This window comes from Nyctereutes procyonoides, unplaced genomic scaffold (assembly GCF_905146905.1).
Source record: "Nyctereutes procyonoides isolate TBG_1078 unplaced genomic scaffold, NYPRO_anot_genome, whole genome shotgun sequence".
Lineage (NCBI taxonomy): Eukaryota > Metazoa > Chordata > Mammalia > Carnivora > Canidae > Nyctereutes > Nyctereutes procyonoides.
In genome coordinates, this window is record NW_026575139.1 from 4,933,549 (window position 1) to 5,077,727 (window position 144,179).

At 46.2% G+C, this 144,179-nt stretch overlaps 2 long non-coding RNA genes and 1 other non-coding gene across 3 annotated transcripts; 2 read left to right on the forward strand and 1 right to left on the reverse strand.

Moving 5' to 3' along the window:
• Window positions 1-48,099: 48,099 nt before the first annotated feature.
• Window positions 48,100-100,089, forward strand: LOC129496129 (uncharacterized). The gene is made up of 3 exons (XR_008661671.1): window positions 48,100-48,132; window positions 86,073-86,156; window positions 99,791-100,089. It is a non-coding gene; the product is annotated as an uncharacterized LOC129496129 (long non-coding RNA).
• On the reverse strand, window positions 53,225-53,330 carry LOC129496525 (U6 spliceosomal RNA). Its single transcript, XR_008661800.1, has one exon. It is a non-coding gene; the product is annotated as a U6 spliceosomal RNA (small nuclear RNA).
• Window positions 100,090-133,547: 33,458 nt separating the features above from the next.
• On the forward strand, window positions 133,548-140,926 carry LOC129496128 (uncharacterized). The gene is made up of 5 exons (XR_008661670.1): window positions 133,548-133,645; window positions 134,279-134,456; window positions 137,254-137,337; window positions 137,956-138,052; window positions 139,576-140,926. It is a non-coding gene; the product is annotated as an uncharacterized LOC129496128 (long non-coding RNA).
• The last annotated feature ends 3,253 nt before the right edge of the window (window positions 140,927-144,179 follow it).

Below are 144,179 nucleotides of genomic sequence, written 5' to 3' on the forward strand. Positions count from 1 at the left end.
TTTTAAATCAGACTTACTGTGGTTGTCTCTGGGGAGATGGAGACCAGCAGGACCATCGTTTGGGCTTCGGAATCAGCCGACCCCTGTCGAGCTGTGTGACCTTGGGCAATCGACTGTCCCTCTCTGAGCCCTTTTTTCTCTCTAGTGAGGGTGCTAAGAACGCCTAAGCTGCAGGGCCCTCTAAGGAGCAGAGGTCCCTGTGTGGATGACTGGGTATGTAGCAGAACGGTGCAGCTATTTTTATTTGCAGAATTCTATGTTTGATTATGAAGGGAGAAAAAAGAAGGAAGGAGGAGGTAGAGCAGGAGAAGGAGGTAATGCTCGTTAACATGTCTTGAGTTCTCACTGTGTGCTAGCCTAAGCTTCTTACAAAATGACCTTGTAAAATCCTGAAGTTACGTTACTGTCTCTGCTTTCCAGTTCAAGGAATGGCCTTAGCGAGGGGAAGTGGTTTGCTCTAGGTTGCACAGCTAGGCCGCAGCGGTGCTGGATGTCCAATGGCTGCCCCTGCATCTGTCTCCCCTAAAGAAGAGTGTCCATCAAGGAGTGGTCACCCTGCTGAGGACCCTAACTACTGTGGTGCCCCGGGGCCCAGCGGGCAGAGTCAGAGCCTGAACACCCTGGGCGTGGCATCCGAGAGGCGCATGGGAGTGCCACCATGTGCACGTGGCTGGGGCTCTTGGCGACCTGTGTGGGTGGGTGGGTGCCAAGGTAGGACGCCAGCAGCCCTGAGATCTTAATGTGCCCTCCGAGAGATTTGACTATCAAAAACAGGCGCGCTGGGAAAACGGCTTCAAACACAGGCCCCCGTGAAGGAAGGCGCTCTCTGTTATTTTGCCATAAATATTTGGAGCGGAAATCACCTTTGAAGATAAAGATTGGGCTAGAAGCAGGGCCCGCCCCCACCGAGTTGCCCACGGTGGGAAACGCTGGCGGGGGTGTGGTGTGGCAGCGAGCAGCAGGAAGGTAGAGGCTCCGGGCAGACAGGGCGACTGGACGGATTTGGGGACATGCGGTGAAGCACTGGCCACCTTGGCCTCTGGTGAGTGGGGAAGCCGGCCGGACCTAACAGCCCCACGGTGCTTCGGTGACAGTCCCGGGAGAAGCTGGGACCTTGGAGTGGGCTGGACCGGAGTGGCCGCTCACCAGCTCGAGCTCTGGTCAAGTCACTTAGCCGCTCCGAACCTTCTTCTCATTTGTAAAATGGGAAATAAAGCAAACCTCCCCTCGTCGAGGTCAGGTTTTTTTTTTGTTTTTTTTTTGAGGTCAGGTTTAACGAAGCTAACACACAAAGTATTGGATGGCTCTGTGAGTTCTTTGTAAATGGCTTTATCGAGGTATAATTCACACGCCGTACAATGTAGCCATTTAAGATTTACAATTTAGCGGCTTTTAGTACAGTCACAGGTAAGCATGACCATGAACACCGTCCAGTATAGAACATTTCATCCCCTGATCACCTGCTCCCACCCGATTCCTCTTCTCCCAGCTTCTTCCTCTGGCAACCACTCCTCTACTTCCTCTTTATAGATTTCCCTATTCTGGACTTTTTTGTATAAATGGAATCATGGATGTGGTCTTTTGTGGCTGGCTTCTTTCACTCAGTGTCATGTTTTCAAAGTTCGTCCATGCTATAGCCTGTGTCCGCCTTCTGTTCCTTTGTACAGCTGAGTAGTACTCCAGCCTGTGGCTAGAGCGTATTGTATTCATCTGTTGTTGGGTGATGGACACTGGGTTGTTTCCCCTTTCTGGCTATGATGCATAATGCTTCTGTTAACATTCGTGTGCAAGTTTTTGTGGACGTATGTGTTCATTTCTCTTGGGCGTATACCTAGAAGTAGAATCGTTAGATCGTATGGTAAGTCTTTAATTGTTTGAGGAGCTGTTTCCCAAAGTGGCTGCACCATTTTACATTCTTACCAGCAGGATCTGATGGTTCTCCACACAGTACTCGGATGAGTGGCTCTGCACCCCCAGGACATCCAACACCCCCAGGACATCCCATTCTGGGAGATCTGCAAAGCCTGGGGCCTGCAGTGTCCAGCCCCATCCTTGCCCCTCATGGTGTGGGACGAGCTGCAGCCTCCGGCCGCACCTGCCCCACCTCCCTTCTTTCCTTACTCACCTTCTTTAAAAACAGATTTTATTTATTTGTTTGAAGGAGAATGAGCAGGGGTGGAGGGAGGAGCAGAGAAGGAGCGAGAGGCAGACTCCCCACTGAATAGGGAGCCCGATGTCAGACCCGATCCCAGGGCCCCGAGATCATGACCTGAGCTGAAGGCAGACGCTTAACAGACCAAGCCACCCAGGTGCCCCCTCCTTACTCACATTTTTGTCTCTGAAGGAGCTCCTTTGCTTCTGGGCTTCCCACACCTGTCTGTCCCCCTGGCTTGGTCCTTCCCAGGCTCCCACAGAGATTCCTATGTCTCCATGGAGCTGTGACCTCCTTGGAGAAGGAACTTCAGTTCCTTCCTTGCTGTGTTCCTCGCGGCCCTGCATGGCCAGCAGTGGGAACGCATGCCAGCTGGTGTCGTGGAGAACAACTGCATTTGGGTTCCGATGGACCAGGGTTCTGACCCTGGCACTGGATGCCTGTGGGCTACCAGGCCAGCTCAGCTCCATCCTCACAAAATAACATCCCAAACCAAATAGCAGTGACAACAAAAAAAGGGTAATTACACCTTTCTCGATTGGTCAGGTAGTAAATGTTTATCGAATGTGTGAATAAATACGTAAGAGCAATGCATAATGGGGAAAAAAGGTGGAGCTTTGTTATTCCCCAGGGAGCTATAGGTCACCAGATCTTGTGTGTTCCAAGAAATATTTTTCCTTTGTTGCAGCGGCAGTGACCTGTGTGGACGCTATGTATGATACCCATTTTACAGAGGTTAAAACCAAGGCTGTAAGAAAGGCTGCTCAAATGTACAGGAAGAAGTTAGAAGACTTTATGCCAGAGTTGGACATAGTTAGGGAACAGGAAGGCCACGCTTCCCAAAATAATGTCCCTAGAACTTGAGGGCCACAAGACACTGTGGGTTAAAAAGTCTAACCTACATGAGATTGAGAAACACTGCAGAGGGTAGCCTCTCCTGGGACCCTCTCACTCAGAGGCTCCCCTACAGACGGTGCTGTGCAGAGGGAGGTGGGTGACAGTGTCTCAGACGGCTCCTCTGTGAATTTCCAAAGTGGTCCCTGTCCTCTCTAAGCAAAGGAAGTGGTCTTGGCTGAGAAAGAGCTTGCTTGTTTGGGGATGTGGGTAGGAAGGGGGTCTTTCTGGTGATGCGACCCTTGATTCTGACATACTTTGCACTGGGCAGGATAGACCGTCATCCTCCTGAGACCACGGTTCCTGTGTGCACAGGAGAAGTGACTACAGGAGAAGAAACCCCGGCCTGCTGGTCGACCTCCTCTCCTCTCTCTCTCTCTCTCTCTCTCCCCCTCAAACTCCTCATAGAACTTCTGAGAAGCTGCACCAGCCTTACTTGCTCAGGGATATGAGGCTCCATGGTGGTGGCTTGCTTTTTTTTTTTTTAATTAAAAAAATTATTTTCCTTTATTTTTACTTAAAAAACATTTTTTCTTTTCCTAGTGGTGGTTTGCTCTTGATTTCACATGCCCCTCTTCTCCTGTCTGCACCCCACCCTGGATGCAGCTTCACACAGCTCATTGGATGGAGGACACGAGGCTTCCATTCTGCCTGTGACTCCTGCCAGCTGGGGCTTTGGTGAGAGTCCCTCTTGGTCCCCAAGAATACACCGTGGCTCAGTTTGGCAAAGGGCTCCTCTTAGGAGCAACAGTGTGAGAGAAGCAGCTCTGATAAACACCTACTATGTGCCAGGGACGTGCACACACACAAGTGTTGACTCCTACCATGCAAGGACTTGGGTCACATTCAGAAGATGAGGGTATTGAGGTCCAGGGACACCGAGGGCCCCCTGCAAGGTCAGACCACGATGGGCTCGGGATCAGAATGAGGGCTTGCCGTCGGCGGAGGCTGTGGCCACTACACTACCCTGTGCCACTGTGACCAAGTGTGACCTTCTACAACCTCTGCTCTGCTCTGTGGCCAGCGACACAGCTGTAAGGAAGGGCCCAGGAGTTCAGGGCCTGCCCACTGGACACAGATATCACTCTGTTCCTTGAAAGAAAAGCAACAGCCTCGCTGACCTACTGGTTAAATGCACGTCCTGCAGAGTGTGCAGGAGCTCCGGAGAGGACGTGGCTTCACAGCCCCCCACCCTCTGGACTGTCCGAATAGCTACTTGCTTCCGTTCCCCGACGGGCCAATAAATCAATGACCTTCCAAAGGCATAGAAGTGTTTCCTGCTCTGCCCCACTGGTAAAGTAATCATCACTGAAGATAACTTTTTTTTTTTTCCGTTGTTGTTATCTGTCTTTATTTCTCATCCATTCACAAGACATCGCAGGAGATAATTATTATGGTAAAATATCCATAACGTAATATTTATCATTGTAACCATTCCTGAGTATACAATTGGGTCACATTCAACCGCGTCACACCGTCGTGTGACCATCACCACTATCTGTCCCTGAAGCTTCTTCACCATCCCAGATAGAAACCTGGCACTTGTGAATATAATTGCACCCCCATCACCCCCACCCCGGCCCCCAGCCCCAGGGAAAGTTCTTATATACCAAATGCTTCCTCCCTCGCCTGCCCCCAAGCACTATCTCTTTTTGGGAATATTTTTAAAACAAACAGCACAGCACATATCCATCCCGGCCAAGCACAGGGAACTGCTGAGGTTCTGGTTTCAGAAACCTAATGAGGAGAAAGGGAACTACGAACCAAGGATTCCCAAAGACAGGTACCAGGGCGGCTTGAGTTACCTTCCTTCTGGAGGGTGGGGCCTGCCCCGGGACATGGAAAGCTGGATCCAGATTTGTTTTTGAAATGTCTGGGCTGGGCCCGGCCTCCTGGCTCTGCTGGCCACAGCTGGGCGGCCTGTCTCCCCTTGCCACACAGACCGTGAACTATTTTCTCTCGTGCTCTATTCCAGCTGCCTCCCCGGCCCCGGCCCCGGCCCCGGCCCCAGCCCCCGCTTAGGCCAGCAGCTCCCTTTCCTCATGCCCAGTGTGGGCCTTGGGTGGCAGGAGGCAGCACTGCGGGGCTGGGGCAGGTCCGAGGGTGGGTTTTTCTGTTTTGATCCCAAGCTGCAGTTTGGCCAGAAATAAAGAAGAGGAAACAAAAGACACAAGACACTGATTTCTGGCCTCCAGCATCAACAAAGGGGGAAAGGAAAGTAATGGGCACATTAGCATCAGCCTTGGACCTGGAACTTCTAACTTCCATCCGTGTCACCCCAGACAGGAGCTTCAAATCCTTCTGAGTTCCCCACTTGGTAAGAGAAGGTAACTTGAGCATCACGTCCTATATTTCATCATTTTGTAGCAGGAACACCATGTCATGGGCCTTGGCGGTGTTAGTCTTTTGAATGTCTTTGCACATTTTGTCCTGAAAACTTCTACTCATCCCGCAAAACCCAGCATACATAGCCCTTTCTCTGTGAGGCCTACGCAGAGGACCCTAGAAGTTAATCGCTCCCATCTTTGTTCTATTTCAGTACCTCATATGCTTTTCTGTATAATTTACAGCCCTGTCCTATAATTTATATTTTTACTCCTCTGTTGGGCTGAGCTCCTCAAGGGCAGGGATGTTGCCGAGTCATTCTGGTGTCCACACCAAAATGTGTCGGATAAACACGAGGTCTTCTTTGCATTCTGGTGATCCTGAGGTCCGCTTCCTCTCTGCTGGGACCCACCTCCACCTGCTGGAAGTCCTGAAGAAGTGCTTAGAGCCCCACTCTTTGGGGGACCTTGGAGGGAGGGCCTAGGGTCCTGACTGGTTACAGGAGTCAGAAGGAGTCCTGCTGGGGAGTGAGCGAGGGGAGCCTGTCTTCTTCCAGAGTTTGGGGGAGCTGCTGTGGGACACCTGAGTGGGGCCTGGCAGTTGGGCTCTGGAGGTCACTTGCTGGCGCTGCCTCGCTCCTCTTTACTACCTGGCTTGGCCCAACCTCTCGGATCTGTTGGTAAAAAAATAATTATTTGCTTAAAACATGTGAAGTGCCCCTGTAATTTTAATTGGTTTAATTTAAATTTTAAACGACGGATCTTCAACCTCTAATCACTTTGAAACTGAAGTGCTTTTCACCAAATGTGAAGTGCTGTAGGGTTGGAGATGATTATGTGTAGTTTAGAGTAAAAAGGGATGAGAGAAGGAGAGAGGCAGGAAGGAAGAATCAGAAAGGAAGGGTCAGAGAAAAAGGGAAGGAGAACATGCCAGAAAGGAGCTGGGAACGCTTCCTCCTGGGCTGAGCCACCCTGAGCACAAAGCTCAGCAATGCCAGGGATCTAAGCTGAGCGCAGAGAACTAGGGCCGTCGCCCCGTGTGATTCAAATTCACATTCAGGAGTTCGCATAGGGCCACGGAGGTCAGATGGATGCTGAGATTTAAAATGACTCGTCGTTGGGTTTACTGATTGCCAGATTCTCATAAGCCTTCTGAAGTCGAGCTTTGTGTGCGTTCACAGAGCCCTGGGCGCATGCCTGGTCTGCCTGTGGGGTCACCCAGCACTGGCCACAGCGCAGTCCCGACAGTGGGGCAGAAGGACCAGCAGAGGGACCAAGGCTTAGCAATTTGAGCTCCATGTGCAGCGCCCTAGAGCTGAGGTCCTGCTGGAGGGTGGGGCTCCAGCACCAGGCGTCAGGGCAGGGCATGAGTGTGCACACGCGGGAGGGTGTGTGTGTGTGTGTGCGTGTGTTGGGGGGTGGGTTGCTGGAAACACCTGGCTGCAGCTGGCGTGGCTGGGCATTGCTGGGAAAGGCGGGAAGCCCTGTGTGGCTGCAGGGCCCCACGGGATCCGGAAGCTCTGGCCACAGAGGCCCCAGGCTGGGGCTGGGGGTCCGGCAGCTGGGCTGGGTGGGCCGGCCCCAGCTGCTGCCTGGTGTCCCTGCAGCCTCCTCCTTTCCCTGGGCATGGCAGTGCCAGAAGAGCAAGACAGATCCAACTTCATTTCCACCCGCCTGGCTTCCAATTTCACTTTTGATCCTTTCTTCCCCGGATATCACCCTGGCTGGTTCCTTTGACTTTCTAAGGTTGTTTTGTTTGCTTGTAACTAGGAAATAAGCACTTTGTGCTATCTTGGCTTTTGGGGCAGGGTTTCCCCAGCCCTGTCTCTGGGCTTTGAATTGGCCCTCTGCTTGCATCTGCAGTTCTAGGCCCTGGGGAAAGCATAGTCCAGGCATTCCCTGTGATACTGCATAGCCCGGCCCATCAGGCTGAGCTCTTCCAAGGCAGACCTGGGTCCAGCTAAAGTCTGTGTTCCCAGCACCCACATCAGGATCAGGAGCTGAGCACAGCTCAGGCTGGAGGCTTCTGGAAGGATGCAGTGGGGCGGAGCAGAAAGGACATGTGTCAATCAAATAATGATAACTGGCTCTGCCATTGACAGCCTGAGAAGTCCATTCACCAGTCTGAGCCTTGATTTCATCTACTGTAAACACAGAATCAGCCCCCCGTGACCCCCAAAATAATTTCCAGGAGGATTATGAGCTACATGGGGAAAGAGAAACCTTAACACGTTTAGAAGAAACTATAGTAGAGTATCTTCATGACTTTGGGGATTTCAGAAAAACTTTCAAAACAAACCCACAAGAAAAACCACAGGAAGGGACACCTGGGTGGCTCAGTCAGTTAAGCATCTGCCTTCAGCTCAGATCATGACCTTGGGGTCCTGGGATTGAGCCCCACTTGGAGCTCCCTGGTCAACGGGGAATCTCTTTCTCCCTCTGCACCTCCTGCCCCCGCTCATGCTCTCTCTCTCTCTGTCACTGCTGTTTCATAAATAAATAAATAAATAAATAAATAAATTCTTAAAATGCTCAGACCTTTGATCACCTGCAAATTAGTCTTCTGTCCAATGAAAGATACCCTAAAAGAAGTGAAAATATAGGCTACAAAGTGGCAGAAGGTATTTGCAATACATGCAGTAAGCAGGATCTGTCTCCATAGGATAGAAGAACTTCTGAGGGTTCCTGGAAGGGAGGGGGTGAGGGGGATGGGGTAACTGGGTGATGGGCATTAAGTAGGGTATGTGATGGAATGAGCACTGGGTGTTACATGGAACTGATAAATTATTGAACAGTACATCTGAAACTCTGTATGTACTATATGTTGGCTAATTGAATTAAAATTAAAAAAAAAAGGAAGAACATCTATAAATCAGAGCAAGAAAAGACCATAAATGGGGCGCCTGGGTGGCTCAGTCATTGAGCATCGGGCTCTTGATTTTGGCTCAGGTCTTAATCTCAGGGTTGTAAGACAGAGCCCTGCCTCAGGCACTGGGTGTAGAGCCTGCTTAAGATTCTCTCTCACCCTCTCCCTCCGCCCCTCCTCTGTGCATGTGTGCTCTCTCTCTTTCAAAAAATAAATAAATAAAAATAAAAACAAAAAAAGAAAAAAAAAAGACCAGAAATAGAAAAATGGGAAAAAGATCTGAACTTGAATTCATGGAAGAGAAACTGCACGAGGCTCCAAACCTAGGAAGAGTCTCAATCTTCTTAGAAATCAGGGAAATGTAAATTAAAACCATATGTATTAGGTTAGTGAGAGTATCTGACAGAAAAGGATAATGGATAGAAGACAGAGGTGGCTGGAGCTGACATTTGGGGCCGCGGGCTTGCTGGGCAGGCTACCTGCTCCCCACAGTCCCTCCCCCAAATAGTGCCTCTCTGCAGACTCTAGGAGAGGACTGACCCCAGAAACTTGAGCACCTCTTCTGTCACTTTCTTTGGCTTTAATTTCCTACTTTCCTCTCCAAGTCCTTAAGAAGGAAGTTTGGATTGTTGCCTTTCAGCTTTTATACCTAATATATACATTTAAGGTGCTACCAATTTCTCTCTAAGCGTGGCTATTGTGCAGACCGCAAATTATCATCGTATGTTGTCACATGGATTGTAAAGATATTTCATTGCCATTCAATTAAGATATTTTGTAATTTCCACTGTGATTTTTTTTTGTTTGGTCTAGAGTATTTCTTGGAAGTGTATTTCTTAATTTCCCCCAACTTATTAATTTCCCAAAACATTCTATTTTGCTGTTGATGTCTACCTGAATTCCACTCTGATCAGAGAACATGCTCTGTGGGATTTTAATCCTTTCCAATGTGTTGAAACTTGATTTGTGGCTCAGCATAGGGTCAATTTTGATAAATGTTTACAAGGTGTACTCTATAGCTGTTGGATGCAGTGTTCTATAAATGTCAAGTCATATTGGCTCGTTATGTTATTTAAAACTATATTTTTGCGGGATTCCTGGGTGGTTCAGTGGTTTAGTGCTGCCTTCGGCCCAGAGCATGATCCTGAGGTCCCGGGATTGAGTCCCACATCAGGTTCCCTGCATGGAGCCTGCTTCTCCCTCTGCCTGTGTCTCTGCCTCTCTCTCTCTGTGTGTCTCTCATGAATAATCAAATAAAATATCTTTTAAAAAGGTATTTTTGCTAATGTTTTTGGTCCACTTGTTTGATCAGTTATGGAAAGATGTGCTAAAATCTCTCACCGTGAGAGTGATTTTATTTATTTCTCCTTTTAGCTCTATCAGTTTTTGCTTTATATATTTTGGGGTTATATTACTAGGTGCACGTATATTTAGAATATTAAATCTTCCTGGCAAATTGGGGTTTGTATGCTGTAAAATGTCCCTCTTGATAGGGACATTTTCTTTCTTGGTGTCTACATTGTCTGATATGAATGTAGCTTGACTGGCTTTTTCTTGGGTAGTATTTGTATTGAGACATCGTACCACCCTTTTACTTTTAACCTTTCTGTATCCCTTATATTTTAAGTGTGTATCTTGTAAACAGTATACGTTAGACCATGTTTTTTTTTTTTCTTGAATCATGTCTTACAGGCTTTGTCCATTTATATTTAATGTAATGATTGATATAGGTTATTTATTCTATCTGATATGTGGTGTTCCTTCTTCCTTTTTGGATTCATTGAGTCTTTTTTAAAATTCTTTTCTCCCCCCTCCTTCACAGCATTTATGCATTCTTTTAATGGTTATTCTAAAACAATGATTCTCAAACTATTGTTTTTCTTTTTTTTTTCTTCAAACTATTGGATCTTAGGACTCCTTTAGACTCTTAAGAATTGTTGAAAACCCCCAAATGATGTAATTGATCTCAATTACATCTATCAATATTTTATTGTGCTATGATTGGAAATTGAAAAAATTAAAATACTTATTCATTTAAAAGCAACAATAATACATAGTAGTAAATAGAAATAACTTATTTTTGTGAAAAATAACTTTTCTGAAATAAAAAACTGAGAAGATGGCATTGTTTTCTGTTTTGGTATATTTCTTCAATATATAGCCTAATAGAAGACAGCTGTATCTTCATATCTACTTCTGCATTCAGTTTGTTGTGATGGTAAAATACATAAGGAAAATCTGGCCTTATTCAGATATGTGGTTGGAAAAAAAAGAGGAGTATTTTATTTTGTCTTACTTTTAAAAATTGAAGTATAGTTGACATACAATTTTATATTACTTTCAGGTGTACAGTAGGTGATGCCACGACTCTATATATTAGTGCTTATCATGGTAAGTGTAGTCATAATTACAACATAATTACAATATCATTGACTACATTCTCTGTTCTGTACTTTTCATCTTTGTGACTTACTTATTTTATAACTAGAAGTTTGTACCTCTTATTCCCCTTCACCTATTTTACTCGTCCACTTCCCCTCTGGCAATCATTCACTTCCCCTCTGGCAATCATCAGTTAGTATTCTGTGTACAAGAGTCGGTTTATTTGTTCATTAGTTTGTTTGCCTTGTTTTTTAGATTCCAAATATAAGCAAAATCACATGGTATTTGTCCTCTGACTTATTTCACTTAGCTTAATACTATTTAGGTTCATCCATGTTGTTGCACATGGCAAGATTTCATTATTATTATTTTAAAAGTTTATTTATTTATTTATTCATTCATTCATTCACTCATTCATGAGAGACAAGAGGGGCAGAGACAATGGCAGAGGGAGAAGCAGGCTACTTACAGGGAGCCTGACGTGAGACTGGATCCCAGGACCTTGGGATCACGACCTGAGCCAAAGGCAGATGCTCAAACACTGAGCTGGTCAGGTACCTCAGATTTCATTGTTTTTATGGCTGAGTAATATTCCAATATAGATATGTACCATCTCTTCCTTATCTATTTATTTATCAATGGACACTTTGGTTACTTCCATATCTTGGCAGTGTATATAATGTTGCAATAATCATAGAGGTATATATATCTTTTCAAATTAGTGCTTTTATTTTCTTTGGGTAAATACTCGGTAATGAAATTATTGGATTATATGTAGTTCTATTTTTAATTCTTTGCAGAAACTCCATACTATTTTCCACAGTGATTGTGTCAGTTTACATCCCATCAACAATGTATGAGCGTTCCCTTTTCTACACATCCTTGCCAACACTTGTTATTTCTTGTCTGTTTGATAATAGCCATTCTGACTGGTGTGAAGTGATATTTCATTATGGTTTTTATTTGCATTTGCCTGATGATTAGTGATGTTGAGTATCTTTTCATGTGTCTGTTGGCCATCTGGATGTCTCTAGAAAAGTGTGTGTTTAGGTTTTCTGCTCATTTTAAAAAATATTTTATTTATGCATTCAGGAGAAACAGAGAGAGAGAGAGAGGCAGAGACACAGGCAGAGGGAGAAGCAGGCTCCATGCGAGGAACCCTACATGGGACTCCATCCTGTGGGTCTCCAGGATCAGGCCCTAGGCCAAAGGCAGCGCTAAACCGCTGAGCCACCTGGGCTGGCAGCCTTCATTTTTAAATTAAATTATTTGTTTCAATGTTAAGTTGTATGAGTTCTTCATAGATATTAACCCCTTATCATAAATAGTGTTTGCAAATATCTTATCCCACTTAGTAGATTGGCTTTTTGTTTTGTTGATGGGTTCTTTTGCTGTGCAAAAGCTTTCTTTGTTGTAGTCTCAGTTATTTATTTTTGTTTTTATTTCCTTTGCCTAAGGAGAATATGTTGCTAAGGCTAATGTCTAAGAGATCATTGCCTATATTTTATTTTAGGAGTTTTATGGTTTTACATCTCACATTTAGGTCTTTAATCCATTTTGAGTTTATTTTTGTGTATGGTGTAAGAAAGTGATCCAATTTCATTCTTTTGCATTTAATTGTCCAGTTTTTCCAAAATCATTTATTGAAAAGACTATCTTTCCCTCACTGTATATTTTTGCTTCCTTTGTCATAAATTAAGTGGCCAAATAAGTGTGGGTTTATTTCAGGGCTATCTTGTTCTATTGATCTATGTGTCTATTTTTGTGCCAGTATCAGATTGTTTTGATACTATAGCTTTATAGTATATCTTAAAGTCTGAGATTGTGGTGCCTCTGACTTTGTTCTTCTTTCTCCAGATTACTTCAAGGTTTTTTGTGGTTCCATACAAATTTTTGGATGATTTGTTCTAGACCTATGAGAAATGCTCTTGGTATCCTGATAGGAATTGCATTCAATCTGTAGATTTCTTTGGGTTGTGTGGACATTTTTTCAACATAAATTTTTTTCAATCTAAGGACATAGTATATCTTTCTATTTGTGTCATCTTCAATTTCTTTATCAATGTCTTATAGTTTTCAGAATATAGATCTTTCACCTCCTTGGTTGAATTTATTCCTAGGTATTTGATTCCTTTTGATGCAATTGTAAATGGGAGTATTTTGTTAATATCTTTTTCTGATAGTTCATTGTAAGTGTATAGAAATACAACAGATTTCCATATATTGGTTTTTGTATCCTGAAACTTTACTGAATTCATTTATTAGTATTAAAATGGAGTGGGAGTTTTTAGGGTTTCCATATATAGTTTCATGCTATCTGTGAATAGCGACGGTTTTAATTCTTATCAATTTGAATACATTTTATTTATTTTTTCTCTTGTCTAATAGCTACAGCTAAGACTTGCAGTACTATGTTGAATCAAAGTGATGGAAGTGGACATCTTTGTCTTCTTCCTAATCTTAGAGAAAAAAGTTTCTCACCATTAAGTATGAAGTTAGCTGTAGGTTTTTCATATATGGCTTTTATTATGTTGAGGTATGTTCCCTCTAAACCCACTTCGTTGAGATTTTTTATCATGAGAGGATGTTGCATTTTGTCAAATGCTTTTTTCTACCTTTATTGAGATGATCATATAGTTTTTGTCTTTTCTCTTGTTAATGTGATGCATCACATTGATTGATTTATGAATATGAACTACCTTTGCACTCCTGGAATAAATCCTACTTGATCATGGTGAATGATCCTTTTTATTTTTAAAGATTTTATTTATTTATTTATTTGAGAGAGAGAGAGAGAGAGAGAGAGAGAGAACAAGCAGAGGGAAGGGCAGAGAAACAGGGAGAAGCAGATCCCCAGCTGAGCGGGAAGCTTCATGTGGGACTCGATCCTAGGACTCTGAGATCATGACCTGAGTTGAAGGCAGATGCTTAACTGAGTGAGCCTCCAGGCACCCAGTGAATGATCCTTTTATTTTATTTATTAACTTTTTTTTGGAAGATTTTATGTATTTATTTGAGAGAAAGAGTGAGCGAGCATAAGCAGGGGGAGCAGTAAAGGGGGAGGGAGAGGCAGGCTCCCATGTAAGGAGCATGACATGGGGCTCAATTCCAGGATCTCACAATCATGACCTGAGCTGAAGGCAGACATTTTAACTAACTGAACCACCCAGGTGCCCATGAATGATCTTTTTAATGCATTGTTGAGCTCAGTTTGCTAATATTTTGTTGAGGATTTTTGCATCTGTGTTCATGAGGGACATGGGCCTGTGGTTTTTGTAATATCTTTGTATAGTATCAGGGTAATGCTGGCCTTATAGAATGAATTTGGAAGTTTTCCTTCCTCTTCTATTTTTTGAAATAGTTTAAGAAAAATAGGTATTAACTCTTTAAATGTTGGGTAAAATTCACCTGTGAAGCTGTCTGGTCCTGGACTTTTTTCGTGGGGATTTTTTTTTTTTTGATTACTGATTCAATTTTGTTACTAATAATTACAAGTTTCATATTTTTTCCTGATTCAGTTTTGGAAGATTGTGTCTAAGCATTTATCCATTTCTTTAGATTGTCCAATTTGTAGGCATTTTAATTTTTCATAGTATTGTCTTTAATTCTCCGTATTTCTGTGGTGTTGGTTGTTATTTCTCCACCTGTATATCTGATCTTATTTATTTGATTTCTCTCTTTTTTTCTTGATGAGTCTGGGTGAAGGCTTATCAATTTTATCTTTTCAAAGAACCAGTTCTTGGTTTTGTTGATCTTCTCTATTTTTTAGATCTCTATTTAATTTATTTCCACTCTAACTTTTATTATTTCCTTAAAAGAGGAGTAGTTTCATAGCTTTTTCAGAATATTGTCTATTTTCTTCTTTTATGTGATGCCAAAACTTCACAAATGGTAGTTTCTTAAAGGTTAGTTATAATTTGGAATTTGAACTCTATCAATGAATTTTTTTATATTTTGTTTCATTAAAATCCATTGGTTTCTCTTGCAGTTGAAAAATATCATTATTCATGCATAATTTTGTAAAACTACATTGATTATTTGGAAAATATTTCTTTGAGTTATGCAGGTCTTCCAAATGTTGACACATTTGATTGTACAACATAATAATTACACTTATTTATATCAGCATTAATCTTACCAGAAAAGTCTTTAAATATTTGGAGAACCACTAAGCTCATGAGGGCTAATACAAGTTTTCCAAAATATTAACTTCTAATTTCTAATTTGAAAACTCAAATTATATCATGGGTAATACATACTGTAAATTGTTTTCCTGAAAGTGACATGTTAATTTTATTAATTTTTGAGAGGATGACTGCTAAATATCCACATTGGATTAACTATATTGTCTGTCAGCTGTTCTTCCCTTTAAAAAAAAATATTCGAGAGAGAGAGAGCACAAGCAAGGAGAGGGGGTTGGGGAAGGGCAGAGGGAGAGGGATAAGCAGACTCCCCACTGAGTCCAATGTGGGGCTCAGTCCCAGGATCCAGAGATCATGACCTGAGCAGAAGGCAGACCCTTAACCCACTGAGCCCCCCAGGTGCCCCTCAACTGTTCTTTCCAATTGGCATGGTGTTGGATTAAAAAGAGGTTAGTTCATCTTGCAACTTAATCACACAAGTGCTCTTCCTTGAGACAACCATTTTATTTCAGGATGCAGTAGCTGTGCTTTATGCTCATGTCCCATTTCATCACATGGAATGTTAAAAATACATAGTCAAGGATCATGCTTTAATAAAAATTAATGTTTTTTTTTAAACCTAGTCTATCAAGGATAGTTGAATGAAATTGGCTCCCCCATCCCACTTTTTACCTCCATGTGTATTATAGTGTAGACTACAATGACTGGCATTGTAATTTCCTGCCACTCTCATGATTGGTGCTAAGACACCAGCATTTTTATGCACTGTAGCTTTTATAATATCAGTGCCTAAGTCAACAAGATAACAAAGTGCAAATAGTGCCTTAGGATTATTATGAAAATAGTTTTGACCTTGAAGACTCCTCTGGAACTCCTAGGGCTCTATTAACCACATTTTGGGAATTGCTGCCTCAGAGATTACAATGGAAATCTTTGATTTTTCTTTCTATCTACTATGAAACAGGACTTTCCCCACTTTTTTTGGCAAGGGTTTTCGAGGTTTTTAACTTATGTACTCCCCTCTTCTCTACTTATAAATGATAGTTTACTTGCATTTTAGTTGGCTTTCTATTCCATACCCCACAAGTCATTATTACTATCTTTCATACAGTTGGTTCTTGTTTATATCTACCCACACATTCACCTTTCCATCATTTTGTCATTGCTACCTATGTGTGCAAGCTTTTTGCTAAAGAATGCCTTTCAACGTTTCCTTTCTTGTGGGCTGCTGGTGTGTATTTTCTCAGCCTGAAAATACACTTCTCCCAATCTGAAAATGTCTTTATTTTACTTTTATTATTAAGGGATATTTTTTTTCCTGGAGAATTTCATGTCGACAAATTTTGTTTCCAATACTTTGTAGATAGTCTTCTCTTGTCTTCTGGCATTATTGTTCTCAGGAGAAGTCAGGTGTTAGTACTATTATGATTCCTTTGAAGGAAGTGCTTCTTTTTTTCTCCCCTCTGATTTTTAAGATTTTTCTCTTTGTCTTTGGTTTTCAGTTGCTTTAGTATGATATGTTAGTGTATTTATTTTGGTTGGGGGTTCATAATGCCTTTTGAACCTTTGTAAATATAATTTACCACTGTTTTTGAAAATTCTCAGCCATTATCTCTTCAGATATTGCTTCTGCCTCACTTTTTCTCTTGTTCTTATGAGATTCCAGTTTCATATGTTAGACTTTTTGGTAGTTTCTCATATGTCTCTTATGCTTTCCCCCTTCATGTCTCTCCATGCATAATTTTAGATATTTTCTTCTGACAGATCTTTCAGTTTACTGATTATTCCTTCAACTGTATCTTGTTATTAAACCTATCCATTGATTTTTGAATTTCAGTTATTCAATTTTTCAGTCCTGAAATTTACATTTGATCGATTTTTATGATCTCTGGTTCTGATGTAATCCTCAGTCTTTTATTTCCTTGAACATAATAAGCCAGTTATTTTAAAACTCTGGGTCTGATACTTACTTCCATTTCTCAGAGATCCTGTGGTAAATTCCTATATTATGTAGTGTCTCTTTGTTTTCAGCCATGTCATTTTGTTTCCTTGTATGCCTGGTTTATATTGAGCATTGGGAAAAATGTAGAGATAAGCTGATCATTGGGTTTAATGCTTGATTCTGGCATAGGCTACTAGCAAAGCCAGATGTATTTAATACAATTAGGGATGGAGATGTTTTAGACTGGGCTCATTCCTTTTGAAGGCCAGGATATTATAGGGTGGATAGCTCTAAGTCAGTTAAAAAACAAAACCCAATCAATTCTTCCATAAAAGGCGAGGAAAATAAAAGACAAAAAAAATCAGGAAAAATGAACACTATTTTGGTGTCATTGGTTTACTAAGTCCTCCTTATTAATGGTCCCTGAATTTTAATTTTTGTCCCTCTAGTTCTATGAATTTGTCAAAATTTCAGCCTCTCAGCCACTCCTTCCAGAATCAGTGGGCACCTTTAGGAAAAAAAAAAACTGTCTAAATGCTGAGCTTGTCTCATTGAGTTTCCTTCTTCTCCTGGATCTTGGCATATTTCTTCACTATCTTGATAACTCTCCAATGCCTTCAGGCATTTAATTTTTAATTTAAAAGTTTATCCATATTTTCTAGGTTTTATAATGGTGAAGTAGGCCTTGATTATCTAGTCTGCCATTGCCAGAAATGTGGCAATCTGGTATAACTACTTTCAATTTGTCAATATCTAGGAGAATTGAAGGTATTTACATTCCATGGCCAGAAATTTTACACCTAAGAATATTTACCTTAGAGAGAAGCCTTTGCAAATGTAAACAGTTTTTATAATAGCAATGCCAACCAACAGGGGAAGGGATAAATCAGCTGTGTCATGGGCTTATAAAAATAATAGAGCAGTGAAAGTTAATGGACTAAAGTTACATGTTTCAAAATGGACAAATCTCAACAACACAATATTGGGTAAAAATGTGATGTGCCGGAAAAAAAATGTGTGTGTATGTGTGTTTGTGTGTAGTAATACTTACATGTGTAGTAAAATATATGAGAATTGATGTTTATAATAGGCACTGAATTGAATCCTCATTTTATTTTTGGTGGAGGAATAGGTTTGTGATTAGGGAGAGGTATATCGATGTGTCAATTTTGTTGATAATGTTTTACTTCTTAAATGAGGTGGTGGATACACCTGGTTTTTTTTAGTTTAAAAAAGCCTTTTGAACAATCTTGAATTGTTTAGTCCATTTATGTTTACCTAGATTACTGATTTATTTTTTTATTGTTTCTACTATCTTACTTTGTGACTTCTCTTTTTCTACTTTTTTTCTATGATTCCTTTTTCTTCTTTCTTGCCTTTTGAGTTTTTAAAAAAGTTATCCATTTGCTTTTTTTTCTTATTCCACTTTTCTCTTCCTTCTCCTGCTTTAAAATTTATTCTTTTTTGTTATTATTTGTCTGATTATCTTGGACATTAGACCCTGCATATTTAACTTAACAACCCATGAAATTAAGCATTATTGTAGCATCTTTTGAATATTAAAAGGAATATCCAAAGTTAAATCACCACCTTCTTGACTCATATCTAATTGTTATCTACTATTTTAATTCTGTTATTTTCTTTAACTTAATAGACTTTTTTTAGACACACATTTTCATTAATTTTACATACATATCTGTCATCTTCTTTGTTCACCATTCCCTCTTGCATCTCACACTGCTTTTTTTTGTGATCATTTGCTTTCCTTCCTTAGGGAAGATTTGCTGGTTTACCACCAACCACATGTGTCTGAATATATCTTCATTTCATTTTTGCTCTTGCTGGGTACACAGTTTTGTGAAGTACACAATTCTAGATTGACATTAAATGTATCTCCACATGTTGAAGGTGGTCACATCTTGTTGGAACTGAAAAGTTTTCCCTCAGTCTTATTATCTTTCTGTTGAAGATTATCTCTTTTTTTTGGTCTGGCTCCCTTAAAAATATTTTTGTCTTTGGGATTTCAAAAAATTCACCGTGTGACTTTTGAGGGGATTTAAAATATTTAATCTTACTTGGAATATATTGTGATTCCTGAATCTTGGATTTATATTTCCCATCTGTTCTAGAAAGTTCTTAGCTATTATCTCTTCAAATATGACCTGTCTCTGCACGCTCCTTCTGGGACTCTGATTAGATATATGTTAGCGCTTCTCATTCTATTTTCATATCTCTTACATTCCCCTTTATGTTTTCTATTTCCCTGTCCCTTGATAGTGCATTTTGGTAATTTAATCAGATTCTTACTCTTGGGCTCATAAATTTTATATTTAGTTGTAATCAATCACCCTTCAAAGTTTTAAAAAATCAGTGAAAATATTCACTTTTAGAACTTATATTTGATTATTTTTCAAACCTGTTTGGTCATTCTTGATAATCTTTTGTTGATTGTTCATCTTGTGGTTTTTTCCTTTCTCTCCTTATACATTTCATCCTTGATGTGTATTATGTATCAGACCATTCAATCTCTGCCATTTTTGAATGTTTACATCTGTTCTTTGTTGTCACTGCCACTCATGGACACTTGCCTCCTTCTGTTTCTGTGACTTTTCATTGTGGGGTCATTGTTTATCTTTAACCTGTGGGATGCTTGTAGGCCTAAATTGGGGATGCTTTCCTCCAGAGTTTTCTAACTGGTTCTGTTGTGTCAGGGCCACCAAAAACCTGTAGGCATTTCTTTCACCTCTGAGCATCCGAGATCTGCAAGGAATCACTAGGCTCATCTCCTCTGCCTTGACTTTGGCCCTAGGGTCAGAATGCAAATTGCAATATTCTTACTAGTACTCACCTTCACGGCAAGCAAACTCCTACTTTCCATTCACTGCTAGCTCATCCCAGCTTCTGGTCTAGCTCACATTTGGGAAAAGAATAGGATGGGGGATTTGGAGATCCCGTATGCTTTGCCAGCCCAGTAATGTGTCAGAAGAGCATGTTATTCAGGATAGTCGTGTTTTGACATGACAGGGTGACTTGGAGGACTTGATCTGACATACTCCCAAGTGGAAGTTATCGTATTATTCTGTACTAACCTTTTTACTACTTAAACTCTCATAAACATTACATAATGAAGACAATTGTACTATCCACCTAGAAGGATTATTATGAGGATCAGGAAGCCTAGAAAGCCTCTAGCATTTAGCAGATGCTAATAACAATGATGATGGTGATTAAATATTTGCTGGACTTCATTGAACATGTATTGATTGTTGTAGATGCATAGACCCTGTACATATATTATCTCACTTAATCTTGTAACACTCTTCACCCGGTAATATTATTCTTATTTTATAGACTAGGAAACTGAGGCTCAGAGAATATAATGAGCAGCATCCTTTATTAAATGATGTAAAATATATGATGGTGCCTAATTCACTCATTCTTTGAACAGACACAAGCCAATTAACTTTGTGCCAGACTCTGTGCTGATATACTAGATGTTTGCAGTAGGAGGGGCCTGGATAATATCTCCTTTATGGTAAAGCTTGGGATCCTGGTAATAATAATCTTTCTCCTATAAATTAGTTGGAATGAGTTATAAGCACTATAGCTTTGTTTCAGGGCAGTAGTGTAAGATGTGAGATGTGATGTGTGGGTTGCGATGTGTCAATATTTAGTAATTAGTAATGTCATTAAAACAGAATGATGGGCATGAGGGCACATGTCATAAATATGACAGGAAGTGCATTGCATTCTGGCTACTGTTGCACCTTCTGGAATCTCCTATGACTCCTCACCACATCTAGCTCTTCCAGGGACCTCCAGGGTGCTGTGATGCCAGCCCTACTGATTCCACTCTTCTGGGTTCCATAGTCTGTTGGGATGGTGAAGCCTGTGCCTCTTGCTCTCCCCTAGAAGTAGGTCCCTGTTCTCCAGCTTCCCTGGTCTGGAGAAAACAGGTCATAGGGCTTGGTTTTGTTCTGTTTATGGGTGCTGGTGAGCCTGTGTGTTGGTGAGTCCACAGTGTAGGAGCACTTGCCTTGGCCCCACCTTGATGACTGTGAACTCAGTCGTTAATCAAAATTCAACCTTTTATGTGCACTTACACATGGGGATGTGTGCTGGGGAGAGGGAATAGAAGGAGGAGGAGAATGAGGGCAGGACTTCTATTTTACTTTTTTTATCCAATAATTATTCATTTATTGAACATTGAGTTTGCACAGCTACTGAGAGTCAGAGAGGGGGATGCAAATCCATTTTCTGTCTGGATTTCATAGCCCACACTCTGCCACCAGTCTTAAACCCACCTCCCAGGGTGGTTATGAAGCTTGGAGATACTATGAGCATGGCTAGTACAGTGCCTGGCATTGTAAGAACTCAGTATGTGCTGTTCTCTTTCTTTCTCTGAGCAAAAAGAAATCTTAGAAGGGAGTGAAAATCTGTTGCCTTGGAGAAGTTTGAGAAGAAACCAGAGTGTGTGGGAAGGAACTTGCTCAGCCTCAGCCAGGGCTGTTGCACTAGTTCTGGTGGGCACCCAGAGTCCCCCGGCTGATGGAAGGCATTTAACCACCTCCTGCAGGTTTTATGTCCCCCAGTCTCCACACCCCTACCTGGTCCAGCAGGTATCATAGGCAGATGGGCTGGCGGGTTTGCGCCTTTCAGTGATGAGCTTGGCTACACTAAGGCTTATCTTTTATTTATTATGATTATGCTTATAAGGAAGGGCTGCAAATCTGACAGATTGACTAACATCTCAGAGGCTGTGCTTTTCATAGTTTTTGCCGTTTGGGTTGATTTGGGAGAAAAAGGGAGAGAGACTCTTTGTGAGGAGAACATAATTTTTATCTGAATCATTACAGAACATGATCATATTGTATTCATCTGACCGTGTGGAAATGATGCAAGTAAACATCCCTCCTTTACTTCGCCGAGTAAAAGAAGTCCCTGTGTTTTAATAAACTAAAAGAACACAAGCAATGGAGTGAAGGAGGGGGCAAAGCACTGGTCTCTACCTGCTTTCACCTGCTCCTGGGAAGGAGTCAAGGGTCGGATGTGTGGTTTGACCTCTCCCTTTGGATGTATCACAGCATGACTCTGAGACTGTTCCTCCTTTATAAGGCGAGTGTTTTGGTTGCCTGTGGCTGTAGCAAACCACCCCATGCTTGGTGAGGTAAACCAACAACACTCATCGTCTCTCCTGATTGTGGGGGTGGCTGGGCTCTGCTGGGCGGTTCTTGCTCATGATGTGTCCGGGGTTGTGATCAGGTGCTGGCTGGGCCCCTTGAAGTCACCCTCACTTATGGGTCTGGTGGGTGCTGAGGGTTGCTGGCTGAGATCTCAGAGGGGTGTCAGCCAGGACATTTATGTGTGGCTTCTCCGTGTACCTTGAGCTCCCTCATGGCATGATGACTGTGTTCTTGGGGGTAAGTGTCTTGTGAGATCTGAGGCGGCTGCCTTGCCTTCTGTGACCAAGCCCCAGAGGTTCCTCACATCCTCCCACCCTGGGAAGGGAGTTCTTGCTGTTTGTAGGTAGTGAAGTGCGAAGCCAGAGGTTTATTCCCTGGGGTTTATGTGTCCAGATAGAAAGCTCAGAAAGGGGTTTCGTTGGTCTTCTGATTAGTCCAGGATGTTTTCAGACACACAGCTCATTTATTATGTGCCATCCCCTCTAGGCTATGGGTAAAATGGTGAGGTCTGTGCATGGCATCCAGACAAACCTGGATTTGATTTCCTAGCATTTGTGCTGCCACGTGCTGGCTGTGGGGTCTCAGCCAGTTGCTCAATTTCTCGGAGCCTCGTGTTTGTTATTTACAAAACTGGTGCAATGACACCCACCTGTCAGGCTGGACACAGGGATTAAATGAGATAAAGCCCGTGACTGATTAATTAATTAAGCAACATCGATCAAGTATTTATTGAGTGTCCAGGAAGTATTTAGGCTGCTGGGGATGTGAATAGATGAAGTCCGGGTGCTCAGGGGGCAGAAGTGGACACAGGCAAGGAAACAAGTCTGCAAGCTAGCTGTTAGTCAGTGGTCCCTATAAGGGGACAGGTGGGGCATTGGTCCAAGAGCTCCTGCCTGACGGGTTGGGATTTGAGCAGATCCTGGAGGGAGGAGGGGGTGAGGAGGTAGCTCTTTGTGGGAAAAGCATCAGCAGAGGGACAGCATGGCAAAGACCTCACCTAGGGGTGTGTGTGTGTAAGTCCTGGGAGAGGAACTAGGAGTTTGGGAGTCTGGAGTGGGACCAGCATGGGTGAGTGAAGGAGGGGAAGGGTCAGATGCCCAAGACTCTGCTGGTCTCATTGAACCAGTCAGCCTCATCAGTGAGATGAGGAGCTTGTGGAGATTCAGGTAATGCCCTGTCCTTCTCTCCTTTCTCTTAGTATTTTACCCACCTCCCCCCCCTTTTAAACACATCTTGAAAGACTGTACATTGCTTTTAAGCAATCATTTTCCCCCCCATCTTATTTGCAGTTTTCCCTCTTCCTCTAAAAACAAAGAAATTCTGGGGTGCAAAATAAATCCAAATGCTTGCATCTACCTGGCATGTTTGGAAGCAGTGTATACGCCTAGTTCCTCACTTCATACATCAGCTCCAGTGATCCCATGAGGCAGTGTTATTGTGCCCATCGAGCAGGTGAGGAAACAGGTCCAGAGAAGTGAAGTGGACAGTCAAGGCCACAGCATTTGCAAAAAGACAGACAGAACTTGAACCAGGGTTTAGCTGAGTCCAGGCTGCTTTTCAACTCTGATTGATGACATCAAGTCCTGGAGCATCTGGTGTCCAATAGTGCCAGCCTCTCCTCCTCTGCCCCTTCCCCACATTCAGTTTCTGTGGCCAATGTGGGCATATGACCTGGGCTTCCCCATTGCCCGCCAGGCTTGACATGGCTAAGTGGATTTCTTTTAGTGATGACAGACATAATTAATTGTAGAGAAGATGCCTCATTGCTGCTGGTGTCAACAGGAAAAAGGTCACACACCAGCTCTGAACAGAACAACATGCTTAGTCAGAACTGGAGGGAAATAATTTTTTGGGAGGAGTGGACTAAGGGCGTGGGCTGGTTCTTAGAAGTGTCTTGAATTCATATTGTCCCTAAACAGCAAGCAAACCACAGTGTGACAACAGACATGGAGTGCTGGGGAAATGGGTGCTGAGAACCAGGCGGGTGCACTAGAATAACTCATCAGGTGGCACGCCATTCAGTGATTCCCAAACTTCACTGTCTCTACAAATTGTCCACAGATTTTTTTTTTTTTAAATCCACATTACTTGGTCATACCTCTAGAGATTCTGATTCCATCCATCTGGGGTGGGTCCTGGAATCTTTATTTTTAACAGTCATTCTGAGTGGTTTGGGGCTGAAGGTTTGAGAAGCATGGCCACAGGAGCATGAGCATGTGCTCTGGTGCTTTGCAGTTGTGGGTTTGAAGCTGGTATGACCCAACACAAGACATCCATCCTCTCCAAGCTTCACTTTGCCCTGCCATAAAATGAGCCAGAAGAATGTCCACCTTAGAGGACGATTCGAAGAATTATGGGTTCATGCATATACCTCTGCTTTAGTTCTGCATTTTTAAGTGGAGAGGAGTAGACTCAGCCCTTGGTAGAGACAGTGGACTGATATTTGTGTCCATGCCAAATGCAAAGATTAAAATCCTAATCCCCAATGTGACTGTATGTGGGGTTAGGGCCTGTGGGGAGGTGATGAAGGTAAAAGACGGTCATAAAGGTGAAGCCCGAATTCAATAGGGCTGGTGCCCTTATAAGAGGAGGAAGACACCACAGTGCACTCTCTCCTGCCACAGGAGGACTTGTGGGAAGGCGGCTGTCTACAGGAAGATTGACTTTGGCTGGGACTGAATCAGCTGGACCTTGACCTTAGACTTCCCAGCCTCCTGAATAAATAGAGTAAGTGTCTGTCAGTTAGAACACCCTGTCTGTACTGTTAGAGCAGCCCGAGCTAAGTCACAGGGCCTGTGTGGAGGCAGATTGGATGCAGGGGAGGAGGTGGATTCCAAAATTTTAGGGGCTCACCTTCATTTTTCCAAATGACCCTTTTCCAGGCATCTTCCCTGGGGCAGGTGCCACCTTGTTGTGTCTGTCCCGGGACACAGGAGCTCCTGGAACCCTGTGCTCTGGTGCCCCCATCAGCTTGCATGCCTTGCAGACCCTGCTAACTGTGCGTTGGCTAATTGCATAATGCAGTTTGCTATCTGCTAGTGAGTTGAGCCCCAAATGTTGCTCTTTGCACGGTAATTATGCTGGATAAGTGAATGGCTGGAATATTTACAAGATTTTGTCCCTTGGTCGATTTCTTTTCTCAGAAGACAGCCGCTGTGTGGGGTAAAACATGAGAAAGAAAATATCTCTGGGGCTTACGCAACATGGCGACAGGAAGGTTTGTGGTGTTGGAGAGAGGAACATGCAAAATATTAAGTTTGGGTAAAAAAGAGCATACAACTGTTCCCTCCTCGAGATGCATATGTTCTGCTGGGTGATTGGCAGGGCTCGGGCCGGCTCTTGCCTGTTCCCAGCCGAGGAGCGCGGCTCACTTCTGGCCCTGGGGTGTGCATGGTAAAGCTGCTGTGAGGTAGGGCCGCACGCAGGTTCCAGGGCGTGTGACTGGGTGTTGGGGTTCTGCTGCATTAGATTTAGATCCCGCTGTGTCCATGGTTGATTTCAACAATCTAAGCATTGGTTTCCTCACCTGTAAAATGGAAGAACAGTGTCTCTGGAGACTTGCGTGGAGGGTCCTCAAGGCAGGTAAAGGGTCCCATGCCACATCGTGGTGGAGGCCTGTGCCTCTTCCCCTTCCTTCCCAGAGGCCAAGGGGCAGGTCAGGGCCCAGCAGGTGGGGCTCCTGGGGGACTCAGGAAGCCCTGACACAGGTCACCCATTTCAGCATCCTCCCCATAGACTCAGCACAGCAGGATTAGCTGGGGGTGGGGGGGTCTGGCTCACTGAAGATGGGAGGGGTGAGGGTGGGAAGAAAAGAACTAGTTGGAGGCTCTACCTTCTTCCCAGACAAAAGAGAATTTGCCTTTGCTACAAACTGCCCAGCACTGTGGGAGAAAATGTTTTTCAATTACACATAAGCCTTGAAAATATTTCCACCTCTGTTCTTTGCAGGATGTGGGGCCCAGAGAGGTTCCATGATGTTCTCTGGGCCACACAGCTCACAGATGGCAGGAACTGGGTTTGGACCAGTCTCTACAACTTGTTCTCCCACAGCGAGGCCGCGGTGTGGGAGCCTCTCATTGCCTTTTGACAGGTGTGTGTGGGAGGTGTGTATTTCTCATTCTCAAACTCAAACAGTTGTGGCATTTAGCTGGCAGGGAGGTCGATGAAAGCTGTCTTTGTCCTTTGCCCCCTTCCAGCAAGTTCTGGTCTCTGCATCTGAGTGACTTTTCTGCAAAGTGGATCTGACTTCCTGACAAGGCCCATTGACCTCCAACCACCTTTATCTGCTCTAATGTGGGAACCCCTGTTCCGTGAGGCCCAGCTCCCCGCCAAGGTGCTTCTAGAGCAATGAGCCTGTGTGAGGGTGGCTCCAACAGGACTCCTCATGGGGAAAAGCAGCCTGGCTTCCAACAGCGCACAAGGAACAAGTGTTGTTGAAAGGTTTGCAGATGGGGTCAGAATCCTGGGAGGAGGCCTGGCCTGGCCATCTGCCAGCTGCATGACTTCCAGCAAGTTCTGCATCCTCTGTGTATCAGTCTGCTCATCTGTCAAATGGGCACAACAACATTTCCCTTGGGTGGTTGGTGAGGACTGCGTCTGGCTCATGGAGGATGTGCCATCTCAGGCTTGCTGTCATCATGGTAATCACTGCCACCGTTGGGCTTGGGAGTGATGAAGCCTGGCACAGCAGGAAGAGTCAGACTGGAGCTAGATGGACTTGTGGTGTGAGCACGGTGAGTGCGTCCCAGCAGCACACACAGGTGTGTGAGACCTGACCATCTCGCAGTGGATGGTAGGGTCCCAGTGAGTGTGTGTGCACACCGTGCACTCAGGACTTATTGCTGTCATCTCCCCCAGCCCGGGGCCCCAGGGGAAGGGCCCAGGTGTCATGCTGATGTGGGTCGGGGCCCTGGGCTGGGAGAGGCAAAACCCCAAGAGCTCAGGATGAGCCATACCCCACCTTGTTGTCCTGCTGTGACCCTGGCTGGAAATGCTCAGTCCCAGGAGCATTTGCCGAGAGCTCACCTGGAGCCAGGGTAGGTCAGGGATGCAGGCGGAGCTCTCCAGTAGCTCACAGTGCACCAGGGCAGACAGACATGCGAATAATGAATTGCAGCTTTGTGAGGATTTGGAGATACATGGGCGTGGCCTCTCTGACCTCCTGCCTTCCTACCCAGCAGGCCCTGGCCTTACCAGCTTTGGACCTTTCTGGGCCACGTCCTGACCTGTATGCTCATACGAGGTTTGAATGTGCGATTTTGGCAGCATGGGGCGGCTGAAGCTCATCCTCTGGCTTGGCTTGAGCACCTGCCACCCAGCTGCCCAGCAGCCAGGGGCTGTGCTGGCCCCACAGGCAGGGCGCCGGCAGCTGCCCTCCCTCTAGTGTCTGCACAGGCCCCGCGTGCAGGGTCCTGGGAAGTCTTCACGGAGACACGACTTCTACCCCAGTAACCTCACCTGCTCTGGGCCCAGTGCTCATGGGTGCCTGGGACGTATTAGGACTGAACGACTGACTGAATTGGTGATGGATATATAACCTCCTCTTTATTCCCTCAAAACAAACAAAATGTTCTTCTTTTTCTTTCTTTCTTTCTTTCTTTCTTTCTTTCTTTCTTTCTTTCTTTCTTTCTTTCTCCCTCCCTCCCTCCCTCCCTCCCTCCCTCCCTCCCTCCCTCCTTTCTTTCTTTCTTTTCTTTTCTTTTCTTTCTTTTCTTTTCTTTTCTTTCTTTTCTTTTCTTTTCTTTTCTTTTCTTTTCTTTTCTTTTCTTTTCTTTTCTTTTCTTTCTTTCTTTATTCTTTTCTTTTCTTTCACGGCAGCTTGGAAACTCCTGAAGTCGTCAAGTTAAAAGTAGAAAGGGTCGTGATGTACTTTGTGGAATGTCATGAAACATTGTTGGCATTTTAAGCCTAAAATGATGAAATACACTGAGTATAGTTTGGAGTATGATAGGTGGTATCTTCCACTAGAACACAACCTCAAAATTTAAGAGAAATTTAGGACAGGAAGAACTTGAAACTGAGAAAATTCTGCCCATTACTATGTGTGTGTGTGTGCGTGTCAGCATGTGTGTTGGAAAAAGTCTTTTTTTTTAAAAAAAGACTTTATTTATTTATTCATGAGAGAGAGAGAGAGAAAGAGAGGCAGAGACACAGGCAGAGGGAGAAGCAGGCTCCATGCAGGGAGCCTAATGTGGGACTCGATCCTGGGACTCCAGGATCACGCCCTGAGCCAAAGGCAGCCACCCAGGCGTCCCTGGAAAAAGTCTTCTATTGTAGTGGAGCTCTTTGGCTTTGCTCCAGCGCTTTGGGCACATGTGGAAGCCTAGCCTAGCCTCGGTAATAGCAGGTGCTCAATAAATGCTCTTGGATGAATAAAGCCCCCACCCCCATTTCCATTTCTCCATTTCTCTTTGCCAGGATGTATTATTTGGAAATTGCTGGCCAGCAGAGGAAAAACAAAAAGCCTCAGTTATCAGTAAATTTGGTGCAAAAATCTATTATTTTGACCCCCAAACACTCTACTCACCTGTCCTTTACTTGCTTGAGTGTCTGCTTCTCAGACTCGGGTACTGAGGGGAGTGTGGTGTACACACACGAGAGTCCAGTTCTGGCTCCAGGTGGGTTAGTTTCTGGGAGCTGCCATGACAAAGTACTATGACCTGGGTGAGTAAATCCACAGGGATGGATTGTCTCATGGTTCTGGAAGCCGGAAGTCCAGGATCCAGGTGCCCCGAGGGTTGTTCCTTCCGTGGGCTGACGAAGAATCTGTTCTGGCCTTGCTCCTTGGTCTGTCAATGCCGTCTTCATGTCCACATAGTGATCTTCCTATGTGTCTCTCTGTGTCCAAAGGTCCCCTTCTCAGAAGGACACCCAACATATTGGAGCCCATCCTTATGACTTCACTTTAGCTCCGTAAAGGCTCTCTCTCCAGCTATGATCCTGTCCTGAGGTACTGGGTGTTGGGCTCCAACATAGGACTTTTGGGTGGACACAATTCCACCCCAGACATAAGGACCCTGAGGACCAGTGGGAGGGCGGGCAGGCCGTGGACAACTACTCAGGAGCTGGACCAAGGTATCTTGGAAGTGGAGACACTATTGCTGACTGCGGGGTTGGGGAGTCTGGAAGCCTTCATAGGAGGCTGCACATAGGCAGGAGTGAATGGCCAACCAGGGTTTTGCGGCTTGCCAAGACAGATGCAGTGGAGGGTGTTCTCCAGGCGACCTTGTGGGAGCTCAGGAAGCATGGCAGCCTGGGAGGGTGCTAGTGTCACCCTTGGGGCCTCCAGTGCTGCGTGGGCAGTGGGAGAAAATGCTGCAGGTGGGTGGGGCAGCCACGGGAGCTTGAATGCTGGGCGAGGAGCTTGGGCTCAGCCTGAAGGCCATGGTGGCCTAGGGCTTTCCACAAGCAGGAGCAAGATCACATTTGGGCTTTAAAAATTCACCATTTAAAAAACTCCTATCTTCAGTCACTCATTCACTCACTTGACAGCTATTTATGGGTTGGTTCTTTCCTTGGGCCCACGGCATCTCTATTGTTGACTGTATCAAGGTCACCTAGCTGAGTGACGTGGGCGGAGTTATTCAAACTCTCTGAGCCTTAGTTTCTCAGCTGCAGAAGGAGGACTTGGCAGTGCCTACCTCTTGGGCCCTGGGAGGATGAGGTGTCGGCTGCGTGGAAGCATTCGCTTTGGGCCTGTCACAGAGCCAAGTGTTTGATAAACATGAGCTTCCTCAAAGGGGGAAAAAGGAGAGGCTGTGGGGGTACCTGGGTGGCTCAGTTGGTTAAGCATCCAACTCTTGGCTTCAGTTCAGGTCACGATCTACAGGGTTGTGGGATCGAGTCCTGAGTCAGGCTCCAAATTCAGCTCAGAATCTGCTTCAGATTCTCTCTCCTTCTCCCTCCTGCTCACTCTCTCCCTCTCTCTTAAATAAATATAGAGTCTTAAAGAAAAAGAGAGAGAGAGAGAGAGAGAGAGAGAGAGGCTGCAGTGAGAAGTAAGGGGTCCAGCACCCAGAAGAGTGGTGGGCAGGGCTGAGGCCAGGAGGAGCAGCGTGTCCTGCAGCGGCTGGAGCTATGCTTGAGCGTTCACGTCTCTCTCCTGGCATGCTCTCCCTTCCTGTGGCTGGCAAATCAAGCTCCTCAGACCAAAGGCCAGGCTGCTTCCCTTGTTGAATGTCTACATTTCTGGTGTGTGCACGGGGATGGTTCCTGCTGATAATCGAACGCCGGGAGACTGACCTGTCCCCTTGGCTGCCTCACTGGGATGGATCAGGGTTTGGCTGTTTCCTGACGTACAGAGTCCTCTGGATACTGGCCCCGGCTGTGCCTCTGACAGTTTAGGGGTTGTGATCCTTCATCTGGCAGTCTGTGCACACTTGCTGGGCACCTCCTGAGGGTCCCTGTGATTTTAATTGCCTGGTGTCATTCCCTGGGAGAACTCAAGAGTGTGTTGAGAAGTGGCGTCTGGCCCTGCACCTCCTCGTTTGTGAAATGCACCTCCCGGTCCCAAGGCTGGGATTTCAGCTGTTGTCTCAAATCTCCTGCGCATTCCAGCGGGATGGTGTCTGTGCTGTTCCGGTTGTTACCCGTATCTTGGAGTTGTCAGAGGGAATGAAATGATCAGTGGTGTGGTGTGCTGCTAATGTGTAACAACCAGCTTTTTTGGGGGGAAAATTCCTGATTTGCAGCAATTTGCCAATTTCCATGGTGTTAATGCTTCCACCCCAGACAATTTCAAGCTACCAAGAGATGCTACAGAATGCCAGGATGGGATGAGATGGGCACAGTCAGCCTCTGGGAGCTGCTGTAAGGTCCCTCTCCAGGACACCAGTGCCTCCAGAGGTGAACACAGTGTGCATTTGTGGCAACTGTCACTGTCATCTTTTTTTTAAATTTTTTTTTTAATTTATTTATTTATGATAGTCACAGAGAGAGAGAGAGAGGCAGAGACACAGGCAGAGGGACAAGCAGGCTCCACGCACCGGGAGCCCGATATGGGATTCGATCCCGGGTCCCCAGGATCGCGCCCTGAGCCAAAGGCAGGCGCCAAACCGCTGCGCCACCCAGGGATCCCTGTCACTGTCATCTTTGAGGCCTGGTCATATTCAATTGATCTGCCACATGAAGACTGGTAGGATTTTGATGGTACGATTTGCTGGCACGTGTGCCCGTTGGCACCACACTAAGAGTGCTAAGGCACGTGTCCTCACTTAGCCCTTATGGCCTTCCATGGTGGAGACTTATATTCCCATTTTATAGATGAAGAAACTGAGACCTAGAGATGCTAACCCTCTTGTCTGAGTTCCCCAGCAAAACGTGGCAGGACTGGGTCTTGGCGCATGAGGAGGAGGAGGATAGTCAATAGTAATATTTATAGGAAACCCCTATCGGCTGTTTGCCATACACCAAGACCATCCTTATGATGCTCACAACAGGTGTACTATGAGGGCACGATACTCTGCCCAAAATATAGGTGACGGGGTGGAGGCTCAGGGAGATTAAGGAACTCCTCCTAAGACACACAGCTTGGGTGTGGTGGATGGAGCTGTCCCTCAAGCCCAGGGCTTTCTGCTTCTAACACTCAGGCCACCACTGCACCCTTCTCCTGCAGCTCTCCTATCATGCCTTCTGTTGCCTTCTGTCAGTAAAGAACCTCTATTTTTAGTTCTGACTTTAATAAAATATAAATCCCATTTTGGTTGCCCTGCCAAGTGCCTGCACACCATCCGCCCAGCTGGGACTGCTCTGACAGGTGAGGCTGGCAGGTGTTTAGGGAGGAAGGAGAGGCCTCTGCAGGTCTCTGTGCAGGAGGGGCAAGAGCACAGGCCTTGGGAGCAGAGACACCTGGGGTCCTGGTCATGGTGGACAAGTCTCATTACTGCTTGGAGACTAGTTTGCTCATTTGTGTAGTAGTTACAATGATTCCTCACGGAGGTGAGATGAGATAAGGAATATAACGTACATGGCACAGGCCCTGGTATACAGTAAGTGCTCAATGGATGGAAATTTCCTGTCTCTTCCTTAGTGTCCACATCATGTTTTTCTTTTCTTTTCTTTTCTTTTCTTTTCTTTTCTTTTCTTTTCTTTTCTTTTCTTTTCTTTTCTTTTCTTTTCTTTTCTTTCTTTTCTTTTCTTTTCTTTTCTTTTCTTTTCTTTTTCTTTTCTTTTCTTTTCTTTTCTTTTCTCTTTTCTTTTTTTCTTTTCTTCTTTCTTTTCTTTTCTTCTTTTCTTTTTTCTTTTTTTCCACGTCCTTCTTTTCAAATGGCCAGGGAGTAAGATTTTTTTTTTTTCCAAATGGCTGGGGAATAAGTTCTTGTACACCTCTAGCCCCAGATAGCAGCGTTGGCAGGTGGGTTCCGGGGACCAGCTCATCTCCTCCCTGCAAGTCCTCGTGTTTCCAGACTCTGGACTGAGCCTCCCAGAGCTGGAAGGTGGCGTTGTGTACGTGGGCCGCCGCCTTCCCTCTCCCAGGGCTCTGCAGACGCTGGCTCACCGGGGCCAGGACAAAGCCCTATTATGAAGGGCGCTCACACACATGTCTGAAGTGTGTGAACCTGCCGCCCCGGCCCGCCTCGGCCCACGGAGGGCTGGCATCGCTCTGCCTAGCCATTGTTCCCACAGCGCCAGGGAGGTCATCCAGGGTGATGCTGCCCAGGGGCGTCTTTTCTGGGTGTGGACAACGAACACGCTTTTGCTTAGACGGGACTAGCTGTTCTGCACCTCCGCTTGGTCCTGGTCGCAGGCTGTGGCTCCGGTGGGAGGGATGAGTCTGGAAGGAAGGGACCCATGCTGTGTTCAGCATTAGGGTGGAAAGCCAAGTCCCAGGGTTCTTTTAAAAGAAAGTGGGTGTTTAACTTGTCGATAGTAAAGGGGCGGCCTACACTTGCTCTTCCAGTCAGTAAATATTTGTTGAGAGCCCACGATGGGCCAGGCTCTGTGGATGCCATGAAGCCAGATACAAATCTCTACTCTCTTGGGGCTTATATTCCAGGGCAGATGTCTTCTGGAAGGCCTCCTCTGGCCTTTTCTGGCTTTCCATCTCTACGAAGCGATTCACATATCCATCCAACACTTGGCTGAGCCCTGGGGAGCTATCCGCTCATTCATTCAACAAACATTTGTTGAGGGGTGCCGGCCTTAGCAATGGGAATATTTTAGCGTTGGCTGCTCAGAAACAGATACACACAAGAACCACGTGTAAGGAAGTACTCCCAGAAGAGGCAGGGGTAGGGATGAGAATAGGGTGGGGGAGAAGCCTGGGGAGGGTGTGATTTCAGGCAAACCTCAGTCTCAGCCTGATCCCGCTGAGGTGCATTGGAGGCCAGGTTGTACCTCTGAGCTTGTGGGACTGGAGGTCAGGGAGCTGCAAGCTTCCTGGCACTTAGACTTTTGAGGGGGTTGCAAGCTTCCGGGCACTTAGACTTTCTGAATGCAGGTTAAGCAGCTCAAGTAGCCCAGACCTGTCCTCTAAAGGGTATTGCAGGTGCAGGCTGAGACCGGCAAAAGTGATGGAACCAGAGGAGGACACACACACAAATGTAAAGAGGATCCCAGGGACCTGAGTCCATAAAGGAGATGAAAGGGCCCAAGACCTGGTGAGGGGCCTGTCAACAGGCTGTGACATTATGAAGTGAAAGACCCCAGCACGGCTCCCACTAACACACAAAAAGGAGCTGTGGCAAAGCCGTGGGGTGGGTATAGGTGGATCTGGGTCAGGCACTCCTGTTAAAGCCCTTCTCTGAAGAGCTCAGGGAAGAGAAATTGGGGAGCACTTCCTGGAGGAGGTAACACCTCTGGTGCATGAGGACTAATGTGCTTTTGTGCACACGCATACACATACACACACATGCTCATGGCAGTTAGCATTTGAAGCTGGATCTACAGATTCTAAACTTGTGTTCATTTGTGTCTACCTAGATTAGTGTTTACCCATCCACGGTCGTGGCTTTACAGAATCAGAGCTTATTAAGGGTTGGGAAGAATTTTAGTGATCATCCTAACAGTGGATCATCCTAAAATCCTTTGATTTTCAGATGGGGAAGCTGAAGCCCAGAGAGGGGGCAATGGCTTGCCACTGTCACACAGCAGTTTGACACCCACACGGGGTTAGGTCCCTGACCTCAGAGCTGCAGCCTGGACCTGCCGAGGCTCAGCTCCTGCTGACGCTGAGTCTGCCGTGCTGATGGGACAGGCTGCGTCCTTCCCGGAAAGGCCCTGTGGTCACTGGGAAGACAAGATCGCAGTGATGGCTAGCGGGGAACGAGACAGTGCCTTGTCTGTCTCCTTCGGGACAGCGCTGGGGATTCACCCAGGTGAGGACAGGTAACCTTGGTAGGGGCAAAATTGCAAAGCAGGGTCTGTCAGTTTTGACTAGGAAATTGGCTGAACACTTGCTGTTTGGGGTGTTCGTCCATCGTCCCTGGAGATGGAGTGCAAGGTGAGAACATCCCTCCAGTCCCTCCACTCTTAGGGTGGGGGGCAACCATCACTTGAAAGAAACTTCAGTGAGGAAAGAAGTGTGTGCTCCTCAGCTTTGCCTGGGGTGCATTTCTTATCTCTGAGTAATAGGCTTTCACAATCCACCTTTTATGTTCTTTACAATAATGCGCCTCCCTAAGCCAAGGTTCTCTTAAAGGAGAAGCCCCTGCTTATTTTCCCATCTGCTTCCTGAGGTGCACCTGAGCTAAGAGCCTGGATGAACCTTTGGAAGGCTCATCCTCCAGCCTACTCTCCCATCAATGAAAAATTAAACCAAGAATACTCGTTTCATCTAGACCAGAAAACCAAACAGAATGAAAAACCCAAAGCTCCAAAGATTTCAAAGCAACCCACCTTTAAGGGGCTTTCAAAGGGGGAAGATGAAAGACCCAGACGGCGAAATATACTCCATGTCGGGCCTGTTTTTGGTCACAGCGGCTGGCTGGCGATCCTGGATCCGGTCGCAGCGTCGGCCACCCAGGCTGGCTGTCAGGAGCCGTCGTCCTGGCCACAGTAGGTAGGACTGCTGATCTGTCTCTCACTCTCGTGACCTGGGTGGCATATCCCTCTTCAGATGGGTGGGGCGTTTCCTGACCCCTTAAGCAAGGTGCAATTAACTCTAAAGCATTCTACAGGAACTTCATCTATATTCTTGCAATTTAATTAATTAATTAATTAATTAATTAATTTATTTTTAAAGATGTATTTATTCATGAGAGACACAAAGAGAGAGAGGCAGAGACACAGGCAGAGGGAGAAGCAGGCTCCATGCAGGGACTCGATCCTGGGTCTCCAGGATCACACCCTGGGCCAAAGGCAGGCGCCAAACCGCTGAGCCATCCAGGGATCCCTTATTCTTGCAATTTATTAACGAAGGGCTGCTTATTCATTTATTTTTACTCATCTATTTCTGGGCTTATAGGAAGCAAAGGCTCAGAGAGGCGTAGCAACTGGCTCAGGGTCACACAGCTGGTTCGCGCCGGAGAGAGGATGTGAACCTGCTTCTAAAGTCCCTCTGTCTTCCATACCAGGGCTGGTCCTCATGACCAAGGTGGATTCAGAATAACCATATAGGTTTGTTCGTATAGAAAGAACAAACCTCTGTCACATGTATTCTTCCTTTCCCACGTCCTTCCGCGATCATTTGGGCTGCTTTTCACCATAATCATCAACCTTTAATTTTTTGCTCTTTGAAAATTATCCGTGGCTGTCGGTCAGCAGCTGCAGCCGAGGCAGAGTGTCCGAGCGGTACCTTGCAGTCCTCCCCCAGGGAGGGAGGGAGGTAAACACGCTCCCGGGACGCACGCGGCACATTTTTTAGCGTCTTGCACTTTTGGTAAGTGACAATTTTGCAAATTGCGGGTAAAGAACTTAAATGTCTAATTAAATCCTGAAGATGTACAGGAGTTTGAAACCGGTGATTGATGTTCACCGAGGTGCGGGTCCCTGATGGAGGCTGCCTGACAGGGACTGCAAAGCCCGCTCAGCAACTGATGTCTTGTTGTGATCCGTGTTGTCATTTTTTCATTACTGATTAAAATTAAAAATCTGCTTGGCAAATCCATTGTAAAAATTCCCTTCATGAGCATCGACGGGTACAAATTATTTTGTCAATCGTCTGGCAATCAAAATGGGGCTGGAGACGGCTTCTAGCCCACACTTTTTTTTTATCCCCCTCTCACGCCAATGACTTTTCACAACAAAGTTTTATAAAGCGTAGGTAGCAGTCTTGGCAGTGCTTAAAAAAAAACACACGAAAGATTCATCTCTATTTTTTTAATGAAATGTTCTGTTTATGTGTGCCCCTCCCCCTGCCAAAAGCAGAGGGGAAGGTTCGTGGCAGGAGAGCCAGTCTGTGCTCTGTAATTGTCTAATGCCTTGTAATGACAGGTGGATAATAGTAATAAAAGCCTTTATTAGGATAAAAATCTGTTTTGAGAATGGGAGCGTAAATTGTCTAAAACCACGAGGCAGGAAAGGAATCTTGCTAACCTGCAAAACCGAATGGAAAATATTTGCAGGGACTCCATTGAGATAGTTTTTGACTTGGTATCTGAGCATCATTAGAAGATGCAGGGAGGGAAGGGAGGGCATGCAGGTGGTATGGAGCTGCACCCGGAGCTCTGAGTTGGAAGACCTGGATTCTAGTGCTGTGTGACTCCAGGCAGGGCAATTCCCCTCTCTGGGCCCTATTTCCTCTTTTGCGAGATAAAGTGATTAGACCGCTCAGCTAGTTCCTGGGTTCTTTCCAATACGCACTCTGCAGATAATGTTGATTCATTTGAAGTCTGGAAGTCAGCGAGGCATAGAAGGATGCCCCGGGTTCATCTCCTAAGGTGGATGTGGTGCAGGGAAGAGCATCCCAAGATTTGGAAATGGAAGTGCTGGGTTGGATCTCGGTCAGCTACATACAAGTTTCGGGTCTTGAGAAATTTGCTCATGTCTTGGAGGGTCAGTCCCATGAGCTTAGTGATAAAATGAGCTAACATCTGAGGAGCACCCAGTGTTAAAAATCTATGAATATTTTTATTAAGGTAAAATTAGTATATATAACGTATGAGTTTCAGGTGTAGAGCGTAACAATCTGATATTTGCACACACTACAAAGTGATCACCACAATAAGTCTAGTTGTCACCTGTCACTGCACAACTGACCTCCTTTACTCATGCGCCCACCCGACGCCCTTCCCCTCTGATGACCACTAATCTGTTTTCTGCATCTTTGAGTTCTGTTTTGTTCATTCATTTATTTTGTGTTCAGATTCCACATATAAGTGAAATCATATGGGATGCTTCTCTGTCTGACTTATTTCATTTAGCATAATACTGTCAAGGTCCATCCATGTTGTTGCAAGTGGCTTGAGTCATGTTCCGTTGCATCCCACACACCACATCTTCTCAATCCACTTGTCTGTCAGTGGACACATATGTTGTTTCCCCGTCTTGACTATTGTAAATAATGCTGCCACAGATGGAGAGTGGGAAAACCGTTTTGAATTTGTGTTGTCATTTTTTTGGGGTAAATATCCAGAAGTAACCCTGGATTGTATGTTAGGTCTATTTTTACCTTTTTGAGGAACCCCCACACTCTTTTCCAGAGTGGCTGCAAGAGTTTATATTTCCACCAGCAGTGCATCAGGATTCTTTTTTCCCACATCCTCTCCAACACTTGTTATTTCTTGTCTCTTGGTTATTAGCCATTCTAACAGGCATGAGGTGATATCTCATTATGGTTTTGATTTGCATTTCCTTGATAATTAGTGATTTTGAACATCTTCTCATGTACCTATTAACCATCTGTATGTCTTCTTTGGAAAAATGTCTATCTAGATTCTCTGCCTATTTTTTTTTAAAAAAGATTTATTTATTTATTTTAGTGATGGGAGGAAAAAGGAAGAAGGAGAGGGAGAAGGACAAGCAGCCTTTCTACCTACCACAGAGCCCAAAGTCAGGCTCCATCCCAGGACCCTGAGATCATGACCTGAGCCGAAATCAAGTGTTGGTTGCTTAACTGACTGAGCTCCCCAGGTGCCCCTGCCCATTTTTTAATTGGATATTTTGTTTGCTATTTAGTTGAGTTCTTTATATATTTTAGGTATTAACCTCATATTGGATACATGATTTGCAAATATTTTCTCCCATTTAGTAAGTAGATTGCCTTTTCCTTTTGTTGATGGTTTTCTTTGCTGCACAGAAGCTTTTTAGGTTGATGTGGTCTTAGTTGTATAGTTTTGCTTTTGTTGCCTTGGCTTTTGGAGTCAGAACCAAAAATTCAACACCAGACCAATGTCAAGGAGCTTACTGCCTATGTGTTTTCCAGGAGTTTCACTGTTTCAGTTCTTGCATTTAAGTTTTAATCCATTTTGAGTTAATTTTTGCATGTGGTGCAAGAAATTATCTAGAGTCAATCTGGTGCATGTGGCTGTCTAGTTTCTCCAACACCATTATTGATTGTCATAAATTAAGTGGCCACATATAGGGGTTTATTTCTGGTCTCTGTATTCTGTTCCATTGATCTTTATGTCCATTTTTAGGTTAATTGTGCTATTTTGATTACTGTAGCTTTGTAGTATAGTTTGAAAACAGAGAACATGATATCTTCAGTTTTGTTCTTCTTTCTCAAGGCTGCTTTGACAATCTGGAGTCTTTCCACACAAATTTTGGAATTCTTTGGTCTGGTTTTGTGAAAAATACCACTGGAACTTTGATAGGGTTTGCATTGAATTTGCAGATTGTTTTGGGTAGTACAGACATTTTAACAGTATTAATTATTCCAATCTATGAGCACAGAATATCTTTCATTTATTTGTGTCATCTTTAATTTCTTTCATCAATGTCTTATAGTTTTCAGAATACAAGTCTTTCACTTCCTTGGTTAAATGTATTCCTAGGTGTTTTATTCTTTTTGATGTAATTGTAAATGGGATTGTTTTTTAATTCTTTCCTGATAGGTCGTTATTGGTGTAGAGAAATGCAACAGATTTTTGTATATCAGTTTTTGTATTCTGCAACTTTACTAAATTCATTTATCAGTTCTAACAGTTTTTTGATGGCATCTTTAGGGTTTTCTATATGCAGTATATCATGTCATCTGAGCATAGGAACAATTTTACTTCTTTCTTTCCCATATGGGTGCTTCTTTTTTCCCCCACCTATTTGCTGTGTGGCTAGGATTTCCAATACTATGTTGAATAAAAGTGGTGAGAGTGGGCATCCCTGTGGTTTTCCTGATTTTAGAGGAAAAACTTTCAGCTTTCACCATTGAACATGATGTAAGCTGTGGGCTTGTCATATATGGACCTTATTATGCTGAGGTATATTCCCTTTATGCCATGGTTGAGAGTTTTTGTCATAAATGGATGTTGAATTCTGTTAAATGCCTTTTTTTCTGCATCTGTTGAGAGGATCATATCATTTTATTACTGTGGTGTATCACATTGATTGATTGCAGATATTGAACCATCCTTGCATTCCTGGAATAAATTCCCCCCTTGATTATGGTGTATGATCTTTTTAATGTGTTGTTGAATTTGGTTTGCTAATATTTTATTGTTGAGGATTTTTACATCTATGTTCATCAGGGATATTGGCCTATAATCTTTTATTGTGGTGTCCTTGTCTAGTTTTGGTATCAGGTAATGCTGGCCTCATAAAATGAGTTTGGAAGTGTTCCCTCCTCTTTAATTATTTGGAAGAGTTTGAGAAGGATAAGTGTTAAATGTCTATACATATTTTTTTAAGTAGGCTCCAATGGGGCCTGAACTCTGAGATCAAGACCTTGAGATCAAGAGTTGGATGCTTAACCCACTGAGCCCCCCAGGTGCCCCAAGGTATTAAATTTTGAATGTTTGATGGAATTTGCCAGTGATGCTATGTGGATCTGGACTTTTGTTTATTGAGAGGTTTTTGATTACTGATCTAATCTCCTTGCTAGTGATCATCTATTTAGATTTTCTGTTTCTTCATGAGGAAGAAGTCTTGGAAGATTGGAGGTTACTAGGAATTTATCTGTTTCTTCTATATTTTGCAATTTGTTGGCATGTAACTGTTCATCATAGTCTCTTATGAATTTTTGTATTTCTGTGGTGTCAGCTGTGACTTTTCTTTCATTTCTGCTTTTATTTTTTTAAGCCTTCATTCTTTTTTCTTGGTGAATCTAATTAAAAGCTTGTCAATTTTGTTTATCTTTTCAAAGAACCAGCTCTTAGTTTCAGGGATCATTTCTACTTTTTTGGTATCAAGTCCATTTATTGTCACTCTTTATTTTTTTTCTTCCTTCTACTAACTTTGGGCTTCTTCTGTTCTTCTTTTTCTAGTTCCTATAGGTGTACTATATTGCTATTTGAGATTTTTCTTGTTTCTTGAGGTGGGTCTGTGTCACTATGGACATCCCCCCTAGAACTGCTTTTGCTGCATCCCACAGATTTTGCACTGTTGTGCTTCAATTTTTTTGTTTGTCTCAAGGTTTTTTGTTTTTAATTTCTCCTTTGATTTCTTAATTGACCCATTGGTTATTCAGTAGCATATTGTTTAGTCTCCACAGTTTGTCATTTTCCCAGGTTTTCTTCTTGTAATTGATCCCTAGTTTCATATTATTGTGATTGGAGAAGATGCTTGATATGATTTTAATCCTCTTAACTTTGCTGAGATTTGTTTTGTGGCCCAACATGTGATCTGTCCTGGGGAATGTTCCACATGCACTTGAGAAGAATGTGTATTTTGCTACTTTTGGGTGGGATATTCTGTATATATCTATTAAATCTATCTGGCCTAAAGTGTCATTTGGCCTCCCTTTAGCCTGAGGAGGGGTTCTGAGGTGGTGTCTCCATGCCTATATTTCCTGAATACAGGAGTGCCACTACAACCTCTAGATGTGTGGCAACCCTGAATCCTTTCTTAGAGAAGACTGGGGTGGGTTTTAGTCTGCTATCTGTGTAGTCTTCTGGGTGTGATAGACCGCCAGGTGGTGTTTTTCTGATTGTTACAGTCCCACGGCATCCAGAAATGCAAACCTCTTTGGCCACCATGGCCAGGTCATCAAAGGGTGTCTCTTGTGAGAACTGCATTCATCTGCCAGTTTTATTTATTTTATTTTTTAAAAATTTTTATTTATTTATGATAGTCTCACACACACACACACACACACAGACACACACACACAGAGGCAGAGGGAGAAGCAGGCTCCATGCACCGGGAGCCCGACATGGGATTCGATCCCAGGTCTCCAGGATTGCGCCCTGGGCCAAAGGCAGGCGCTAAACCTCTGCGCCACCCAGGGATCCCTCATCTGCCAGTTTTAGTGAGGCTGTGGGAAAGTGCTGGGGACAGGTGCATTGTGAATTTAGCTTATCTGTGAAAAGAGCAGAGGGACAGGACACAGTAGCAGCTTTAGTGAGGCTGTTTGCACATGTGCATCTGTGCTAGAAAGGTAGAGTGAGAGTACAAAAATGGCACATGTCAGCACCTTGGTACCCCAAGAAAGTCTCAACTGGCCCCTGCTCTTCCAGTAGATGATTTAAGATTAGCAAATGAATCTTTTCCACATATAATCTAACCACTTTCAAACTGCTGCCTTTAAGCTGGGTCCCAGGATTAGCAAGTTCATGTGTGAATTGTCTTGAAAGTAGTATCTCAGATCCCCACAGCCTCTGAGGTCCCCTGGATATAAGCTCCATTGGTTTCCAGTCAGACATTCTCAAGGTCTCATCTGTCTGGTGCAGATTCCAGGGGTGGGGTGCCCAACGTGGGGCATGAACTCCTCAGGGAGAGGCTCTGGACCTGTGAAATCTCTCCTAGTGAGGGTTGCCATACTGGGGGTGGGATTTTTGGCAAAACCACCTCTCTGACTCTCCTACCCATGTTGATGTGGTCCTTGATTCCCTTGTTGTGGGGGGAACTATTCATTTAGTTCTCAGTTCTTTTTCAATGGAAATTATTCCATATTGCAGCTGTAGATTTCCACTGGAGGAGATGAGTTCAGGGTCTTCCTATGCCACATCTTGGACTGCCTCTGTGAATTAAAAAAACAAACAGGGATACCTGGGTGGCGCAGCGGTTTGGCGCCTGCCTTTGGCCCAGGACGTGATCCTGGAGACCCGGGATCGAATCCCACGTTGGGCTCCCGGTGCATGGAGCCTGCTTCTCCCTCTGCCTGTGTCTCTGCCTCTCTCTCTCTCTCTGTGTGACTATCATAAAATAAAAATAAAAATAAATTAAAAAAATCTTTAAAAAAATAATAAATAAATAAATAAATAAATAAACAAACAAACAATCACAATCAGCTATACAAAGAACTCTTTGAAGGCTTCTGAGAAAGAAAATGACTTTTTTTGAGTGTTTCCCAGGTCCTCAGGCCCTTATATTGCTGATCACCAGTTACAATATGTGAGGTTTTCTGTACACGAAGCAATTGTCTGACATCAGACATAATTCAGCTCAGTTCTGACACAATCTACCTGGAGACAGCATCAGATTGCACAGGTTAAAGGCCCAGTCCTACAAGACTGCCTTGCCCCCCACTTCACATGCCAATTGCAAATCCAGGTTGTCACCTGCGCTCCTGACTCACCAGCTATTGATTGGAGATTACAATGACTCCCTCCCTCTCTGGGCACTATGAATTTGCTAGGGCAGCTCACAGAACTCTGAGAAACATTTTTATATTAGGTTACCAGTTTATCGTAAAAGGATATAACTCAGGAACAGCAAGATGGAAGAGATTGTACAGGGATAGAGAAAGGGTCTTGGAGCTTCCCCATCTTCTCTGAGGATGCCACCTTCCCTATATCTCCACACATGTACCAACTCAAAATCCCTACAAACCCATCCTTTGGGTTTTTATGGAGGGTTGGGTTTTGTTGCACAGGTGTGATTGTTAAAATCATTGGCCAGTCATGATGGATTTAACCTCCAATTCCTCTCCTTCTCCTGGAGGTCAGGAGTGGGTGGCACTGAAGTTCCAACCTTCCAGTCATATGGTTTGTTACGCTGGCAACTAGCCCCCATTCTTAGGTGCTTCCCAAAATCCCAAAAGTCATTTCAGTAACGTAAAATTGGGCATGGTTGCAAGGGGTTTGTTATGGATAGTAAGATGCTTTTATGGCTCTTATTACTTAGGAAATTCCAAGGGTTTTAGTAGCTTTGTGTCAGAAATAGGGATGAAGACCAAATATGTATCTCTTATTATTGATCACTTCCCCCCCAAACCCAGCTCCCACCAGCCTGCTACTGGGAACCTTGAATTATACTCAGTGGAGTTGGGAGCATCTGCTCAGCATCTGGAGGGCAAGAACTGATCATATCCATTTTTGGATTTCTAGAGCCCAGCCCAGTGCCTTGCACCAAATATTTGCTTATGCATGATTTGGAATAAGGAGTAAATATTTGATTGAACACATCTAAGGGAACATGGAAACATGAATTTCCCCAAATGAGATAAAGCTGATCATAAGAAGACCTGAAACCAGCACCTGACCAGAGGTCCCAGCAGCATCCAGCTCTTGTCCTAATAAGCATCCCATCCAACAAACATGAGTTCTACATCCCAGGATGAGATAACACCCCCTTCCTTTGATTCTCAGGCACAGGAACAAATGGAGCTGTAACAGGCAACTTTTAGTACTTCCAATACTGAAACAGACTTAATTAAAAAATATTTCATTCTAAAAAAAATTTTCATTCTGTTTGAGTTTCTTTATTATAATTTATGCAACTTCATTTTCCCCTTCCTTCTAAAAATCTAAATTTTTCCATTCTTTTAGGAAAGGCAAAAGCAGATTATATTTTTAAAGGCTTGGGATTGTAGGGTCATCTTTAATGAAAAACAATATGCTTTCTGTCTTTTTATAGACTTGTTTGCTTATTAAATACCTTGAACAAATCACAGCATGGAGAAAGAATTTGTAAACAAGTGAAATCAGGAGGTTCAGAATTCCAGCTCTATATCTTTTTATAACTGAACTGGAATATTTATATTTCTTCACACATAGCTGGCATGTTAGCCCCATACAGAAAATAGGGATATTATAAAATGCAAATAAATCTACATTTCCCTTTCTCCATAACACAGCAGGTACAGGGCTATTAGGAAAAAAGGCCTTGGATATTTGAATGTTTTTTTTTTTTTAAACCACCTTTAATGATTGGGCAATTTTCTATTTTGGAAAATGGTTCATTCTATTTTATAGGATGATTTCCCCAAACCTATATTTTGTGGATATTTTGCTAATGTGCCAACCCACAGCTGGAAAGATGGGCATGCACTTTCCACACCCCCGAAATGTGAGCTCATGCGTAGAGTGGCGGTCAGAGTCCTGTATCCAGGAACTCCAGGGAGAAGGCTCTCTCTGTTCCCTTCCTGATGAGGCTGGTGCAGACGGGACATTTAGGGAAGTGTTATCTGAGAGTCTACTGTCCATTTGCATGTCCACCCACTTACCTTCTGGATCCATCATTGTTGAACCAAGTTTAGTTTACTTATTTTCCCCCCACACTCACAGGACCTTGTATTATGTGCAGGTGGTGGGAGTGCAGAAATCAACCAGACTCAGAACTTACCCTTGAAGAACACACCAAACTAATTGGAGAGACAAACAGAGGAGGAGAGAAGGGCTGGGTACGGAAAAATTGACAAAGATGCGGAATGGGTCACTTTTGAATCCTATCCTGGATGAGGAATCTGTCAATAAACAGTAATACTAATTGATGTAAATAGTGTGGTCCAATGTCATGGTCAGCTGACAGCCCTCTAGCATATTCCCCAGCTTGTGTCAGGGGCAGATGTCGCTAATCCATTGGAGTTGGTACAGGAGGACCCTGCGTTATGAGGCAGGACACTTGTTTGCTGCTAACTCTCTGGAGAACACAAGCAAGACTACTGAATTAGGGAACAATGGTTAACCTTTAATGCCTTTCCCAGCTCTGACATTTTAGCCACAAGTTGATTATGGAGGACATAGTTAGGTCAGTACACCTTGGTTGAGGACCTACTGTGTGTTGAGCATTGTGTTAGTTCTGGGGATGTGAGAAGTGTAAGACGTGGCCATTAGGGGGACACCTGGGTGGCTCAATGGTTGAGCATCCACCTTTGGCTCAGGGTGTGATCCCGGGGTCTTGGGATCGAGTCCCATATTGGGCTCCCCGCAGGGAGCCTGCCTCTCCCTCTGCATGTGTCTCTGCCTTTCTCTCTCTGTGTCTCTCCTGAATAAATAAATAAAATCTTTTTTTTTTAAAGACATGGCCTTCAGGAGGAAGATGGGCATGTACACAGCAGATCCTAGTATCACCAGAATGCGAACAAAAAGTAATAGTGGTTTGATGAAGGGCTCTGGGAGATAGAGAAGGAAAATATCAATTGTGGGGAAGACTGAGAAGACTTCATGGAAGAGGTGGCATGTCATCTAAGCCTTGATGAATGAAAAGGAATTCAGTAAGCAAAGAGGATTTGATTTGCCATTCAAGTGAAGAGATTCCTGTTCTATGTCAGGGTCTGTTGCTTCATCTGCAAAGTGGGAATGTAGCAATCACCTTCGTCAAGATTGAATAAGACAATGGCTGGAAATGTGCCTTAAAATGTGCCCTGTTAATGCTTTATTCAAATGCCCATTATTATTAGCTTAGGCATCGGTTCATTCAAGAAATATTTATTGAGCATCTACTATGCACCAAGAATACTCAAACCCAGGGGATAAAGAGGCAGGTGGGGAGGTGACACTTCTCCCTCTGAGAAGTCTGCATCCTGGTCAGCATTTCCAATTTTGTTGGCTATCCTAGTGTGTGAGTGTGTCCTTGTAAGACGCCTTAAATTGTCTTCGGAAGTTGGTGAGTTTGTACATGATAAGTTTCACAGACAAGTGAGATGCTGGGTCTGAGTATCTGGGATTTAGAACCCATATCATTTCCAGGAAACAATTTGTGCTGGGGAGTAGTAGCTCTGCTCTCCTGGAGATGTTCCAGAACTGGTTTTCTGATGTGTGTGTAGAAAGAAGCATCACCGTAAAGGCAAAGACCATGAGATCATGTGCATGGAGGGTTTCCCGTAGCGCCTGGCCAGCGGCGGGTGCTGTGCAGACACCGGCTCATGTCTGAGATCGCCTGCAGGCTGCAGGGCATTCTTATCACCATGGTAAGAACCGGAGCCTCCCAAGAGCTCACGGACACCCCCCTTATGAGTGTGGGGGCCGAGGGTTGCCAAGGTGAATGTCTGCCACAGGGGCACACAGCGTGCATGTGGCAGGGCTGCCCTAGCTCCACGGGGCCCAGCATTTGAAGTCTGTCTCAACCTCAGCAGCTGGTCAGCTCTTCCACCTGGGGGTTGCCTGGTTCCCTGCTTTGGCCTCACAAGGAGAGTTGAAGGTAATCAGGGTGAGGGGCTAAGCCTGGAGCCTGTGACCTGGGCCAAGTCCTGGCTTCGCTGCTTACTAACCTTGTGTCCTTGGTCATGTCACCTCTGTGAACCTCAGTTTCCTATCTGTAGCATGGGGATTTGAGAGACTAACTGAGGCAGGGAGGCAGGAATGGGGTGTGAAGTGGGAGGGAGGAGACATTCAGAGGAAGCACGAGGCCAAGACTGGCTGTGAGACCAGCCTTAACACCTAGCAGGTGCCTCTCAGCTCCTGCAGAGTCAGGCACCAGCCTCCACGAGAGAGAGGGCTCTGGGCTGCTTTGTCATCCACCCCCGAAGCTGCCACTGCCAGGCCGGGCGCACACGGTGTCCTAAAACGCTCTCTGCCTCTCTTGAGCTGATACATACTTGTCGTGGGCGATGTTCCCACTATCAGACATTTGGTAGAATCATAAAAATCCATTCCCACCCTGCTTAATACATTTGCATGTTTCTTCTTTGACAGGCCTGGGCGCGTTGGATTTGGGGTCCCACTGTCTTGAGGCCCACGCTTCTGGTATGCTTGGGACGTAAAGGTGTGTGGGAACTGCCCAGGCCTCTGAAACAAGAAAAGAGAAGATAGGGTCAAGGGCAAGAGTGAAAGTGGAGCCTAACCCTGTGCTGTGCCCATTTGCCTCTCTGCAGCCTCCCAAGTTAGTAAGAGGCTCGCACACATTCAGTGCTTAAGTCCTGTTTCTTTTCTTTCTTTTTTTTCTTTTCTTTTCTTTTCTTTTCTTTTTTTCTTCTTTTCTTTTCTTTTCTCTTTCTTTCTTTCTTCTTTCTCTTTCTTTCTTTTTCTTTCTTTCGTCTTTTTTTAAAAAAGATTTTACTTATTTATTCACACACACACACACACACACACACACACACACACACAGAGGCAGAGGGAGAAGCAGGCTCCATGCAGGGAGCCCGATGCGGAACTCAATCCCAGGACTCTGGGATCACATACTGAGCCAAAGGCAGACGCTCAACCACTGAGCCACCAGGCGTCCCTTAAGCCCTGTTTTTAACCATGTGCCCACAGTTAATCTCTCTGAGCCTCAGTGTTTATGAAACGGGTATAATAAAAATGCCCACCCTTACAGTTAAGTGATTAAATGGAGTGATGCATAAAGACAGCTGTGACCCATGCCCAGCTCATGGTGAGAACTCAGTGCATGCTCTAATACGAAGGCATTAATATTACAAGTCAGCAAACATTGTGATTCTATGGTAGGAGCCATATCTCACTTAAAAAAAAGTCACAATAACCCTGGCCGGGGAGGTTGTTATTGTATCTTTATTTTGTACATAAGGAAACCAAGGCTTAGGGAGGGGCATGGCATAGCCAAGTGAAACCCTGGGAGTTTGCTAGAGCCCCCAGTGTGACCCTCCCGCTGCATCCACCTGAGCCCCGGTTCATGGCTTGCAGGACTCCTGGGGGTGGGCAGTACATTGAAGCAGTCTGCCTGGAGAGGTGGACTTGAGGAGGTCGGCTGAGTCATCCAAAGCACCGTGTCAGCCCAGGCTGTTACTGATGCTTCTGGAGGGCCCGCCCTCTGGCAATATGAATGTGTTGGTTCCTGAGGACTGAAAGCCTCAAGCATGTGCGGCCCTCAAACCTCAGAAAGGGTTTGGCTGCTGTGGCTTTTCTGGCAATAAATGCTGTTGATTTATCTTTCAAGCCAAGTGGCTAGTTGAGTGCACCAGCTACAACCTGCTATTAGAAGCTCCTCACTGTGGTGTACGTGGAGGGCTTGGAGGAGAGCCCCCAAGGGTGGTGGGATCCCAGCATTGCTCTCTTCTTTCCTCCAGGTTGGCACGTGGCTGGAGTAGAGAACACACAGTGAGTGTCTCTTCATGGCAGGATTGTGCAGATCCCCCTTGGAGCTCATCTGAGACTTGTGAGTCCAATCACATTTGATATTGGCTTGGAGGACTGTGTCCTCCTCTGGGAGGGGTGCCCAGGACTCCTAACTGCCAGGTCAGCAACCTTTTCAGTCCTTAAGTGCTTCCAAACACTGCTGTGGGACCAGCTTTGGGAGAATTTCCTACAGATACTGACGTAAATGCAGAAGGGTGGGCCCTAAAGCACTTGTGATGATTCTATTGTCTGCCACCATGGATAGCCTTGTCTACCTCTGTCCACTCCTCACAGAATGGATGCTTCATGGGGTAAGGTTCTGGCTCTTCTTGTTCTCCAATATATCCTCAGTGCCTAGAATGGAGTGTTCTGGAATCACATATAACAGGTGCTCAAGGTATTGAGTGAATGGAAGGATGGATGGTTGTATCAGTAGATGCTGGGTGGATTTAGCCTTAACTTGGACACATATTAGGGGAGCCATTACTGATCCCTGGCTCTGCCCCAGAAACTGGTATAAAATCTTGTTCTCAACATCTGCTTAATCAGGGAGATGGATTTGATTATCCACTAAGCATCTCCCATTCCTATGCCTAGGGTTTGGCATAGGCCTGGAATCATAGGTAAATGTTAGTTTTTGTTGAGATGAATAGCTGGCATGGAACTTAAACCATCAAGTGAAGGATTCTTTTGTGCCAAGTCCTGATGCCCTTCCCACTATGCCTTCTCTGTTTCGAGAGAACCCTCTGTGTATGGAAGAAATGCAATTACACCATAGATGCTCAGCACACATAAAAGTTCTCACTATAGTAATCATCTCAGTTAGGGACAGAGTGCTAACCTCTACATAACCAGAGGAGCATGGATCTCTGTTGACTTTATAGGCTAGGAATAGAGCTGGACGTTTGGGGTCTGCGGCAAGCTGTAGACATTTGTATCAGTCAGGATAAGGTTAGGTTATACTGTATAACAAATAGCCCTAATATCTCAGTGGTTTAATAGAACCAATGTCTGTTGCTTACACTATACAGTTTAGTGGGTAAGATGACGAGTCACATGAATAAAAGAGAAAATGAAGATTGTGATCATAATTTCCTTCATAAGGGAGTGTGATACACTGATTGCAAAAATAGTCCCAGGCCCCCACCTTTGCTGTGCAATGTGATTTTTCAGTTCCTCCTATTAAGAGGTGGAAGCCATTTCTCCAGCCCAGGCCTGCGGGATGGCCCGTGACCTGCTTTGGCCAATGGAATGCAGTGACAGTGATGCTGTACCAATTCCAAGTTGAGGTGTCAAGAGTCTTTATGTGCTTCTGCCACTGCCATGAGATTATGGCCAGGCGAGCCTGTTGGGAATATGGGCCAGGTGAGACCATGTAGGGCATGGCAGTGCCATACCAGCTGAACCAGCCTCCAACTTTGATTCACCAGCTGACCTCAGATATAATAGTGAACCCACCTGAGATCAGCTGAGCTTGGATCAGCTCAGCAGAACTGTCCAGCTGACTTACAGAGTTAGAGAAATAATATATTGTGGTTGTATAAAGTTTTGGGGGTGGTTTTGTTTCACAGCATTATCATGGTAACACTTGACTGATACAGGAAGCTCCATGAGAATGTGTAATCAGTGAATTTGACTAGTCTGGGAAGTGAGGGAGGGCTTCCTCAAGGAAAACTTCCCTGAGGAAACAAAGACTGAACTGAGACCTGATGGCAGAGCAGAGTCGGCATGAACTAGATGAAGGGGTGGAGAAGAGTATTCCACAAAGGGAGGACAGTGCGTGTGCAAAGGCCCAGTGGTGGGAGGAACTTGGCCTATTCAGGAACTGACTGAGGCCAGTGTGGTGGGCAGCAGCAGCAGCAGAAGCAGCAGGAATCTGGCTCCCCTTCCCACACCTCTATAAATAAACCTTTTCATTTCTAGGGAACTCAACATCCCACTTATCATGAGCAATACTAATGATACCACGCTCTTCACCATGGCTAGGGCTGATGTTTGCATAAGACAAGCCTTGAAGGCTCTGCTTTCATGGGTCCCAGGGGAACCAAGTAGGTGACCCAAGATGGCAGAGCTGAAAGTATTCTTAGAGATTGTCTGGACCAACCTGTTCTTTAATGACTGGGAAGCAGAGGCCTGCAGAGGGTGTGTGACTGGCTTAGGGTGTTCTGGGGATGGCCACGTGTGTGCAGGACAATACGCCCTTTTTTTTCCCCCCATATGTGACCTGTGTGATCTGGGTAAGCTTATGAGGCCCTGTGCTCAGGGGTTTGGAATTTTTATGTAAGAGCAGATATCTGCTAGATGACTTCATTTTGTTCTTGAAGAAAACCTTAGGTAACATGTATGGTAGGGTTGGTGATGCCCATTTTAAAGATGAAGAGATGGAGGCTTAGAGAAGTTAATGTTTGGCCAGGTAGAGTTGGTTGAGTTGGAAATTAAACCACATTGAGAACTATGTCTTCTTTGTTTTCATATCTTCAGGCTCACAGCCAGTGCTGAAGAGGTGGAGTGTGGTGTGATTCAAGCTGTATTTTCACACCATGAATGTCTAGAGAGCAGAGGATGGATGGGAAGCGGTTGAGGCAGGAGTTCTGGTTGTAAGAGAATAAGTGTCTGGTAAAGATGGAGGTTCCAGGGATCGTGGAGACAAGGTGTTTGCAAAATAGATGTTTTCAAGTTCCCACAAAATGTCATGCAGTATCTAGAGTGCATTTAGATGAGTTGGGAGATTATGGTCTCATTTTTTCTGAGTCTCCTGCCTGGAATTCCTCTTCTGGAAATAGAGTTTGTAATACTATCCTCCTAATGATTGCTAAAGTTCCAAGGAGATACAAATGCTTAAAAAGGACACTGTGTTCAATCTTAAAAATATGAAGAGTAATGTAACTAATACTAATACACTATCTAGAATTTTAACAAATGTTGATGTTTTGCTAAACGGGCTTTGGATTTTTTGTTTGTTTTGGAAACAAAATCTTTGACAGTTATATTGACTCTCCATTGTGCCCTTCTCCAAATCTGTTTTTCTCACTTCCTGCCTGAGGCCACACTCTCTGGAATTGGATGCATCCTTTCTGTACTTCTTCTGCTACACACGTGAACATATCCATAAATGGTAAATGCTTTTGCTCTGTGTTTTAAACCTGTATATACCTGGCATCATGCTGTGTCATACTACAACGTGGATATTCTAATAGATAAATTTAATCCATTTAACTTTATTGTGATTCTTGTTTTATTTTATTTTATTTAAATTCAATTTGCCAATATACAGTATAACACTCAGTGCTTTTTTCTTTATTGTGATTCTTTATGGACTTTTTTTTTACATATATGCATTTTCTTGATCACTCTATTTTGTCCTTTCATTTGCCTTCTATAGTAGTAGGTGGCATATTCTAGCCTGCATATCAAACCTGGCCTGCCACCTGTTTTTGTAAGTAAAGCTTTATTGGAACATAGTTATGCTCATCGATTTATATATGGTCCATGGCTGCTTTTGCATCACAGTGGCAGAGTTGAATAGTTTTGACAGGAACTATATAGCTGTCAAAGCTGAAAATTTTTACTACCTGGCCCTTTACAGAGAAATGCCTAGCCCTGTCTGTAGGGTTGCTTTTAGTTTCTGTAAGTACAGGTTTGGAAGAAATACATTCTACATTAATAATTTTAGCAGTTGTCCTTAAAATTTTAAGGTGAATATTTAGTGAAATCCAGCTCTCTGCATCCTCTGCCCTAATTACTGTGACCTTAGAGTCCTTTAAATTCTGAACTCTTTCAAGAATATTAATGTTGTTTAATATTTTAATTCTACCCCATTTTTACTCCTCCTTTAGTCATTCTTACTTCCTTTCAGTTGACATTTATTTGGATTTCCAATGACTTACCAATTTGTAGACTCATATTACCTCGTACTCCCTTACTTCTTTCTGACTCTGTTTTCTTGTCGTGGCACTTTTCTTTAGTTAAAAATCTGTGGGTGGATAAAGAAGATGTGGTTTATGTATACAATGGAATATTACTCAGCCATTAGAAATGACAAATACCCACCATTTGCTTCAACGTGGATGGGACTGGAGGGTATTATGCTGAGTTAAATAAGTCAATCGGAGAAGGACAAACATTATATGTTCTCATTCATTTGGGGAATATAAATAATAGTGAAAGGAAATAGAAGGGAAGGGAGAAGAAATGGGTAGGAAATATCAGAAAGGGAGACAGAACATGGAAGACTCCTAATTCTGGGAAACGAACTAGGGGTGGTGGAAGGGGAGGAGGGCGGGGGGTGGGGGTGACTGGGTGGCAGGCACTGAGGGGGGCACTTGACGGCATGAGCACTGGGTGTTATTCTGTATGTTGGCAAATTGAACACCAATAAAAAATAAATTTATTATTAAAAAAAAAGAAAAAAATCTGTGGGTGATGTGTCTGTCCTTCTCCATGTGTATCTGAATATGTCCTTTACAGCTCTCACGTGAATGGTGGGCTTATTTTCTGTAAGTCTAAAAGATTGTATCATTGTCCTCTGGAATTGAAAAAGAATGGTGGGAGGTCTGCTATCACTCAGTCCTTCGTCTTTTCTCTCTACTAGTTTTCAAGCCTTCCTCCTTTGTCTTTGATGTTTGATAGGCCCATTACACTTTATTTCTATTGTTTTGAGTCAATATGAGGACTTCTGTTTTTTTTTTTAATTCTGCAAAACTGTCAGCTGTCAGCTCTCTAAACGTTGTCTCTCTTCTACATTCTTTTTTTTTAAGATTTTATTTTATTTATTTTTAGAGAGAGAGAGAGAGAGAGAGCAAGAGTGAGCAAGTAGGAGGAGGAGCAGAGAGGATGGGAGAGAGAGGGGAAAGAAAGAGTCTCAAGCAGACTCTGTGCCCAGTGCAGAGCCTGATCTCAAGACCCTGAGACCATGACCTGAGCCAAAACCAAGAGTCAAATGCTTAACCAACTGAGCCACCCAGGAGTCCCTCCCACATTCTTTATTGTTTTTCTTTCTATCACTTGTATTAGATATTGTAGGTAAAACTGTATGGAATTCCTGATAGTCAATCACTTGAAACCTATGAAGAGAGTACAACTTAACATATTGGAGCTCCTCTTTTCTCTTTCTCTCTCTTTCTTTCTTTTTATAAAATATGAAACACCTCATGAATTTGCATGTCATCTTTGTGTAGGGCCATGTTAATCTTCTCTGTATCATTCCAATTTTAGACTATGTGCTGCCGAAGTGAGCATAGGAGCATCTCTTTTTATTATGATCTCAAATTATTGTGTCATATTATCCACATAAGTTATTTATTTCTTTCTGCCTTCTGTGTGATTTCCAAATGTCTATTTTAGAGTTCAACATTTTTGCTTCAATGTATCTATTCTTCTACTTAACTATTTAACTTTTCTACCTTAATGATTACATTTTTCATTTTTAGAATCTCCGTTTAGTTCTTTTCAGATGTGCCTTTGCTTTTACATTCCATCTTGGTTTTGTATGTATTTTTTCCTACTTCTCTTCAAAGATTTTACATATGCTTAATGTTTCTTTTAATTTTTACTTTTATTTCTTTTATTTCTAGTTCTTAAGGTGAATTTCTCTCATTTGTTCTGTCTTTTGATTATTACTAGACCTCAGGGTGGGTTTTTTTTTTTTTGCTCCTGTGGATTGTAATTTTCTGTTGTGAGTTCATTTTTAATGGGGGCAGATTTCATAGAAGCCTTGTTCTCTTGAATTTTGGAGGGATCCCTTAGGAGGAATCACATAAGAAGCTACTCAGAATCCTGTGAGTTTTGTCAGTTCTGGACAAATTTTATAACGTTTCAGCTTGGAGTTTCATGGGCAGGACATGCTTCATGGTTCCTGGCTTTCTGAAAGGACTCAGAGGCACGTAAGCCTGAAGTCTTGTTCTTCCCTTGGACTCCAGCTCCTATATAACCAGTTCCAATATCTTGTAAGACATTTTTCTTCAGCTTTCAGGAACTGCTCTGGTTTGGGTTTTATCTTCATCTTGACCTCCTGGAGATTTTCCCTTCCCTACTTTTGAAATCGATTTTGTATTTAAATAGTTTACTGTTACATCGTATCCAACATTTTTATTTGTTTGAACTGGGGGTGGGTGGGGTGGATAGGTGTCTTTCCCTGTCTGTTCAGCCTACCATACTGACTGGATGTCTGAGGCTCATGAGCTGTTATTCTCACGGATATTTTTATTATCGTGAAAGAAATGTCTAAGTTTTCATAGATAAGGTATGAGGTGCCTAATTTCCATTCCTAAAGGAGGAATTTTAAAAATACCTTGCCTCTATTGAACTTATTCTCAGTCTCTGCCTCCCAACACCCTCACAGAAATGATGCGTAGCAATCAGTCACCCATGCAATCTTCATCTGTCCAAATCCAACAGGCAGTTCTCTGTTCTCCTCTTGCTCACTTGGCCACCTGGCCTTTCCCCTCTTCCCCAAATTCTTTCCCTTCAGTGCTTCCAGGACACTGCACTCTCCTGGTTTCTTCCCATATTACTGGCCACCATTCCCACACTCCTTGATCTAGCTTCGAAAGGTGAAGCTTCTTTTCTCTAGATACTATCAAATTTCATGGCTCCAGTGGGTGTTATTCTGTATGTTGGCACTGGGTGTTATTCTATATGTTGGCAAATTGAACACCAATAAAAAATAAATTTATAAAAAAAATTTCATGGCTCCACCTCCAAGATATATCCCCAAATTAATATGCTTCTCTTATCTCCATTGTGGCTATGATAGTCCATTATCTTTGGCTAGACTGAGAAAAGTATCTTAACTGGTCTTGTTTTCCTGCGTATCTTACTGTGATTTTGTCCCCGTTGAGCAGTCAGGATGCAAATAAGTCCTGCAGTTTCACTACTTAAAACCCACAGGTGGCTTCCCATTGAGCTTAGAATAAAGCCCAATATAACCTCTTGTCATGACCTTCAAGGCATCCCCTAATCTGGCTGTTGTATTCCCTTGTAGCCTCTCCTCTTCTACTCCCTGCTAGCTCACATGTTCTATCCTGACCATCCCATTCTGCCCCAGGGCCTTTGCACTTGCTGATCCTTTCATCTGAAACACTTGCCCCAGCCATCTTTCCATGGGTATCTCTTTAATACCACTCAGCCTCAGTTCAAGTCCCAACTCCTCAGAGAGGCCTTCATCTGTTACCTTCGCTGAAGTTGCCCAGCCCCTCCCCTTTCACTCTCTACTGCACTAACCTCTGCTCTTTAAGCTTTCAATATCCAGTATGATCTCATTTATGTCTTTATTCATTTATGGTCTCATCCCAACAAAAATGTGAGCTATACCAGGACAGGGTCTGAGTCTGCCTTGTTTACTGTTGATTTTCCAATATTGAGAACAATGCCTGGCACTTAGTAGGTATTGAACAATTATTTTTTTTAAGGAATGGGTGAATGTACTTTGTGCTTTACGTAAATCATCTCCCTCAAGTTTTTCAACAACCCTAAGGTAAGACTTACTGTGCCCATTGTAGAGATGAGGAGAGAGGATCCTCTGAGATTCCTAAGATTCTTAGAGTTCTAAAGCCAGGAATGAACAGAGCTAGGCATTAAGTTTTCCTGGCTGGATCCAAAGTCCATGCTCATTCCCTTGTATCAAATTGCCTCTTGTGGGCAGATTTGGGATTTGGGTGCAGAGGTCAAAACACAAACAGTTGTTGAGTCAGGATGTCCCTTTTGTCTGAGAACAAAACCTTTTATTTAAGCCAGTGAAGAACATCCAAGTCCCCGAAGTCCCAGCACCGGATGGCATGCTTCCTTGAAAATGCCCACACAATGGTCGGCATTATGCAGAGGCATTTTTTTAATCAACTCTGTTTTGGAGTCTTTCGAACCATAAAAAGACCAGTGTGAAACCACAAAACTTCTATGTTTCTTGCACTCTTAAAACTAAAGAAGAAGGAAAAAAAAGGGGAGGCGGGATTATTTGAACCATATTTTGCAAACGCTAGCTTCTCTCCCAGTCTGAGGCGGCTAGTGCCAAGTTGCAACTCGCCGCACATTTTTATGGGTCGAGTTATTAACTTTTGCAAGCAGCTGCCTACAGTGGAATTATTGACAGGGCCTAGGTCTCTGGGCAAAAGTAGGCATTGCTGCAATACCCACCAAATGCAGAGCTGCAGAGCTCTCCACTCTGGCTCTAGAGATTGAAAATGTCCTTTGGCCACACATGCTTCCTGGCACTGCAGAAAATTCCCTTGTTCTTTCATTCACTCAAGAGTTGGAAGTTCTAGGAGTTGACACTAGCAATGTGTTGGGCCACAAGGTAGGCCCAGACAAAAGGAGCGTGCGTCTTGGGGCCTATGTTACCCAGAAATAGTATGGAGTCAGGCAAAGAGCTGTTCAGTTTGATGGAATAGAATTTGTACCCTGGCTTCCTGGACAGACACTCTCTGGGTGACTGTGGGTCAGTGACTTGACCTGGCCCATTCCCAGTTTCATCTGTATAATGGGCCTCCTTGCCTTGTAGGCTGGGCATGAGGATTCAGTGAGGCATTGCATGGGAGAGAACAAAGCAAGAGTTTGTGAGACCTCTGTGTGAACCCAGCTGCCTAATCTTAGATCAGATTAGACTAAATATCTCTTAGACTTGGTTTCCCCATTTCACTGGGTTATGCAGAGGGTTAAGTGAGAGAATGAGTATGAAGCTCTTGGCACAGAGCCTGGTTCATCATTCTCAATAAATGTATCCCATTTTTGTCTTCTTTCTAATAACCTATTCCTAGGATAGTGGATGATACCGAGCAGGTCCAAAACGAGAATCATCGATATTATGAATGTGTTCTTAGGCTGTTTGGCTAACTTAAGGAATTCTGGGTTGGTAATCATAATGAAGTTGTGTGTGCATGTGTGTGTGTGTGTGTGTGTTTCACTTAAACCTAGAAAAATTGGAAAAAAGAAGAAAATCCTTTGTTCAGTGGAGAACATGTTTCAAAGAAAAAGTCATCAGCCAAGAATATTCCGAACCTTTTGTTATGTTTCGAAGAGATGATTATTTTGTAGGCTCTGAGGCACTTAAACTCTGTCCAGAAATTCCTTTGGTAAATAATAATAATAGAAAATATCCTTTGGAAATAATAGAGGGGATTTAGCAAATGCCTTTCTTTCACGGATCTCAAAGGCTTTCACGTAATTTTAGGGCTTTAGCGATTTTCTTAAAAGGGTTCGACTTTCTTTCCTTTATCAGCCAGAGTTATGTTTACAGGAACTGTAGAACTTTAGAGCTGGAACAGGTCCTAAGAGTGATTCTGTCCAGCCTGTCTGCTATACCAGTAGGAGAAACTGAGGCCCAGAGAGGTAACGATCAGCTGCTAGAGCTGGAGTGTAGGACCCCTGGAACCAGCTCAGTGCTCTAACTGCAGGCTTCCTCATGCCTATGGCTTCCACATTCTCAGAAAGGCATTTGAAGGCTGATGCCATACTGATGTTTGGCACGTGTTTGCTCTTTTCACCTTTGGGCATTTACCTGTGCATGTTTGACCAGGAAGGGCAGGTGAGCAACAAGGGCATGGGCTTCTCCGCGGGGCTCTTGTCCTGGAGTGCGAGTGCCCAGGCAGGCAGGGGACCATCCCTGGCTTTGGAGTCAGGTTGGCAGCTCAAATGCTAGCTGTGGTCTTGGGTGGTTCACCTAAGTGCTCTTTGCCTTGCCTTTAGTAGTTAATAGTTACTTGGGTAGGTTTTTGGGTTAGAGTCAGGAGCCTGTGTGCCACGTTCATCCATCCCTAGAGGGTGGACTGTCATTATCCGCACCCATGTCAGATTTGTCTCCCCAACTTAAGGTACATCATTTTATATCTTCCTGTTTTTGACTCATTTCCTCATGGAGTCTTCATTCCGTCATTCAACAGACATCCTAAACCCAGTGGCCTGCTCGTTTTTTTGTCCTGTGTCATGCGTAGTAGTCAAAATGAAACATGGATCCTGCCATTATGGACTGTTCTCAGGAAAACCAGAGCAGCCGATCAGTAGCACCCGCGCAGAGCTGTGTAACCGTCAGGGCGAGGCAGGTATATGCTGCGGTAACAAACACCCCCCACACGCCGTGGCTAAGATACAACAAAGCTGGACCTTGGGTCTTGCTACACATCTAACATTGGTCAGCAGGAAGGCTCCATGTGTCACAGCTCCTCAGAAGTGTGGACTGATGCAGAATTGCCTTCACATGGGCCTTTGTGATCACGGAAGCAGCACGAAAGGGGAGACTGGCGAGTCACACCAGACACTTAGAGCTTCCACTAGAAATGACACACGTTGTTTCTACTCATATTTCGTTGGCCAAAGCCAGTCATATGGGTACACCTGACTTCAAAGGGGTGAGGTGCTGCCTTCTATCACATGCCTGGAAAGGGAACTGGCAAATCTGTGTGCCTTGCTTTGCGCATCCGTAAAAGCAGGAAGCCGGGCACCATGCATCCCGAGGCAGTGCTCGGTCCTGTCTCCTGTGTAACAGGAGCAGGAATCACTCATGTTCACCTTCAGAGAGTTGGCGGGGAAGTGGGTGTAGCCAGTGCTTAGAACTAATTTAGATTTCTGATTTCCAGAGAGATGCCTTTATTTTGGGCCTCCTTTCCCTTCTGCTCTTAAATTCTGGCAGAAGTATTTTCAAGGTTATGGTTATTACATCAATTATTTTTCTAATTTCTTTTTTGAGTGAAATCCATTTTTGCAGAGCGAAGAAGGAGTGGTGTGAAAGGGGTTTAGTAAGGGGAGGGAAGCCATAATTTTGGCAGGAGAATCGTGACACTTTCAAAGTGAGTAATTATGGATGGGGTGAGCTTGAAACCAACTTTCACAGCAAATTCCCCTGCTGTTTCCAATTGGTTTTGTTGGTTAGCTTTAAATCTTGCCCTGGCTTTTTCCACTGCTGCTGGAAATCCTCGCCCCACGGCTGTCGGCCCCTCGGGTTGGCGGCCACATTTCCAGCGCTGGTGAAGGCATGGGAGTCGTCTTGAAATATGAACTTGGAGATTGGTTTCTGTGCAAATCTCAGGCCACCATCTGCGGGTGTGCCAGGGACCCCCTTGAAGGCCTTATGACATAACTGAATTCCAAATGATAGAAACATATCTTAGTTTAGGGGGACCCGTTGCTCTGGGCGTTGAGTCGGCACTCTGTAGAGCCACCAGTGATCATCGCCTGTCCACCTCGTTACCCCATGTGGTCCCTGGAGTGTCCCTTGCCTTCCCATGATGGTCCTCTCCTAGCTGCTTGTGGATCAGCAGGGAGGCCCAGGGGCATCTTCCCAGGCCCCTGAGAGCTATTTGTGGTCACATCCCTGCTCGCAGGGCCCTGTTGATAGGGGCTTGCCATCTCCCGTGCTCTTTTGGAAGCAAGGCAGAGGTCCACTCTGCCCTCAGACTGACTAGACTCCACCTCCACGTTGCAGCCCAGACTCGGCTCTCTTCTCCATCAAAATTGCCAGTACCCAACTCTCTGACTTCATGTTTGACTCAAGGAGTTGTTTCCTGCTATTTATTCGCCTTTAATCTCCAATGATGAGGACCTGGGGCACAGATAAAGGCCAAGCAGCCCCGGTTGGGATTAGCATCACCCCTCCAGCTTGGGGGCTGGAGCTGGGGACCCTTGGATGGCCATCCTCCCACACACTGGAGGCCTGGCTCTGACAGGGCCTCCTCCCTCAGCCTGGGGCCCACAGGCTGCCTCCATTGGATGCTCCTGATCTTCAAGGCTGAAGTCAGACTCCATGCCCCTCTGCAACTTTCCTTGGCATCCCTGCCTCACCATGCTTCGGTGTTCCCATTTCAGAGCTTTTCACTGTGTTTGAGTCTGCTTGTTGAGCCAGGACAGGGCCATCTTCCTCCATCCATCAGGGTTGGGCGGGAGGAGCAGAACCACTTGAGAGCGTGTGGTCTGCTGTAGGGACCTGGTCTCCCACAACTGTGGGAGCTGTGCAAGCAGTCCCTGTGCATCTGTTGGCTTTACTTCCGACGCTGGAGCTTCCAGTGTGCAGAGCAGAGGGTTGGGAAGGGAAGAGGGACGTGAAGTGGGAAGTGGGGACGTCAAGAGTCAGTTGGAATCACACATAGTGCTGCAACCTGTAGGAACGGACAGTAGCCTGAGCAGTTTTTCTGCCTCCAACACTGATCATGTTCTCCAGGCTGTCCTGCCTGAAGGAGCTGCAGGCCCTCACGGAGAAGCGAAACACACGGCAGCCCGGGGCTGGAGAGCTGCAGGAGCATGTGGGGGATGATGGGGCAATTGCAGCCTCACCTCACGCGGAGGTGTGTGAGCTACAGAAGTGCTCACCTGGGAGGCTGAGCTTGAAGACAAGAGTGGCTGCCACTTTACCGCCCCCCCCCCCAAGCGTCCTGTGAGGATGTGTCTGTGGCCCCTTCTAACTGGAAGGCTTCAGGGAGTGGACTCTGGGAAGCATAGCCCCGCCTCACCAATCTGATCATCACAGAGTCACCCCACTCGTCCAGTAAACTTGAACACTCAGAGAGAGGGATTGTAGTTGAGCAAATTTCATTCATTGGGCAACTTTTTGCTGGGCACCTACGATGTGCCAGGGCCAGTGCCAGGTGTTGGCAACACAGAGATGGTTGGAAGCCGGTCTCTGTCCTACGCACCTGCACGGTGAGAGGGACAGGCTCAGGACCAGGGAGAGGTTACCGTAGAGATTATGTGGGGCTGTGGCCCTGCAGAGGGTGCACAGAGCCAGCCTGGGGAGCAGTGGGAGCCCAGCAGAGGCTTCCTGGAGGTGGCACTGCCTGAAGGATGGAGGGGTCAGCCAGGTGGAGGAGGAGGGGGGTTCCAGAGATAACATGTGCCAAAGCCCTGAGGTATGAAGACAAGCACACATTGCTGGAGCATGAGCCACCTTGTCCTGCCAGAGCATGGAGGGGTGAAGCTCTGGACGAGTGAGGTGCGGGCTGGGAAGGCCAGGATGGGCCGAGGTTGGCGGAGTCCTAGGTTCTCGGCTAAGGAACTGGGCTGAAGTGGTACGGGGTGCCACGTGGGCTTTGGGAGGTGCTCTGACGTGGGTGGGAGGGGAGGGAGTGCAGGCTGGCCGGCCAGTCCTGGGTCCTGGTGAGCCATGACAGAGACCTCTCTGTCCAGTGAGGTGTAATGGGACTGAATTGTGTCACCTTCCTTCACGGTGTTGGTGGAAATGAAACACACACACACACACACACACACACACACACGTGCGTGACCAACACCCCAGTCTTGTTTAGACAGAGGTCAGTTTACACCAAGAGTAGACTTTATTTTTCTCACTCTGAGCTCCCAAGCCCGGGGGCCTCCTGACACCGAGCTGGTTGGGGCTGGTTTCCATGCCCCCTGCTGCTGGGGAGGGAGGTCCCCAGACACCCTGTGGGCGCCCCCTCTGCGTGGCTCGGGAAGGCTGATGAGGCCTTGCAGGGTGAGGAGAATCCCGCAGGCCACGTCGCCTGTGTCCCTGGCGTCCTGGCTGGGGGCTCCAGCCACAGGGCGGTGGGGGGGGCAGAGGCGAGGCCCTGCCAGCGCTGGCCTTCCACATAATGCGTTGCAGCCATAATAGAATTCTCCTTAAATTTCAAACAGAAATGTTCATCTGCAGTGTTTTGGGAAGGGTATTATTACGGAGCTTCTAATTCCCGCTGCCGCTAAGTACGCATTAATAACCAGGGGAAGCGTGGAGAAGGTGCTCCAGCCAACGGCGCTTGACATTTAGTGGATGAATTAAAGTTTACAGAGAAACGGGTCTTTAACTAGTAATATTAGTGGGCTTTGTTCTTGGCTTTTCTTTCCCAGTGACTTCGTTTTGGCCACGTTTCTCTCTCCCTCCCTCCCCTGCTTCCCCCTTGGTGGCTGAGCCTGTGAGTGATGTGCCGTGTCACCCTGGCCCTGGCCCTGGCTCCCTGGCCCTGTCTGCACAGCCCAGGTCATGCTCCTTCTTGCTGGAGGCTGGGTGGGGGAGGAGCTCCAGGATCAGCTCCAGGATGAGCTCCCGGGAATCCCGGGGGACCTGGAGGTGAGTGACAGTGGTGCCAAGCCCCCTCCGTCCTGCCTACAGCTCTGCTCCTCCCTCCTCACCTCCTGAGAACACACTGTCTCCTCTCCCAAGGACCTGCCCTGTTTGTTACTGGACCAGCAGAATCAGGAGCTGATGGTGTGAAATAGAGCCAGTGATGCAAAAAGCGGCCTCCACAGGCTCGGGCCCTCAGCAGGGGATCTGTTGTAAATGCAGGTTCCTTCCTCCTGTCTGTCGTCTCTTGGGTCAGGGCTTGGGAGCTGGCCCCGGGGACGGGATGAGCCCTGGACAGCGGGTGTGGGGTGTGCATCTGGGCTCCACTCACGTACTACCCATCTGTGAAATGAACTGGGTTCACATTCTACAAGTCCCCTCGAGGGTCTCCATTCGAGGGTCCTGTCTGGGCAGCGAAGGAGGGAGGAAGAGGGGGAGGGAGAGACAGTGGCCATCAGATCAACAGCGGGCATTCTGGGTGCTGAGGGCACTATTTTGCATCCACCCCTCTCCTGGTCTTGGCCCAGCCTCCTCCCGCTCCTCACCCCACACCTTTCAAGGGTGGATGGGGCTCGTGGTGCCAGCCCTGCAGTGTCAATCATCCCGGGTCATCAGGGAGGGCACAGCCCCTCCAGATCATCACATTGGGACTGTAGATGAGTCAAGGAGGGTGGGAGGTGGTGGCAAGCCCGGCAAACACTGTGAGTCCAGCTGTGAAGGCCAGAAGCTTCAAAGAGGGTGGAAGTGGCTGGAGGGACCAGGGAGGGCAGGGTGGACAGGCGCAGGTGCTTTGCACTCATGATGGCCTCTTCTCTAGGCTTGGGCTTGGAGGACGAGCAGAGGTGACTGTCACCTCTGGACTGGGCTGCTCATAGCAGCTGTGTCCTCTCTTCATGCTCTGGCCCCTCGTTCACTGGGGCGACACAGACCCCAGTGGAAACTCTGAGGCCCAAGGGGGTGGTCCACTTGTCGGAAGGAACCTGGGTCCCCAGAAAGCTGCCTGGAGGCAGGCCAGCCCTCCAGTAACCTCCCTTCCTCTGCGGTGAACTGGGAGGTGAGTCAGAAATAAACCTTGGCTGTGTTAAACCACTTAGGTTTTCAGATTGTCTGTTAAAGCAGCTAGCACAACCCCACACAGGGAGAGGGAAGAGCCCGTGGGTGGAAGCTGGCAAGGATTAATTCTGAGGGTCTGTTTCTGTACCAAATAGAATTTTCTTCTGGTTGCAAGTGACAGAAGCCCTATTCAAAACGGCTTAAGAAGAAAGTGGAATTCATTAGAGCGTGGTGGATAAATCAAGCCGGCCTCAGGTATGGCTAGATCTAGGTGCTCGACATAGTGGTGTCTCTCTTTCTCTCCTGCTTTTCTTTATGTTGACTTTGTGTTCTACAAGGTGGCAAGGATGGTCAATAGCAGCTCTGAACCTAGCAGCTCCTTTATCTTTGAGGAAAGAGATGGCGTTTACCCCAGTTAATTTAGAAAAAGGCCTGGAGTTCACTCTGATTGACCCATTTGGGTTAGACATGTATCCTGGGGTTGGCAGTAGGGGCTCCACTCCTCTGACTGGCCAGGCCTGGATCACGTGCCCATCCTTGGAGGTGGGGGTGGGCCAGTCTTGAGTATGGCGTCTGCATGGGCAAGATGCTCTGGCCCCTAGAGATGCTGATTTCTGCAGCATCAGAGTGACCTGTCCGCCTGTCAGCCTGAAGGGCACCCATCAGGGAGCCCGGACAACTGTTGTGTTTTTAATTTTTTTTAGACCATTTTTTTTATTGTGGTGAAATACATGTGACATAAAAATGATCAACCTCACCATTTTCCGGTGTCCAGCTGAGGGGCACTGAGCACGTTCATGCTGTGTAGGACCCTCACCTAAGTCCATCCCTCGAACGCCTGACACCTTTCAAACCGAACTTTGTCCCATCAAACGCTAACTCTCCGCCCCCTCCCCCAGCTCCTGGCAACCCCCATTCTTTCTGTCTCTATGATTTTGACCTCATATTGAGTGGAATCACACAGTATTTGTCTTTTGTGACTGGCTTATGTCACTCAGCACAGTGTCCTCAAGGTTCATCCACACTGGAGCAGGTGTCAGGCTCTCCCTCCTTTTCAAGGCTGAATAATATTCCATTGTATGGATGGACCACGGGCTGCTTATCCAGCTGTCCACGGATGGACACTGGGGTTGCTTCCACCCTTCGGCTCCTGTGAATAAGGCTGCTATGAACCTGGCTGGACAAATACCTATTCCGGACCCTGCTTTCAATTCTTTTGAGCATATACCCAGCTTTCAATTCTTTTGAGCATATACCCTAGTAAGTGGACTTACTAGGTTGCATGATAATTCTATTTTTAATTCTTTAAGGAACTGCCATACTGTGGGAAGCATTTTTAAAAGCTCCTGGCCCCAACAGCAAGGGTTTATAAAGCAGAGAAGGAAAAAAAAAAAAAAAAAAAAAGAAAGAAAGAAACCCAGATAAGGGAAAAGAAGAAAAAGCCCTACCTTCAGAGGCTGAAATGGCAGCCCTGGCGGGAGAAGGAATTTATTTTGACTAGCAGACCAAGCAAGCATAATCCAGGTGCCGGGCAGGAGGCGGAGTGGGGCGGCCAGGAGGAGCTCCGAGCCTCACGCCCGGATGCCTAGCCGGCTAGCAGCGCGGGCAGCGGCTTCATGTTGATGGCAAATTGTCACTTTGGCAGAATTCAGGAGCAGAGCACTACTTACATCATTAGGAGGCAATCTATAATTAAGTCACTCAAGGATGTGTGAAGGGTAGGAATCTTTCAGGGACAGCTAGAGCATCTCACCTCACCTTCCCGGGAGGAGGTGGGGACCTCACTCCAGCCAGCAGCTGACGCGTAATCAGTGGCATTGTTGGTGTTCCAAGCCGCCTCCTCCAGGAAGCCTCTGGACTGCCAGCTGGACGTGAGCCGTGGCCCCTGGCCTGTGCGCCCAGAGCCCCAGAGGAGGGCCAATCCAGGAGCTCGGCAGGCTCACTTTCATTCCTGGCTGCGGGGACCTTGGATGCCAGGGTCGGGGCCCAAGCAGAGTGGCCCAAGCCCCCTTGAGAGGTTAAGCAGCTTTTAAAACGTCAGCTGGGAAGGGAAAAGGCTGTGGCACTTTCTGACCACGGGGCTGCCGACAGCCCGGTTTCCCAAGCCATGGGCGGGATTGGCGTCGGCTGGTCCCCTCTGGAATGTCTGGGCTGCAGCCGGGGCTTGCTCTAAATGAGAAACAGGCTGGCAGGCCGCGGCCAGCTCCTCGTGCGGTCTGGGCAGGGCCGCTTGGCACGGGCCGCCGCAGAGGACACACTGGCTGTGCCTGGCGGCCCTCCCACCAGCATGGGAGGCTTGGGGGGCCGGCCAGCCGGTTCAGGCCAGCGCCTGCAAGGAGGGAGGGCACCGCCCTGGAGGCAGCCGGAGCCGGTTCTCCTCCTGGCCCAGGCCCCCTGCATTCCCCCCCGCCCCCCATTCTGCAACCTTGGGAACGACGGGGTTCTCAGAGCTTCGGTTGAATAAGGGGGGGCAGTGACACCTCCCAGGACGGCGGTGCCTCTGCCTCACCGCATAGATCTGGGGTAACATGGTGATCCTTTGAATGTCTGGAAAGATCTAAAAGGTCAGCCTAACATCCTGATTTTACAGCTGTAGGAAAGAGGTTCAGAGAAGTTCGGGAACTTACTCAGGATCACACAGCAAGGTATGGGCCAATAGTCTTCTCTGAGCAAATGATTCTGCAGATCAGCACTTCTCTGCTGGAGTCCAGCCCACAAGAGTGTTTTCCAGTTCCTTCCCAGGCTTGCCTCTTTCCCTTTCGCTAACCACCCCCCTGAAAGCCAGGCAGCGAGGCGTTGGTCCCAGTGATCTCCCCATTTGCTCAGAGCTCCTGGCTCCGGCATGCTTTTGTGCACTTTTCCTGATCCTATGGGGTGAACGGTCAGGCATGACCCTGGGGCTCTCAGGGTTATCCCCGAAACTTGTGGGGGGCACCAAGCAAGCCTGCCCCAAAGGCTCCCCCGTTTCCCAAGTGGTGAGAAGTGGGGAGAAGCCTGGCAAGTGGGACTCTGCCTGTGGAAGGCCACTGCACTTTTATGAAAGACTCAGGATGCCGCAGTAAGCCTTCCAGGTTCTCTGTCCACCTGGAGTGAGAGCCTGATGCCTTCCATGACCCAGCAAAGGTCACCCCGGGAAGGAGGGAGAAGCTTGGCCTCCACCCAGGGCCGCCTGGGAACTCAGGCCATGCTGCTTCTGCTCAGCCGGGCTGCACATGGGCGGAGAAGACGGGCACAGCGTAACCGTCTGACCCTTTTCCTGTGGGAGAGAGGGCGTGGGCTTCGGGTCTGGGCCTGTCCCAGTGTGTGACCTTGGGCAGGCAACGTCGTCTCTCGAAGCTCTGTTCTTCCACCTGAAGGTGGGACTGACGACGCAGGAGCGTGAATGAAGGCGAGGAGGGACGGGGCCACCATGGGGAGACCCCAAGGTTCTGGTGTCTGGATGGGGTCCGTGGTCACGGGCAGGCTGGGGTCTGTGGCAAGGAGACCCCAAGACCAGACGCCAAAGGAGCTGGAACATCAGGAAAGAGGCCTGATTTTATCCTCTTCAGGGCAGGAGACTGAGGGTTAAGTGGGAGGGGACCTATCTCCTGGTGCCTTGGGAAGGCCACCCTGTTTGCCAGATTGGATGAGGGTGCCCCGGAGGGACCCAGGCAGGAGCAGGAGCAATGAGGGGCAAGAGGGCCCTTTCCTCCCTTGGGCGCCCCTGCCTTCCCTTTCTTTATGCAGTTGGCAGCATCTCTTTCCTGTCTCTGTTGGAAATGCTGGGTTTAGTTCCATAAAAGCAACAGAGCTGGAGCTTTTTTTGTGATTAAGGTGAAGAAGGAGGCATCCTTAAGGTTAGTGCAAGGGCAGAGCAAGCACCCCACCCCACTTCCTGTTTTGTGTTCCCTGGGAAGCCCCGGCCCCAACTGCTAATAGGGCCCTGGGTCAACTCCAGACTGGCCATCACCAAGGACAGTGGAGGCACCCCCTTCTTTGCTGCACAAACCACCCAGCACCCATAGCTCAGAGGGTTCACCTGCGTCCTGAGCCACGCACGGGCTCCTCACCACTGGCTGGACCCCATCCCCTCACAGTCCTTGCAGACTCCAACCCCACTGACACGCAGTGCCATACAAAGATGAAGGGCCCCTGGGAGTGGTTGAGGTAGAGACGTGTCAAGCTACTGGGGCGAGAAATCCCAGACCCAGGAGAGCAGGCTGCGATTCAAATGCTCCATAGTGATGCTACTCCAGGGATGAGCTCTCCTCTACATTACAAAAATATCCCAAAGCTCTCTTTTAAGTGACTATTTTTAATCATAACTTGGGACATCTCAAGAGCTATCTCCACCTTGCACCTGTGCTTGGGAGTGCTGTGGCTGAGAACCGTTAGTTACAAGTGTGGGTGACGTCTGTGAGCAGGGAGGGAAGAGGGGCTCAGATCTTTGGGGTGGCCCAGGATGAACTCCACGATACACCAGTGTCTCACCTTCCCAAATGGTAAAACTGCGACAAAAAAAACTGCAGTCGGAGGGACTGTGAATGGCCCCTTTGTCCTGGTGTTAAGGGGCGGCTTACAGACCTACTGCTTGTATATGCACTTCATGCTTTTGTTTAATTTTAGTGCTGGGTCAATATAGGTCTCTGTACGTGTGCATGAGACGATATGTGTAATTGTGTGTGCATTCGTGCGTGTGCATGTGTGTGCATAGGGGTGAAAGGCACCTCCTCATTTCCCAAATGCCTTGAAAGCCACACTTGGCGAACTGGTTCAGCCAGTCCTTGGGCCCGGGGAGGGAGCATCAGCTCAAGTGTCTGCCTGCCGGTGGCTCTTGCCGGGAGCCGGATACCAGAAAGGGTTAAGGGGCTTGACAGGCTGCTGCCCTGGGGGTTAGTGCCCCTCGGTGCCCAGGGAAAGATCGATAGGCCTTTAAAGTGATTTATAAAAATGGATGGGGAAGCAATGTCCTTTCCTCAACTCCGGTGAGTCAAATCAGCATCCTCCCCTCAGTATTGATTGTCCTGCTCTGTCTAAAAACACACATTAGCAGGGGCAGACCATAAAAACGAATCCTCCTCTTTCATCAAATGGAAGGTCATCTTCCCAGCTTCCCCGAGGGGAGTGATGTCATGAAACGTCTTGTTCGGAGAGAGAGATTTTTATTAGATCTGATGAGGCTGTTTGCACAAAAGCTAATTAGGGTGGCCAACGGGAGAGCGGCGCTCGGGTGAGTGTGTTAGGGGGGCTTTGGTGTACCAGACACGCTGGCAAAGATTCTCTGGGTTATGCAACTTAAACATGGAAAACCTTCATTCGGAAGTTTTACCTACAGCTGACCTAACTGACCAATCTCTGAGTTTTTAAGGAGCATTGAGCTAGTGCCACACAGATAGAAGTTGGCAAAAACTCAGCTAACACCAGCAATAATGATGTCTTCTGTCCCCGTCTGCTCCCTCCTAGGGCTCCTTGTATGCTTGATACTTTCACGTGGTGGGCCCCACCTGGCGGAGTGGGGCTGGTGTGAGCGTTACATGATAGAATGCAAGGTTTCTCACACTGTGTCACAGATTACAACTTTTGCCCTATGTGTGCACTTGCTTTACTACTATTTATTTAATATTTTCATGTAAATCAGTTCACTTTTTTTTCTCCATAAACTTGTTTAAAATGGAAACATTGGACTATTATTATAAACGGGAAATTGGGATCATGTGCTAGAAATAGAAGACAGTAATCAAAACAAATATACACCTGCATGTGACATGATGGTCTATGTTAGAAAATCCCAGGGAACCTACAAAAAAAAAATGCTCCTAGTACGAATGAGTGAGCTCAGCAAAGTCGTAGGATACAAGATAAATATACAGAAAGACGATTTGGTTTCTGCATACTGGCAACTCGACACATGAAAGTCAAAATTTAAAAAAAAGTACTTTTTATAAACACTCAAAAAACACTCAGGTATAAATCTAAGAAAACTCTTAACAGAACTCAGATGCTAAAAACAAAATACTGATGGAAGCAACCAAAGAAAGCCATGTGAATGGAGAGACATGCTGTGTTCATGTTGGGACAGTCTGCATGATAAAGATAGGGGATCTCCCCAAGTTGACAAAGAGGTTTAATAGAATTTCTTTCGGAATTCCAGCATGATTTTTGTAGCTATTGGCACAATCATTCTAAAATTTATACGGAAAGGAGCTGGGATAGCGACGATAACCTTGAAAAAAAAAGAATAATAATAGTAGGAGAAGTCATTTTAACTGACTTCAAGACTTATTATATAGCTATGGTAATCAAAAGGAATGTAGACCAATAAGGTTGATGAGGAGCGTGCGGAAACCACTTGCAGGCTCGCTGCACATCATTGCCTTGTCTGGGACTTGTATTACGCAGACGGGTGGACACTCTCCCTGCCCTCAAGGGGCTCCAGGCTGGTGGGGAGACAAGCTGAATGCAGAGAGTGTGTGTGGGACAAGGTGGGAGAAAGGGCAGAGAGGACCCAGAGAATCTCATAGGGTCCTGTGCTGTGTTGAAAGCCCCCCACATCCTCCTTCTTTTCCCTCTGTTTCCTCATTGTTTTGCTTTTGATCAGCTATCTTTGGGAGTAAGTGCATTGAGGAGGAAGTGCTGTACGGTGCCAAAGCATTCATAATTTTCTGATTTTCAGCCATGAAAATTTATGAATGCCGTTTAACATGGCATGTGCAGTGGACTGCATATTCGTGTCCCTCAAATCCATATGGGGAAGCTCTAATCCCGAATCCTAGGAAGTAGGGTCTTTGGGAGGTGAACGAGATTAGTCTCCTTATGAAAGAGACCCCAGTGTGCTTCTTCATGCTCTCTGCCAGGTGAGGACACAGAAGAAGATGCTGCCTATGAACCAAGAAGTGGGTTCTTGCTAGATAGTGGATCTGCTGGCGCTTGGACCTTGGGCTTCCAGCCTCCAGAATGTTTAGAAATAAATGTTTGTTGGGACGCCTGGGTGGCTTAGTGGTTGAGCATCTGCCTTCAGCTCAGGTGTGATCCCAGGGTCCTGGGATTGAGTCCCCCATCAGGCTACCCGGAGGGAGCCTACTTCTCCTTCTGCCTGCCTATGTCTCTGCCTCTCTCTGTGTGTCTCTCATGGATAAATAAAATCTTAAAAAAAAAAAAGAGGTATCCCTGGGTGGTTAGTGGTTTAGTGCCGCCTTTGGCCCAGGGCGTGATCCTGGAGTCCGGGGATCGAGTCCCACATCGGGCTCCCTGCATGGAGCCTGCTTCTCCCTCTGCCTGTGTTTCTGCCTCTCTCTCTCTATCTGTCTCTCATGAATAAATAAGTAAAATATTAAAAAAAAGAAATAAAAGTTTGTTATTAAGCTCCCTAGTCTGTGGTGTTCTGTTATATCAGCCTGAATGGGCAATACAGCACCCCGATATCTAAGCTAGAAGTGACATTGAGCTGGAATGTGATGGATGGGCAGGTGCTTATAGGGCTAAATTCCTGTGGGAAACCAGGGGAAGCAGCAGGGCTGTGTAGAGGAGGAAGTCCAGCTGGGATGCAGGCGGACAGCACCTCAACCAACCCCACGGTGAGCCCAGATGGCCCATGTGGGGTGAAGTGGCCTGGTCTTCACACTGTATCTGTCATCTCTGGCTGGGGGCTACTCTGGGAAGCGCATGCTCTTGAATGAAGCTCTGAAGGGGGTGACAGCTGGGGGCTGTTGGCCGGGGCAACAAATCCTTTGTTTAAGCGGATCTGGGTGAGAGATGGTACAGCCATCCTCTTCTCTGGAAAGAGAGAGGTGGGTGGGCTTTTAAGACCTGTTTTAGAAGTGGAGAGGGCAGAACGTGGGATGGGAGGGATGTGTGGTGTGAGGGAGAGGCAGGTACCAGGAAAGACTCCTGGGTTTCTGCTGTGAGACTCTACGATGGAAGGTAGTGTCATATTTTGAGGCTGGTTCCAAATCATCTGCCTGAAAGATGATGTTTAGGATATAAAGCCTGCAACCTAAATGGTGGCCGATCTGTCATTCTTTTTACCATCTGGTTATTCGATTAAAATGTACCAGTGCGGGATGCCTGGGTGGCTCAGTGGTTTGTCGCCTGCCTTCCCGCCCAGAGTGTGATCTTGATGACCCGGGATCGAGTCCCACATCGGGCTCCCTGCGTGGAGCCTAGTTCTCCCTCTGCCTTTGTCTCTGCCTCTCTCTCTGTGTCTCTCATGAATAAATAAACAAAATCTTTAAAAAAGATTGCTTCTGTGTGTGAGGTACTATTTGGGGGTTCCAGCTATGCAAACATATGAGTTTCTGTCTTTAAGAACCTGGCATGCTCGTGAGGGAGGTGATAGCATGTTAAAGCACATAATTAAAGTCAGTTCAGAGAGCTCTGGGAAGTGTGGTCCAGGGGTGGGAGAGGCAGGCTCCATGGAGGGTCGACTATCGGGGGTGCTGGGCTGAAGACCCCCAAATAAGCAGGTGCTTCTAATTAGGGGCAGGGCAGGAAAGGGTGTCAGAGGCGGAGGGAGCAGTGTGTGCCAAGCCCAGACACCTGCAACAGCCTGGCCCGAGTGGTGTAGCTGGGGTCGCAGGACGAGTGGTGGGAAGGAGGGTCCCAAATAGGTACGAGAGGCCAGGCTCGTTTCTGGAAGCACGGAGAGAAAACATGCCTCTCTCAAGAACTGGTAAATCAGAAAGTGCTTCCAGAATTGCTCAGGTGAAGTGGACGCTGACCCGTTTCAGGACGGCGGGGCCTATGGCCAGGCCAGAGGCACTGCCCCTGCCCAGCGTGGGACATTCCTCCACGGGAGGCTCCCTGCATCCTCACAGATCACTCTACGGGGAAAGGCCGACGTGCACATGCTAATCCAGCCCCCTCTGGTTCTTTTCCACCAAAGCTTCAATATGCATCTGATCTCAGGATATTGGATTTTTCTTTGAGGAAAGAAATAAATGACTTATCTGGGGAATAAGCCCAGAGTTCCCTCCATGCATCACACATTCTCTATATTGGGCTAAAATAAGGTTTGCTGATTCTCATGTAAATCTCTAAAGCCTGGGTGTCATAATATGAGTATTTTATGTGCCAGGTGAGTTGGTTGCGTCCCCAGGAAAAAAAAAAAAAAAGAAAAAGGGTGAGGAAGAAAGATTAGTGATTGTATCCAAAGAGAAGGAGAACAGATTCAAACACTTTAAGTGCCTATAGCTTCTTGATGCAGTGGACAAGAAATACGATTCCCTCTGAAAAGCAGTCATTTTGGTTTATACTGGAATTGATCTTGAAGTCTGGCAGATATGTTCTTTTTGTAGTTCGTCTGTGCATTTCTTTTCTACCTCCTCTAAGCCTGACAAGGTGATGTTTCATAAAATCCTAGTGGTTTTTGCTTCTTTCCTGTGTGGTTTGTGCTGGACTGATGGGAGAACAAGACTCCCTGCCCGCTGCAAATATTCACCGTATCACTGATTGGTTTTCACCAAATGGGTCCTTCAGAGAAGCTTGTTCATGTCTTGAGGGGTTTGAGGAGTGAAAACCAAGGACAGCCCATAAGGATCTCGCTGGCATGGCTTGGCCAGGCTGGTAGGAGGGAAAAGAAGTGCCTTTTTCTGATTTGAAAACCCATAGGAGCATTTCAGGGTCTGGCAAGCGCAAAGCAAGATTCAAGGGGAGTTAAAGGGGTGATTTTCGCCTATGTCAAATACACAAAATGTAAGGTGGTATATGTGTTCCCCAACTTTATCCTGAACTCAGAAGATTAGAGTTGGAAAGTCTCTTGGCACATTTAATCAATTCCTTTTTTCTGTTGTTGAGAAAATGGAGCCCAGAGCAGATGAAGTGGTCTACCCACTTTCCCAGAGTGAGCGGAGGGAGAAAGGCTTACCCTATTAGCAATTGTAGCAGATCGTATTTTCCACAGATGGTTGTGGCCGTGTCTCCCCTCCCACATGGGACCTTGCGATGTGGCCTTTCCATCCTTCCTTGCAAGGGTGAAGTCCATTTCTTCCCTCTTGAATCTGGGATGATGCCGTGACTGCTTTGACCACTTTCAGGCATAGCCTTTTGTGGTCTGGAGGCTTTTGCTTTTGGATTCTTGGAAACTTTACTCTTGGTGCACTTTCTCTCTGACCTCAGCTTTCATAATGTGAGAAGTCCAAGTCACATGGAAAAGCCATGTGCAGGTGTTCTAGGTGACAGCCTCAGCTGACCTCCTGGCTGGCTGCCAGCATTGACTTTTTCAGCCACAGGAGTGCACCGTCTTGGATGTCCAGCCCAGTTGAGCTTTCAGATGACAACAGTCCCAGCTGGATTCAAGAGAGCTCATGTAATCCTCTCAGTTGTGAAAATTAATAATAAATTATTGGTATAAGTCACTAAGTTTTAGGGTTGCTCCTTATGCAGCAAAGTTTAACTGGGACACCACCCATAATGATAATTGAAAACTTATGGTTGACCAGCACTCTACAGCTTTATCAACTACTCTCCCATTTATTGTAAGGCTTAGTGTTTTTCTAGTGGAGGGTCATGACTCATTAGCAGATCATGAAATCACTTGAGTGGACTGCAAAAATTTAAATAAAATAGAATAGACTTTGTTAGAGTGCATTATACACAGTCAGGGAGATAGCTATTTCATGAGACTGTTGTTTCAGTTGTGTGTGTCTTCTGGATTTTACTATATATTTCTTATTGTGGGTCACAGTCAGAAATGTTAGGAAAATGGTGATCGGATTTGACCCTCACTACAACTTGGATGATCAAGCGGGAGGGGTTTCATTGTCGTCTTTTTCTTCATCAATGAGGACACCGAAATGAGAAGGCAGGTTATGTGGCAGATGTAGGCTTCTCCTCCTCTCCTGTCACTGCATGTCCGATGTCACAGAGCCTCTTTATCATTCTCAAAACATTGAAAATCTCTCTGGGAAGAACTACTTCCTTGACCTGGTGTGTGTATAGACAGTGGTAGTAGCACATGACACATCCATGTGCTTACCCTGGGCTTGGGAAGTTCTCGCTGTGCTAAGGATGCCACACTATTGATTTATGGGACATGCCCATCTGACAGGTGAGGAAGCTGCATAATTTAGCCACTGTTATGCTTCTAGTAGGTGGCAGAGCCATAATCCAAGCCCACGTGAGCTGGTCCCCACGTCAGCCCTCTTAACCTCTAAACCAGACTCCTGTCCTGGGAAATCTCTGGTGTAAGGAAACCTATACCACTGCCTTCCTGGGTTTGTTCCCATCAGGCTGTTTTTCCTCACTTGCTCCCTGCTCAGTCTGTCACTTTACAGCCCCAGGCGAGGCTTCTGGGGTTGGACCTCAGCTGTCCTTCCCTGGCAGCAGTGTTGTGCCAGAGCCGCGTGTCCTGCAGAGACTCAGAGTGGCCACCTCCCGGGGCCTGGAGGGGGGCCAGCCTTTCCCTCCCTGTGAGAGAGGCTGTCATCTTTCGAGCCACTTCCCTTCTTGTTTTTGAGATGGGGATCAAGTCTGTGGTCAGTTGATGTTGGCAGAAGAGTTAAGATAAGGAAATCTGTGTGTTTGGGGATCCGTTTCTTTTCCCCTTGCTTTACTTTCAGTTACCTCCTCATTGTGTGCTTGTTGACGGGAAGTCCTTCAGGGAGAGAAGCCTGGCTGGCAGACAGCCTCTGTCCTGTTCCCCTGCTGGGAAAAGTGAGAGCCTGGATTGGACTCATCCAGTGGTTCTCAACTGGGAGCAATTTCTATCCCCAGGGGACATTTGGCAATATCTGGGGACATTTTTGGTGGTCACAGTTTGGGGTGGAGGACGTTGCTGAGATCTAACAAGGGATGCTACTAGACATCCCATCCTACATACAGAGCAGCCCCCACAACAAGAAGTATCGGCCCCAAATGTCAATGTGCTGAGGTTAAGAAACCTGGATTAATCTCTTAATGTAAAAATCCCCACTCATTGTGTGCCAGAAGATGGGGAAAGCCAGAGACAAAAACATGACAAAATAAAACATGGTCTCTGGACCAAGATGCTTGCAATTTAGTGGGAAAGCCAAATGTGTAAATATTTTCAGAAATGATAAATCCCAGAGAGGAGACACGTATACAGTGTTGTGAGGACACGGAACAGTGAATGGCCAAGTGCCAGGTAGGCTACTGAGGACTTCACAGAGGAGATGCCCCTGGAATTGGCCCCAGGGGGCCCCAGGGGAGGGACAAGCAACACAGACAGGAATATGGGAAAAGCACTAGATATGCTCAGGTTGACTGTTGTGGAGGGGTTCATGGGAGATGGGTGTGGGGAGCCTAGAAGAGGCCAGAGCTCCCCTACCTGCCTCAGGACCTTAGCACATGCTGTTGCCCTTTGCCTGGAAGGCTTTATCATGTCTCATCTACTTTTCTCATCTCTTTGATCTCCACCCAAATGTTACTTCTTTGGGGAGACTTTCTTGACCTCCTGAGGTCCTCATAGCACTCTGTGATTAGGCTTCCTAGTTCTTAACTCTGGGACTAAACATTTATATCTGAGGATTTGGTTATTGTCTGGGCACTTCTGTCTGCATCACCAATTCAAAATGGCCTTCTCTCTTCCAAAGCAGGCTGTGCCAGTTTCTCTGGGGTCCTTCGAGCTCCCACCACTAGAGCATCCAATCACATGACCTCTTCCATGTATTTGAACTTCTCATTAACCCTTGTTGTTTAAGGTTAAGCCCAAATGCTGAGCTCTGCACTCTGGGCCCTGTGTCCTTCGTGATCTGGCTCTGCCTCCTTCTCCAGTCCACCCTGACTTCTAACGCCTCGCCCTTGACTTCACCCACCCTTCTTCCAAGGGCCCAAAGTGGCCTTCTCTCCCTGGCATCTGGGCATTGCCCAGAAAGCTCTGCATGTGTCACCCTGTTTCTGGTTGGATTGTAGACTCCCTTTAGTTTGTCTTGATGACGTCTCTTCTAGAAAGCTCCCCCTCTTTCCCTCAGGTCTGAGCTAAGTGCCTTTCCTCTGTGTGCTCAGAATCTCTGGGATTAGCATGGCTTTTGTACATTCGTTGCACTGAAATTGTCTTGAGGGAGAGGCTGGGCAGGGTTTGGGGCAGCATTTCTGGCACCCCATGCAGATGCCAGCACATTCAACTATTTATTTAATGAGCAAAGTCACGGATGCCAGTTTCTCCCTGCTAATTCCTGGATCTGGTTGAGAATGGATCCAGCCTCCTTGGGAGACTCTTATCCAGAAAAATCCTCCCTGGTTTGCAAACCCACCTCTTTGGATATACATTTATAATAAAAATCTACATTTTCCCCCTCAGCAATGTTAGAATTGAGGCCAAGTCTGTTTCAGTGATATAATGGCACCAAATAGAAATAGTGTTCAAGGGGCACCTGGGTGGCTTAGTCAGTTAAGTCAGTCAGGTCATGATCTCGGGGTCGTGAGATCAAATCAGGCTCTGTGATGACTGTGGAGTCTGCTAAGATTCTCTCCCTCTGCCTGTGTGCATTCTCTCTCTCTCTCTCTCTCTCTCAAAAAAAGAACGAAAGAAAGAAAGAAGAGAAAGCAAAGAAATAGCATTCAAAAAACAAGAAATTATTATTGACGATTACCAACACAATTCTTGAGTGATCAAGACATTCCATTACACAATATGCATTAGCCTCTGAATTGGCATGTTGGGTTAAGATACTGAACTGCCCAAATTTATACTGTTTAATACTTACAGTATAATGGTATAATGGTGGTTCTAATGTTGGATGTTTGCGGTGATCAGGAAGGCATTGATCGGGCTCAATGAATAGCATGCTTCCAATTCTTAGAATCCCAGCTGCAGAACACATGGGCTGGCTCTGTGCTGATATCTCCATCACTTCTCTGGCACATGACAAGGTCTTGGTAAATGTTGGTCATGCCTATTCTGTGCCAGGTACCTTGCTAAGCACTGGGAGAAATTAGAATATAAATTAGATCTGATCTTTGCCTTCATGGAGCTCCCTGTCTTATAGGAAAATAATATATATATATATAGTATCTCAAGGATTCTAATTTTTTTAAATTTTTATTTATTTATGATAGTCACAGAGAGATATATAGAGAGAGGCAGAGACACAGGCAGAGGGAGAAGCAGGTTCCATGCACTGGGAGCCTGACGTGGGATTCGATCCCGGGTCTCCAGGATCGCGCCCTGGGCCAAAGGCAATCGCCAAACCGCTGCACCACCCAGGGATCCCCTATCTCAAGGATTCTAGATAGTCAGTGAGAAATACTGAAAAACTAGACCAGGTTGGAAAATTATAAAATATGAGAGATAAATTCTACCTGGAAGGATTCAGAGAATGTGGAAGAGATCATATTTGATTTGCATCCTGAAAAATTATAGATTTGAAAGAACGGTTGTTCACATAACATCTTGATACACAGAGGTGAAGGAAAGGGTATTTCAGGCTGAGAGAATAGCCTGAGAAAATGACCAAAGGAAGAAAAGTGTGGTCATGAAGGCTGATTTCTATGCTTTCTCCCAGAAGATTTGCAATTTTAGGTCTTACAATTTAGATCCATAATCCATAATCCATTATGAGTTAATTTTTGTATGTGGTGCGGGGTATGGATTTGAGGTCATTTTCCCCCCTATGTAGATATCCAATTATTCCAACATCATTTGTTGTGCCACGCTTTAAAAAAATCACCTAATTGGTGATGTTTAGACCATTTATATTTAATGTGATTTAGATTTAAATCTATTGTCTTGCTGTTTTATTTTTCTCTTTGTCCAATCTGTTGTTCCTCTCTTCCTTTTGTTCTTCCTAATTTTGAAACATTTGAGTTTTTTTTTTTGGTTTTATTTAAATTTGAGTTAGTTAACATATAGCATATTATTAATTTCAGGAGTAGGATTTAGTGATTCACTACTTGCGTATAACACCCAGTGCTCATTACATCAAGTACCCTCCTTAATGTCTATCATTTGATTATTTTTATGATTACAATGTATCACTTTCATTGGATTATTACCATTAACTATTTGATAATTCTAATGGTTGCTTTATTAGTTTAACTTGAAGTAATGTTTTTATTTTTTAGAGATTTTATTTATTTATTCATGAGAGACACAGAGAGAAAGAGAGGGAGAGACACAGGCAGAGGGAGAAGCAAGCTCCCTGCAGGGAGCCTGATGCAGGACTTGATCCTGGGACTCCAGGATCATATCCTGACCTGAAGGCAGATGCTCAACCGCTGAGCCACCATAATTCAGGCATCCCTTGAATTATGTTTTATTATGTTTTATTCAAGTACGGAATAAGAGCTTTATAAGAGCATATTCCCGTTTCTTCCTTCCTGCCCTTTGTGTTATTGTTGCTCTGTATTTTACTTTTTATATCTTATAAACCCCATACTACATTGTTATTATTTTTGTTTAAATGATCAACACCTTTAAAGAGATTTGACTAGTATGAAAAACATCTTATGTGTTTACCCATGTATTTACCATTTAGGTGCTCTGTCTTCTTTGTTTGAAATATTTCCATCTGGGATATTTTTCCGTCCTCTAATAAAGATAATTTTTTGGCTTTTGCATGTTTTTCAAAGTCTTGGTTTCCTCTTTGCCTTGGGAGATATTTTTGCTGGTTATAGAACTTGAGGTTGGTAGTTTGTTTTTCTGTCCAGTAGTTTAGAGAAGCTGCCCCACTGTTTTCTAGCCCCATCATTCTGAAAGAAATAACATTTAATCTTCTGTATGTCATTACTTTTCTTCCTCTTACTTTTAAGATTTTCTCTTTACTTCTGGTTTTGAATCATTTGAAGAAACACTTTGGTATAGTTTTACTCATGTTTCCCATTCTTGGGGGTTCATTGAGCCCCTTAGATGGGTAAAATATAGTTCTCATCCAATCTGGAAAAACATTTCAGCCATTATTTAAAAATTTTTTTTTGGTCTTACCTCTCATCTTTTGGGACTCAATTTCACATATTTTAGGCCACTTGAAGTTGTCACACAGTTCATTGGTGCATTTAATGCTCTGCTCATTAAACTTCCTTTTTTCTGTTTCTGCTTCATTTTGGGTAGTTTCTATTTTAGGTCTTCAAACTGTTAATTTTTTTCTTCTTCAAGGTCTAATCTGCTATTAGTCCCATACAATGAATTTCCTATCTCAGGCATTATAGTTTTCATCTCTAGAAGTTTTATTTATTTATTTTATTGATTATATTTTTCTACGTCTTTGAATGCTTATTAATTTTGTTTGAATGCCACACATGGTGAATTTTACCTTGCTAGGTGTTGGACGTTTTTGTATTTTTATATTTTTGAGCTTTGTTATGTGGGGTAATTAATTTCCTTGAAAATAAGTGGATCTTTTCATGTTTTGCTTTCAAGTTTTATTAAGCAGAATAAGAGTAGTATTTAATCTAACACTAATTATTTTCCTTTACTAAACTCAAACTTTTCTCACTGCTCTACCCAATATTCCATGAATCATGAGGCTTTCCAGGCTGGAGAAACAGGGACTACTCCTGGCTCTATGTTAGCCCCAGGGAGTGGTCCCTTGGATGAGACCATTGGTTGGTTCTTTCACTAGCCTTGCATAGTTTCCTCTCACAAATGCTGCGGTACAAAATCAGCTGGATGCTTTGGCAACACTCTGCAGATCTCTGGACTTCTCTCTTTCTCTTTATGCAGCTATCTTCTCTCTAGTGCTCTGTTCTACAAATTCTATACACTTTATTCTCTCCATGTCTCAACTTTTCCTGGAAACTCTTAAGACAGCAAACTGGGACAATTGTGACACCTCACCTCATTTGTTTCTTATTTCGCTGGGATCATTGCCGTCTATTGCCTAATGTGCTTCATGGTCCTGAAAATTCTTGAGATATCTCAAGACATAGGTTATTTATAAATTATATATATATGTACTTGGATGGCTCAGTCAGTTCAGTGTCTGACTCTTGATGTTGGTTCAGGTCATGATCTTAGGGTTGGGAGGTTGAGCCCTGTGTTGGTCTCAATTTATATATATGTTATCCCTTGTTTAGACTCTTTGGTGACTCAGTGATGGAGTTAAGAGCAAACTCTGTTGTAAGAGTGTGACACAGAGCCTGCCTCCCTCACCTTGTTGTTGGTCATCTCTACCCCTTGCTTTCTTTTTCTGCTTCCTTCATACTCTTCCCTTCCTTGCTTTTTTCTAGTTAACTCAACTGACTTTCAAATTCAGCCCTGTTGGCCTAGCTGGTACCTCCCTTCCACAGGTATCCCTTCAATGACACTTGAATTCTCCTAACCTATTATGCAGGTGCAGCTTACCCACTGAGAGCAGCTAGCATGTGGTAAAAGGTGCTGTTTATGTCCATGGAGGTACAGGAAGCTCAGTTCTTAGCAGAGGCTGGCCCAGGTAATTCTGAGAAGGTCTTTTAATTAATGGAAGATTTAAATATGGGCTCGAAGCCAGAATGACTCTTGGGCCCAGGACCCCCAGCTAATTGCAGAACCAATGTTCACAGAAAGTCATCTCCTGTGTTTGTATCTACCTTCTCTCTTCCCTCTATGCTCTCTACTCTCAAGCAAAAAAGTGGAGTGGTGACTATGAATCATATTTCTGGGTCACATTTCTTGGTATGTCACCACCTTCTTTTATGATCTTGGGCAAGATAATTCCCATCAGGGCCTTTGGTTTCTTCTATGGAAAATTAAGGGTTTCAACTAGCTCAGTGGTTCCCACCAATTTGACCACAAATGTCCTCTTTTATTTTTTCCTTCTCTTGTGAACAACAATCATGTTGCAAATGACAAAGAAACTTAAAGCAAATGACAAAGAAACTTAAATCTTGGTTGTTGGTGTGGCCTTAGGGTATAATAAGGTCCTATTAGGTGTCATGTCCGAGTTGGATGGCAGAGATGCAGGGGTGAATCAGGCATGGATCCACACCCACAAAGAGCCCACAGTGTTCTGGGCAAGCAGCTACACTCAACATGAGGAGTAGGACTTAGAGGGGCAAGTGGGCTTGATGGTGTAGGAGCCCACAGGAGGGCCAGTGGAGGGAAAATTTGCATTGACTCTGAAGGGCAAATAGGAGGGTCAGGTGAGAAAGGGTACTCTGAAGATCCACCAGGTCTAGATAGATGGAATGCTGTGAACAGACAGGCTTTTTGTATCACTGTCGAGAGCTAAGGTGTCTTCAGAAACACTGAAGAAGATACTTTCTAAAGCCATGGCTTCAAGTCTTGCTATAACACACCAGGCAAGTCATCAAACTCAGTTTCCCTGCAAGCACATAGATTTCCAAACTGTGCATGGGTTCACATGTTGGTGTAGGGTGTGTCCTCAATACTAGTTAGTGATGATCAACAGAGTCTTTGGAAGATGAATATTGCAGTTGCTTATGAAATACCAGTACTGATAGACCTTGGCTGGCTATGTGGCCCTCTCAAAAAACCCCATGCCAGTCTGATCTGCTGGGTATTTACTAAATTAGGAGGGCATGAGGGGCGTCCTCTGTTTGTTAAGAGCCATCCAGGTTACATTTACTTGATTGTGTAATTCCCCTAAACCGAGGAGGTGGAGTTTGCTCATTTGAGAGGTGAAGACAGGGGTGTGAGAAGAGGTCAGGTGGCAGCTGGGCAGTGGCAGAGTTGAGATTCAAAGCCAGGTCTGAGTGGACCCAGAACCCCTGCTCTTCCCACTAACAATCCTCCCTTTAAGTGAGCAGTGGGTAGCTGCGTTGAGTGCTGGGAGTGGGGAGAGAATGAATTAAATTCATTGAAGCAGGTTGAGTGGTGAACCCTTTTCAAAAGATATGCCTGTTTGGAACCTTAGAATGTGAGCACATTTGCAATATTGGCCCAGGCAGTTGTAATTAAGGTAAGGATCTCAAGATAGGGTCATCTTGAATTAAGGTGGGTCCTAAATCCAATGATAGGCATTCTTAAAAGAGACAGAAAAGAGAAAACAGACAGATATGGAGAAGGAGGCAGTGTGGCCCCAAAGGCAGAGATTGTAGTAACATAGCCAGAAGCCAGGCAATGCCAGTGGCCACCAGAAGCTGGAAGAGAACTGGAAAGGTTCTGCCCTGGAGCTTTCCGCAGGAACACAGCCTAGCCGATACCTTGATTTTGTACTTCTTGCCTTCAGGACCACAGGATAATAAATTTCTGTTGTTTTAAACCATCAAGCTTATCATAGTGTTTGTCATTTGTCATGCAGCCACAAGAAGCTCATACAGTCTTCATGATGGTGTGAGGTTGGTGTCACACTTCCACCTGGTCATGGGGAATGCAAGAGTGTCGTGAATGATGTTCACAAGTAGTCCTGTCTTGGAAGGATCCTGAAGCTCAATCTTAGGATAGGAGAGATGCTCTGCCTAAGGCAGTGGGGCAGTAAGCAGTGGTCTAAGATTGGGGCAAAGACAGCGACTCCTTCCCACCACCTCCCTTCCCTTGCTTTCTACAAGCTGGTATCCCATGCAATCGCCTACTGTGTGGGCTTTCTAGGGAATTCAGCAGACCTGGGTTTGAGTTTTGATGCTGTCACTTTCCAGCTGTGTGAAATGGGGTGATCCCTTCCTCATCTGTGGGGTGGGTTAATATCCTTCCCTGGCAGAGCCAGTGTGGGGATTACACAAGGCTCCTCATGTCATGTCATGTGCATGCCATTGCTCCTGTACTAACTGATACTTGATGGCTGAAAATGCACAAGATTCCCTTTTGAAACCTTAGTTTCCTTTTCTGTGAGATGGGGTAATGAGTGTCCCCATGGTGAGGTATTGAGAGGATGAGAACTGCTGCATGTGATCGGCATTCAGTAGCTGGGTGTAGTTGTGATCACTGATGCTACTCCTGACTGCAGAGACACCTGGATTCAAGTGGCCGTGCTGTGGTGTGAAGATCCAGCCTTGCAGTCCTCTTCCATCCATGCCCTGTGACCACGAATGTTTGGGGGACCAACCTCTCCACCGGTGCCTGGGAAGTGTTGGCCAGGGTGCCAATGCCAAGCCTTATCCTCATGTCAGGTCTTGGCATCTCTTTCAGTGCTGACATCTCCTGTTGACCCCACCCAGAGAGTTCAGCCACCTGCAGCCATGCCCAACAGCCCAACAGAGGAGATGGCAAGCATTTCTCCTCTTTGGAGACCCAGCTTCTACATTTCCTGGAGATGCACTTCTTGGGGAAGCATGACAGCCCTCGTGGGGTATTGGGGCAGATGTGGGGCATCTCCCAAGAATTAAGACTGTGTTCTTTTTGGCACCTTCTGTCCAGAGAAGTCATTCAGATGAAGACATTTTTTTTTCCAGGGGAATTATAGAGAGGTAGCTAACACAAATGTCTAAGACTTTCACCCCAGAGCACAATCAGGAGGGAAACTTAAAGCATAGCTAAGAATTAAACAGGCTACTCTTAAAAAAGAGAAAATGAGTTGTTGGTTGAATAAAAAATCCTGAACAATCTGGTGAATTCACTGGCCACAATGGAGAGTTTGCTTATTTTTCCCATTTGGGTAGTTCCTGAACTCACTCCTGCTCCAGAGGGTCTGGAGATTTTATCAAGTTTTCTCTTTTTTAATTGAAAGACAACATCATGCCTTAAAAAATAGCCACACTTTAATATTTATTTTAGTTCTGGAAGAAAGTACAAAAACCACCTAAGCGAGGATCCCTGGGTGGCTCAGCGGTTTGGTGCTTGCCTTTGTCCCAGGGCATGATCTTGGAGTCCCGGGATCGAGTCCTGTGTCGGGCCCCCGGTATGGAGCCTGCTTCTCCCTCTGCCTGTGTCTCTGCCTCTCTCTCTGTGTGTCTATCATAAATAAATAAATAAATAAATAAATAAATAAATAAATAAATCTTTAAAAAACAAAACAAAACAAAAAACCACCTAAGCTATTCTTGATGGGCTGCTCCAGGGAGATGCAGATCTCTGAGTGTTCTGGGGTTGAGGGTCTCGTCAGGAAGGAGGAGAGAGGGATCCCTGGGTGGTGCAGCGGTTTGGCGCCTGCCTTTGGCTCAGGGCGCGATCCTGGAAACGCGGGATCGAATCCCACGTCGGGCTGCCGGTGCATGGAGCCTGCTTCTCCCTCTGCCTGTGTCTCTGCCTCTCTCTCTCTCTGTGTGACTATCATAAATTAAATAAAATAAAAAAATTATATAAAAAAAAGGAAGGAGGAGAGAACCTGTGTGTGCCCAGAGGGCATCAGCCAAGTGCAAGGGCCAGTTGGGAAGACCTCTGTTGATGAAGCGGTTTGATATTTTGGGAACCCTGGGGTGCCTTGTCCAAAGGTTGGTGTGGTCCTTCCCCCCTCCCTTCTTTCTTTAGCCAATATGTATTGAGGGTCCGCTTGCCCAAGTACTGGACCAGATGTGGAGGAGACAGGGAGATAGAAAGGAGACCATTCCTGCTCTTAAGTAACCCACAGTCTGGTTAGGAAACAGTCAGCCAGCAGCTGATTGCAATCCAGGGTTGATGGAAACTCAAACGCCACAGCCTCAGGCATATGGCAGCTGGAACAGCTTCTTGGAGGAGGGGATCCCAAGGAGAGATTGCTTAGGGGTTGTGAAGGGAAGAAAAGGGGAAAGATATTTTAAGCAGATGTAGCGACTTGTCTGACAATTGAAAGGCCTTTTCTGAATGGGCTCATTTTGTGTTCAGCAAACTGCAAGTGCCAGAAGGATGAGAATGGACAGGGAAGAGTTTAAGTGGCTCACACCCATAACTGTGCACTAGTTATGCACTGGGGCCTCATTTCAAGGGTTGTATGTTTATTGCTGGTGTCTATCCCTAGGACATCTCAGTGAGGAGGAAATCCCGTGTTTGGATGTGGAGGTTGAGGCAAAGAGTTGTGAACTTGAACGAGCTTGCCCTGGGTCACATGGTCAGTGGATTAGCCAAGCTTTTACAGAGAAGCAGAAACAATAGGATACATCTCTGTCTCAATCTAGATATATAAATAAGAGGAAACTTATTGTAGGAATTGGCCCATGTGGTTATGGAGGCTGAGAAGTCCCCTGATCTGCTGTCTGCAAGCTGTAGGACCAGGAAAATCAGTGGTGTGATTCTGCTTGAGCCTGAAGGCATGAGAACTAGGAGCATCGGTGTCCAAAGGCAGGAGAGGATGACGTCTCAGCTTAAGCAGAGGGAATGAATTTGCCCGTCCTCCACCTTTTTGTTCTATTCAGGCCCTCAACAGATTGGATGATGCCCACCCACATTGAGGAAGGCCATCTTCTTTACTGTCTATGGATTCCATTGTTAATATCTTCCAGAAACATCCTCACAGACACACCCAGAAACAGTTTTTTTACCAGCTATATGGGCATCGTGTGGCCCAACCAAAGAGACACACACATAAAATTAACCATCACAGTCTGTAGGGGGTGGGGGAAGCCCCCTATTCTAGACCTGTCCCTCCCCCCCCAACAGTGTGTTGCACCATCTAGGAGGTGAGGCTGTATGGGGTAGGCAGAGTGGGGTGTACAGAGAGGTGTGGCTCCATTGATCAAACTTCAGCAGGATGTGTGAGTGTGAGTAAGTGTATGAGTGTGTGTGTGTGTGTGTGTGTGTGTCTTGTGGTGGGAGGGAGTGGAGAATAAACTGGTGATGATTTTATGAATCATTCTGACAGCACTGAGAGTATAATTGTGGGCTGCACAAGGTCAGTCCTGGTACCCAGCAGGTACCTCCTGCCACGGGAGGATGGCTGGGAGGATGGGTTACAGAATCCTTTGATTGGAAAGTGAGGGTGGCAGGAAACAAGTGGCTCATTTGAGCTAATGACAGGATAGTTTGATAAAGGGCTCCTGGAACTGTTGCAAGGATGGGCCAGTGTCCTGCGGCTAGTGTCAGCAGGAAGCCACTAGCCCCAGGGTCTGAAGGTCGGAGGGGGCCACCCCTCTACCTGGAGGGAGCAGCTGAAGGAGAGGAATCTGTGGCCTTTTCCAGACAGGGTGCAGCCAACTGGTGGTGATCCAACAGGGCAGTTGTTGGAGGAATGGGTACCCACCTTCCTAGACCTCTTGCCTCCGTTACTTTACAGGTGCTTCCAGGGTAGAACCAGCAGGAAACTGGGATCCTGTTGATGGCTCTGCAGGGCAGCCAAGGGTATAGAGCAGACATTAGGGTAAGTAAGACCCTCTAACTCATGGGGTTTGCTTGCTATTCGGTGTGGCTTTCACGTGGACACAGACACCCCTCCTGGGTCAGGTCCAGGCAAGACGAACAGGCCTGTACACACGATGCCTGGCTAAGTGTAGTTGTGGTCGCCCATGGCCAGTCCTGCTTGCGACTGGCCCTGGGCGTAGTTCTAGGGGTCCCTTTGTAAGTAAAGTCCACATTGTCCATGAACATTTTGGAAATCAGCAAGACACACACACGAGAGACAGGGGAGTGTGGACATGTTCTTTGAAGACTCCCATGATCCATATGGCTGGCGTGTGGAAAAGGTAGCGCGCTTGTTGATATCATTGCCAATGTGTCTTTGGCCTTCAGGTTTTCATGCTGAGGGGAGACTCTGTGTCTGATGTGTCTCGTCTCCACCGTGTTGGGAGCCTGGGGACCGCGTGTTCACTGTGTGCAGGTGTGCTGGGCTCCGGAGTGGGGCCCGGGTGCTGGTTCTCATCCACGAGACAGACTGCCAGCATCAGCCACTAAAAGACACGTGCTCCTTGCAGCCTCCTGGCCCCCTTGCATGGGCTCTGGCACACAGCTGGTGCTTAATCAACGTGTGTTGGGATGGAATTAAGGAGAAACCTTCTGATCAGACCGGGATCTGGGCCTACAGTCCAGCAGTTGTCTTGTGCTTTCTAGAGAAAAACTTCAGGGCAGAATGACAGGGAAGTGTATCAGTCTCCTGGACGTTCTTTGCATGTCCGTTGTGGGCTGCTGCCCACCTGCAGCCGGCTGGTGGCCTGAGCCTCTGTAAGGTCATCTAAAGAAGAAAGAAGGAGCAGAGCCCATAGAGGAGGGCTGGTATCACAAGGACATTATCATCTCTGAAGCTACAACCTGCCCGGCTTTGTGCTCACAGGACACATAGATCCTGCTGCAAAGTCTCCCCGCCCCCACCCCCTGGGATTAGGGGCCTACCATTCCCACTTTATGGGTAAAGAACAGACTCGGAAAGGTTGAATGAGCCAGCCAAGGTCATCCAGCTGGGATGTGCAGGGTTGGGTGTACTCTGGGGTCTTGGTCTTTTCAACCTTGTCTTGCAATTTCCTGTCAATCTACAAGGAGTTCCCCCATTGCCCTGGCTGGCTGGCTACTCCTAGCCCCCATATGGTCACTCATCCTGTCCCCTCCTCCTGTCCAGGGCAGGTCCAGAGCTCTGGTCTCCCTGACGTGGCATCTTGGATGGGAGCTGTCCTCGGTGGCACATCACTGTGAGACTGTGGGTTGTGTCCCATGTATCATGTAGACTGCCACCTGAGCACCTTCCCTGGCCAGGCTCTGGGCGAGTCCACCCCAGCCCTCAAGAGTGCCCCACACAGGAAGCCCTATGATGACCATATCATTTGAGTTGAGAGAGCTGGGGTGCAGGGGAGGGGTCTCACTCCCTCTCAGGTGGCAAGAGACCTGGGGACAGAGGCTGCTAGCAGGACATCTGGTCTTGAAGAGGTGAATAGGATGTGAAGCGTTGGTTCTCAGCCCTGGCTGCACATAGAGTCACCTGGGGACCCAGAGCCCTACAAGCCTGATTCAGCTGGTCTTGGGTAGGATTGAGGCATTGGTGTTTTTAAAAGTTCCCTGAGTGATTCTGTGGGTTGAGATGTACAGCCTTAGGATGAGGAGGATGGGGAGGATGGAGAGGATGGAGTTTTAAGGCAGAGCACAGAGCCTGGCCTGGATGCAGGCCCAGAGCGTGGGGCTGGTGGACATTGGGGCTGGACGGTCACAGCCGGGGTCAAGAAGGCTCTGGACACAGGCCCTGGGGGCTTAGACTTTACCCACAGGTATTTGGGGAAGAAGGACACTGAAGCTCTTGGTGGGGGAAGGGCCAGCTGAGCTCTTCTGGGGACCCCTGGTGCAGGACGAGTGCTGGCTGTCAGGATGGAGGTGGGAGAGTCCTGGGGGTCAGGAAGGGACAGTGTCAGGAACAGAGTGGGTATGACCCACCAATCTGTCACCTGAGCAGTGCTGGACACTGGGTACTGGGTGCAGGGAGTCAGGAGCAGAGGGAGATGCCCCAGGTTCAGGCCCCAGCCCCCAGGATGCTTTGGGGACAACTCTCAAGCTCCTGGCCACTGTGCACATTTCTGAGCACTCCTGGAAGCCAACCGTTGCCCACCTCACTTGTGGCTATTTTTAAAATCAGCATAATTTAATCTTGTAGGATCGGCTGCCTCCTGCCTCCCCCGGCCCCTCCCCCCCTTGCTGTACCATCTCTAAATATAGAGGCACTGAGGGTGCGGCCATTTGATGTATCATTAAATACACCTTCTCACACTTGGCGCATAAACCCTGATAAAGTTTCACCTTTTAACGAAATAAATGACTCAATTAACAAGATGAAAAACAGCAGTGTGGTGGCAGGCCCACTTGGTGGCCGGAAAAAAAAGGCTGGAGAAGAATTATCCCAGCAGGGAGTTAATGCGGGCAGAGGCCCCGTGCTCGGTGGGCGCCCGCTGACTGCCAGCCTGCCAGTCTGGGCTGGACGGGGCCTGCTGGCCGCTGCTGCAGTGGAGGGTCGTCCACGCTCTGGGCCTGGGCCTGGCAGGGGCTGTGGTCCAGGGAGCTCCCCGGGCTGAGCCCTGCACTGCTGAATCAGGCAAGGCCAGAGGGTACTGAGTGAGAGCTAGTGCACGTGTGTGTGTGTGTATGTGTGTGTATGTGTACGCTTGTGTGCATGTGCGAGCATTTGCATCCCTGCCTCTGCCAGCCTCAGCACCAACGAATCATGCCACCCTTGTGTTTAATGGGGAGACACTGCCATGCCAGGTTCTGGGGTAAATCTTTCCGTATTTTATCTCTCTAGGACAAAGGGCTGTCCTGGAAGTCAGGACGCAGGACACCCGGTTCTGAGCGGGTAGCATGGGGGTAACAACTCCCTTTGTGGTCCCCATCTTCCCGCTCCCCATCCCCGTGCATAGGGTGTTGGACTAGGGCAGGGTCACACCAGGGAGGCAAGGGGCTGTGACCAGGTCTTTGAACCCAGTCGAGAACATAGCCTCGTGCTTCTATTTTCACTACCCTCTAACGGAGATGGAGCCCCTTTGTCAGTCGGAGGTGGTATCGTGGAGGCATAAGATTCGCAGTGCCTGTGACTTTGTTAGCAAGAGGAATCCCAGATATTTTCATTTTCCATTGCAGTTGTAGGAAATTTCAAAATGCCATTTATACCCCTCGCTACTTTGAAATTATGATAGTTATTAGACCCTCTGGTAGGGCTTGTTATTTAATGCATTAATAAAGGAGCACATGCACTTCTGGATCACAAATCCGTTTTTAATATTTGATAACTTTCAAAATAATTGGGTTCCTTTGTCGTCATATGTATTTTATTTCCTGCAGGCAAAACTATATTCTGAGAAAGGGCTCTACGCATCACGTACCTGTCCAAAGGTCCACGGTACGGAAATGGTTGGGGACACCTGGCTGGAGCTTTCCAAGGGTCCTGCAAATGTCGATGCCCTGTGAGTTGGTGGAGGTAGAGCAGTCATCATTAATGACAATAATGTAGTTACGGACTGCTTGCCGTGTACCAGGGCCACTATTTTTTTTTTATTGAGGTATAATTGGGCATTTAAGATCCTCAAGATCTTAAGTACACAGGTTGGTGAGTTTTGACAAATGTGTACATTCCTGAAACAATCCAGTGAAGACACACAGCACTGCCACACCCCACAAAGTCCCTGCTGGTCCCATATTGTTCTATCACCTCCCTTCTGCCTGGAACTACAGGCAACCACTATTCTGTATTGTTTCATCATAAATTAGTTTTATTTATTTATTTATTTATTTATTTATTTATTTATTTATTTATTTATGAAAGACACACACACAGAGAGAGAGAGAGGCAGAGACACAGACAGAGGGAGAAGCAGGCTCCATGACATGGGACTTGATCCCAGACCTCGGGATCATGCCCTGAGCTGAAGGCAGACACTCAACTGCTGAGCCAGCCAGGTGTCCCAAAAATTAGTTTTTCTTCTAGAACTTCCAATAGATAAACTCATACCTTTGCTTTCTTGTACATTTAGCCTCTCTCATTTAGCCAGTGCCTGGGAGATTCACCCACATTGTCGTATGCATCTGTGATCCATTCCTTTGTATTGTTAGACAGTGTTCCATCATGTGAATGAATCCATCCTGTGAGTGACTGATTCCCCAGCTTCTTTATTCATTCTCACAGTGATGAATATTTGAATTGTTTATATCTATATCTATCTATCTATCTATCTATCTATCTATCTATCTATCTATCATCTATCTATCTATCTCTATTATAAACATGTATACTAATCTTTTGGGTAGATACCAAGGAGCAGAATTGTTGGGTCACATGATAGTGTATGTTTATCTTAATGAGAACATGCTAAACTATTTTCCCAAGTAGTTGTACCTTTTTGCATCCCCACCAGCCATGTGTGAAAGATGCAGTTGTTTTGCAGCCATGCAACCTTTGGCATTATTAGTCTTAACCATTTTTAAGAGTGAATGGTGGTATATTGGGGTGATTTTAAATCTTTACTGGCATTGTTTAATTGGGTCCTCAAGGCCCCAGCCATGTGAAGTCTGTGCTCTTCCTATGCCTACTTTGTGGATGAGGACCACATCACAGAGCAGGTGAGTCATTTCCATGGTGGTGGGGCCATGGTTGGGAAGCAAGCTGTCAAGTGTGGGAGGGTGGATCATGTCCTCTCTGAGGCTCCTAAGGTCTGGGACCATCAATGAATGTGACTCATTGACTTGGAGCCCCTGCTGTGATGTGGAACCTCCTCTGGGTCCCCCGAGCATCTGGTTCAGGGGATACTCCATCCATTGCTTATGCTTTCTGGGTGGTTTGGTCTGACATTTGATTCCCAAGGTGTGGACACTGACCAAGAGGAGATTAGACGTAGGTATCTAGATGTAGGTATCTAATACACATCAGTGATGACCATGATGCAGGTAATGTGCCAAGTGCTGCCACAGGTCTCAGAAAGTCTCTCATGAGGCAGATCATGTTGTTCCCATATTGCAGTTGAGCAACTGGGGCTTATCCTCAAGCCAGCCTGTGAATAGAAAGTGAAACCAAGCACTGCATGTCAAGAGTTAGTGGGTGATGTGAATGGTGAAGGTCATTCTTGGATCTTGGAGGTGGGGAGCCCTTGTGGAAGCTTCAAGGCGGGAGGAGGTCTGAGCAAAAGGAGGCCTGTACCCTTGGTGAGGAGGGTGTGGCATGCTGGGAGCATCTCAGGCAGGCTGGGCATGGAGCAGATGAGACAGGATGGGGAGTGGGTCCAGGTGGCACGACAAAGAGCATTTCAGTAGGGTCCCAGGAGTTGGAGTTGGGGGGAATATAGGCAGACATCAGATTCTAAACATGCGTTGTGCCCTTGAACCTTCTTCAATGTTGGAGGGAGATGAGATGTGAGCAATGATGGAAAATCCCATTTTGGGTCTCTCTTGGGAGAACATAGCTCTGAGACCAGAACACAGGTTTTCGGTGGTGTGACACATATCATGTAATTTTTTTAAATGGGTCACTCTGTGACAACTGTTTATTTGCCACCCCCCTAATGAACAGTAAGTACACTGCAAATACATTTCCATTCACGAATCTTTCACATCTTTTTCAGAAAGTCCTTTTGTATGAATATAATACCTATTACTTACATCTGATTTCCAATGATTTGATCTGATGATTTTAGTGTGTTGCTATAATTTATACTCCTTCAAAGAACATCCTTACAGATGAATCTTTTTCTATTTTGCCGGTTTCCTAGGATATGTTTCTTGAGAGGGGCATGCACTTTTCTGGCTTGTTGATCAGTATTGTTAAATTGACTTCCAAAAGGGGAGGACCAGATTGGGCTTTCATGAGCAGTTTTTGGGACCCCCCCCATTTTTCTGCTCTATGACCAAAGCTGTAATCTTAAAACAAAACAAAACAAAATAAAACAAAACAAAAAGCAAAAAAACTTTGCTAAGTTGATAAGAAAAACAAAACAAAACAAAACAAAAAACCCCAAACGTTGTTTTACCTTGAATTTATTTGGTTGATGAAGAAGCTGGACAGTTTTGTATAATCTTGCAATTTGTTTATTTTTTCCCTCTTAGGTAGTTGCTCATTCATGTCCTGCATCTGGTTTTATTCCCCAAATGTTGTCTGAGCATGGGTGGGTCAGTGCATGCTCCATCTGCATGACAGCCGGCTGTAGGGGTGTGATGGTCTGAGGCAGAATGTGTGACTGGGCCAGACACACCGTGTCTTTGGGCCATACCTTCTCCCAACACTCACCCAGGACAAGGGGTCCCCAGTCTCACCTGAGCAGGAACCGTCTTCCCATCCTGGGAGTCCCCAGGGCTCCCTGCAGAGGCCCTCATGCCATCCAGCTGGGAGGCTCCAGCCTCTACACCCTTCACTGGGTGGCTCTGGCCTCTACACCCTTCACTCATGGTCTTCCCCAAAGTAGAACACCAACACCAGGAGAGAAGGATTTGGTGGCCAGGTAAATCTGGGACTCCCTGTATTTTGTATATTTCCTTGGAAAGTCACAATGGAAATTCACATAGTAAAGGCCCTGAGCAGTCCTGCAGTGGAGAAATATGCCTCATGTTGCACAACCCACCACTTGCCTCTCTTGAATGACCGTGAGTGTTAGTCTAGTGGCATCTGAGGATCACACCTGGTGACCCCTTGGTTTGTGGTGCAGATCCTGGAGCAGACCATGTATTGTTTCACGGAATTGTAGTCACGATTTCCACTTGGCACTGCAGATTGGTTTGGGGTTCTCCTCACCCTTCAAAAAAAGTGCTTGTGCCACCTTGCTGCTTGAATGATGCCCTGCAGCCTGTCTGGGGTAAACAGCCTTCCCTGAGAGCTGGGAGCTCTCCTTCCAAAGGAATCACACTTTCCCTGCTCCCTTCCTACAAGCCAGAACCCTGATACGCATCTTGTTTTTATTTCTGACTTGCTGGAACTCACGTGGCGGGAGGTACCCAGGGCTTCAGGTCCTGAGTCTTGTGCCCAGCGCCCCACCTCCCCAACCTGAGGCCCTCTCCGCCTGGCCCTGCCTGGGTGGTCCCACTTGTTCCTCTGCTTTCCCTGTCGTGTCAGTGCGTGCTGAAAGGTTCCAAAGATCTAACAAGGCTGCATTTCTAAGGATGGAGCCAAAAGCCACCAAATTGCCAACGTCTGAAAGCTGAGCTCTGCAGTGAGCACCGTACGGGGCACTGGGCTGGGAAGAGGAGCAGGGGTGAGAAGGGTCTGATGACAACGCAATGGCCTGTCACCCTGACATGTCGTCGTCGTTGGAGCTGAGCTGGCTGTGTGGCTCTCTCTCTTTCCAGCTTATGTCTTCCCCTGAAGTCTCGAGTGCTTCAGCCTGTGAGGCAGCTTGGTTCCCAGTTGGCGGGCACCTTCCCTGCTTTATCTTACTCCCCAGCCCTTATCTTCTTGGTCTTCAGTTCTGGAGTAAAGGATGAAACCTCCACCCCAGTGGCAAACAGCCTTTTCAATGTGGTCATGTATGATTTTGGGAGGATATTTTTGTCCTGGCTCCCCATGACATTTTAAGCTTGACAGGTTCCCCCTTTTCTGCCCAAAAGGGGAGGCAGGTGAACATATGTTGACAATGTCAGCAGACAGTAACTGAGAGGTTTTCAGGTGCTCTGAGCATCCTTTCCCTCCCCAGGGGCACGTGTACCCATGCCTCAGCCTCAGTGCTTCATCCACACAATGGATCTAAGGCCACAGGCCTCAGGTGTTTGGGTAGAACGAGATGAGGTTCTGCGTGAATGGTGCCTGGCACAGGGTGGGTGTGGGCACCCCTGCTCTCTCCCCTAACTGCCCCGTGAGAGTGCCTCCCCCCACGCATCAGTGGGGCATCTGCAGATCAAGTCGACGGGATGAGGGTGTGTGCTCTGACCTAATCTACGAGACAGCGCTTTATAACCTGGAAAGCACCACGCACACATTAGCAATTAATCTTATCCCAGAGACCACTGGGGTCTTCAGGTGTGCGATATTAAATGGATCCTTGGAAATGTAGGTCATTGATTTCTCAGCCCGCAAAAATAACCCACAGTTTCGTGGTTCTACGGTGTCTCTGGTGGCGTGGTGTTGACAGGGAATAGGGCCTTTGGAATCAGACAGTCACGTCTGAAGCCTGGTGCCACCACTTCCTGGCCGTGTGGCCTTGGGCAAGCCAGTCTGCCTTTCCGGGGCACAGTCTGCTCATCTGTAAGCTGGGATGGCTGCGTGCTGACTCACAAGATCCCCAGGCCCCAATGAGGTCATGGGTACAAAAGGTGCTCTGTCTGTTGCTAAGAAAGGGCTACAGAAATGTGTCACTCAGAGGAGATGGCGTGTGCCAGGCAATGCACCAGGCTCAGGGATCTCAGACAGGTCAGCTGGCTTTCCTGGCTTCACTGTCCTGGGCTGTTAGAGGGAGAATGAGAAGATCAAGGGCCAGAAAGTGGGTGACAGCTTCTTGCACTGTGACGCCCCAGTGCTCTCCTTATTCTTGCACTCAGCTCATATCTGTGTTCAGGACCACTGCCCATGCTGAGTGCAAACCAAGGACGCCGGCCTGAGCCCATGAGCAGAAGAGTCAACCATCCCACGAAGGAGCCAGGACCCCAGCCCAGGAAACCAGGAGAGCAGCATCAGGCAGGTGGTGGCAGATTTTGAGATGAAAGCCTGGATATAGACAGACACGGGATGGGGAGGAAGGAATTAACATCTGCAGGTACCAGCTCAGAAGGGCTCTCAATTATAGAGCTCCCTTGTCATGGCATTTTGGTGATGGTGGATGAATGACCCACCAGGCACCAAACTTGTGCATGTGTCATATCCACATCAGCCCTTCAGGGGGCCTAGTCATCATCTGAGAGGCCACCCCGCCCATGCATCACCTTGGGGGCCCTGCACTGACTTGCTCACAGAGCTGAAGAGGCAGCCTTTGGGCACATGGCCTTTCTCCTCTGGCCTCAGCTGGCAGGACAGGGTGGACACCTCACTTGACTGCAAGTTTTGCTTTGGTTTTCTTGGAAACTACTCTTGGGGGGCGCCTGGGGGGGGGCTCAGTTGGTGAAGCATCTGCCTCCAGCTCAGGTCATGATGTCAGGGTCCTGGGATCGAGCCCCATGTTGGGCTCCCTGCTCAGTGGGGAGCTTGCTTCTCCTTCCCCCTCAGCTGCTACCCCTACTTGTGATCTCTCTCTTTCTGTCAAATTAATACATAAAATCTTTAAAAAAAAAAGAGAGAGAGAGAAATTACTCTTCGACTTAACACAAAGAGACTGAATTTGGTATTTCTGTGGATTTGGCCTGTGAGGGGTTGTAAGCCATGGAGAGGTGCCTTTGGTGGCTCATGTAGCAACAGATAAAGGTGATCTCTAGAAAGGGAGGGGGGAGAAGCAGAGATGAAAGACCAAGAGGCCCTGGGGAAAGAGAGAAAGGAGTGTGTATGTGTGTGTGTGTGTGTGTGTATGTGTGTGTGTGTGTGTGTGTATCTCGGGAAGGGGGAGGCAAAACTATAGAGACACAGACTTTCTGTTTTCCAGACCAGACCCCAAGACTTTCAGCTACACTTTGTTTCCTTTCTGAAATTTCCTGTTGTGCCCTCACGGTGACCTGTTCTAATCATGCTTTCATCCCTTTGTCCCTGTTTGTTTGAGCTAATCAAATAGGGTTCTTCTCCCTATTCTCATAGCCATCATACCCTGGAATAGCCAAGCTGGTGGTCCCAGTTTATGGCTTTAAAAACTGAGGCTCAGAGAGAGCCACACAAATGGCCCAGTGGGTGTTAGGTCTGACACATGCACTTTCTGTGGATGTTGCTCACTCCAGAAGCATGACGGCCAGAGTCCCACATAGAGGGGCAAGTGGAAGACAGCCTCCCCTATCCTCCATAGGAGAGGACAAGCTGATGAGCTAAGGCCATTTTCTCCACAGATTTCAGCTGGCTGAACCCTAGAGTCAGAAGGGTTTGTTTGGGTATCACAGATTGAATGTTGGATATGTGGGTTCCATGCTGATCTCTGGTTTGAGCAAGGAGCCCTAGGACATGATGATTCATCAGAAGGAGACCTTGGAATTGGCCACTGGCCCCTCTGAGGCTATTCTCCGCTCCTCCCAAATGCCCTGCCTGCTCTGGATAAGAGCTAGGCCTCACTGGAGGCAAGAGTACAGGACATGAGATGCATGGAGAGTAGGGCTGATGAAGGCGTCACCGAGCCCCACATTCCTCCAGGAGTGCACTGGGCCCTGAGGTGTGCAGCATCTCATAGCCCTCTATCTCCATGCCTGCTCCACATAACCTTCCTCTCCTGACCTCACCCTATGGGGCTCTGAGCTCCTGCAGACAACTTTATGCCCCAGAACTTGGCTGAATGTTTTGCACGTGATTAATGAGTGATTAATTCACTGCAAAGTGAAGGAAGTGCTGGAGGAGAAAAGAAAGCATATACCAGGCTTCCCAGGATGGTGGTTGGGAGGAGAACCTTGGGTCCTCTGGCTCCTCCACATTCTTGCTTCTGAGCATGTGCTGCTCCCATGGTAGTCCCACTGGGAGATGTGGAGAGACCTCCATGGACAAGGACACCAGTAGGCTCTCCCTGTCATGACCTGTGACTGTCAGTGGAAGGTGATGAGATGCTCCCGGGGAGCAACCCGGGTCCAAGAACCGACCTGGGGGCTTCACCAGTGGGAAGAAGCCATTGGCCTCCTTGTGAAGTCTGAGTTCCTGCGACCTGCAGGGGAGGGTCTGGGAGAGCCCTGCCATGCCTCTCCCTGCTGTCTGGGCTGCCCAGGCCTTAGTCATTCAGTACACAGGATGCTGGACTGCAAAGCCCACCTGCTCTAACTGGTGTCTCCAGGCCTCACTGTACGCTAATTCCAGTAAAGCAACTCAGATCTCATCTGCCCTCCGTCTCTGTTGCCTGGTATTAGGAAAGAGGCAAGCCTGTGTTTTTTATATGGTTTGTCTGGAAGCCTCATTAACCATCTTCTGCGGTTGATTCCAAATGTGTTTTTCTTGCTGCATGTAGCAAGTGCACCTCACCCTAATTAAAATATGGGTCCACTTTATGGAGCAGCTCTGTGGTCCTGACTCTAGATCTTGACTGGGTTTCCTGACGATATTGTTCCCTGCTGGCTCGTCAGAGCCTTCAGTTCTTCTTGGGGCTCTGGCCAGAGGTACTCACCGATTTGCACTCTGAGGAATCACAGATAGTTTTCTTCCTTTTTTTTTTACAATTCCTCTGATCCAAAATGATTGCTTACTTCATAACCTCAAGGGCTGAGGTCATGGAAAATCCTGGAATTGAAAAGAACTGGGTTTGAAGCCTGTTCTGTCTCTTACATGCTATGATGGGCAAGTCATTCCCTTTCTCAGGCGTTCCTAGGCCAGACAGAGCTAAAATAGCTTACACTGAAAATTTATTTTAAGCATCACATGAGATAAACACATTAAGTCCTGTAGCTTAAAAAAAAAAACCCTACATTTTCTCAAGTTTTCCTCATTGATTAAAAAATTAGTTGTCCATTGAAAGATGTGTTTTTTAGACAAATGCACATTTCATTCATTCTACAATTATTAGGCACTGACTGTTTTCATTGTAGTGCTATTTATTCTGTTGAAAAAAAAATTGCTTCGGATATCATCGTATCATCTGGTAGCAGGTAAAGACCATGATATTGATAATGGTCGTGTCCCTTCATGTCTATTGAGTTAGTTTTTTATCTATATTTATCTTACTAAATATATTTTGCTAAATCAATTGTGGACACGTTTGGAATAAGACTGGGTACAAAATAATTTAGTCCTGGTGTTTGAAGTGATCAAACACCTAGAAGAAATATGGATCTTTAAAATCGAGTTGTTTGGCATTGAATAGAGAGCACCATGAGCCACGGGGATTTGCTGCCATTGGAGAGACAGACCTCTTTGGGGTGCCTGGGGTTCCAGGCCATAGGTTGGATGACATGGCCTTGAGAGGCGGCTGTGACAGCAGCACCAATTCCAGGGCTGGCTTCACGGGCTTTTCACATGTGTAGGCAACACAGGGCTCATGCTCCAGAGGGCCCTGTGCTTGGTTTAATTCTCTGCTCTGGCTGTCTTGAGATTTGCAATAATTTTACCTTTGAACCTGTAAGCGGCATCCAGTGGGACAGTGGAGCATGTGTGTGAGCAGAGGAGATGTGCAGTGTGTCCCCCTTCCCTGCTATATTCACATTTATCCTTCACGGTGCCCCACGGTGCTCCACGGTGCCCCACAAACACAGAATGCCAGACCCACAACGCTTGGAAGCTCAGGTTGTTGTCAAAGCAAGTGTAAGGTAAGCTTGTCATGGGAGCTGCTGGCTGACCTAGAGCATCGGTAGAGTGTGGAGGTGTCGAGGGGGTGAAACTTATGGCCACTGAGCTGGTTTTCTGCAGTAGTGTTCCCACCGTTCTGGGAACAATGAAATGTCTATTCTGGACTCACCAGGATGGTTGGGGGGCAGGTGGTCTCTGAACAAGCTCAAGTCTGAGGGGAAGGCTGCTGAGAAGCGGCCTCACCTTCCCTCTGTGTCTCATGCTACCTGTCTGTTCACACTTCCTCCCCTTTCTGGATGCCTGAAGGTCAAGGCCCGGCTCTTGCTTATCTTTGCCTTGCTCACCAGCTGCCATTCTGGGAGTGAGCTGTCTAGATTTTCCTTTCTTTTTAGGGAGTTAAAACAAAACCCCAAATGCTACAAGCATATCATGAATATGTAGACACTGCCATCCACAGTTGTGTTTTTTCCATTCCTTGGTGGTACTTTTCTTTCTTTCTTTTCTTTTCTTTTCTTTTCTTTTTTTTTTTTTTTACCATTAGCACTGAAATGCTCACAAACCTGCTGTATCCACAGTGAGCAAACAATTTGCAACAGTAACAGGCAACTCCTGATGCCCCATGCTAAAGGCCTCTTTTCAGAAGGTGGCCCACTCCCCTCTGTTGGTAACACTGGGCTTCCCTCCCCATCTTCTCCCACACTTTATATTCCGGGGGGTTTTGCTCAGGAGCCCAAATCAGGACAACCTTCCTCTTCTTAATACACTAGGACACAAACAGGCAATTCATACCAAAAGAAAATCTGCACACAGATCTTTTTTTTTTTTTTTTTCATCTGTGGCGTTGGGCTTCAAACTTCCAAAATTTGGTTCCCATCCATCTTTGAAATCCAGGGGAACTTTTTCTGGATTGTTGAAGATGAGATGTTGGTGGAAAGCTGGCCTGAACCCCAGCATAAGAAATGAATAAGGAACCAAAGGCAGGAAAAAGAGAGAGAATCAAAGAAAGCTTGCCCCTCCCTTCAAAAAGTCACACTTTACTATTCTTCTCTCATTTCCATCAATCACCAGGGCAATACCCCCTAGATCAATGCATTAACTTGTTTGTTTTTTACAATGAAGGGAAACTTCATAGCCTCATCATTCATTCCAGAGTGTGGGGGAAAAACACAAAAGCCAGCCACCGAAATTTGCATGGTGCTCAATTATACATTAGTGAACATCACTTGGCAATCTGTTCATATCAATTTAATTGGATTTTAATACTGCCTCTGATCTTGTTTTCTAATTAACAGCAGTGCTTGGAAATAAAGCAGAACCATGCACCCAGCAACACCTTTGATCTCGACCATATGGAGCTTCACCAAGCTCTGGAAAAAAATCTCCCTTGCCTCCACAGCCGGCCGAGAGAAGCAGGGGCCCCCAGATGGCCAGATACCATGGGCGCCCGCACCCCATGGATGATCTCATCCTCTGATTGGTCCCTGTGGCAAAGACAGAAGACTCGCTTCTCCAGCTGGAGGCAAGTCCGTGTCCCCAGCCTTGGGTGAGGTTGATGGTTTTCACAGCTCGGTTTTGGGGGACAAATATTTAAATAAACAGACGTGACCTTGTAAGGCTTGTTCTAGAATAGGGTCTCACCAGCAGGACAAAGTGAGGGCAGCATGGGCTGGTGCAGGGGGCATCACATCTCCCTGCCAGAGAGCACCATTAGACCTGCATGGAAAACTCCTGAAGCTGCTTCCTAGCTGGACTCCGGCTGCAAGACATCTCCCTTTTTTCCCCATCTTTTTATCCTCTGTTTCCTCAGTCTTTGGTTCTGTAACCTTACATCTTGTGGAAAGCTTGATCATGCCCTGAGACAACCTGAAATAGAATAAGAACATGACCAATGAAATCAAGGCAGGGTTCCCAAAGATGCTGGACATGCAGGGGAGCAGGTAAGACCTGTCCAAGGGCCAAGGACCTGCTTGCACCAGCGTGGGGCCTGGCAGGTTAGGGGCACTTAGGAGAGGTGGGTGAGAGCCTCGGTGGGGAGTACCCGCTCTCCAGGGTCAACCGCTGTCCATGGTAATAGTCGCATGATGCCTGCCAGTCACTTGACCTCTCCGTGTGGCTGCTGCTCATGGACTGTACTCTATTTCTGAAAGCCAAAGAGCTCCAAAAGTCAATTCCTTTACAGGTTTATAGCAAACTCACTTGGCGGCAAAACCTGACCCGAACTGATGTGAGACTATTTATAATCTTCATTTATCCTACTTAATGCGGATATTCATTCATTTTGCTGTAGAAATAGTAATGTCTGGGATGATGGGAGGCAGCCCCAGAATCCACTGGGATATTGTGTATTTATCTTTCTAAAATCTTATGGATTTAAAACTACATCAGGCCCCAAGGGTTTGAGATAAGGGACTGTGGCCCAGCACCTTCCTCAGGCATGTGAGTTAATCCACCTACAGCAGTGATCCTCAGAAAGTTTAGCCCCCACCCTTCCCTTCAGGGCATATCTGCCAATGACTGGAGACATTTTGGATAATCACAACTTGTACAGGGGTGTTGCTACTGGCATCTACCAGTAGGCCAGGGATCCTACTTAACATCCTATAACACATGGGCCATCTCCCATGGCAGAGAATTACCTGGTCCCAAATGTCAGTAGTGTAAAGCAGGAGAATCCTTGCTCTGGAGAAGTAAGATTTCTGCTCCCCCCCCCCCATGCTGAGCCTCCCTTTCTGCATCAGCCACCCGAAGAGAAGGGATATCTGCCTCTAAGGGCTTTGAGAAATGCACCTTATAAACTTCATCATTCTGTGGACATGAAGGGCTGTTTAATCACTCGAAGAATAAAATGTGTTTTCTGTGACTTCTGTTTTGACAGTAAACACTTACCTGTCCATACATCTTGGGAGCCAAGCAGTGTGCAAGACACATGGACAGAAAGATTCCTGGTCTCATTTTCACGGAACTCATAATCTAGTTCCTATCCTGCCATAGGTGACCATTCATAGCTCTGTCTATATGGTAGGCTATTCTTGAAAGCCATATTTTTCTTGGCTTGTTTTAATCTTTAGGTTTCCCTCTTACCAAAGAGCTTCCACCAAGGCACTCACACCCCTTGTTACCCTTTAGGGAACTTTGATATACAGGATACAGCTCTGACAAAGAGACTTTAAATACCAGGTCCTGCTGGACTCCTGCATCTCCTGAGCTCCTCTCCCTCCAGCTGAGATCACTTCACCCCTATTCTCCTGCTTAACCCCAAGGCTGTCCTCTAGGACCAGTGTCACCTGGCTGGTAGAGGCTGGGTGCAAGATGCATTCCACTTTTTGCTCAGCATTGCCTGTCGGAGGGGTTAATCCATCCTGCCTTTGTGAGTCATTTGGCCTCTGGGTTTCGGCCTTATCCTAGGTCCTGGTTTCCTAAGTGGGTCTGAGGTTTGGGAATCAGGTTTCTCTATTGCAGGTGCTTCCTGACGACCCAGGTCATTTCAGTCCCTTCAGGCTGGGTTTTGCCTTGTGCTTGTAGGAACTTCCCCCCAGAAATTGGATCCTGGCTCTGGCTCTGATCAATCAATGAACAACAGACTAGCCAGATGTTGCCCACCTGTTCCCAGACCCCTGTCCCTGGGCTCCTACATGCCCGCTTTCTGCAGCAGGACCCGGTATTTTATGGAATAGGTCATTCTGGGATCCACCTATCTGTTCAAACTGTTGCTGCTGGAGCGAGGTGAACCCTGCACTCAGGAGCTCTGATTGACCACATTCACGCTAACCTCTGGCCCATTTCCACACAACCTGTGCTCCTGCAGAAGTTAAATGAGCTCCTCGGATGTCATCCAGCCTCCTGACTTGGCTCAGATGCTAGATGCGCTCACACCCAGCTTGCTACATACTTCCTTAAATATGACCATGTGTATCAGTCAGTAGAAACAACAGCACTGGTTGCTGAGACAACCCCCACACCAGCTCTCTCAGGAGCTTAAGAAAATGAAAGTTGATTTCTTGCTCATGTCATTATCCGATGAGAGTGGAAGGCTTCCTCTGGACAGGTCCTCTCTGGGTATGAGCTATGAACCAAAAAGATAAGCTACATGTCCCCTTTACTTCCAACACACAGTGCTGTAGCCTTGCAAAAAACTCTTCCTGTAGGAAATGGGTGATGAGGGGATAGTAGCATTCCTGATTTGTAGCAAGTCTGAAATCTTCCTGTCTTGTGGACTTTGTGAAGGGTCCTTGCACTGGAGACTACAGACTGCCCTTGGTTAGGGCCCAATGCTGGTCTCTAGGAGATAACTCTGTGGCTCCTGGCTCCCCGCTCGCTCTGGGGGCTCTCCTTTGTTCATCCCTCTCCTTGGCCTCATCTGCAGCGTTTGTTGGAAAACGATGCCCTCTTTGGGGACCGTGTGGACTTGAAGTCCACCTCCATCTCAAGGAAAGGTTGAGGGCTTAAATGTGCATGTGTGTGAGTGTTTTTAAAGCTAAGCAATTATCCATTACCCACCACGAGCTTTTAAAAAATACTTTTGAAATTGAGGTATAAGTTAGGCATGTCCACTTTGTATAGTGGACAGCGATATTAGTTTTGGTAAACATATCATCACATAACAACCACCACAATAGAGATTTAGAATAGTTCCATCACCCTGAAACTTCCCTCATTCTTTGTAGTCAACTCCTCTGGCTACCCACCCTGGAAATCTGTGATTTATTTTGGAATCATATGGTATGTAGCCTTTTTTTAATTTTTTTTTATTTATTTACGATAGTCACACACAGAGAGAGAGAGGCAGAGACACAGGCAGAGGGAGAAGCAGGCTCCATGCACCGGGAGCCCGATGTGGGATTCGATCCCGGGTCTCCAAGATCGCTCCCTGGGCCAAAGGCAGGCGCCAAACCGCTGCGCCACCCAGGGATCCCAGTATGTAGCTTTTGAGTCAAGCATCATTAGCCCAGTATAGTGTCCTGAGATGCATCTAGGTAGTTGTGTGTATCAAGAGTTCTTTCTTTTTTATTGCCAAGTAGTATTGCATTGTATGGATGTCACACTGAAGGATTTCACATTGATTCTGGCTTTGGGCTGGAATTGTGAATAAAGCTACTATGACCATTTGCGTATAGGTTTTAATATGAACCTAAGGTTTCAGTTGTCTTGGGTAAATACACAGGAGCAGAATTACTGAGTCAGATGGTTAAGTGCATGTTTCATTTTATGAGAAGCTGCCAAATTGTTTTCCAAAGTGGCCATGCTTCTTTGCATCTCCACCGGCAACGTGCGAGGAGCATCAGTGGCTTTCTTTTTTTCTTTTTCTTTCTTTTTTTTTTTTTTTTGGTCAGCACTCAGTATTTTGTCTTTTTGATTTTTGCCATTCTAATAGGTGTGTAGTTTGCATTTTTCTGAAGATAGATGATATTGAGTATCTTTTCATGTGTCTATTTGCCAGCCATGTGTCTTCTCTGGTGATATGTCTCTGTAGATCTTTGGTCCATTGGGTTGTTAAATTGTTTCTTTATTTCAAGTTGTGAGCATTCTTTTCTTTTTTTCAAAAAAGATTTTTTTTTATTTATTTGAAAGAGAGAGAGAGAGTGAGAGAGAGCTCAAGGGTAGAAGGGCAGAGGGAGAGGAAGAAGCAGACTCCCCACTGAGCAGGGAGCTTGATGTGGGGCTCGATCCCAGGACCCTGGGATCATGACCTGAATCAAGGGAGACACTTAACTGACTGAGCCACCCAGGCACTGAAGCTGTGAGCCTTCTCTATCAGACAACATAATTTGTAGATATTTTCTCTCAGTACTTGTCTCATGTATGAAGTTTCTTAACACTGTCTCAAAGAGTAGAAGTTATAATTTTGAGGAAGTCTATAAAAATTTTCTTTTAGGTTTGCACTTTTGGTACCGCATCTAAGAAATCATTATCTAGCCCAAGGTCACAAAGACTTTCCCCTATATTTTTTCGTAAAACAAAATGTGTTGTAAGTCTTGAATAACCAAAGGCATTTAACATTCACTTTTGGTTTCTTTGGCAATGCCTAGCCCTCAAGAACTTAGAAGCTTCTGCACAGTTTGCTTTGCTCCAGTTCTTCATACCAGTAACCACACCCAAGGTCCCTCCCAAGCTCGAGCAGAAAGGCCAAACCCTTAATCCGATCTTTGCTTTAAGTCACTTTATCCAATGCAGAGGATTTACTGGGCTGTTGCCCCTCCAATTTTAAAATCCCATTTCTGTTTGGGACTAGAAGCCGTTGGCTTTTTTAACTTGGCAAAGCCCCACATTTCTAGACTTTCCTTTCCTCTTTGAGTCAGCTTGCCAATTGGGCAACTCTTTTCTGAGTTTATCCCTTTATAATATTTTCCCATTTGTACCCAACTGTATCTGATACACACAGATTATTAATGCTCTGTTTTCAGATTTCTTCCCTAGAGCTATAAGTTCGGGAGTATAGACTCTGCCCTCCAAATGATCACAGACAACAGTCTTAGGAAATGCTTGCACTGCATAACCTAGATGTCCATTCCTCCATCCTAATATGTTTTTTTTTTTGCTTCCCACTGCTTGACTGATAAGCTGATGCCATCTTTTATTATTATTATTATTATTATTATTATTATTTTAAAAGAACTTCAACCTCCCTGTTTGTCCCCTACTTCCTTAACAGGCAAGATAGGTAGCACTAGCTGCCATAACAAACAACCTGGCATTTCAGTGATTTCACATAATAAAAGTTTATTTTTTTAATTTTTTAAAAAGATTTTATTTATTCATGAGAGATACAGAGAGAGAGAGAGAGAGAGAGAGAGAAAGAGACACAAGCAGAGGGAAAAGCAGGCTCCATGCTGGGAGCCCAATGCAGGACCTGATCCCAGGTCTCCAGGATCACACCCTGGGCCGAAGGTGGTGCTAAACCGCTGAGCCACCCGGGCTGCCCAAAAAGTTTATTTTTTACTTGTGTTAGCATCCATTGAGGGTTGCTGGCTCCTTCTAGCATTGACTCATGAAAACGGGCTCCTTCTGTTATGTGGCTCTACTCTTGCAGAGTCCTTCACCTCCAATCATGAGCATAGAGGTGAAAGGGATGGAGGACCATGTGGAGTGATTTAGAGCATAGAAAGGTGCCCATTAGGCCAGCCACCTCCATTGCCCAGAACTTAGTCAAAAGACCTACTATAACTGCAAGGGATGCTGGGACATGTAGTCTTTCTGTGAGTCCAAGAAGAGGAAACAAGTGTGGTAGGGTCTGTCTGCATGAGCCCATTTCTTTGGCAGGGTGCTGGAGGCCCTTCCTTTGAGTCTGATTTTTCCTTGTTCTAAGGATTGTGTATTGAGTAAAACCTCAGCATTTCTTTCAACTCTATTCAGGTACATATTTCTTTAAACAAACCTCAGTGAGAATCTTACCGTGCTAGGTATAGCATCGGCATGGGAAAGTGGGAGGTGGGAGGGGGCAGTGCTAATATTTGTTAAGTGACTGCTATACATCTAGCACTTGAAATGATTAATTCCCACAGTGACAGAGAAACCTACTTTATCTCCATTGTACAGATGAACTAACTGGTTCAGAATGGCAATCTTGACCAAGGTCACAGAGCTAGTAACTTGATCAACTGTGATTAAATCTTAAATTCATTATGAGTGGTTAACCCATATTTGCATTAGGAGGAAATTTATACCCTCCAGGTTATAGTCTGGTGGGGAAGACAGACACAAAACCAAATAATTATAATCCAGGGAGACAAGTGGACACATCATTGTTGGCACACTGACTACTATAGCTGGGGCTGGGAGGCATTAGTAAATCTTCAAAAAACCATTTGAGCTGAGGTTCTAGAGGGTAGTCAGGAGCTCACTGGATGGGGGAGAAGGAAAAGTTCTACTACAGATATTTCTCTGTGGCCTCTGCTCCAGGCCAGGCTGTTGATGGGAAGGCTCCCTCAAGTTTCAGTTTGGGGTTTCTGGTTTTAATTTGTGATGCCTGTGATGGGGGCTTCTGGGGAAGAGCTAAAGGAAATTGCTGTTCTGAGCTGGCTGGGCTGTGTCCCCAGGAGGTGAAGATGTTATGATAAAGTGCTGTGATCATGACCTTGCAGAGCAGCCCTGCCAGGAGATAAGGGCAGAGGAGTAGCAGAAGGAGCTTCCTGCTGTAGGCTGATTGGCTGGTGGGGGAGATCTGCTGCTGCGGGCTGGGCCAGGCCTGTGGAACCCACTGAGTTGGGCAGTGAAGTGCTGAGTTTGCAAGAACGTGCTCTCCTCTGTGGCTGTAGATCACCTGGTTCATGCAGGACCCATTCAAGACAGTTGGGAGCAGGGGAGTGAACTGGGTTTCAGCCCTGGCTCTGTTCTTCGTTAGCTAGGAGGCCATGGGAAAGTCACTCCACCACTCTGGGCTTCCTCTCCTTCATATGGAATGAGGCAATCAATTCTTACTTTGAAGCACTGTTGCTAGGAATCAGCAGCTCAAGTACCTACAAGGGTATTTGATGTAGAATAGATGCTCAATAGAAGATCCTTGTCATCATCATCATCATCATCATCATCATCATCATCTATTATGCTGGTCTGATTGTAGCCTCTTCTTAGAAAGGTATCCATTCCAGATCTTTCTTGAGCCCTGTAGCCATGTGCCAGGCTCTGGGGATATAGCCATAATAAGCTCCCCCTACCCCTTAGCCCCTAAGCTTCTGGACTAAGGAGATTGAGCTTAACAAATAATCAAAGCCATAAGCTACCAGTGGTGGTGAACTCCATGGGGGAATAGCAGGTGGTGCCAAGAGGCAGCCTGAGTGGCCTAACCCAGACCTGGAACCTAGAGGTTCTGCCTAATCCCTCAGCCCAGTGAGCCTCAGGGCTGGGGCATCACGAGACCTGGATCTGCCTGGCTCTAAAGACATTGTGCTGTTTTGTACCTGCCCAGTGAAGCCACCATATTCTCAGAATCCATGTTTACCTTTTTTGGCATCACTATAGTCCTTTCCATTTGGTCTTCAAGGTAGACAAGGGTAAAAGGTCACTCTTCTAAGCAAGCTATGCTTGCTTGCCTTCTTCCCTCCTTCCCCCCTTCCTTCCCTCCCTCCCTCCCTCCCTCTCTTCCTTCCTTCCTTCCTTCCTTCCTTCCTTCCTTCCTTCCTTCCTGTTGATGCAGCTGCACAAATACAACGTCATGACCCTGTCAGCAGGCAGCCTGTCAGCATTTCTCAGCACTATACTTGAGCTTCGATATCGTGCTTCTCCACGTGCACTATGAAAGCCAGTTTAGTATCTCAAAGATTCTGAAAACCTCAAAGAGCAAGGGAAGCTTCTCTGTCTCTGTCTGTCTTCGTACCTTTCTCTCCTTTTTTTTTTTTTTTTTTTTGTGGAAGGAGACAGAGCTTGAAGAATGAAAACTCTCAAAGGGGACAAAGAATGGATTTTACTCATTAACTAGGCAGCAGCTCCAGGCCTAGCCCTGGGTTCTGCTAGAAAGAATATTTATTCTACTATAGGCTGAAAACCTCAGAAATTAACAAGTGATAAAACAGAGGGTGGTTATTCACATGGATGGGGAACAATGATGAAAATGGTTGGAAATTGATTGGTGTGCCACGTTCATGAATAGAAGGGGAAGGGAACTTGAAATGATGGGACATAACAGTACCACGAATTCCAAACAGGAAACAGGAAACACACATAGTGTGAAATTGGGTAAGTGCACAGTAGATTTCCCGGTAACATAAATTGACTGCTAGCTTCTTAATTGCTGAGTGAAGATAGAATCTTGGTTGGGACTGAGTCGAAAATTTGGGCCCTATTAGAGAATGCCAATGGTGGGAGGGTACTAAGTCCCATCATCCTCCTGCCACATCTGAGGTGTATTACCTTGTGAAATCCACAAAGCAGGCTAAGTAAGAAGTCACCTCTGACTCCTTGGCTTCTCAATTCAGATATTCTTTCTAACTTCCTCTTGACTTACCCATACTTCCCCTCCATTGCATGTACCGCAAATTTTAAACACTTATTTATTTGGAGTGGTGTCTGTCTCCCTAACTAACCTGTAGACTCCAAAGTTCCTGCCATGATGTTCTAGGAGTTGGGTGGATGCTCTACCTCAGGGCCTCTGAAAACTGTCTGGCCATATGTCTTGGGGGCCTCTCCTGGGACAAATAAATGTTTCCCCAAACAAACAAAGCTCTGGCGTGAGATCTCAATGGGCTTCCTGTAGGTCTAGGTCTCAATGTTGCTACCTAGTTATTATCAGGGTGATCTTTTTTTTTTTTTAATTTATGATAGTCACACACACAGAGAGAGAGAGAGAGAGGCAGAGACACAGGCAGAGGGAGAAGCAGGCTCCATGCACCGGGAGCCCAACATGGGATTTGATCCCGGGTCTCCAGGATCGCGTCCTGGGCCAAAGGCAGGCGCCAAACCGCTGCGCCACCCAGGGATCCCTATCAGGGTGATCTTGAACGAGTTTGGTTTCATCTCTCTGCCTTTCCGGATCCTGGTCTTCATAAAGCAGGCAAGAATTGGATGACACTGGTTGTTACAAGGCTGTAATAGGATCAGGTCTCCTGATCCCAGGTGGGCACCCTGTTCCATTTGACTGATGGTGGATTTCAAAAAAGAAGGTGTGCACTGACGCAGTTGTCACCGAGGACAAGAAAATACTAGGACCATTACTTATGTTCAGTTCATCTCAATACAAATAATAATTCTTGCAGATAAACATTTATGAAGGAAGTACATGTTCCAACAGTCTTTCTGATTTGAAATCCTTTGGGAGTTGTGCTCAGCTGATGGAAGCTCAGTGATTTTGGTAGAGGACACCTTTTGTTTTGACCACTTTAATTGGAAAATAACTGCCTCTTGGGCAGAAACAACAGAATATATTGTGGTTTTGTCTATGGAATTCCAAGCTCCCGTTGGGAACATCAGCTAGTGCCACCCTGGATTACTGCTTTGATATGGACTATTGTTCATTGACACTAAATGGCCCCCAGACTTCTTTTCTGTATTTTTTTGTTTTCTTTTTTGTAATTATTCTGTCTCTTCTCAAACTGCAGCGTAAAGGCATGAGCCTGTTGGGAGACTCACAAGATTTGGAATTCAAGTCCCATCTTGGCCAAAAAACTTACCGTGTGACCCCGGGGAGATGGCACCTCTTCTCTGGGCCTCTCACAGGGCACCTAATCTGGAAAATATGCGGACTGGCCCCAATCATCATTTCTAGATCTGTTGTAGCTCAGTGATGCTGCAACCCTCCTAGCTGGCCAGCATTGCTCTCAGAGACCCTTCCCCACCCCAGATTCTACTGCAGTTTGGAAAAAAAACCCAAACATATATAAGACATTGCCTTAGGTTTAATGTATGAACAAAAAGGTAAATCAGCAAGATTATTAAGACGGAGCTTGAAGTAAGACTTGAAGAGAGAAATAGAGGGCCTCTCACAGGGACAAACACATGAGTGCACATGCCTGCATTTTGGTACCAACGTTGAGCACAGACATCTTGCCCATGGACAGGGCTGGAAATCCGATCCTTGGTGGAGGCAGGGGCTTTGTTCTTTGTGAGCTGATAGAAGCTCAGTGCATGTGCTGTGTGCAAGCCTGGAGCTGCAATCGTGTCTGGGTCCCAGATCCTGAAGTAACCTCTAGCGTTGTTTGGGTGGACAAATCCAAGTCCAAATACAAATCCAAGACCATAGGGGAAAAGGCAGAGCCAACTCCAAGGATACCTGGCTGTTATGAGGATCTCTTCAATTTGTGCTACAGAATGACTGGGGGAAACACAGAGAGGTTCATTCATTAGAAGCTTCCCACTGGTGCAAGACTCAGGTTAGTAATTCAGGTGAAAGGGCGGGGGCTGTGGGTCCAGAAAGTTCGCGTGCATCACAATCTTTGACAGCTTTATTGAGGTTTAATTGACAAGTAATAAACCACACAGGTTTAGAGCACACATTTTGATAAGTCTTGCCATACGGGTGTACCCATGAAATCATGACCACAAACCAGAGAGCAAACATATCCATCGCCCTCAAACATTTCTTCATGCCCCTCTGCATTCTCTCCCTTCTGCCCCTCCTCACTCGCACCTCCACCCCTCCATCCTCAGGCAACCACTGGTCTGCTTTCTATTCCATAGGTTAGTTTGCATTTTCTTTTTAAATTTGCTTTTATTTGTAGCATTTTTAAAAAGATTTTTATTTATTTGAGAGAGAGAGAGAGAGAGAGAAACAGAGAGCATGAGCAAGGGGGAAGGGCAGAGGGAGAGGGAGAGGGAGAAGCAGACTCTCCACTGAGCAGGGAGCCCCGTGTGAGAATCAGTCCCAGGACCCTTGGGTCATGATCTGAGCTGAAGGCAGATGCTTAATCGACTGAACCATCCAGTACCACCCAATGCCCTGGCTTGCATTTTCTCGAATTTTATTGCAATGAAATGGTACCATTTGTAGTCTTCTACATCTGACTTCTTTCACTCAGCATAATTACTTTGAGATTCACTGATACAGTTGTATCTATTTGCCATCCTTTTATTTGCTTGGTAAAGAGCCTATTAAACCTTTGCCCATTTTTAAATTAGAGTTTTTAGAGGCAGCCCGGGTGGCTTAGCGATTTAGTGCCGCCTTCAGCCCAGGTTGTGATCCTGGAGACCTAGGATCAAGTCCCACGTTGGGCTCCCTGCATGGAGCCTGCTTCTCCCTCTCGGCCTCTCTTTCTGTGTATCTCTCACGAATAAATAAGATCTTAAAAAAATTAGAGTTTTTATTGTTACTATTGAGTTTTAAGAATTCTTTATATATTCTGAGGATGGTTCTTTATCTGCTATATGATGTACGAATATTTTCTCCAATTCTGCGTCTTGAGTTTTCAATTTCTTAACAGTATCTTTTGAAGAACAGAAGTTCCTAATTTTGTTGAAGACAATTCTCTCTCTCTCTCTTCCTCTTTAGCTTTTATAAATTTGCTTTTGCTGTTGTATCTAAGAAATCACTGCTTAAGGGTTACAGAGATTTTCTTGTATGTTGTCTTCTAAAAGTTTTTCAGTTTGATGCTTCCCATTTAGGTTTATCATTTATTTTGAGTTAAGTTTTGTATGTGAGGTGAGGTATGGATTAAAGTTCCTTTTTTTTTTTGCATATGACTAATACCACTTACTGAAGACTATCTTTCCCACTGAATTACTTTTACATCTTTGTTGCAAAGCAATTGACCATATTTATGTGGCTTTATTTTTTGGAGTCTAATCTGCCTGTCTTTCTTGACACCGATACCACACTGCCTTGATTACAGTAGTTTTATAAGTCTCAAAGTCAGGTAATGTTAATCTTCTGGTTATGTTCTTTTTAAAAGTTGTTTTTTCAGGGCATCTGGGTGACTCAGTGGGTTAAACACTGATTCTTGATTTCTACTTAGGTCATGATCTCAGGTTGTGATCGAGCCCTGTGTCTGGCTCCTTGCTCAGTGGGGAGTCTCCCGGAGATTCTCTCTTTCCCTCTCCCTCGGCTCCTGCTCCCATCCCATCTCTCTCTCTCTCTAAAAACAAAACAAAAACAGGTTGTTTTTTTCCCTTCGGGGCCCCTTTGTATTTCCTAAACTGTATAAGAAGTTTAGAATCAGTATGGCAATTTCTGTAAGAAGGCTTGGTTGGGTTTTGGTTGGAATTCCATTGCATCTATGGATCAATTAAGGGAAAATTGATATCTTAACCAGAGTGAATTTTTTGGTTCATGATTATAATAAATCACCTCACTCATTTAGAATTTTTATCAGAAAATTTTATAGTTTCTTATGCTTGGACTTTATACTTCTTTTGTTCGACTTTTCCCTCAATGATTCTTATTTCTTAATGCTATTATAAATGACTTTTTCATTTCAATTTCTGATTCTTGCCGACATATAGAAACATATCTGATTTTTAAATACGAATCTTCTATCTAGAAACCTTGCTATACTCACTTATTAGTTATAGTCACTTTTTATGGTATATCACTTAGGGTTTTCCTTATAGATTATCATGTCTGTGAATAAAAACAGTCTTACATCTTCTTTTCCATCTGAATTCCTTGCATTTCTTTTTCTTGCCATATTATACCGCTTAGAACTTCCAGTACAATTGTGAGTATAAATGAGAGCAAACTTCTGTCACTTTGTTCCTGATCTTGGGATGAAAGAATTCAAGTCTTTCACCATTAGATATTATGCTAGCATATGTTTTTGGAAGACGCCCTATATTAGATTAAGAAAGCTGCCTTTTATTTCTAGTTTGTGGAGAATTAAAAAAAATTAGAAATGAATGCTTACTTTGGCCAAATGCTTTTTTTTTGCTTTTTGTATATTTATGAAGATAATCATATATATTTTTTCATTTTTTTGTCTGTTAATATGATAATGATATTGATTGAATTTCAGAAATTAAACCAGTCCTTTATTCCCAGGAGAAAACCCTGTTGGCCATGATACTATTAGATTCAGTTTGCTACATTTTAAAAAACAAGTTTTGCATCTGTTTTCCTATGGGATATTGTACCATAGTTTTCTTCTCCTGTAATATCTTAATCTTCTTTTGATACCAGAGTTGTGCTGGATTCATAGAATGCACTGAGAAATGTTCCTTCCTCTTCTGTTTTCTGGAAGAGTTTGGTATTATCTCTTTCTGAAATGGTCAAGTAAGATTCACCAGTAAAGCCACCTGGGCCTGGTGATTTCTATTGGGAAGGTTTTTGAGTAGAATTTCAATGTCCTCAAAATTTAAAGTGCTTTTTGGGTAATTCGTTTCTTCTATTTCTGCTTGTGTAAATTGACCGTTTGCCCATTTCATCTAAATTGTTGATTCTGTTGGCATAATATTTTTAATAGTGTTTCCTAAAGATCCTTTTAATATCTGTAGAATTTGTAGTGATGTCACCACTCTTAATTTTGATATTGGTAATTTGTTTCTTCTATTTTCTCTAGTCAATCTGGCTAGAGTTTCATCAATTGTATTGATCTTTCTAAAGAGCCATTTTTGGTTTTATCAACTTTTTTCTATTGGTTTGCTATCTCTTTTATTTCACCTCTGATTGTTTTTATTTCCTTTGTTTATGCTTAATTTTGGCTTATTTGTTCTTCTTTAGGTTTTCTCTGTTATAGACAGAAGCTGAGATTTTTGAGTTGAGAACTTTCTTCTTTTCCAATATAGGCATTGAAAGCTACACATTTACCCTGAGTGCTGTGGAGCAGCATCCTACAAATTTTGATTGTTTTTATTTTCATACAGTTTATACTACTTTATAATTTTCCTTTTGGTTTCTCCTTTGATCCATGAGTTATTAGATGTGCGTTATTTAGTTTCCAAAATCTTGTAGATTCTCTAGATATCTTTGTGTTATTGACTTTCAATTTAATTCCATTGTGGTCAGTGACCATATGTGGTAGGACTTGACTTATTGAGACTTGTTTGGTGGTCTAGAATATGTTCTATTTTGGGGACTGTTTCATTTGCACTGGAAAGGAATGTGTATTCTGCTGGGTATTGTTGGGTCAAGTGCTCTTCAAGTGTCAATTTTGTCAAGCTGGTTAGTAGTGTTCAAGTATTATTAATGATTTCTGTTTATTTGTTTTGTCAATTATTGAAAAGGAGATACAGAGATCTTCAGATAAAGTTGTGAATTTGTTTCTCCAAGCAGTTTGCTCCATATACTTTGAAATTTTGTTGCCAAATGCATAAACATTGAGGATTAGAAAGTCCTTTTGATAAATTAACCCCTTTTATTATGAGATTATCTTTGTTATTTCTTATTCTGAAATCGACTTTGTCTGATATTAATATAGCCACACCCACTTTTCATTTAGTGTTTGTATGGTATATTTTTTCTTATGGTTTTACTTTTGATCTGTGTATATTTAAAGTATTTTTTTTGTAGGCAGCATAAGATTTCACAGAGTTTTTTTGTTTGTTTGTTGTTAATTCAACCTGGCAAATTCTGCCTTTGAACTGTGGTGTTTAGATCATTAATTTTAATTCTACAATTGATATGGCAGGGTTTAAATCTACTATCTTGCTGTTGGTTTTCTGCTGGTCTCATTTGTTCTTTGATTTCCTCTCCTTTTCTGCCTTCCTTTAGACAGAATATTTTGTTTACAATTCTATTTTGTCTCCTTTATTGGCGTATTAACCTTAACTTTTTGTTGAGTTATTTAAATAATTGCTTTAGGGTTTTTAATATGCATTTTTAATTTATTGTGGCCTTCAAGTGACATTATTGCACTTCATGTATGGCCTAAGAAACTTGCAACAGTGTACTTCCATTTTTTATCTCCTGGTCTTTGTGCTTTTGATGTCATACACTGTACTTCTACTTATGCTATAAATCCCATGGTACATTTTTATTTTTCCTTTTAAGCAGTTGATTATCTTTGAAAGAGTTTTGAATGAGAAAGGCATCTTTATATTTATCCATGGAGTTACCATTTCTGGTGCTCTTCATTCCTTTGTGCGGATCCAGATTTTCATTTAGTATCATTTTCCTTGTTCACGAAGAACTTCTTTTCACAGTTCTTGTAGTGCAAGTCTGCTGGTGCTGAATTCTTTTAGCTTTTGTGTGTCTGAAAAGCATTATTTTGCCCTCAGTCCTTGAAGGACAGTCTCAAAGTCTCCATAAATCTGCAAACAATCCCCTTTCCACTGCTCCCCAAAGCTCTAAGTGTGTGTGTGTGTGTGTGTGTGTGTGTGTGTGTGTGTAGGGGACAGGATTTAGAATTATTTCTTTTGTGTGGAATATTTTACAAGAGCATAGAGGAATCAGTTCTGCACCCAGCAGTCCACTGAGACAGGAGACAATGTGGCTGATGCTCCATCCTGAAAGCAGGAATGATGGGAGGGATGGGAGGGATGTGAGAGATGGTGATTTATCACTAGCAAGATTAACTTGATCAGGGAGGAGAGAAGAGTTGTTGTTTTTTTTTCCTTGGAAAAACAGCCCCCCGTTGAACCAGTGGTGATGAACAAATACCAGGAAATTAGTGTCTTTATGCCTTGATGACAAAGTTTTGGGTTTCTATGTAGCATCAAAGCCAAGTCCATCTTTTGTGTTCTAGGAAATAGGTTTGCAGAAACTGTGATGGAGCTTTCTGTCTCCTTGGCACACGGTGCTGGTGGTCGGTTTCTTCACAGGTAATCCTTATCTTCTCCTCCGGAGGAATGAACATCTCCTCAGCTCAGCTGAAGTTCCAAGGCATCACGTATGTAATTTGGTCGGCAAAATGAAACTAGACAGACAACCCTTGTACTTTTTGGTCGTTTACCCCATGATGGTGGTTTTTACTTATTTGAGCACTTCTGGTATTCACACTTCAGCCCACCTGATTTCTCAAGGACAGAGCTTAGGGGGAGAATCCACAAAGAACACATGCAGTCAAAGCCTGGGCCATTGGAAGATCTTTGAAGTCAGGCTGTCTCAGTGCTAAGTCCCAGCCACCTCATCTGAGCCACTTTGTATCTCCCTTCTCCCAGCTGTAGATGCTATTGAATTTTGAAATATTGCTCCAGACACTTTGGGGGTAGGGAGAGGGTCTTAGTCCATTCAGGCTGCTAAAACAAAATACCATAGACTGGGTGACATATAAACGTCCAGTCTTTGTTTCGCACGGTGGTGGGGGATGCAAATCTGAGGTCAGGGTGCTTGCACCGTTGGGCGAGATTCTGGGATGCAGACTTCTTCTTGTACCCCCATGAGGGGAAAGAAGCATGCAACTCTGTGGGATACAAACATACAGACCATAGCAGGAGGGTTAATGTGTCTGTGCAACAAAATTCCTTTCTAGAATCTGAAAATTTCTAAATTTGGAAACCTATCTGGTCTCAGAAGTATCAGATAAGTAACTTTGAATCTATAGTAAACAATTTATAGCAACTTGCTAGGCAGACATCACTCCAGGAATTTGCCCATTTATGTTAATTTGCATTTCCTCGTTTACCAGTGAGGTTAAATTTCTTTTTCTTTCTTTCTTTCTTTCTTTCTTTCTTTCTTTCTTTCTTTCTTTCTCTATCTATCTATCATCTATTATCTATCTAATCACATCAATGTTATTGATGGATTTTGTTCATTTTGATAGAGTTTTTAGTTATCCAGAAAATCTCTCTCAAGGTCATTTTTTTCTTCTCCAAAGGCACATGAGGCATAAACCTTCAATGTGCTTGCTTTTTGGAAATTCCTTTCTTCATTTCAGCAATGAGCAGTCTCTTGGCAGGGGAGGATTCTCTGTTTTTCTTAGTTCATGGAGGATGCTCTGACGTGTTCTGTTATTTGGGAATGTGGAGGAAAGTTCTGGTTCCAAATCATTGTTTCTTAGTGTGGATGCTGGCAATTTTTTTTCCTTTTCATCCTTTAGATTAAAAAAGAAATCACTTAGGCACTGGGCTCTTTACTTTTGTCTAGTATGTACAGCACAAAAACTCAACAGAAAGATATTCATCTCAGGAAAATTGTTTTTTTCTTGGTTCTCAGGTTAGTGTTGGCTTTCTGTCTGACCTGGGCTGTGTGGAATTCTGGTTGCACGGATACTGTGTCACCATGATGGAATTTTCTTGCCTTCTACCATTTTGTTCATCATACTGTCTATTGATCCTTTTCTTGGGTATTGAGGGGTGGATTTCCCCTACCAATGGTCTATTTCACTGATTTGGTTTTCTGTACTATCAGTTCTTTTTTTCTTTGTCACATCCCTTGTATTTACCTATGTAACTATTTCCTTTTGGGGCACCTGGCATTTGATCAGGATCATGTATTTGCTCAAGAAACTAGTATTCCCTCATCCCCAAGATTTATTTATTTATCTGAGAGAGAGAACACGAGGGGTGGGGGAGAGGCAGACGGAGAGAGAGAGAGTCTCAAGCAGACTCCCCACTGAGCACAGAGCTCAATCCCAGGACCCTGGGATCATGATCTGAGCCAAAATCAAGAGCAAGATGCTTAATGGACTGAACCATCCAGGTACCCTGAAACTTTACTATTCTTGATCTCACTCTTCCCAGCTGCAAGGTGGGTGGATGGGAATTGGACTGGACACCATTTGAAGTCCTTTGGTACCATTAGTCTGGAAAGTATCCTTGAAATTGCCATGAAAAGGGAATAATTGATACTGGTCTCTACCCTTTCTCTGTTCAGTTGGAGACACTACATGGTCATGATATTATTTAGTGCTTTGGGACAGAAAAAATTCCTGTGAGAGTACATTAGAGTGCATCTTGTAACACACTAGCCTTGCTCCAGGATGTCCTGGGAGTCAGGGGTCTGCTGTAGTCCACCGAGCAGCTGGAGCCAATCCTTTCTCTCTGTCCTCAGTCTCCTCACCTGCAATATACATAGGCTCTCCTACCCATGTTAAGGCCCCTTCCATGGGCCCCGTGGGTATGTTGGAGGACAACTCTTTCAGTTAGTGAAATGATAATCAATTCTTAATGAATATGCTTATTTTCTTTCCTTGGGCTCTTCAAAACTGTGAAGAATATAAGAAAAATGTATGCCCTGAGGCACCTGGTTTTGGGCCAACTCTTGAAGATAAACAGTATAGAATTTTCTTGTGCCTCATTGCCAAACTCACCTGCTGGAATTCACAGGGATCGTCCACTTCCTGAGAGCCTCCCAGGAGCTGGCCTTTTCATGCATGTTCACTGTGAATTTCTCAACAATGACAGTTGGCTGAACATACAGGGTCTGTCTTCTTTGTGAGGGTCAAAACTAGGGGAAACCAGGTTCTATTGCAAATGGGTTCAGCATGGCAAATCAGGGAATGTTCAACCCACAGTGGCCTGAGGTTTGTGTTTACAGTGAAACTTGAAGTCATACAAGATATTTCCTGGATTTACCTGGATTTATTTACCCAGCATGTGCTGGGCTCAAAGTTCTAGCTCTCAGGGAAGGCCTTGGAGTTCACGATGCCTTCCGCATCTAGCCTCGGGATGCAGCATGTGTCTTCTGAAGGTCTCAGGAAACAGACAGATCAGGGATTAGTCTAGCTCTGCCACTATCTGTGCAACCGCCAACAAGCAGTTAACCATCAGGTCTCAGCTTCCTCATCTATAGACTAGAGAGACTAGTGGGGTAAAATCAAATTGGACCACATGCAAACAATGTCCATTCACTAATGAAGTGGGAGCCAGATATGGATCCAGACTAGGGCTTCTCTATCTCAGCACTCTTGATGTTTGGGATGGGCCAATATTTGTGGGGGACAAGAAGCTATTCTGTGCTTTGTGGGATGGTTAGCAGCATTGCTGCCTTTGCCAATAGATGCCAGTGGTACCCCCAAGGTGTACTAAACAAAAATGTTCCAAACATTTGGCCAAAATCATCCACAGGTTGAGACTCACTGCTCAGAAGCAAGTAAGGTGTCCCTCTGGACCTTGGCCCTAGCTGGTCAGTGTGGAGATATTTTCTGTGCAGGTGGAAAAGATTTGGTGGAGTGATCTATACCTCAATTAAAATATTCATCTTCTGGGGCACCTGAGTGGCTCAGTCGCTTAAGTGACCAACTCTTGATTCTGGCTCAGGTTATGATCTCAGGGTCCTGGGATCAAGCTCCACATTGGGCTCTTGTGCTCAGCGGGGAATCTACTTGAGATTCTCCTCCTTCTCCCTCTGCCCCTCCCCCATGCTTCTCTCAAATAAACAAATAAATAAATCTTAAGAAAATAAAATAATCATCTTCCTGGAGATGGAGGTAGCATATTTAAAGGGAGACTATTCTCTGGCTGCTGGGGCTGTGGGCTGACCTGAGTGCCCTGCTCTCTATCCTGGGCCCTCCTGCAGTGGCCATCTCCTGTCCAGCTCTCCTTTGTACACCTGCTATGCATTTCTAAGGCCTTCCTGGGAAGCAGGCTTTTAGCTCTGGTGTGAATCTGCCTTGGAGAGGCCAGAGGCTCAGCTCTCTGTTCATTCTGCACCTGGAGCCACCATGTTTCCTGACACTGGGCTAAGGTTGGGAGGGGTGCCATCCAGAGCCAGCAGGAGATGCCTCTGAGGTGCGGGGTGGTAGGGAGGGTGGAGGCACCCCAGGGATTCTGAAGGCAGTCTTGCCCATGGCCTGACCTCCTGAGGTGCCCTAGTCACCAGAGTGTCTGCTTCTCTCCATGGAGCCCACGCCTGGGGGCCTCTGCCAATGTCCTTGGGAAGTGTGGCACCAGATCATTTTCTGGGTGAGTCCTCAATACCTCGAATGTCTGGATAGACCTGTGTCTTTGGAGGCAAGCTCCCAGCCAGCTGCTCACTGGGACTCGTGGCAACAAGGAGGCAGGCTGACCAGACTCTATTTCTTCCATTTGGCTGGTGTAAAAATGGAGATTTGGAGAGGATAGAGGACTTTCCAAGGTTGCACAGGGCACCTTCCTTTCTATGGTAATGAGCTCTCCATCCTTGGAAGTGTTCAACACTGGGGACCCCTGGGCATGGTGCAGGGGAGCATGCTGGGCCATGCTCCTGAAATCTGATGTGTTGGTGAAAGCTGGGTGGTGTTCTCCCTCCCGAGACCACACTCGTCTTCCTCTGAGGCCACCCAACTGGTTCCCTACTCTTTCCAATTTTTCCCTCCTCCCTTGGAACCTGGTCTTCATTCTCTCTCTGAAGTGAACTTGCTTTATAAGTTCTAACAAGAAATATTATGATCTAACTTCTTGTGGCTTCAGGAGATACAAATCTGTGGTAACACTTCAAATTAAGTGTCGTGAATGAGTAATTACTTTCTGAATGTGAGGAGTCCAATTGAATGGGAATCATTATTGTGCGTTAATTAAAATCCCACTGATTATTAAAATTATATTTTGGTGTTTTAATAACTCTATAAGGGACATGTAGATAAAACTCAGAGATATACACCAGTGTGGATTCTTGCTAAACCCCAATAAATATTGGTATTAATTCAAACATGTATTTATTGTTTCGCAGAACCTAAATGAAATTTATGCCCAAGACGCGTTGGGTGTCGCAATTAGGTCTGTGCCTCTTTGGAATCTGAATGTAGGGATCTTTTGATCTTTATGAAGTCTGAGTTTGGGGCAAGCATCTTCTGAGTGCAGAGTGGCTGGGAAAACCAAGGAGAAGGTTTCAGGTGGTTATGACATGCTGCTGTCAAATTCCTCTGGGCTGTTTTAAGGACCAGAGTGGAATCAGAACTTGGAGTCCTCTTTGAATCTGCTTATTCTTAGATCATAGAACTGTATACTCTGAGTTGGTTGGAATTTCAAGTCATCTCTTCACCCAGGCTGGCTGCTTATCAGAATCACCTGGGGAACTTTGGAAACATTCACATTTCCTGCGGCTCCCTTGGAGAGCTGAGTGGGTAGGTGGGGAGGGCCTGGGCCAGCCCCCCGGATGTCTGTCTACCCACAAGGGCCTGGGGATGCATCAGGGACATTCTTGCCTCCACACCCTTACTCTTCTACCTCCCCTGAGGGCTCCCTTCCGCCATTCAAGGGGTCTGCAGAAGTGTCCTCTAGTGGTTAGCATTGTATTGGGGACCCTCACACATCCCTGTCCTTGCTAGGATACTGGCTCCAATGTCTCCAGTCACACTGGACCAACTTTACTTTCCTGCTTCCAGACAATGGGGGCTTTTGGCTTCCCCAGAAGCTGAGGTCGCACTTGGATTTCTTGGGGGTGCCTAGGAGATGATTTCTCTAGGGAGGTGGTGCCCTGGGTTAGATGGAGAGATGGAACTATGTATCTGAGAGAGGCAGGACACTTTAGATGGCCCATTTGACAAGACCATTTTAATAAGGCTGTTTTGATACAGGATGTATATGGGTTAGGCCCTGGAAGGAAACGGGGCACCCTCAAACTGGGTCATTTGAGGGGACTTTAACAGATATAGCAGCTTGCAAAAGGGTGAATGGGGAAGAGGGAAAGCCTCAGGTATAGCATGGCAGCTGGGGGTGGGGAGGAGGAAGGAGACCTGGGCGTAGGGCTGGGGTAGGGGTGTAGCAGCCTCCGGTGAATTCCAGGGAGGGATCTGGGGGGCCCGAGGGCCTGTCAGTCACTGAGATAAGCCTCCTGCATGCACAGGACGAGACTGGCAGGTGGACTAGGAGGGTCAAATGGAAGGTGAGCACAGGGACAGAGTGTGGCTCTTTGAGATAGATGATGGAGCTAGCTCGAACTTGCATCAGGTGCTCCTAAGTGACCAAGGGGCGGTTCCTGGAGGGCATGGCCTTTGAGGTGGCCTTGAGGGGTGGGCAGGTGCAGATTGGTGGAGCTAGAGTGGTGGGGGCATGAGGATGGCCAGCACAAGTGAAGGGAGGACAGCCAGCCTCTGCAGCAGGTGGGTTCCCTGGGCAGTGGCCCCTCAGACATGGCAGTTGACTTGAGAAGGTCTGATTCAATTCCTTGCTGGGGAAAGAGTTTGATGCCATAGGCCTGAGCGTCCCCTGATGTGGGTGAAGGGAGCAAGGCCTTGGTTTGGGCAGGGGAATATGGCAGGATGGAAGCACTAGGGAGTGGTTAGGAGCCATTAGGGTTTACTGTGCTGGCCTGGGTGAGGACTTAATGAGGGTCAGGGTGCCAGTGGCCACCGCAGGGATGGAGAGAAGAGAATGGAGGGAGACAGTCCAAGGTTCTGGCCAGAACTCATTACTGATGGGGTGTGGGGGAGGGGGAGTAGGGGTGACACGTGGTGACCCCATCGCAGCAAGGCATCAGGCCGGCCTGGGCCTGAGGACTCACACTCGGAGTTCTCCAGGTGCTGGGGCTGCTGGGGGTCTTTGGTGCCTGTGTTCTCAGTGCATCCCCACCTGGTTCCCAGCAGAATCACCTGGAGAGCCCCTAGCCCTGCTCCAAGGAGCCAGACTGGCTCAGAAATCGGCCCTATTAAGATGCCCCCTGGAACCTCCGAAGCAGGTGCTAGGCTGATTCAGCTCTTTCGTCCCTTCATCTTTCCAGCCTCCAGAGAAGGTCCCTGATGGTTTTCCCCCCCTTCACTGGTGTGGGAACTGAGGCACGGGAGGGTGAGTAGTGTGCTCAGCCTCATAGTTTGAGCTCAGGCCCAAAGGAGCGGAGGTCTGTTGGGGATTGAGGGTGGGGTGGGAGCCGGCTTTGATTCCTTTATTCTCATCTCAAGGGCTCCTGGCAGCTGCTGGCAGGTGGTGTCCCCAGGACAGGGCAGCAGCGGGAGTGAGCGGGTGGGTGCCAGGCCCTTCCTGGTGGTTGGGACCGTGGCAGAGGGAGCCCTGCTCAGCCTTAGCAGCCTGAGGAGGAGGGAGCTGGGGCGGAAGGGGATGGAGGAGCAGGTTGGCCACTTGGGTCCTGGAGGACGAGCCATACACAGGGTCATGAGGAGTGAAATGAGTGCACATCCTTCCCTCTTCAGCTGGAAACATTGCCAAGTAAACCAAGTCTTCAGGTCTTGGGGATTTTCCTGAATTAACTATTCTCTACTGAGGCATGGCACGTGACCCAAACTATGATATGGGAACTGGTGTAGAAGTGTGGCGTCACACATCAGACAGACCTGCAAGTTGTCCTGACCCCTGGTTTCTTCACCTGCAAAATAGAGATGGCACTGCCCATGCCCCCTGTTGTTACATCAGATGGTGTCAGGTGAGGAGCACCTACAGTATACTCAGCATGTGACTAGGTTACTAGGCTCGGGGGCAGGTAAAAGCTACCCAAGGCCACTATTATCACAAGTACTTGGCCAAACCCGGTGTGTCATGCAATTATTGGTTAAGGTAAATATCAAGTGAGCATCTCTCTCCCTCTCTCTTTTTTAAATATTTTATTTATTTATTCATGAGAGACACACAGAGAGAAGCAGAGACAGAGGCAGAAGGAGAAGCAGGCCCCATGCAGGGAAGCCCAGAGTGGGACTCGATCCTGGGACTCTGGGATCACACCCTGAGCCAAAGGCAGATGCTCAACCACTGAGCCATCCAGGCATCCCTCAAGTGAGCATCTCTTAAGTGTGAATTGTGAATTGTGAATCACTGTGAATTGCTGTAGGGAAATGCAAAATTATACACATGTATATGGACCTTGGGACGCAGAAGTTTATACTCCAGTAGGGGACAGGGAGTGCAGAGAGAAGAGCTGACTGAAGTGGACAGCACATATCTTCTTTCTCAACACTCTCTGTGTCTTGGGCATTGGCCTGGACCTACTTTGGAGCCTTGGAAGTGTAAACAAGAAACAAAAACAATTTTCTAACATGCTTTATGGGACTGCTCATGTGATGGGGCTGCCCCAGGCTGTGTATAGTCAGCTAGACTGAAGACTGAACTACTTGGCATCTTTTCCTAATCTCGGTTGTCTGAACTTCCCCTTCTTAATGGCTCCACAGACTCCTACACATCCTTCAAAACCCCACTCAGATGTTACTTCCCCTAAGAATTGTTTCCCAACCTGTGTGTCCCTTCCCGGCTGGCTCAGAAGCCTCTCTACTTTCACGGCCCAGTGCCAGCCCCATTAGAGCCCCTATCACGCTGTGTGGGAAGGGGTGGTTGCCTGCCTTCTCATTCATCATCAGCTACTGGAGGACACCGTTCTTATTCACCTCTGTGTCTGCAGTTCCAGCTCAGAACATGGCACAGAATAAAGGCCAGGTTTGTTAAATGCAGAGATGGACATAAAGAGATCACACTCCCCTGGGCATGAAGGGGCGGGACGGGCACAGGGCCGTTGGCCTATGACAGAGCACAGTGTCCAACACGTGTGGCAGGAGTGAGTGGTGACATGCTGCCCCTTGCCCCCGCCCCACCCCTGCCCTGAGCAGTCTGCTCTTTCCCCCAGGGATCCCAAAACACTTCCAGGAGCAGGTGGCCTCTGACATGGGATTTGATGTCTCATTCTTAAAACCATGTTACCCGTCTTCCAGGGTGCGGGCTGGGGCTGGGGGGCCAGCGGGAGGTGGGGTGAAGGGAGATGACTAATCTGAGGAGCGTTGCCTCTCTGCCAAGAGGCAAACATATTTTCCAAGTAGGAGAGTGGATCTCCATCCCTCTGGGGGGCCTGACTAGCCACGATTCAGTTCTGACTCAGTTGAGATTTTTCACTTTCAGGAAAGCTGGGGCCGGGGGAGCTGGGGCGGGAAAGCCAGAGCAGGGCCAAAGGGAAATGAAAGGAGGCAGAAAGGACCAGGTCTGCCGGGGAGGGGGGATTCTGGGCGATGCACAAGGATGGGGTGTCAGGGTGGCGTGGCCTGGACTCTCCTGGCACAGCAGCTGCTGCTTCTCCAGTTGTTCAAGAACAAGCTCAGGGAGCATCTCCAGCGGGGGAAGCTTCGTGCTCTGGGCTGCGGGGAAGCAGGTGGACAGCTCTGCTCCCTGCCGCCGCCGGGAGATCACAGGTGAAAGAGGCAGACAGGGAGGGGGATGGTCAGAACATTAACGCCTTCTAGGATCTCTGAGAGTTGACTCCACAGAGATGGTCTGCAAGGTGGAGCGGCAGTTCATGCACTTGTGGGCATTATACAGCTCTATGTGCCTAACGTTGTAGATACACAGTTAAAGTGCTGTCCCCACAGGGTTTTCATTGCAGTGAGGGAACCAGTCATTTATCACAGCACCTAAGAGCACTGGTCTTTCCTGCTAGGGAAAGCCACATACAAAGTTTTGAAGGTAAGAAGACAAGATTGAGTGGGAGCATCCTAAGAGGCGAGAACGGCATGTGCAAAGGGCCTGTGGTGGGAGGGACTGAAGGAGGGCTTCATGGCTGGTGTGGAGAGCATGGGGGCCAGACTGGTGTGAGGTGGGCTGAAGGAAAGATCCAGCACGCTAGTCATCCCAGGCCAAAGGCTCACTCACCGCCTATCTACACTCTCCTCACTTGGCACTTATGAGAAGGTGAGGCCAGGCTTGTGACTGCCAGGGGCTCTGTGATATCACGGGAAGGCATCAGTGACTCAGGAGAGAGAGAAAGCAGACAGAAAAGTAGGAAAAGCCATATGCCTCAATGCCAAGATGAGAATCAGGATTGCTAGATTTCAGGTTTTTGGGCGAAGGTTGAGATTCTGTGTGTTCCTCAAAAGCGCTGGGGTGGGACTTCGGTGCGTTGCCACTGCGGGTGTGCGACGTGGCCAGATAGGTGTTCTGCAAGGTGATGTGCTTTCTGCGTGGGCTGGAGGGGCACAGGCACTAGCAGCCCAGGGGGCAGTGGTCCTTGCCAGGGAGACTGAGGCTGGACCAGGCGGGGGCAGGGCCAGGTCAAGGGTGGGGGTTACATTTTAACTGTTGCAACTAAATTAAAGAAAGTATTTTATTATTTGAGAGAGAGAGCAAGAGAGAGCGAGCAGGAGCTAGGGGAGGAGCAGAGGGAGAGGGACAAGCAGACGCCCCACTGGGCATGGAGCCAGATGCGGGGCTCGATCCCCCGACCCCGAGATCACGACCCCGCCTGAAATCAAGGGTCAGGTGCTCAACCGACTGAGCCACCCAGGCACCCCATGTTCTATCTAAATTTGTTTCCAGATCTGTTTGCAAGCAGTGTTTGGCTCTTCACCCACTCTCTTTAGAGGAGAATACGCTGGCGGTGTTCTCGGCCTCCCCCGCCTCAGTCACCAGCATTAGGTGCCAACCACAGGAGGGCTGTATCCAGGACTCCGGGGCCATGCACAGAGCGGGGGGCCCTCAGGGACTGCCCTGCCTGGTGAGGCCGGGGGGGCCCCTGCACTCTCGGAGCCCTGAGCCAGCCTGAGAGGCAGGGGTAGGGGCTCTGCGAGAGAGACGGTGCCTAAGCCTTCTCTGGGTGCAGAAGGCAAGGAAGGGCATGTCAGATGGGAACAGCAGACAGGGAAGCGCGGAGACCTGTGAGAACGTGGCATGTGAGGAAGGTGGTTAGGCCTTGTTAGAAAGGGAAATGTGAGTAGGCGGTGGGGCGGAGAGATGCCCTGGCTGGCCGCGGTGGGCGAGCCTGGGGTCTGGCAGGATGTGGCCTGGGCCTGCTCCAGGCAGGGGGCGCTTCCCGCAGGTGGCCCTTTGATCTCCCAACAAATGGCCTATTCAGCATCTCAGAGCCTGGGCCGCCCCTGGCAGCCGGGGTAGGAAGGTGGCAAGACACGGGATTGTCTGCCTGCTTCCAGGGCCGGGAACTCGCTCAGCGACTCCAACTGCACGGGAGGGAGTAGCCAGGTCCTGGCAGCCGCTGATGGCTTCTTGCCGAGGACTCCCCTGACCGGCCACGGGGCTGGCCTCTGGGCTCCTCCGCCTGCCTTTGCAGGTCCTGGGGCTGGAGAGGGGGTGGCTCAGTGTTGGGATCGCCTGGATGGGGTGCACGGGGGCGGTTGTGCTTGGGTGCACAGACCCAAGACAGACAGACACACAGACCCTTCTGCAAGAACTGAGTGAGGGGGGCTCCCTTCCTCCACTGGAAACTTCTCTGTGGGGGAAGGCCCCTTTGTTGGGAGAGGCAAGGCTGGCTGTAGCGGCCCTAAATACCACAAGGTTTTAGATCTCCTCCCCACCCTCCACCTGCCATTCAGTAGTTGATTCTAAAACCACAAGAGAACTTTTTTTTTTTTTCATGACACTAAACGTTCCTGAAGGCTGAAAACTGAACTGAAGAAAGCTTCTTTCTAGACTTTTGAGTTCTTTCTATTTATTTCAGATATCTTTGCTTCTCTGGTGTCCTGAGCGCACACGTAGGAGGCCAATTGGCTGAGGGGTGATGCTAGAAACGTCCTGCTTGCAAATTGCCAAGTTAGGAGGCAGAGCTGGGTTGGAGCTACAGGGTATTAGTGGGTTGAGGGCCAGGTGTGGACTCATCGTCCTGGCTTCACCTCGCTGTGTGCCCTCAGGCGAGTCACATAACCACTCTGATCCTCGGTCTCCTCCTCTGGAAATTGGTAACCGTGCCTATTTTGCCGGGCGGCTGTGAAGATCCAGCGCGCCGATGTACCGAGTGTTGTGTGTACCCATAGTAGATGCTCAGTGAACATTACTTCCCCATCTCTTAGGAAAGAAAAGTTGGCTTAGGAATCCACTTTAATTAAAATGTTTTCGTTGTGTTAAGAATGGGCCAAAAGTCACAAAATTATTTCGAGATTGTTTTCACTGAGTTCAAAAAATCCAGAAGACTATTTAATCAACAGTCTGTTTTCTGCCTCAGAGCCGCACTGATGTACTTCTTTTTGAAAATGCAAATAAAGCAATTTCAGTTTTCAGATTTGTTTGATTCATTTACTCACTCCTTCACTTATTCTGCAACCAAGCAAACACCTACTCTGTGTGAGGGCTGGGGCTGTGAGAGAGGCAGACTCAGGAGCAATTTACTAACAGTGACCTTGGGCAAGTCCTTACCGCTTTGCAGCCCTCAGGTGTGCTATTTGCATAATCAGGATAATATTTCCCTTGCAGGATCCTTGGTGGGGATTAGAGATCCTGCATATGAAGAGCCTGGTACGCAGAGCGAATGGGGGAAGCCACTGTTACTGAGACACGGTTGCTGCCCTTTAGTGACTGATGGTGTCTTGTGGTGACAGCAGACGGGCGGATATATGCCACAGGGAAAGTGCATCTTTCCTTGTGTGTCTGGGCACAACAGGTGGAAAGTGGGTGTGGGGGCTCCTCGGAGGAGGAGGTTGACCCAAGGACGCGTCTTTGGATGGCCCTTTGGGTGGTCTATTTGTAAAAGACTGCCGAAAACGAAGCAGATCGCCAACGTGCTTTTGAAGATGTTGCCTGGAGAGGCAGCAGAGCTGCCCCGGAGCCCAGGGGCAGGTTCTCGGGAGCCTGGCTGTCTGGGTGTCGGGCTGGGATGAGTGGGAGCAGCTGCAGGGAAGGGCAGAACTTGTTCCTCCGGAGTGTGTTTATCCTGCTTTTCTGACCTCAGAGCCCAACCATCCTAATGATTTTTAATGACTCTAAAGTGCCTTGTGTCTCGACCGGACCCACTGGCCATGCTACCAAGTGCCTCTTTCCCTTGTGCATCGCCCGGTGGAAGGTGGTCAGATGCCAGCTGGGATTACATGATTGGGCTTTTAGTCAAAGGAAGCTTTAACCCAGGACTCCATGTGAGCTCAGGGGGTGGCTCCAGCCAAATCCCTCCGTAAAGCCAGGTGGGAAGAGGTGCCAGGGAACCGGTACCGGCTCGGAAGCCAAGAAGACCTGGGTGCAAATTTCAAGCACATCCCTTCCTGGCTGAGCCCTCAGGAGAGTGACTCTGCCTCTCTGGTCTTTGTTTCTTCCCGGGAGAAGTGGGCATGACACGAGCTCTCCACGTGTCGCCAGGATTTGGAGCCGTCTCCGGGGCCAGAGTTTGGCCATTAGCAAAGTGGACGGTTGCTCAGGCGCCTCTTCATTTTGCAATCCTCTGACTCTCCTGCCGGCCAGCTCCTTCCCGCCAACACCCACTCCCATCCGCCTGAAAATACCTGCTTGGACAACGTGCACTTGGCCAAGCAATTTCCCAAGAAGGGCTGTGACGGCCTGGGATCACCGCCCGCCTGAGGCCTCGCAGGGCCTGGCCCAGCTCCACGGAATAGCCTGGAAGCTCGCTGGCCCTGCGCCCCTCCCTGCCGGCGGTATCCAGATGAGCGAAAACTGGGAATACTGAAGCCCCTGAGCCCTCAGCACACACGTGATGCACCTGTTCTGGGAAATAGAGGTTTCTAGAAAGTGGAGGCTCTTCTATCAGTCAAGGGCTCGGATCACCTCTCTGAGTTTCATTCAGGTTTCAGCTCTTGCTTCACTCAGATCCACCCGCTTTTGTAAGCGGGAGCATCCCTGCCAGCTGAGTCAGCAGGCGCTGCAGCCAGAAAACGGTAGCAGCTCCACGGCCCAGACCCTTCTGGGGAAGGCCTGTGTCTTTCTGACCTGCTGTGTGAATGGGAGTCCCATCCCCGGGACATTGTGTTCTCCTCCTTCCCATTCTACAGATGAACACCCCAAGGCTGGGGAAAGGGGAGCACAGAGTGGCTCTGTCCTGGGGGTCTGACTGTAAAGCCCTCGCTGTGATTACTGCTATTCTTTCTTTTTTAAATTTTATTTTAAAATATTTTATTTATTTATTTGATGGAGAGAGAGCACAAGCGAGGGGGAACAGCAGGCAGAGGGAGAGGGACAAAGAGAAGCAGCCTCTCTGTGGAGCAGGGAGCACGATGTGGGACTCAATCCTAGGATCCTGGGATTGTTACCTGAGCTGAAGGCAGACGGTCAGCCGACTGAGCCACCCAGGCACCCATATTTTTTTTTTTAAAGATTGATTTATTTTGAGAGAGAGAGAGAGAGAGAGAGAGAGAGAGAGAGAGAGAGAATGTGCGTATTGGGGATGGGGGGCAGGGGCAGAGAGAGTCCCAAGCAGATTCCGCACTGAGTGCGGACTGGGATGTGGGCCTGGATCTCATGACCCTGAGATCATGACCTGAGCTGAAACCAAGAGTTGTTGCTTAACTGCCTGCACCACCGAGGTGCCCCTGTTTATTTTTAATCCTTAAAAATCTCATGCGTGTTAGACTGGAAGCTTGTGAGCCTGAATTTGAAAGTGTCTCTTACTATAGGAGAGTGGTTTTCAACTGGAGGTGATTATGTCCCTTCTTGGGAAACTTTGGCAGTGTCCGGAGCCTTTTTTGGTTTCTCACACTTGGGGAAGGGGCGGTTTCTGGAGTCTGGTAGAGAGGTGGGGAGGGTGCTGAATGCCCTGCAGCGCAAAAGACTCCCCACCCCGCCACAAAGGATTATCTGGATCAAATCAGCAGCATTGTGGAGGCTGAGAAGCCCTGATACATAGGAAACCAGAGATGTCCTTTTTTTTTTTTTTTTGCAACCAGACTATGAGGTCTCCAGAGGGTCTCAAAAGTAGCACATAACACACAGACACACACACCATTTTTTTAAAATTTATTTATTCATGAGAGACACGGGGGGGGGGGGGAGAGACACAGGCAAAGGGAGAAGCAGGATCCATGCAGGGGGCCTGACGTGGGACTCGATCCCCAGTCTCCAGGATCACACCCTGGGCTGAAGGCGGTGCTAAACCGCTGAGCCACCTGGGCTGCCCACACCATTTTTATTGTAAAATAAAGATTGCTATTTTAGAGGTTAAAGGTCAACCTTCAACCTGTTGGTGACAATGGGATACCTGGGTGTCCACCTGCAGCTCAAACTGTGTGCCTACCCTGTGCTCAGCATCTGCCTCCCCACCCAGCTCCTCCACTGCAGGTGTGAAACCTGGCCTCGGTCAGTGCTCCACGGTCTCCTGCCTTCCGCCCCCGAGCTGACCTCTTGGTTCATGCCCACGACCACTTTTTCATCCGTGCATTCCTTCTACAACCATGGCGTCTGTGCTCCTTTCTTCTCTTGCCTGGAATCCTGCACCCTCCTGCTCCTCTCAACAGGTCCCTCCTGAATCAAATCTTTTGCTCACACCACTGTGAACTGTATCTTTGTTTTTTTTTTTTATAAATTTATTTTTTATTGGTGTTCAATTTGCCAACATACAGAATAACACCCAGTGCTCATCCCGTCAAGTGCCCCCCCTCAGTGCCCGCCACCCAGTCACCCCCACCCCCCGCCCTCCTCCCCTTCCACCACTCCTCCCCTTCCACCACCCCTGAACTGTATCTTTGTAAAGCCCATTTTCATTAGTACACTTTCTTGGTCAAAATCTTCATGGCTCCCTTGGCTAACAGTGTGATGCCAGCTTTTTACCTTGGGATTCACATCTTTGCATGATTGGGCTGTCCACTTCCTATCGAAGGGTAACTGTCTCCCACATTAGCTGCTCTCCTTGACCTTGAGGGCAAGCACACAGTGGCCTCAGCCATTCATGTTCCCCTTGGTGGAGAGAATAGTGGACCCAGCCTGACCCCCCAATATCTTCCCTCCGTTTGTCCTTTCTGCTGCCCCTCATCCTGGAAGACCCCTACTCTTACAGCTATACCTACAAGTCCCACCTGAAGCAAACTGTGCTCAAATGCTATCCACCCCCCAAAAAAGGAGTAGAGGTCATTTCCTCTGATCGCCACCATGCTTTGTCTACACTTCTCTGCCATGTGCTCATCCTTGGCTGTGAATTATAGTTATTTATGATAAAACAATAACGGTAGTAGTTTCTGTGTATTTAGAGGCCAGGCATGCCCTTTGAATCTGTGCAACTACCTGGTTCATATAGGCATCAGGGTCTCCATTTTATAAAGAAGGAAATGAAGATTCAGAGACCTTCACAGACTTGCTCAAGGGTGAGAGCCAGAGGTGGTGTCCTGTGGTTGTGAGAGTGCCACATGGGGATCTGTGTGCTTGATGCAGGGTACACATCCATCAGAGGACTGTGCTTTGGGCATAGGATATACAGCTGTCTGTCCATCCATCCATCCATCCGTCCGTCCGTCCATCCATCCATCCATCCATCCATCCATCTGTCCATCCATCCATCCATCCATCCATTCATCCATCTGTTCATCCATCCATTCTTCCATCTTCCTTTCTATCTGTCCATCCATCTGTCCGTCCATCCATCTATCCATCCATCCATCCATCCGTCCGTCCATCCATCCACCCATAGATTCACTTACTTATGAGGACATGCACAAATTAGAGAACTGATTGAGTGGATTTACCGAAGACATACTGAATATTTTTCAAGCATATCATTGGTGCTCATAAAAGATCTCCTGCTATCTTTTTTTGAGAGAAGGAAGTGAATACACTTATGTCTCTGGGCTATTAAATCAGGAAATAAGTAACTTAAAAACAACTTTTGAATTTTAGAAGCATAATGTATAAAAGTGGAAGGGATCACTCTTACCCAGGGTTCTCAATCAGAGGAGAGAGCCATGGGCTCAGCGCAGATAAGGGGTTTGCCCTGCTTACTCATCTGCCTTCAGACTCACAGCATGGTGTTTGCTTTCACAGAAGAGCTACTCTTCATTGCATCTGTGAGACTGATGTACTAATCCAGGCTTTGGGAACGTGTGTGACTAGCAAGCCATGGGTTTGGAGATAGAGACGGAAAGAGAACATCAGAATGGCCACAGTGTGCTCTCAGCTCCTGTAGCCAGAGGGAGGAGTCCTGGTGCCGTTTCACGGGTGGAAATGTGAAGCTCCCAGAGGAGAAGTGATCTGCCCAGCATATAGCCCTACGGTCCTAGCTTGGAACTGGATGTGGTGGTGCTGCTGCCCAGCAGTGAGGCATCCCTATATGTCAGAGCCCAGGTTTGAGCACTGCTCCCCTCTCTGTGTGGACTGGGAGGATCAGATGAATTATTCCCATAGGGGCTGAGCACGGTACCAGCACAAGTACGTGCTTATAGTTGGTCGGTGGTAGTATTACTGTTATTATTAGGGCATCCTTTGGGTCCAGATCCCAAGCTGCCCTCACTCCTTGGGTGACCTTGGGAAATCCCTTAAGGTCTCCCATCCTTGGTTTCCTTATATGTAAATGGGGCTCCTCCCCAAACTTGGCCAGCACAGATGTTATTTTTATTCTTATTTATCTGTAGAGGTTGTTAAATTAAAAGACCAGGGAATGGGGTTTCAATGTTGGAGAAAGTCAGGGGCAGGGACCTGGGGTAGCTGGGAGTCAGCCACTAGGAATTCTGGCTGTTGGCAATTTCCCCTGGGCTCTCAGGAAATGTTGAGCAGACCTCAGAAAGGTCCTGCTTGCCTCATCTGGCTGGGCATTGCAACATCACCACGGTGTGAAGAATGGAGCTGTCCTGGGAGAGCCACCTGAGTCATGGGAACCAAGGAAACCTCTCCTGGGAGTGTCCTGCAGTTGGGCAGGGCCTGGCGAGGAAGACCTTGTTCTGCAAGTGGCCACCTGGCCTCCCTTGAGACATACCTGGAGATCTCCGTGTGCCCAGGAGAAGCTGAAGGGGCTGCCTGTGCCTCCCATGAGAAGAGAAGGCACACCTGGGACTTCTGTGGCCTCCTGAGCTCCCTGCGAGGCATGGACCTGGCTTTCTTCCTTGCTCTGCCATCAACTTCCTGGTGAACTTGGGCACATCTAGGTTTCAGGGCTCCCATCTATAAAAGGAAGTGACTGGTCTTGGTTGCTACCACCAAGTCGAGTTGCAATTTCTTAAGCTGGGTTCCCAGATCCTTATTCAGCCCAGATCCCAGTGCAGTGAACAAATGAGTGAATAAATGGCAGATCAAGACACATCTCCACCTTTTTCCAATCCACAGAATGTGTTGTTCTGGAATCAGCTCAGAGCAGAATCATCAGCAAATACAAGGTGGCTGCATACCCCCTGAGCAGAGGTTCTCCTAGAGAGAGGCTCCTGCAGGTGGGTTGGAAAAAATCAATTAAGGGTTTGTGTATTTAGCATTTTGCACTCAACATACTTGAGGGTGAAGGGTAATCCTTTGAAATCAGACACATCTTGTTGGTTAATGTTGCTGTAAGTTTTTTTTGAAGGTAGCGCCTGGACATGGCAGCCAGAGCTCATGTGAAAGGCAAATTACAAATACATGAGGTTATGCCTAATTACCTGAAATACCCTCCTCTGTTGAGTGAAAAACACAGTTTTCATCAGCCCTGGATTAATTATGGCTGCCGAGAGCTGTAATTGGCAAAAGCGTGTTTTTAGCTCATGACTCAAGGCTGACTCAACATTGGGGACCGTGCTTTCCATGGCCTCAAGCTGGGCTCCCTTTTTTCCTGGAAACGCCTAAGTGGTTTGCCAAGCCCTTTGACGGGGCCCATTGAGCTTCCTTGGGAAGTTCAGCAACAGGATTTGAGTCTGTAGTTCCTAAGATGGGGGTTGGGGGTGGGAGGCGACCCTGGTGGGCACTCCTGAGCTTGCCTCATGTCAAACTGACAACACCTTCTCGAAGGTGAGCAACCTGAGGCTTTAGCTTCTAAGCTGTGCAACTTGGAATTGAACTTTTTGTTGTAATTCTTTCCCATTGCCCTTTAGGGCCTCCCTCAGTCACCTGCAGGGCTCAGAGTGACTGTCCCAGCAGCTACCTGGTCTTGTGAAGGTGGATCTTGCTGTGTGTAAACTGTGGCCATGCTGCTCAGGACTGAACTTGTTTCTGGTTCCCTCTGGAAGGCTCTGAGGACAGGCCGAATTGCAAAATACGAAGATTTTCCAGGTGGGTAGAGAGGACTTGGCCATAAATCCTGGCCTCATTTCTGGATTGATTGATTAATCCTCTGTCTGCGTGTGTGAGACCATCTTCCCCTCTCATGTGTCTCCTCACAAGTGATGGGCTCTGTCCCTGAGTCATCTCCCAGGCCTGGCCTCAGGGTGGCCACTCTGAAGGTCAGTGGGGACCGTGAACTCGGTGCCTCCAGGTGGGACTTGAGATGTCTGCAAGGCTCCCAGAACCGCCCCTCAGAAAATGCCTATTTCCTTCCCGGCTGCTCTGATTCTCCGCAACTGACAGACTGAGCTCTTGTTTCCTGTCCTCTTCATCTCCGTGTCCCCAGAGGAAGGACTTGGTAGGCTCGTTTGGCAGATGGAGAAAACCAGGTTCAAGCCAGGGCGAGAGACCAGTTTTGGTTTCCTGGGTCCAGACCTGCATTGGTCTTTCTGCAAAGAAGGAGATGGGAGTCCTGGTGAAGTGGCTCCTCTTTTTCACTGGCCAACACGCTTCCACAGACCACAGAGGCATGTGGGGAGGCCCTCAGGGGGATGACTGTGGGTAAAGGGGCAAGCTCTACACTTACACTCGTGTCCACGAGCTCAATATTTCCCCCCTTAGGCCTCCCGAGGGGCAGAATTTTATTATTCCATCTTTTCTGATGGGTAAACCGAGGCACAGACAGAAGCTAGGCATCTTGTCCACAGCAACCCAGCCCGAATGTTCAAGATGTCCTTGGGCTTAAAGTGGCCCAGTGAGGATGGCACGGGTCTGCTGGGCCACAGGAGCAGACTCTTTCCTGCACCTCTGGGGCCAAGGTTCACCCCACAGGTGGGCAGGGGCCAGTCGGGGCACCAGTGACTGTGTGACAGTGCCTTTCAGTGTGTGCCTTGAAGGACATGTGTAGGGAAGTACTGCATTGGGCATTGCAGATGCCCCATCCTTTTGGAGATTTATGAGATGAGCTAGCATTTTAAAGGCATGGGGAAGGTCTGCAGGGTAACAGTGCATGGAGCTTTGTCTGACCCTCCAGTTCCCCAACTTGTCTGACCACACAAAGCTCTGACTTTCTTTGCTTTTCCCTCTCCTCCCCTCCCTTCCCCCTCCTTCCCCTCCAATCCTCCTCTCTTCCCTCCTCTCCCCACCATCCTCCCTTCCCTCTTCTCCCTACCTTTCCTCTCTCCTCTATTTCCTTTGATCTTTCCTTTCTCCATCTCTCCATCTCTCTGTCTCCCCTTCCCTCTTTCTCTTCCAAATCACCAGAGCGTGGACTCTGGGAAACAGAGCTCAAGACGCTGAGAAGGGAATATCAGCTGAACAGTACTTGTTTCGACTTCTGCCTTGGGCCTGGGGCTGGGGTAGCCTCTGTCCCTTGTGACCCCTCCACACAGGGGTACTCACTCACTGTCCTCATTTCTCCCAGGGAGCACCCAGAGGCCCGGCACCCCTGGGAAACAGTGGTGCACACATGCTTCTGACTGCTGCTGGTCTGTGTGTGTGCCTGGTGCTAGGTGCCCCCCTGCCTCCTCCATGGCACCAGGGACACTCCAGACATGTGAGCTTGGACATCGGGTTTGCTTGCATTGCTTTTTCTATTTCTGGCTGACCACCTGGGCAGCCCGGTTGGCCCTTGCCGGCTTGGCTCACGCAGATGTTGAGACCTGCCCTGTTGCGTGAGGACAAGGCGATAGGAGGAGGCGATTGTTCATCTCTATACAAATTAGCCGGCCAGTCGGCACTTGCGCTCACCTTTGCCACAGCAACAGGAAAGACGAGATCCATGCTAATTGCCTTCACTTCTCTTTCTCTGGTCAGAGCTGTTCCCGGCAGTTGGGGTGACATACAGCTCCCAACACAATGCCCATTGCAACACTTTCAAAACAATTTTTAAAGTTTTTGAATGTGGGGAGATTTTTGGCTCCCGTGAGATCCTTATGGCTGGCTCTGATGCTAGGGGACAAGAAATGGGGTTGCTCATCCTTTCCTCTGGCTGTAAGACCTGTTGTTTTATTTATTTATTTATTTTTAAATTTTTTATTTATTTATGATAGTCACAGAGAGAGAGAGAGAGAGAGAGAGAGGCAGAGACACAGGCAGAGGGAGAAGCAGGCTCCATATACTGGGAGCCCGATGTGGGATTCAATCCCGGGTCTCCAGGATCGCGCCCTGGGCCAAAGGCAGGCGCTAAACCACTGCGCCACCCAGGGATCCCAGACCTGTTGTTTTAACATAAAATTTCTTCTAGGATCTCAAAACATTTTTTAACCGGATAGCGATGATTCATTTCTGGACAGGGCAGCAGAACTAAAAGATTAAGATTTGCAGTTCCTCCTGGCCAGACTCCCCTTTTATCTACCCATCTCCTTCCCTTTCTTGCTTACCTACCCCGCCTACCTTCCTCTGGCCGCCTTTCCAAGCCCCAATTAGCAGATGGGAGGGGCTGCTTGGTCAAGGACGCTGTTGTGGGTGGTCCAGGTTGTTGAGAACTTGCTCTCTCTGCATCTCCAGCTCTGGGGAGATGGGCTGCTGACATACATGGGAAAATCTTCTTAGGAGATTTCAAAGCATTGGAGACTCAACTGTTGATGGGAACTAAAAAGAAAAAAAGAGGTGAAATATCCCAAAGGCAGCATTTGGACAGGATCATCCGACCTCACCCGCTCTTAGCATTCAGATTCCATGATCTCAGGCTTCCTCGAACCATTGGAATTGCTGCTGATGGGGAGGAGGAACAACAGTGGGAAGGAGAAAATAATGTTGGTTGAGAGCTTCCTCTCTGTGATATGTGCTTGTCTTGTGCCCACAGATTTCATCACTCTGGCCGGATGATGATGACGATGATGATGATGGTGATGCTAGCAAACCTACCTGGGGGGGCTCTCCGTGCTATGTATGTACTAACTAATTTAATGTTTGTAGCAGTCATTCAGTAGGGACTCTTGGTGTCCAGTTTTACAGTAGAGGGTTTTGAAGCACGTAGACGTTCAGTCACCTAATCAAGCTCACACAGCTCAGAAGAAAGCCAGGAACCAAACCCAAAGAGTCAGACTCCAGGGTCTGTGCTACTATCCAGTTTTTTTCAGACTGTAAATTAATTACTTAATAGGCGCAGGCTCTCCCAGACTTTTGTAGCTGCTGGGGACAGGGAGATGTTGACTAGAGGGCACGTGAATGCAGCATCTAGACTTGTACTCTAACTGAACACAGCTCTCCCTAGCATGCACCCGTGGGCAAGATCATGAGCTGGGGTCCGTCTGTGTCAGGCTAGGGGTGGTAGGGGGTGCATATGTCATCGTGGCACATAAGCAGACCTCCGCCCTGGGGAAATGACAGGATGGGGCACGTGGGATGAGGTCAAGAAAAATAAGCCCAGAGTGGATGGGGACAGACCATTATCGGTGCTTGTTCCTGTTGTTACGACTTCGTGAGGTGCTCTCGTTGTAGATGCCAGCATCAGGGGTATGTAGTTATGTTCATTACACAATAAATTATTGTCCTTGTATCACAGGTGGCCTTTGGTCTTCATCAGTTTGCCCTGTGGTGGCCTGGCTGTGGAATCCCTGCTCATGTTGTCCAAGCCAGCGAGCCAGAGAGCAGATGGGTGGGTATGTGGAATAGGGGTGCCATGACTACTGGGGGCAGGATTCTGGTCCTGAGTGTGGGCAGAAATGAATGGAATTCTGTTTGGCCAGGTGCACTACTGGCCAGGTGTATTTCCTGATGTATGTTTACATGCATTTTGCTTTGTTTCATCTTATTTAATTTTATTTCCCTTTGTTTGAATAGTTCCTCCTTCCCATGGTCCTGTGGAGCAAATACTGATTTCCACTAGCCCAGGGATGAAGTAGAGCCCATCACAGACCACACATATGAAACCAGAATCCATCCTTCCTTCTTCCTTTCTTCTTCCTTCTTCTTCTTTCTTCTTCTTCTTCTTCTTCTTCTTCTTCTTCTTCTTCTTCTTCTTCTTCTTTCTTTCTTTCTTTCTTTCTTTCTCTCTCTCTTTTCTTTCTTTCTTTCTCTCTCTCTTTTCTTTCTTTCTTTCTTTCTTTCTTTCTTTCTTTCTTTCTTTCTTTCTCTTTCTTTCTTCTTTCTTCTTCCTTTTAAGATTTTATTTATTTATTCATGAGAGACACAGTGAGAGAGGCAGAGACACAGGCAAAAGGAGAAGCAGGCTCCCTGCAGGGAGCCCAATGTGGGACTTGATCCCAGGACCCCAGGATCATGCCCTGAGCCAAAGGCAGATGCTTAACCCACTAAGTCACCCAGGTGCTCCCAGAATCCACTTTTCCCTCTCCGTTTGCCAGTGGTTTCCCACTCCCTGGTCCTGTCTCCTCAAGCGAGTGGCTCCTCCTCTCACTTTTCCCCACCTTTCTCCTTTGAGCTTTCAGAGGAACTGGGTAGGAGTAGAGACAGGGCTCCTTGCACTGCAAATACCTTTTGCTCCACAATCACAACTGCACTTGTGCCAAGTTCTGAGTCTGCTTGGCTTTTGAGGGTACTGAGCTTGGAGCTGAAGTCGGCTGCCCCTTTGGAATCAGAATTTGGTTTCCTCTTGGAAAAAGTCTACTTCCTGATTGCTCAAGAAAGAGAAGAACATTTTTAAAAGGCTCTGCTGTTCCTGTTAGCCTCCATCGGCCTATAACATTTTCATGATTTAAGGGTCGATGGATTAAAAACATGTGGTCTGGGTTTCCCCTGAATGCAAGCACACATTGAACTTAAAGGAAAGGAAAGGAAAGGAAAGGAAAGAAAGAAAGAAAGAAAGAAAGAAAGAAAAGAAAAGAAAAGAAAAGAAAAGAAAGAGAAAGAGAAAGGGAGAAAGAAAGAAGGAAAGAAAGAAAGAAAAGAAAGAAAGAAGAAAAAGAGAAAAGGAAAAGAATCAGAGAAGCAGTCTGGGTTTTCCTCAAGGCCTTGACTTTGAAAAATAAGCCTAAGGTATTTTCAGGCCCAAATGGGGCCTCCCAGGCTCTCCAAAAATGTCTCCAGTTGGCCTGGAGGCAACAAGGAATTGGGTGGGTCCCAGCTTGCCCCAGGACTGGACCCAGCATGACTTTGTGCAGCTCAGCACACCAGGGAGGCCAAAGGTTTGAGGACAGAAATAACGCTTTGACTTCCTCTCTTCCAGAAACCTCCTTCCAGCCTAATTTGGCCCAAAGTCTATCACTATCTGCCAGTCAACGTCTACAGAGCATTTATGGTGTGCCAATGTTCCTCATGGATTCCATGACAAGATCCTGGCATTTGTTCATCGTATTCCCACCCTATCCGACTGAGCATCTCACTGTTTCAGCCTTTGCACCTGTGCACGCTCTGACTCCTCTACATGGTGTGCTCTTTCTCAGTCTCTAGCTGTCCACTCTTATCCATTCACACCCACAATGTTCACTCCAGGGCTTTGCCCAGGAACTGTGCTCCGCCAACACCTGGGAGTGATGCTGAAGAACTCACAGAGAGACTGGCCTCCTCCAAATCCAGGACTCTGATGAAATCCACAGTTGCCCCCCTTTGGACTCCACATGTGGAGCTGAGCAGAAGGATGTTGGCATTTGCTCTCCTACTGCTCGGCTCCACCCCTCATTTTGGGAGGGTTTTGCTCTGGCCCCCTCTCTCTAGTGCCTTGTTTACTGCAGGCAATGATTTTAGCTTAATGGAATAGGGAAGGAATTCCCCTTTCATGTGGTCGGGAAGCGGAGGCCCACACAGATATCCATGCAGTTTTATGGCCAAGCTGGGGAGTTGGTAAATTTGTTGAGGAGTGCCCTGATCCCAACAGCTCGCTGGGAACAAGGCCTATAAATAGCTCCTGCCAGTCAAAGCATAACGATTTCAATCTTCCTACTGTATAAATAAACAGTATTGTTCAGGAGTTCTTGGCTGCAGTTTCGGCCTGTACGTCTTGAAGGCTTGCAGATGATCCAGCTGGAATTTTCGGCGAAGGCAAAGGAACTGACATTTGAAGAGTGACTACCGTGTGCCTGGCCTCATGTGAGACATTTAAGTAGGGAATCCCATTCAGTCCTCATGTCAAACAAGAATCCACATCATCCCATTCAGCTTGCTAGGAGGTGGAAGCTCATGGACTGTTGGCAGGAGTGTGCCTGGGTCACAGGCCAGTGACAGGGAGATGAACTCATATCTGTCAGACTGCAGAACCCGGGCACCTTCACGTTCCCTCATTGTCTCAGTCATCCTACAACAACTCTACAAGATCAATATTTTTGTAAGACTTGTGTTTTCCTTGGTAATATAAATAACACATGTTCTTTTCTTTATAGGAAAGTTTGAAATGCAGAGAGAAAATTAAAATCACCTGTATCCTTACCACCCAGAAAAATACACATAAGTATGTTTTGTTTATGTTCTCCTGATGTTTAGACAGGTAAGTAGATAGATCTGAGAAGGAGAGATGACCTTATGCACATACTGATGGATACATACTTTTTTGAAACAAAATTGAAATAAGAGAGTAGATTCTATTTTATAAGATTGTTCCTGGGATCCCTGGGTGGCGCAGCGGTTTGGCGCCTGTCTTTGGCCCGGGGCGCGATCGTGGAGACCCGGGATCGAATCCCACATCGGGCTCCCGGTGTATGGAGCCTGCTTCTCCCTCTGCCTGTGTCTCTGCCTCTCTCTCTCTCTCTCTCTCTCTCTCTCTCTCTCCGTGACTATCATAAGTAAATTAAAAAAAAAAAAGATTGTTCCTGTAACATTTACAGCATAGTTACTATCCCCATTTTCCATGTGAGGCATCTGAGCTCAGAGAGGTGAAAGGACTCATCTGTGGTCACACCCATGGGCAGGACCCACCTCCCTCCCTGTCACCTCCTTTCTCCTCTCCCTGTCTGTCCCCAAAGTTCAGGTGCAGATCACATTCTGGGCAGACATCAAGGACTGCACTTGCATTTTTTCTGTGCTCTAGTCCTGACTCTGTGACTCGTCAACCCAGCTTTTGGTTTCTCTCATAAAAAAAAATGGGTACATTTTGATTCAAAGTTCTAGTGAATCTGAAAGTGTTGGGTGAAGGGTGCTCTCCAGGTCACCTTCACAACTTTGGGAATGTGGTAGAGCATGGTTGTGGGTTTTCAAACCTAGTTTGCCACTGATTTGCTGTGAAAGCTTGGGAAAGTCACTTAACCTGAATCTCAGTGTTCACATCTGCAACAGAAGGACAGTGATATCGACCTCGTGGACTTGTGAGGATAATAGTAATGACATTAGGAGATATTGTTGAGTACTTGCTGACTGTCATGGACTGTGCTGAGCTCTTTCCATGAGTTCATCTATTTCCTTCGCAGAACAACTTGGTGAGGTTTAAGAAGGATTATTATTCAAATTTTACAGATGTATCTGGGATAAAGTTAAGAAACTGAGGTTTGAGGTCATGCAACTGAGAAAATAATAAGATCGTGAAGACACCTTGCAACTAGAAACCCTTTTTTTTTCTACACAAGACTCAAACAAGGCTTTTAACAAAGCTGATGTAAGATATTTTTCTCTATTACTATCCCTTGAAATATATCCCACACAACAAAGGATGGAATGAAACTTTTCTTGGGCAAAGTTACAGTCCCAGACCATATAACATAATGCATATCTTCAAAAACCTGTAAAATACAGAATACCAGGAGGGTGTCCAGAGCTGGGACCCATCTCCTTGGACTTAGAAAACAGGACACATATTTCCCTGAGTAAGTGACCAAGGGGTAAAAGGCATATTCAATGACCCACCATTACAACAGCCACCTAGGGTGTGGGTAGGTGATGTCCCCATGCAGACTCAGCTGGACATTGTGTAGTGATGGGTGGTAGAGGTACAGGAGAAACCAACCCAACGTGACATTTTTAGTACCCTGGACCAAAGCTCCTAGTTCAGGAAAGTGCTCGGTATAAAACAATGTGGAGGAAAACAGAAAGGCAGGAAATGTAAAGTCAAATGCAGAGATCTCCCATGATAAAGGAAAGCTCTTCTTGAAAGCCAAACAGGGTAGGGACAACCTCAGGGTAAAGGAAATCACATGTAACAAAAGAGGAATTCTTCACAGCCATCTGTGTCCACATCTGTGATGTCCCAATTCATTACCTTCTCCCTTCTGCCCAGGTCAGCACATGTCTAGCTCCATTCAATCCAGAAAATTGCATAGAGGAACCAGCCTTTGACCTATTATATTATAAAAATAAAATAACCATAAGATGGAGGAATAGAAATTTCTCATCAAATGGCAGGTAAAAGGAATATATAGCATTAATTGTCCCAAGAAAGTAGTGGAAAAATGTAGACACATACTAATTAGTAGTAAAATTATTAATAAAAATAACAACTAATCAATAAACATAAATATTAGCAATGTCATAGAAAGTATGATTTTTTTGAGGTAGAGCACAAAGGAGAAATTATAAAACAATAAAAGAGGATGAAAAGTGAGTAGAACTCAAGGAAAAAAAGTAATATGCAGAAGAAAAGTGTAATACAAATTAAAGTCTTGTTAGAATCTTTAAAAATTAGAATCAATAACACAGAAAGCATCATCAGGGCATTAATTCTAACAGACCCTATTGGTGTTTTGAGCAGGCCATTTATCACGTGGCAAGACTGTATGTTGAAGGACATTTAGGATTTTTAACACTCATCCCCCAAATGCCAGTTATGCCTCCCTAATTATTGTGTCAACCCAAACACTCCCCATTTGCAAGGTGTAAGGATGTTAAATGATTATAAAAATGATATATCTTTGTAATAGGAGAAGAAGAAATATGTCACATAGAAATATGACAAATGCATAAACTTGTCTCTCATTAGGAAGAAGCCACAGAACAAGTGACACAGAAAAATGTTAAGAGATATAACTGAAGAAAACTATACTGAAATAAGTAATGGACTGCTCAGAAGGTACACCATGTTTCAGGAAAATGTGATACAGAATGAGCACCACCAATGTATACCTTTGTGAAAATACTGAATTTCATGATTAAGGAAAGAACTCTATTGGCTTCTAGGAGAAAATGCAAATTTTAAGGCATAAAGGAGAAAAACAGGCAGGGTTACCTTAGAATTTTCCACATAGTCAGTGCCAGAAGACGAATACCTACAAAGTGTTGAAGATAGGAATAAAAGGTGCACTCCACGGATTTTAAGCTGAGTTACATTGTCCTTCAGATGTAAAGGTTTTGGAAATATTGGCAAACACACACAAACTTGCAGACTGCAAGTCCTATAAGCTTTTTGGTGAAACTAAACAAAGTTCAGTTCCCCGGTAGGACCCTCTCTCCCCAATTAATTTTGTACTTTAAATTGAGACGACATAAAAACAAACTAAAATAAGTAACAGAGGGACTGAGTGTTATACTATATGTTGGCAAATCGAACTCCAATAAAAGGATATACAAAAGAAAAAAGGAAAGATGACGTCACGGTTACACGGGGAAAATCATTCAATACAAGACTGAGACTGATCAACTGAAATTGTGTTCACTGAACAAAATGCAAATATCAGAAAGTTAGACAACAGGTAGGCAGCTAACAGAAGTTGAGTGGTAGGGAAAGGAGAAGCATATATGGTGTTACTTTCCTCCTCCTTCATAGCAGGGAGTTAAAAGTCTAAAATTAAAATGTAATTTAAAGACGACTCCAGCTCAACGGGTGCTATAATCTCTTTTCTTAATTTAGAGGGATCTGTTAGGAAGGAGATCATATCCTATATAGGAAAGAAAATGGATTTGGAAGATGTCTTC